At 60.7% G+C, this 137,253-nt stretch overlaps 3 protein-coding genes and 1 pseudogene across 8 annotated transcripts; 1 reads left to right on the top strand and 3 right to left on the bottom strand.

Moving 5' to 3' along the window:
• Nucleotides 1-407: 407 nt before the first annotated feature.
• Nucleotides 408-33,542, bottom strand: KDM6B (lysine demethylase 6B). 6 transcript variants are annotated; one of them, XM_067555228.1, is made up of 24 exons: nucleotides 33,389-33,528; nucleotides 31,107-31,341; nucleotides 28,225-28,309; nucleotides 22,065-22,166; nucleotides 13,647-13,773; nucleotides 13,309-13,407; nucleotides 12,723-12,942; nucleotides 12,352-12,444; nucleotides 12,022-12,189; nucleotides 11,632-11,778; nucleotides 11,273-11,539; nucleotides 9,353-11,073; nucleotides 8,725-8,851; nucleotides 8,478-8,583; nucleotides 8,017-8,222; nucleotides 7,573-7,637; nucleotides 7,059-7,130; nucleotides 6,758-6,906; nucleotides 6,511-6,625; nucleotides 5,952-6,139; nucleotides 5,688-5,829; nucleotides 5,221-5,347; nucleotides 2,388-2,558; nucleotides 408-2,287 (listed from the first exon to the last, which is right to left on the bottom strand). In XM_067555228.1, the coding sequence occupies exons 4-24, from the start codon at nucleotides 22,096-22,098 to the stop codon at nucleotides 2,264-2,266; spliced, it is 4,368 nt and encodes a 1,455-aa protein (XP_067411329.1). In that variant the 5' UTR covers nucleotides 22,099-22,166; nucleotides 28,225-28,309; nucleotides 31,107-31,341; nucleotides 33,389-33,528; the 3' UTR covers nucleotides 408-2,263. The 6 variants fall into 6 exon arrangements, with proteins under 6 accessions (XP_067411329.1, XP_067411338.1, XP_067411317.1 ...); XM_067555237.1 differs by lacking the exon at nucleotides 31,107-31,341 and having other exon boundaries at nucleotides 7,059-7,127; nucleotides 33,389-33,541; XM_067555216.1 differs by lacking the exon at nucleotides 31,107-31,341 and having other exon boundaries at nucleotides 33,389-33,541.
• A 931-nt stretch (nucleotides 33,543-34,473) lies between these two features.
• On the bottom strand, nucleotides 34,474-112,248 carry DNAH2 (dynein axonemal heavy chain 2). The gene is made up of 87 exons (XM_067561716.1): nucleotides 112,128-112,248; nucleotides 104,779-104,870; nucleotides 102,579-102,749; nucleotides 101,805-102,033; nucleotides 101,033-101,143; nucleotides 95,157-95,395; nucleotides 94,335-94,526; nucleotides 93,836-93,993; nucleotides 91,776-91,863; nucleotides 89,958-90,163; nucleotides 89,239-89,368; nucleotides 88,650-88,832; nucleotides 86,453-86,667; nucleotides 86,187-86,333; nucleotides 83,488-83,644; nucleotides 82,610-82,849; nucleotides 81,582-81,770; nucleotides 80,358-80,505; nucleotides 79,123-79,315; nucleotides 75,592-75,792; nucleotides 74,467-74,623; nucleotides 73,430-73,604; nucleotides 72,514-72,677; nucleotides 72,149-72,310; nucleotides 71,675-71,778; nucleotides 69,884-70,040; nucleotides 69,282-69,364; nucleotides 66,136-66,316; nucleotides 65,606-65,744; nucleotides 64,883-65,100; nucleotides 64,167-64,265; nucleotides 63,530-63,655; nucleotides 62,761-62,871; nucleotides 62,215-62,403; nucleotides 61,464-61,567; nucleotides 60,970-61,159; nucleotides 60,429-60,609; nucleotides 60,184-60,311; nucleotides 59,761-59,913; nucleotides 59,261-59,386; nucleotides 58,590-58,808; nucleotides 58,125-58,242; nucleotides 56,926-57,062; nucleotides 56,688-56,825; nucleotides 56,231-56,389; nucleotides 55,631-55,783; nucleotides 55,343-55,434; nucleotides 55,003-55,201; nucleotides 54,172-54,396; nucleotides 53,041-53,145; nucleotides 52,373-52,561; nucleotides 52,013-52,098; nucleotides 51,453-51,583; nucleotides 51,075-51,224; nucleotides 50,375-50,542; nucleotides 50,126-50,286; nucleotides 49,692-49,831; nucleotides 49,430-49,562; nucleotides 48,985-49,124; nucleotides 48,270-48,480; nucleotides 47,898-48,014; nucleotides 47,312-47,453; nucleotides 46,858-47,027; nucleotides 46,447-46,563; nucleotides 45,982-46,146; nucleotides 45,588-45,713; nucleotides 45,158-45,306; nucleotides 44,681-44,747; nucleotides 44,164-44,314; nucleotides 43,764-43,912; nucleotides 43,469-43,602; nucleotides 42,848-42,992; nucleotides 42,512-42,711; nucleotides 41,885-42,011; nucleotides 41,408-41,594; nucleotides 40,931-41,079; nucleotides 40,341-40,524; nucleotides 39,661-39,851; nucleotides 39,216-39,407; nucleotides 38,540-38,724; nucleotides 37,470-37,698; nucleotides 37,032-37,183; nucleotides 36,647-36,761; nucleotides 35,928-36,104; nucleotides 35,419-35,493; nucleotides 34,883-35,033; nucleotides 34,474-34,652 (listed from the first exon to the last, which is right to left on the bottom strand). Exons 1-87 carry the CDS (start codon nucleotides 112,246-112,248, stop codon nucleotides 34,498-34,500), a joined length of 13,512 nt encoding a protein of 4,503 aa, XP_067417817.1. The 3' UTR covers nucleotides 34,474-34,497.
• Nucleotides 112,249-114,471: 2,223 nt separating this feature from the next.
• LOC137162174 (T-complex protein 1 subunit theta pseudogene) lies at nucleotides 114,472-116,245 on the top strand (annotated as a pseudogene).
• A 6,592-nt stretch (nucleotides 116,246-122,837) lies between these two features.
• EFNB3 (ephrin B3) lies at nucleotides 122,838-137,163 on the bottom strand. Its single transcript, XM_067553897.1, has 5 exons — nucleotides 137,045-137,163; nucleotides 131,479-131,771; nucleotides 126,517-126,609; nucleotides 125,615-125,719; nucleotides 122,838-124,614 (listed from the first exon to the last, which is right to left on the bottom strand). Exons 1-5 carry the CDS (start codon nucleotides 137,161-137,163, stop codon nucleotides 124,214-124,216), a joined length of 1,011 nt encoding a protein of 336 aa, XP_067409998.1. The 3' UTR covers nucleotides 122,838-124,213.
• Between the last annotated feature and the right edge of the window lie 90 nt (nucleotides 137,164-137,253).

Below are 137,253 nucleotides of genomic sequence, written 5' to 3' on the forward strand. Positions count from 1 at the left end.
ATCTAGGGGCCTGATTTCTTATACAAACGTGTCCGGCCTTTCTCCCACCCGGGATTTCCTCTCCGGGCACCTTCCACACGTACTCGCCTCCCCCTATGTCTCTCTCTGCAACTCCAGGGATGGATCATTTCTGGGACCTCTTTTTCCAACATCCACTTTAACCCATCGGGTGCCGGAGGCAGGGGCTGGCATCGCCCAGGCCACAGCCGGGGATAAAGCGAAGTCATAGATTCACTGGCCGACTTACAGGCCAGTCGCTAAATCTGACCCGGCTCCGCCCGCATCGAGCCCCACGATTTGGGTTTGCCTCTGTCTCCTCCAAGGCCCAGCTCGGCCAAGGGCAGCTGACAAAGAAACCCACCCTTCCCTTTCCGTCCCTTCGGAACAAAAAGCACCGAGGCTGAGTCTGTATCTCTGTGAGTTAATTTAATCTTTTTTACATTTACAAAATAAGATTTTTTTTTTCCTTTGTCGCCGTATGATCCAGGAGGACCCAGACTTCCGTTTGTTTCGTTCAGTGTGTTGGTGAATCGGAAAAAGTGCAGGTGAGACGCTGGGATTTGGGAGGGGGAGGGGGGATTTTCTACAAAGGAACAGGAGAGGATTCCTCAAAAGGAAATGCCCAGACGTCCCGATCGCACAGTGAGCCGTGGATTTCAGCACCATGAAAAGAGGCGAAAGACCGAACAAAAAAAAAACCCCAGCTCACCGTGCTGGGAACGGGCCGAGGCTTCCAAGAGAAAAAAATTTTTTTCCAGAGAGAAACAGACAAATACACATGATTTTTTTTTTAAAAAAAAAGACGACATTTTAAAAAACAACCCCTGACCCTAAAATAACCCCCCCGTAACGAGCAATAAATAGAGAAATCATTACAAAAAATGACGTATAAATTAAAAAAAAAAAAAACCCAAAAAACAGGAGACAATTTACAAATTGCAAAATTCTGAGGCATGGAGGTAAAAAAAACCCAACAACAACGAAAGAGACACCCGCCACGTTTCTGGTTCAAAACCCAGTGAGAAGTGGAGGGGCAAATCCTGGCAAGGGTAAGAGTTTTAAGGCTGACATCCTGCCTTCCTGGCTCAGTTTCTGTGGCTGACCTGAGAGGAAGTAAAACACGGCCTTGATCGTGCGAAACGCTTAACCCAGGGGAAGGCAGCTCCCGGCGGCAGGGTTCCCGCAAAGCCATGCGCCTGGGGCTGGAATCTTGGCATGATTCCTCGCTCCCCCTTCGCACCATCGTCCGCACCATCGGAGGCACAAGCGGGTGGGGATTGGCTCGTTCGGATGAGTCAAGAATAAAAATGAGCCAGGAATAGAGAAAAGAAAAAGCCCCCCCCCACAAAACCAAACCAACCAGGATTTAAGAAAGCAAAGAGCGGTAGTAACAAAACCACGCACGCACACGCAAACCGCCCGCCCCGCCCCGCCGCTATACATATATAAACCAATGTACAATCTCCCCCCCGCCACAAATGCACAAAGGGAAATTCCTGCGCAAGAAACCCGTATTTTCTGTGGATGGTTGCTTTTTTTGTTTTTGTGTAATTTGCTGACGAGAAAAATGGAAAAAGACGACAAAAAATAATACCCCCCCGCTGTTTTCAGCCCCCTGCCCGCCCGCCCGCCAAAAAAAGAGTTAATGCTCCGTCGAAGAAGAGAGATGGTGGCTGTTGAGTCTGCGCCCCAGAGTCCATGTTCTCCGGCGTGCGTCCGATCTCCTGTGCCCGGCCACAGGCTGGCTGTGGCGTCTGTGCCGGGAGGGAGCCGTGGGCCGCCCAGGGACGCCGTTTTGCCTTTTCCCGTCTCAGGGGGTTGGTGTTTTTCTGTTTCTTGGGGAGGTTTTTTGTGAGTTTTTTTTTTTTTTTTTTTTTTTTTTATTATTTAAAAAAAAAAATAGTTCTTTTAAAAAATTCCTGGACCCCCCCGGGTGTCATTTTCACAAATAAATTAAAAAGTGTTCATTTCTTTGAGCCCTCTGTAGTCACAGGCTGCTGGCGGATCGGCTCCTCAGATGGCGCAGACGATTGGCTGCTTCCAGAGCTCCACCCCCTCCCTCGTTTCAACAGCAAAGCTGATTGGGCCGGAGCAGTTCCGGTGTAAACAAGAGCTTGTCTGCGATTGGCCACGGGGGGGGGACAGGCAGCATGGGGAGGCCCCCTTCTTCCCCCAGCGGGACTGCAGGGGGGCGAGGGGTGTCCTCAGGGGAAGGGTGCGCTGATTCCATCTCTGCCCAGGAGGTCCCTGGGCCAGGCATGGCTCATCTGGAGCTGGGCGATCCAGCCTGCAATGCAAGAAAGGGTTAATGGAACCCAGGAGTCCTGCTGCCTGGGGGGGTGGGGAGAGCAGCCCCTGCTAAGCCCCTGCCCCTGCCCCGCCCTCACCAGGGTGAAGCTGTCGTAGATCTGCGCCAGCTCCTCGGTCTTGTACTGCTCCAGCACCACCACGCCGTGCAGGGCCGCACTGCGCTGGCGGGCGCAGTCCTCGCAGTGCACCAGGTACGTGTTCTTGCTGCCGTTCTCGCTGGTCACGAAGAGGATGTTGAACACCTCCACCTGCAGGGGCGGGACACATGGTGAGCTCCTGCCGGCTGCACCGGGCCCGGGCCCGGGTGTGTGGAGAGCAAGAAATGGGACCCAGGAGTCCTGGCTCCCTGCTCTAGCCAACAGCCTCCACTCCCCGTCCAAGAGCCAGGGAGAGAACCCAGGAGTCCTGGCTCCCAGCTCCCCCTGCTCTAACCACTAGCCACCACTCCCCTCACAGAGCCGGGGAGAGAACCCAGGAGTCCTGGCTCCCAGCCCCGCAACATCCTTTGCCAGGCAAATGATTGTGCTAGAGCCAGTCCACAAACCCTGCTTCCCCCCGTGTGCAGCCCCCCACCTCCATGACCCCACTAGAAGCCCCAGATCACGAGCGGCGATTGAGACTGTGACCAGACAAGCAGCGCACGCAGGGTCTGGGGAGACAGCTTTATTCAGTTTATTTGCAAAGGCGCGTTCGCAGCCACCGCGGTTACAGACACGCACCTGGACCCCCCACCGCCCTCGAGCCAGGAGGGGAACCCAGGAGTCCTGGCCCCTTCCCACTGTATCCTGCCAGACCCCACTCCCCTCCCAGAGCCGGGGAGAGAACCCAGGAGTGCTGGCTTCCAGCCACGCTGACGGTTCCCGTGGTCTCCTGTCTCCAGACGCGTTGCACGCTAGTCCATCATCTGCCAAAGTCAGGTTGCCGGAGCCAAGGCCTCTCCCCCAGAGCCGAGCTGTGGCTCGGGCCAGGGGAGGGCTGCTCCGTGGGTGTGGGAAGGTGGGGTCCCACTGGGACCCCAGGCAGGACCATCCTCATCACCTCTGCGATGACCAGGGTGTCCCGACTGCTGTCCGACCAGGCAACCCATGGACCCCAACATCTCTGCGGCGTGGCTCATCTCGCAGCCTGCTCCAGCCAGCGGTGCTTGTTAGGTTGCCCTGGCCCTGCTCGCCGACCGCCTGATCCGCTCTGGGACTCCGGCTTTCCTCTCTGGTCACACCGCGCCCCCGGTCCTCCTCCGACTCTCTTGGTTAACGCCCCTTCGGCAGCCGCCAATTCACCTGCAACACATTTAGCCAAGCCGCTAATCCAGCGTCTCCTCTGGGCAGCCTGGTGGCGAATCCTTTTCCGCCGAGTGGAGCCAAACCGTTTGCCCGACCGACGCAGTGTTTTGCCAAGCAGTTCACCCGCGCCTGCCGCAGGTAGCAGGGTCGCTAATCCGTCCGGGCCCCGTTTGGCCGAGTCAATAATCCACAGATGCCACACGGAACCGATCTGCCTCTCCGTCTGTGCCACCGAGCGCCGCTGCTTCGCTCAGCCATGCACGTTCCATGTAGCCAAACTGCGGATCTGTTTTGGCACCGTTTAGCTGAGCTGCTAATCCAACGTCCAGTTTAACCAAATCGCTAATCCGACCATGTCCTGGCTAGTCCAGTCGCGAAGCCATTTACGCCACGTTTCAGCTAGTCGCTAATCCGACCATGTCCTGGCTAGTCCAGTCGCGAAGCCATTTACGCCACGTTTCAGCTAGTCGCTAATCCAGCCATGTCCTGGCTAGTCCAGGCGCTAATTCATCTGTGCCTCCTTTAGCTGAATTGTTAATGGGTTGATGCTACGTTTTCTCCAAATCGCTAATCTGTCCGTGCCATTTGGCTGAGCCGTTCATCCCTTGGCTCCATATTTCACGCACTTGCTCATTCTTTGACGCTGCAGCTAGGCAAAATATCTAAGCCATTTTCTCCCTTTAGCCGAGCGACTAACCCGTTTGCATGGAGTCAAATCTCCAATCCACGTTCTTCCCCGTAAAACGGGTCGCTAATCCATCTGCTCCCCATCTGTCTTCTTCCCAATTTCGCCGAGTTGCTATCTCGCTTTCATCCCATTTGCCTGAGTCCCTCCCGTCAGGTCTGTCTGAAGCCTCCATGTTTTGCGGAGCCCTTTGTTCATCTGCGCCAGTTTTCATTGTTGCTTCATTTTCTCCCGTCCAGCTGAGCTGGGTCTCCGTTTTCTCCCGTGATTATCATCCGTCTCTTCCTTTTCAAAGGCAGCAAGTTTCCGGCCATTTTCCCAGTATCCAAAATAGGGGGCTACCTTTTCTCTCTCTCTCTCTCTTAAACAAACCGCGTTTCATACTCACTGTTTCTGGCTTTTAGCCTGTTACGGACCCATCTCTTAGTGCGGCCCAGGGTGACGTCACAACGAACCCCCAAACTGGATGTGGGACAGGAGCATTTTAAAGAGTAAAGCAAATCTCATGCACACTGTTCAAACAGTGCCCTGCTGCCCGAAACGCGTCCTTCCTTAACCACGCTTTGGTTTTTTGGTTTTTTTTTGTTTTTAATATAAACCCTGTCAAACCGGAATCCGAGCTGGGAAAGCAAAGAAGGGCGGGTCGGTTGGATCTCAGTTGCTGCCACCTCTGGGGTGAGGCGCAGCCAGACAACAACACTGCGCAACCATTCGGGGATGGAGAATTCCATCTCCGACTGAAGCGGCAGGTTGAGGTTTTGGAAGCAGACTGGAAAACCCTCAGGGGTGGGCCTGGCCCGGTCTCCGGCTCATGAGATGGGCGGACCGGCCCTGGGGGTCACTGTCTCATTCCCCCTCTGGGGCGTCGGGGCTGGCACCCCCACTGAGCCCCCTGCACCACGCCCTGCTGCGGGGATTCCCGCCCCGAGCCCCGGCACTCACATCACACTCGTTGCAGTAGTAAGCCGGCTCGTCCTTCACCCGGCCCTGGTAAGCGATTTTCTTCCCAGCGCGCACCAGGCTTTCCCGCAGGACCTGGCAGTGCTTGATGGACTGCATGAGGCAGTACCTGGCGGGGAGACGGGAGAGCGTCTCAATGGGGTGTTAACTCCCAGGCCCGGAGTGAGGGGGACCCTCCCACCCCCGCCCCCGCCGGCGTGTGTAGCTGGAATGTGGGGGGGTGCAGCTGGCTGGCCAGAGGCATCTGGATTGGGCAGGTCGGTGCCGTGCCAGGAGGACGGCGGTCCCATGGGGAAAGAGCGAATGAGACGCAGAGGGAGACGGGCGAGCGTCTCAATGGGGTGTTAACTCCCAGGCCCTTTGCTAGGGGGACCCTCCCCCTGGCGTGAGTGCGTGGCTGGAGGGGGGGGTGTAGCTGGCCGGGGGGGGAAGGAGTCCTGGGCGCTCACTTGATCATCTTGTAGAGGTCGGGGTCGCTGATCTTGACCGTCCGGGCGACGTTCCAGGAGACGTGGATCATGGGCACGATGGACTTGACGTTCTTCACCTCGTTCCACTCGTAGCGCTCCAGGGCCAGCTGGTACTGGTAGGCTGCGGGAGGGGAGAGGGTGAGGCAGTGGCCGGCCCAGCCCCACCGCAGACCCAGAGGAGAGAGAGCCCTGAGTTCACCGGTGCCCTCCCCACCCCCGCCAAAGGCCCCCATCGCCCCACACCTGTGAGGGGCCCCACGTTCCAGGCGATGTTGTTGCACCAGCCCGTGGCCTGCACCCAGTGCACGGTGCCCGCATTGATCCACACCAGGTCTCCGGGGCGCTGGATGAACCGGTACACGGGGATGTTCGACTTATATAGATCGTCCAGGATGGGCCACCAGGAGCCGGTCAGGTAGTCCACACCATGCCTGCCATGGGGGGAGGGGGAGAAATCGGGGGTGGGGAAGGGCAGGAGTGAGACACACAGGGCGGGGCCACCAGGACAGCCCCATGGCCCCGCCCCCACGGCCCAGCCACACAACTACCGCCCCGCCCCCCCTACAGCCCCGCCCCCGCCGCCCCGCCCCCACAACTACAGCCCCGCCCCCGCCGCCCCGCTCCCACAACTACAGCCCCACCCCCGCCGCCCCGCTCCCACAACTACAGCCCCACCCCCACCGCCCCCCTCCACCCTCCCTAGTCGCAGAGGGTGCTGATGGTCTCCCAATAGTGCCCCGCCCCCACCCCCAGGGCCCCGCCCCCCACATCTACAGCCCTGCCCCCGCAGCCCCGCCCTCACCGGTCGCAGAAGGCGCTGATGGTCTCCCAGTAATGCTCGTGGACGGCGAACCACTCGCAGTCGCCCGGCCCGATGTTGATGTTGACGGAGCAGAAGTTGTTGTTCTCCTGGTGGCCTGCAGCCGGGGAAGGAGGGAGGCGAGAAACTCGTCAAAGGGGCGAGAGTGACAAATCCCACCCCCCCCCGTGCCAGGGCCAGCCCCTCCCCCGCACCCTGCCAGACACCCCGACGCCCCCCCCGCGCTCACCCGGCGTGCGGCTGCCCGGCACCTTCATGTAGAGCTGCACCGTGTTCATGCCCAGGATCGTGTGCCCTACGTGGCTCAGCATGTTCCCCGTCGACGTGACCCGCATGAAAGCCGGGAGCTTCAGCAGCTCCTGCAGCTGCGGTTTCCACCTGTGTGGGGGGGGGGGCACGGAGAAGTGAGGGGTTCAGGCGGGGAAACGGCCTCGCTCCTCACCTGGCCGGGCTCCCTGCGCCCCATGGAGGGGAGGGCAGGGCAGGGCAGGGCAGGGCAGGGCAGAGGTGGGGCCCCCCCCCACACTCACCGCTTGGCGTCGGACAGGTCGATGTTGGTCCCGAATTTGATGATCTGGGGGGATTTCTGCTCCGCCGTGCTGCTGGGGGGAGAGTTATGGGTCAGGAGAGGCGGGCAGGGGTCACCCAGCTGCCCCAGCTCTCCCCTCCATCCCCAGCTCCAGGATCACAGCCACCCCCTCCACGCCACGGTTTCCAGACAACAGGCCACGTGTCCCCCCCCCACTGCCCCGGAGCGCCCCAAAACGGGGGGGAGGGCCAGGCCCCCACGTCCCCCTCAAGCACCTGGCTAACGCTGGGGGGAGTCACGTCTCCCCCACAGCCTGCCCCGAGCGTAGGACCACAGCCACTCCCTTCGGTATTGGGGTCACGTCCCCCCAACCCCTGACAATATTGCAGCCGCCACCCTCCCCATATTGGGGTCCCCCCGCACTGCTCTGCCTCCTGCCCAGAGGAGAAAGGAACCGTCGAGGAAAGGGGTGCGGGGAGGACACCCCAATTCCTCCCCCCACGCTGCCCTCTTACCTGGGGGGCGTCTCTGTGGTGCTGTCCGGCTCCTCAACCTCCTCGTCCTCGCTTTCTTTCTCCTCCTGCCCCAGAGATGGCGGGTCACATTGGGGCCCCCCAGATGCCCCTCAGTAGGGCCCTACTCTGGCAGCACAAACCAGGGCCCCCCCGTGGAGATGGGGTGTCCCAGAGCCGTTCAGCACCCCCAGAGGGTTATGGGCCTCCCCCACACGTGCCGGGCCCCCCCAAAGGTGCACAGCCCCCCCCAGATGCATCCAGTGCCCCCAGAGGGATATGGGCCTCCCAGATGAGCTGAATGTCCCCCAGGTGTGCCAGGCACCCCCAAGGGGTATGGCTCCCCCCCAGACCTGTCCAGTGCCCTCCGAAGGGTACCGGGCCCCCCCAGATGTGTTGAGTCCCCCCAGAGGGATCTGGCCCCCCCCACCCCTCCGTCCTGCTGACCTGCAGCGACTCCTGGAAGGAGGAGGCCTGGTACTGGGCATACTTGGCGATGGTGGTGTGCGAGCGGCTGCTCTCACACGGCCACACCTGGCGTGTGCCCGACAGGTCCCAGTTCTCATCCGACGGCTGCTGCACCTGGGTGCGAACCTCCACGGCGTGCTCCCCGCTCGCCTCCACCAGCGTCTTCGTGCTGAACAGCCCCAGGTCTGGGGGGTGGGGGAGAGAGGCGGCCGTGGGTGGGGGGACCTGGGCCCACCCCATGGCTGTGGGTGGGGGGACTTGGGCCCATCCCCCTGGCTGTCCCACTTTCCCCCTGCACCCACCCCAGCTGAGAGAGAGAGACAGGCTGGATTCCCACCCCCCACAAAGAGCCGTGAGACACGGCACCCACCATCCCACGGCCACCCACCGCACGGCTCCCCGCCATCCGGCGACGCCCCCCACCCCCCGCGGTGACTCACTGAGGCGCAGGGAGCCCGCCAGCCCCCGGATGACCGTGATGGGGTTCTTGGGGTCGGTGCAGAACTGCAGCAGGACGGGCGAGAAGGCGTCGCGCTTGCTCTCCAGCTGCGGGGGGGAGGGAGAGAGTGAGAACAGCTGCCCGGGATCCCCCCCCCGGCCCTCCCCCTCCTCCAGGATCCCCGTTTGACCCCCTTGCTTCCTCCAGGGCTCCCCGCACACAAAATCCCACCCCCTCCCCCAACTCACGTAGATGCTGGGCGTGGGGGGTCTGAGCTTGTCGCGCGGCAGCGCCTCCCCGGCTTCGATGTGGGGCTTGACGGACTGGCTGCCTGACAGGTAGGACTCCTTGAACTTCCCTTTCATCTTGGCGTGCCTGGGGTGGGAGAACATGCAGCTCTTGGGGGGGGACGTCCAGGGACTGGGAATCCCCACGCCTGAGTCTCGGGGGGGGCGCGGAGTGTTGGAGGGGGCCTGTCCTGGTCTGGGAGTGGTCAGACACGGCCCCCCCACACCTGTGAGATCCCCCGTTAGCCCGGCCAGGCACAGAGCTGGCACCAGGGGGCGCTGGAGGTGGCAATGGGGAGGTGTCGGGTCTATGGGGCACCGGGGCGGGGGGGGGACCCAGTGTCCTTGCCGGGACCTCTTGGGGGAGATCTGGGGGTGCCAACAGGGAGATCTGGGGATGCCAACAGGGGGAACCTGGAGGCCCTGGTGGGAGTTTTCAGGGGAGATCTGAGGGTGCTGGTGGGGGGCACTGGGTCGCTGGGGGAAATAAGGGGGTGCCAGGGGCGGAATATGGGGTTGCCGGGGGGGATGCGGGGGATCTGGAGGGAATCGGGGGGCTCAGGGGAGGTTTTGGGGGGGGGACACTCACTTGCTGGACCGCAGCACCTCGGCGGCGCTGTGGCCAATGGTGAGGGCGGCCAGCGGCAGGCGCGGCTCGTCCCGCTCGGCGGCGACGAAGGCCTCCCTCTCGCCGCTCTCCACCTTGACCAGCCGGATCTTCAGCTCCTTGGGGGGCCCCTCGCCCAGGGCCCGCAGCTTGAGCAGGTCGGCCGAGCAGACCCCGGGGGGGCCGGCGCCCCCCGCCCCCTCCTCCTTGCGGGCGGGGGGCCGGCGCTCGGGCGGAGGACCGGCCCGGCCCGCCTGGCCCTCGGCCCCGTTTTCCCGCGCCTGCAGGTCGGTGCACTGCGGGTCCAGGTTGCCCAGCACCTGCCGGTCGCTGGCCTTGGGCTCGCGACGTCTGCGCCCGTCCTTGCCCGCCCGCGGGTGCCGCCGGCGCTGTTTGTCCCGCCGGCGGGCGGGGGGCGGGGTGGCCGGCGGCGGGGGGGCGGGCGGCGGGGAGCTGGGGGGCGGCGGGCTGGGGGGCCGCCCCACCCGCTCGACCAGCGTCTCGCAGGCCCGGCTGATCTCCTCCAGCGCCTCCGACTCCGTCTTGGGGGCCCGGGGCTCCGGCGGCGGAGGGGGTGTGGGGGGCTTCCTGGCGGCCGGGGGGGGCCGGGGGCGGGCGGCGTGTTTCTGCCCCTCCAGCACGCTGGCCAGGGAGCGCAGGAGGCTGGCAGTGGCCCGGGCCGGCAGCTCGCCTGCCTCGCCCCGCTTGCCGAAGGGGTAGAGCCGGGGCGGCACCGGCTTAGCCTTGGGATACTCCAGGGGGACGGCCGGCGGCTTTGGTCTGGCCAGAGGCGGGGGGCCGGGCAGGAGGGGGGCGGGCGGGAAGCCGGGGTCGCCCCCCCCGCCGGCTGCCTCCTCCTCCCCCCGCCGGATGGACTCGTCCAGCATCTTCATGATGTTGGCCAGCCCGTCGGGCAGGATCTTGGCGAACTCGGGGGGCTCCTCGAACTGGTCCTCCAGGGGGGGAGCTGGGAAGTCGAAGAGGCGCCGGGCAGCCCCGGGGGGGGTAGGCTCCGGTGGGGGGGCTCCCGGCGCCGGCTCCGGGGGTGGCGTCTTTGGGCGGGAGGCCAGGGGGGGTGGCGGTGGCGGGGGGCTGGCTGGAGGCTGGAAGCTTCCTGAGGTATCCGGGGGGGCCCCCTGCCCGCCCTCTGGCGCCCGGGGCTCGCGGGGGGGCGTCTCCAGCCAGAAGTCAGGGGGGGCGGGCAGCTCCGGCTCGGCAAAGGCGCAGCGGTAGGCGGCGGGGGGCGGCGGGGAGGGGGCGGGGGGTGGCGGGGGGGGGCTGGGTCGGCCCTCACCCCGGGCTACCCCGTACCCCAATCCCGCCCGGCTGCTGGTGCTGGAATCCGGGAAGCCCCCCAGGGGCCCGGCCGAGTCGCAGGGACCCCGCCGGGCCCCCCCCCCGCAGCCGAAGAAGATCTCGTCCAGGGGGTCCCCCCTGGCCTCGCCCGCCCCCTTCTCCCGGATGCCGGGGGCTGTCAGCCAGGGCAGTGGGGGCGGGGCAGGGCAGGGGGGGCCGTCCGGCTCAGGGGCCCCCCCGTTGGCAGCGGAGGAGGAGGGAGGGGGTGGGGGAGGGCAGGGCCGGCCGGAGGGGGGCCGGGAGTCCGGGGCGGAGGGCGGACGGGCCGCCGGGGGGGTCTGGCGGGCCGCGCTCTCGGGGGCCGGGCTGGACGGTGCTGGCACCGGCGTTTGGTACCGGTCCGGACCCTGCGGGGGGAGCAGACAGCACTGGTCAGGTGGAGAATCACCCCCCACCCAGCCCAGTGCCACCCCACCGCTCGACCAGCCCCCCCATTCTCCCTCCCCGCCCCCTGTAAGACCAGCCCCCCATTCTCCCTCGCCGCCAGACCAACCCCCCTAGCCTGGTCTACCTGCCCCCCCGGGCTCCCCTGCACCCCCCACTCACCACGCTGGGGCCCGGCTCGCCCCGGGGGTCCTTGCTGGTGGGGGGGGGCCCGGCGGGGGGCGGGCGGGGGGCGTAAGGCACGCAGGCGAAGCTGGCTGGTGAAGGGCTAGAGTCCGGGCGCCCCCGGGGGACCCTGCTGGCTCTAAGGTCACTTCCGGGGGGGCGGGTCTGGCCCCCATGGCTGTCGGCGGGGGGGCGGGGCGGTGGGCGCGAGCCGTAGGCGGGCGGCGGGTACGGGAATGGGTGGGCGACCGAATTCCTCGGCTCCTGTGGGGGGGAGAGAGAGAGTTAGGGGGGGGCCCCAGGGCAGGGGGGACTGGATGGGGGGGCACTGAGCGCCCCCGGGAGAGGGGGGTTACCTGTCTCTCTGGGGCCGCCACGCTCTTGCGTTCGGGCCCCCACGTCTCACTGTGGACGGGGCTCCACAGCCCGGGCCGAGGCAGCTGGTAGTGGGGGGTCCAGGGGGCACCGGGCCCGGGGGGGGGCTGTCCGGCCCCCGTGCCGCTCTGCGGGGGGGGAGAGGGGGTGAGAGGGGATGGGCCCTGGGGTGCTCTGGGCAGATCGCCCCCATCTCGGGGATCCCCCTTTCCCACCCCCCACCGCCCCTGTCCCGGGGTCCTCCTCCTCCTCCCGCCCCTCCCCTGACACCTGCCCCAGAGATCCCCCTTTCCCTCCCCCCCACCGCCCCTGTCCCGGGGTCCCCCTCCCCCTCCCCCCAAAGATCCCACCCCTCTCCCCGCCCCACACACCTGTTCGGGGCTGGCGCTCCGCCGCCGCTTCCCGGGGCTGGGCAGCTGCTCCCCGTGGCGGGGGTGGGGCGGGGGCTGGGCGGGGGGCACAGGCTGCACCACGGGGGGCTCCAGGGGGGGTGCCGGCCGCTTCAGCTGGGGGCTGCGCTTGGCTGAAAAATTCCGCTTCTGTGGGGGGGGAACAGATGGGGGGGGTGAGAGAGACGCCGCCAGCCCCCCCGCCCTAGGATCCCCTCCCCCACATCCACCCTGGGCCCCTCCCCTGCCCTGGGATCCCCTCCCCCCACATCCTTGGCTCCCCCCCGGCCCGGGCCCCCCCCAGCCGCTCACCTCGAGGTGCAGGAGATTCCAGACCTGCTGCAGGGGGGGCAGGGCCTTGCCCCGGGGGTGGGGCGCCCCCGCGTGGAAGTGCCAGAGCTGGGCCTGGGGGGAGATGGGGATCAGGCAGGGTTGGCCCCCCGTCCCCCCCAGCCCCCCCGCACCTCCCCCATGCAACCCATCACCCCCATCCACCCCACGGGCCCGTCCCCCCAGATCAGCCCCATGCAGCCCATCCCCCGCCATCCACCCCATGGGCCCCAATCCGCTCCACGGGCCCATCCCCCCCGATCAGCCCCACGCAGCCCATCCCCCATCCGCTCCACGTGCCCATGCCCCCCCCCCGATCAACGCCCCAGGCCCCGATCCGCGCCCGGCCGCACCTGCTGCAGGCGGCCGATGCGGGCGCTGAGCTCGCCGTGCTCCCGCAGGTAGCGCGCCGCGTGCCGGTAGCAGCGCACGGCCTCCTCGCAGTCCTGCTCCGCCTCGTAGATCCGGCCCAGCTGCTCCCACAGCTGCGGCTGCCCCGGGTCCCGCAGCAGGGCCTGCACGTAGCCGTGCACCGCCTCCAGCGCCCCGGGCGGGGGCCGCGGGGCCGCACCCCTGGGGAGACGCCGCGTCAGCCCGCACGCCTGGCTCCTCCCCGCCGGGGGGGCCAGGGGCCAGGACGCCTGGGTTCTCTCCCCAGCTCAGAGGGGCCAGAGCGGGGCCAGGGGCCAGGACTCCTGGGTTCCCTCCCCGGCTGTGGGAGGGCAGTGGGGGCTAGTGGTTAGAGCAGGGGGCCAGGGCCCAGGACGCCTGGGTTCTCTCCCCGGCTCCAGAAAGGGCATTGGGGCCTAGTGGTTAGAGCTGGAATAGCCAGGATGCCTGGGTTCCTCCCCACTTGGGGGGGCCCAGAGTGGGGGGCCGGGGACCAGGATGCCTGGGTTCCCCCCTCCCCCTGCGCGGCTGGGCCCCGCACTCACTTACCCCGAGGGGAAATAGGCTTTGCCAGGGTGGCCGATGCTGGAGCCATGGGGTGACGGGGGGTGCGGGGGCAGCTGGGCCTGTCCGACGCTGGCAGAGCACCTGGGGGCAGGCGGGAGAACAGTTACACAGAGGTGTGGGGGGGCGGGTCCCCCTGGGGGGGTGCCGGCCCCGATCCGGCCCCAGGGTGGGGCACGGGCTGGCTCAGGGGGGCAGGACCCGTCCCCCCAGGAGGTGCCGATGGGCAAGACCCCTTCCCATCACCCCCCCCCAGGAGTTTGCTGGGTCTCGGTGCTCCCCCACCCCCCGGGGCACAGACGAAAGGGGGGACTCAGGCTCACCTGTTCCCCGGGAGCCAGGGGCGGGAGTGACAGGACGTCCAGGCCCCGCCGCATCCCAGGCCGCTGAGAGCGAAGGGGTCACGCCCGGCCCGGCCCCCCAGCTGCTCCACCGCGCGATGCATCCAGCCTGGGGGTCACAGAGGGTGAGACTGAGCCGCTGCCCCCCCAGCCTCAGCTGCCCCCTCCCCCAGCCTGCTCCGCCCCCACTGCCTGCCCCCAGCCCGCCCTGCTCCCACCCCGCTGGTCCAAGGGGGGGAGGGGTCCAGGCCGGGGTGGGGGAGGGGAGCAGGTCCTAGACGGGGTGGGGGGGAGGGTAAGAGGTCCAGGATGGGGGAGGGGTCCTGGACCGGGTGGGGGAGGGGTCCCAGATCGGGGAGGTGGGGGAGAAGGTTAGGGCAGCCCAACCTGTCCCACCCCGTGTCTCGGGGGGAGGGGCAGTTTTGCTCCTAGCCCCCCCCCCCCCGACCCGGGTTTACCCCCATCTGTCCCTGCCCCACCCACGCCTGGGCCCCACCTAGGGCACGACTCTCCGAGATCCCAGCCAATCAGGTGGCACTGCTTGCCTGGCGGCCAATCATCCGCCCCAGCCCCGACTAGCCCCGCCTGGGGGGACCAATGGGACGCCGGACGGTCACAGCGGGGCGAGAAGCGCAAGAGCCAATGAGAACTGGGGAGCTGGGGGGAGCTGTGGGTCAGGAGCGAGGGGCCACGGGGAGCTGTGGGGGGGGCCCAGGGGGCAGATGACTCCCCCCGGCTCCATGACTCACAGCAGGCGGATGTGGCTCAGACGACCCCCCCCCCGCCCCCGTCTGGCTCCTGGCGGGGGAGGGGGCCTGAGCAGGCCACAGATGCTGAGCCCCCTCCCCCGGGGCCGTGGGGTGCGTGGGCGGGGGCTGCCCCCGCTCCGGGACCGAGAGGGCCCCACGGCCCGGAGGTGACGCACAGGGTGGGGGGGGGCCGGGAGGGGGCGGAGCGTGAACGCTGAATGTGGCTGTGGCGAGGGTGGGGGCTGGCCAGCCCCACAGGAAGCGGGAGGGGCAGACACGGGGACTCCTGCCCCGGTGCCCCCCCGGGAGATGTCGGCGGGACACACGCCGGGGACACAGACGGCACACGGACATGCCACACAGACACACTTCACACACACCAGCGACACGCGTGTCAGGGCTGCGCCGTGGGCTCCGGGCACCCACGTTGTGCTCGTGCTGACACACACACGTACGCGTGCGAGGGGCCCGTGCGCAGTAGCACACTTGTGCTCTGCATGTTTACACATGTGACCCCTGCAGGCGCCGCCATGCACACGCATCCCCCTTCCCCTCCGTCATGGCCGGGAGATTTGGGGCTGCCCATGACGCGTGTCCCGGCTGACAGGAAGACGTGGGGGCCGCCCCCCCGTGTCAGACGTTCTCACCCCGCCCCCAGAGTCAGACGCTGCCCCCCATCAGACACTCTCACACCCCCCCCACGGCGGTTTGTTTCCAGCCCGTCTCGGCCAGGCTGCGGGGGTGGTCGGGGAGGAACTCTTCCTGCACAAAGAGCTGAGACCCCCCCCCCCAGGTCAGCGCAACTCACACAAACACACCCAGACACACACACCAGCCAGGGGCAGTGCTGTACACACACACACACACCCCAGCAGGGGGCAGCACCATGTACACACAAGCACACACAAAGATAAACACACAGCCCAGCAGGGGGCAGCAATGTGTACACACACACACACACACACACAAAGATACACACACACGCCAGCAGGGGTCAGCGCCGTGTACACACAAACCCACCCACACACACGCCCCAGGACTTGCCAGCTGGCCCCCCCAGCCCCTATCGCCCGGCTGCGTGCCCTGCCTCGGGCACGTCACCCGCCCCTCCCCGCGTTGCCCATAGTGGGTGGGGGAAGCCCCTGGCCCCCCCCCCGCCACAGGGAATCCCCGCCCCGCCCCCGCCAGCCGGGAAGATGTGTGGTGCCTGGCCCCAGCTGCCGGGAAGGGCACATGGGGCCCAGAGAGGAAGACACCCCCCCGTTTCCCCATAGCCCTCCCCCCCGCCCTGGGCCGGACCAGTGCCCCCTAGCGGCATGGTGGCGGTGCCCGCAGACGGGAGCTGAGAGACGGCCTCTTCCTTCCCCCTGCGGCCCCTTCTCCGGAGGGGCCCGGATCCACTCTGGGCTCAGCCTGTGCTAAAGAAAAGGGAAACGACAACCCTGACTCACACAGGGCGGGCGCGGGTGGGGGTGCAACACGAGGGTGCGAGTGCGTGCACCAGGGCATGTGAAAGAGCAGAGGCCCGTGGGAGGCAGCGTGCGCTTCAGCGACCGTGCGGACGGGCCCTGGGGGGGGCTGAGAGCGTGGGCACGGGTGAGCCAAGCTGAGTGTGTGCGTACGCACGCCTGTGGAAGTGGCACTGCCAGCGAATGAGTGTGCTGCAGGGGAGGGGCATGTAAGGACGCAGGTGTGCTGAAGGGACCGTGCCTGTGAGGACGTCTGCACAGGTAAGTGCATACGTAACCATGCATGTGCAAACAAGTGTGCAAAAGTGAATGTGCACATGGGGAAAAGAGGTGCACAAGTGTAGCTGAAAGCACAGCTCTTTAAATGAGTCTGCACGACTGACTCTCCGTGCAAGTGAGCATGACCAAGCGTGCAAGTCCAGGCGACAGTGGACATGCAGGCACGTGTGCGCAGAGGTCTGTGTTGGTGTCTGCACGTGCAAATATGAACACGTGCGACAATGCAGATGTCTGGGAGCGTGTTCACACACGTGCCCGTGAGGGGCACTGGTGGGCGTGAGTGACCGAGCCCCGCGCGCGATCAGAGCACGGGGAAGCCGATGTACAGGGGTGTGAGCCGCAATGTGCACAAGCAAGTGAACGGAGCCGGGTGCAGCGCGGCGCACGGACACGCGCGCTTGGCCTTGCACGCCGCAGCGAGAGCGTGCACAGACGAGTGGGAGTGAACGTGGGCACAGGCTTGTGCACGCGCGTGTGTAACCGCAGCACGTGTGCATGCGTGTGTGTTGGCAGCTGGGCTCTGACGGCACTAGGGGGTGGGGCCTGGATTGGCTCCGCCTCCTTTCACGGAGGTGGGGGGGTGCTGGGTGCAGAATGGGGTGTCAGTGGATTGGGGGAGGTCCCTCCACGGCACCAGCCCCCTGGCACGTTCGCCCCACACCAGGGGGGGCAGAGCTTTGCACAAGGAGACCGGCACACGTGGGCACACGCCTGGAGAGGGACACGCCCATGTGAGCACGGCCCCCCCGCTCTGCCCCCCTGCATGCCAGGATCCCCCCCCCCCCCGGCTACGTGGCACACATGGGGCGGGGGGGGAGAGATTCACACCCAGCCCACGGGAAACCCCCGCCCCTGCCCAGGGGTCAGAGTCACCTCAGCCTGAGGTCAGCACCAAACCCACGTGTGCACCGAGACTCACCACCACCCCCTCCCCCACACCAACGCGCGCGCGCGCACACACACAGCCGGTGTCGCACACCCAGTGTGTCCCGTCCCCCACAGATCCACAACCACAGCTGCACCGCAATCGAGTGACACACACAGCGTCACCCACTGAGCAAGAGACACCCCCATGCCTTGCACGGCAACACATGGGGTGTCGCACACACGTCACTTCCCCCGGGGAGCAAGAGACACACAACCTGACGTGGGAGCAGACACCCGGTGTCACACACACATGCAGCATCACACCGTGACCAAGAGCGAGAGACAGCAGCATACATGGCGTCACACAGTAACACACACACAGCATCACACACACAGACCCAACATCACACATGGACACAGCACCACACAGTGACTGAGACACACACACGCGCGTGCGGGATCACACAGCAACAGACAGGCAGCATCCCGTGCACAGCGTGACATGGTAACAGGCGGTGTGAGACAGTGACAGAGAGACACACAATATCACATGGTGTCACACAAGCTACATCACACTGTGACGGAGACACACACGTGGCATCACACAGTGACACACGGCATCACAGGGTGACCTGGCAACACACAGGGTCACACGGACACCCCCTCACCCCAAACATGGACTGACCCCCACACAGAACCACACATACACAGTGTCTCACACACACACACACACACACACACACACACACACAGAGGCATTGTCACACATGCACACTGACCCACACACGCAGACCCCTCCACAGTGATAGACACACAGAGACGCCCACACAGGCAGACACCCCCCCCCACACACAGTGACACACACACACACAATCACTGTCACACACACATGGGGTAGACCCACACGCACAGTGACACACACATGGGCCCACACACAGAGTGACACAAACGCACAATGGCCCGCACACGGGCAGACTCACATGCACACTGACACACACACAGGCAGCGACACACACCCGGGGGCCGGGCCAGCACCTGCGAGTCCCCGGAGTCTCAGGGGTTAACTGGGGCCGGGATTCCCTGATGTGGGGGGTACAATTGCCCTGTCATGGCCACCCACAACAACACAGAACACAACAACACACAACACCCCTCCCCACCCCCTCACGGGGGGCTCTGAGACCTCTGCCCAGCAGGGTAACACACACGCTGGGTAGACACACAAGGACCCAGCAGAGAGAGGCACACACACTTGGGATGCACAGCCACACACACTGGAAAGAGAAAGTTACACACACATATGCCCAACCACACACACACACACTGGGTCCCTGTGCTAAAGATAGACACTGTCTTTCAGTACACAAAAATTACACACTAGAGACAGGCAAAGTCACAACACACAGTCACACACAAGTCAAAGAGACACACAATTTAGGAGCATTTAGGAGACACACAATCACACACAACACACTGAGGAGAGAGACAAAATCACAACCCGGCAGGCAGAGCCCCCCCGCACCATACACACATGAACACACCTCTCTGCCCCAAACACCAAAGACACTTCTGAGACTCACAAACACACACACTCCACACACACACACAATCACACTGTCCTGTGAGACACACACACACTCACTCACACCCGGCAAAATCTCAGGCCCCGGCTGGAGGGTCCCACGCCCGCACACACACACGCGGGGGGGGGGTCCCAGGCCCGGCTTTACCTGCTGGCCCCACGGGGGGAGGGGGGACCCACGGGGTGCGTGTCCCGGACGGGAGGACAGACGGGTGAGCGGCTGGCGGCTCCGTGGGGCAGGACTGGCTCCGGTGCTGTCCCGACTCCGCCCCCCGCCCGCCTTGGGTCCCCCCCACCCCCCTTCGCCGCGCGTGGGGGGGAGCCCGGCCCTGGGTTCCGGACACCGTGACTCAGCCGCCCGCCCTGGGCCGGTTAAAGGGCCGCTGACGTCACACCCCCCCCCCCCCCCCGCTGCCGCCTGCCCCACACGGCTCCCGCCCCCCCCCAGCCTGTCCTGCCCCACACAGCTCCCGTCCCCCGCCTGCCCTGCCCCACAAGGCTCTGATCAACCCTCTACCACCCTCCCGCGGTTTGCCCCCCTCCCAGCTCCCGCCTCCCCCCCCTCCGCCCCACAGGCCCCGCCCCTGGCCTGCCCCACATGACTCCCACCCAATCCAGCCCTCATGAAAACCCCGGGCAGCCCCCAGACAGCCCCCTCCTCGCCCTAGAGAAACAGACGCACAAATGCCGGGGAGACCCATACACACTGAGACACAACCACACACACAACATCACAGACACACACACACACACCAGGGAGACCCTCACACACACACTGACACACAACCACACACACTACATCACAGACACACACACACCGGGGAGACCCTCACACACACACTGACACACAACCACACACCACACGCAGGATCACTGACACACACGTCGGGGAGACACTCCCCCACATACAGAGTCACACTCTGAGACAACCACACACACAACATCAGAGACACACACCCATACACTGGGGAGACACACGTACAGAGTCACACACACACACACAAAACCATACATATACACATCTCACACACACACACACCCCAGGGAGACACTCCCCTGCACACAGAGCCACACAGACTCACAACCACACACACAACATCACACATACACACGCTGGTGAGACACTCTCCCTGCACACATTGAAACACAACCACACAACATCACAGACACACACATCAGGGAGACCCACACACATAGAGCCACAAAGACCCACAACCACACACACAACATCTCACACACACCAGAGACACTCCCCCTGCACACACAGAGCCACACACTGACACACAACCACACACACAATATCAGACACACATACACATGCCGGCAAGACACTATCCTTCTCACATAGACACACACAGGAGACACAATCACACACACACAGAGCCATTCCCCAGAGAAATAACCACATACACAATATCACTTTCACACACACACACACACACACACACACACACACACACACAAGCGACAAAACCCGCCTCCCATGATTCACAACCGCCCATACAACCACACACGCTATGCAAACACACAGTCACACACACACTACAAAATCACTCCCCCCGGACAACACAACCCCCCCAGTCACACCCCCCCAGCGTGGTCCAGCTCTGAGTCTGGGTCTCCCCCGAGACACCCTCTGCACATCACCGCGGCATCTGAGCACCCTCCACACCCAATCAAGAGCGATCGGGACATCGGGGGGGGCCCCGCCCCCCCGCCCCCCCAGATTCTGGCAGGGATGCTTCTGGGGAAACTGAGGTCGGGGGCGGCACCAGGAACAGAACCAGGCCTCCCAAATGCCGGCCCATGCGCCGCCTCTGGGGTGGAGCGTGGCAGCTCATGGATGCACAACAACGCGGGGGGGGGAGGTGTCCCTGCCAGCAAATAATGGGTTAATGTGGCTCAACTGGGGGGGGGCTGAGGGTCGGGATTGAGGGGCGCCGGCTGAGCTGGGGGCGGGGTTAACTCCAGAGCGGAGCCATTTAAGGTCATGGTGGGGGGGCAGATCCGAGGTATTGAGGGGGGCGGGGACACAGGGGAGGGGGTGGGGACACAGGGGAGGGGGTGGGGGAGGGGGCGGGGAGCGTGATTCATTTGTTCTCCTGATGATGACGCAGAGGAACAACCCCCCCCCCGCCTGCCCCCCTTTCCCCGCTGCCAGGCCCCGCCCCAGCCGGGGGAGGGGGCGATTCACGGAGGGGGGGGAGGATCCAGTGAGTGAGCCTGGACTGCGTTGTGCGACAGCATGAGAGAGGTGTGTGTGTGTGAGTGCGTGTGTGCACGTGTGTGTGTGTGTGAGTGCGTGTGTGCATGTATGTGCATATATGCGAGTGTGTATGTGTATGTGTGTGCGTGCGTGTGTGTGTATTTGCGAGTGTGCATGTGTATGTATGTGCGTACGTGTGTATATGTGAGTATGAATGTGTATGTGCGCACGTGTATGTGTGCGCGTGTGTGCGTGTGCACGTGTGTGCATGTGCGTGCATGCACACGTGTGTGCGCAAGTGAGTGTATGTGCATGTGCGCGTGTATGCGGGTGCAAAGAGGAGTCACTAGAGTCCCCTGAGCTGTGCTGAGGGGAGAGCGCGCGTGTGCGAGGGAAGACAGGTGCTGTGGGTGGGAGTGAGCAGTGTGCGACTGTGGGGGAATGCCTTTCTGCCTGGGTGTGAGCACACGAGCGTGTGCGTCTGTCCCTGTGCACGGGGCTGTGTTGGGCATTTGTAAACATGTGTCTCCAGCAGCGACTGTGCAAGGGTGTCAGTGTGTCTGTGCGAGCGCACACATCAGCACGTGCACAAACGTGTCCGTCAGTCCCTGCGTGTGTGTTAGTTGCAAGCATCTGTGGGCACGCTTCAGCATGTGTGAGTGTGTCGGTGTGCACGAGCGTGTGCACATGAGTGTGAGCGTGTATGCATGGCTGGGTGCTGTCCATGCACCGTGGACATCTCAGTGTCAGCACGAGTGTGTCCCTGCAAGTGTCTTTCAGCGTGTGCAAAACCACGTGCAGGTCAGCGTGCCTTTGCAACGTGGTATGTCAGCACACGCGTGTGTCTGGGCTGGGTGTGCGCAGCGGTGTGTGGACCGGTGTGCGGGCGGGTGGTGCTGTGCCGGGTGTGTCCACCCAGCATCAAGATACAGCCACCTCTGGGAGGGGGAGCGGGTTATCTGGGGACCCCCTGCCTGGCGCTGAGATGCAGCCAGCTCTGGGGCAGGGCGTGGGGGGCTGTTAACAGCCGCAGCGTCCCAGTCGGGGGACCGGGGCACCCCTACTCCTATGTCTGCACCTTCTGCCCCCTGGGGGGGACGAGCTGGTGACAAGGAGGTTTGGGGCGACATCCCTCCCCTTCTCATCCCTTGGCTGCACCCGGGGGTGGCCCAAGGCAGGACGGGGTGATGCAAAGAGCAGGGGAGGCCCCCCCAGCCCCGCGACACCCCCCAGACATCAATCACTCACCGCAGTAGGTGGAGCCTGGTCCCTGCTCTCTCATTGGCTGGGCTCAGACCAGTAGTTGGGGCTGGGGGGGCCTATGCTCCAGCCATGCTGGGGGGACCGATCCTGCGGAAGGGAGGCAGAGGGTTAGTGAGGGGACCTGGGCAAGGGTCAGGCCGTGAACCCAGGCATCCGGGATGAGCCCCGCTGCAGAGACGGGATCCCCCCACCCCTGCCTGGCCAAGGGCCACCGGGTGCTGTGCCAGGGACCCCGGGACACAGGCACCCCTCCGCCCCAGAGCTGGCCGCATCTCAGTGCAGGGCGAGGGGTCCCTGTGTAACTGGCCGCCCCACCCCAGAGCTGGCTGCATCTGAGCACTGACCCAGCAGGGGTGTGGGGTGGGGGGGGAGGGCCGACAGCAACACGCCGGTGCCCCTCACTCCCCACCCGCAGCCCCAGCAGGACCCCCCCCCCCCCCCCCCACGCACGAATGCCACCAACGTCCCCAGCCCCGCTCTGGGGGGGGGAAGCGTCCCGGTGGCCATGCAAAGCTGCCGGACAGAGCCAGCTCTGTGTGTCGCCGGGTGCGGGTAAGGAGCCGTGTGTGCAGACAATGGGGGGTGGGGGGCGCCCGCCCTCCCCGGCCACGAGAAGGGGCCTGTCAGAACCAAGGGTGGGGGCTGCTGGCTCTAAGGAGGGGGCAGGGGCCAGCTGTGACCCCCCCATCACCATGTGCCCCCCCCAGGCCCGTTCTGGCCCTCGGCCACCCCAAGAGGGCTCTGGGGGGGCTCCGACCACTAGCCCCCCCCCGGCCCCGCCAGCTCGACACCGTCTGATGATGCAAGACCCGGCAACCGGGGCGAGCGATGATGTAAAAACTCCTTCGGGGCCCGGGGGAGGGCTGGGGGGAGTCAGGGGGGCCCCGGGTCCCTGCCCTGAGCTGGCCTCCAAGCCACCCCCGAGCCCAGGGCCTGATGAGGGGGCTGTGGGTCAGGAGTGAGGGGCACCAGCAGGGCGGGGGGGGCAATGGGGTGAGGGCAGGTAAAGGGACGACAGCTGGGCCTGGACAGAGTCCAAGCACGGTGGGGGGAGGTTCCCTGCCTCTCCCCACCACCAGAACCTGGGTGGATCCCCCCCCCCACTAGTCCCCGCCAGCCCCACCCCCCACACCTGCTGGGCCAGCCCCACCCCCCAGGTGGGGGTGCAAAGGTGGCAGGGGAGGGGCAGCCACCCGCCCTTTGCCCGGTGGGGCGGGGCGGGGCGGGAGCTGGAGATACAGGCTGGGCCGAGCCCACAGCTGGGGCAGGCGGGGGCTGGGCCGGGAGCCGGCCTCAGCTGTGAGATGAGAGCGTCTGGCCTCAGCCCGGCTCCCAGCTAGCCAGGCCCTGCCCCCCCAGCTCTGCCGGTGCCCCTCACTCCAGACCCGCAGCCCCCTGCTACCCTAGCCATGGCACACAGCTGCGCCCCGGGAGGGGGGACAGACGGACAGACAGACATGGTCTCTCACAGGCTTCTGGGCAGGGTCTGGCCGGCTTCTATTTCTGGAGGGTGGAGCGAGGACACACCTGATTGGTCAGCACCGCCCCCCACCCCTCAGCTCTCTGTGGGGCAGGAAGGAAGTCAGCTGGTGTGGAAGCAGCTCCCTGGCCCCCTGTGGCTGGGTGTGTGGGGCTGACAGCGGGCCAGGCCTTGCCCTCCCGCCCAGCCCCACCCTCTGCCCCCAGCCCCACCTTCTCCAACCCACACGCATCCGCCCTGGGCAGGCATCAGGAAAGAAAGACTTCACACCTGGGGCCATCTGCTGGGTCACACTGGGGGGGGGCAGGGCCAGGCTGGCAGGGGCTGCAGGCCGGGAGTGAGGGGCACTGGCACAGCTGGGGGGCTCCAATCCCAGCCATCCCCACTCCCATGGGGCAGGGTGAGGGGCTGTCCCTGGCCCAGCAGCTTTGGCAGTGACTCCCCCCCACAGGGTGAATGGGGGGACTGGGCCCAGTTGCCTCCATTCCTCACCCCCCTCCCAGAGCAGGGGAGAGAACCCAGGTGTCCTGGCTCCCAGCCCCCCCCCCCCGCTCTAACCACTAGCCCCCACTGCCCCGGCCGGGGGTAGCACGGAGGCGGGGGCAGGGCGCACAGTTGTGGTCTGTATCCCCACATGACCCCATAACTGAGCTCCCAACCTCCCCTCCTGGCAGTTTTCGGGGGGATCAAGGGGACACCCCAGGAACAGAAGGGCCCCGGACCCCATTCCCTGCCCCTCTGAGCCATCCAGTGCCTCGCCGTGAGGCTAGGTGTGAGCTGCTGCCCCCCACTCTCTCCGGAAGGGACAGGCCCCACACGGCCAGTCCAAGCTGAGCCGGGCAGAGCCCCACATCCTGGGCTGGAGGGGGGGGGGTCAGGCATGACTCCCCATATATGCCCTCCCACGCCATTATTTCCCCCTCCCCGGGGGACCGAGAACCGCAGAACCCAGACAGCGCCCGCCCGCCCCGTCTCGGCACCGCAACACACCTGAGCTCTTAAAGGGCCAGGCCGGGCCTGTTCCCACCCCTCCCCCATCAGCCCTGACGCTGTCTGGGGGTGTCTCAGGGCTCCCCAGTTCTCGGGCCCCCCCATTTAAAGCAGAACTTCTCCATCCAACAATCCCCCCTCTGTATGCAGGGGTCTCAGTGGGGCAGGGAGGAGAACCCCCCATCTGAGGTGCTATGGGGGTCCCCTTCCTGCCCCCCAACTCCTAGGCAGCTGCTGCCCCCCCACTCGCAGGGGAGCTCATGTCACCCCCAGAGGAACTTCTGCCCCCCACTGCCCCGAGCCCCCCGCGCCCAGCCCAGCCCCCCAACTGAGGGGTCACAGAGACCAGCACCCCCAGATTCAGAGCTGGCCCCGCCTGCGGTCCCCCACAGCGACCCCCCCGGAAAAAAACAATTTGCCGTGTGTAAACCGCCATCTGGGGGCCGGATTCAGATCCCAGCGTGATCGGGGGATCCCCGGAGCGGGTTACTCCAGGTCTACAACCGCAGCAGCAGAGTGACTCCGGATTGACACCAGGAGACTCGGCCCGGTGACTCCAGGGGAGTGACTCCGGATTTACACCGGGGAGGGCGGAGGGAAATGGGGGAGAGAAAAAGATCGGCCCGGCGGGAGTGACTCCGGATTGACACTGGAGGGGGGGAAGGGGTTCGGCCCGGTGGCTCCAGCAGCGGAGTGACTCCGGATTGACACCCGGGGGGGGGAGGGGACTCGGCCCGGCGGCTCCACCAGCGGAGTGACTCCGGATTGACTCCGGGAGCGGAGCGGTGTGGAGGGAGGGCCCGGTCACTCCTGGTCCTCCCGGCGATCGCGCCCCGGATCCGGCCCCGCCGCCCGGTGTGTGTGGGGGGGTCGCGTCAGTCCCTTTAAATATCCCGGGCCGAACCGAACCGAACCGAGCCGGGCCGGGCGGCCCCGACAAAGCCCCGGCCCCGATCCCCGGACAAAGGCCCTACCTGCGGCGGGGGGGGCCCGGCCCCGGCTGCCGGCTGCCGGCGGGGGGGGCTCGGTCGGTGCCGGCGGGGGGGATCGGCCCGGCCCGGGCCCGGCTCCCGGGCAGCAGCTCGGCGGCGGCTCCGTTTTTTCCCCCACCAGCCTCCACTCAAACAAAGAGCCGAGGGTTGTGTTGGGAGCCCAGCCCCCACCCCCGGCCGAGACAGCCCTCCCCCTCCCCCTCCCTCTCCCCTCCCCCCGCCTCCCCGCCCCCCCCTTTCCGGCCCAGCCTGCCTCACTTCCAGCTTCCCGGCCGCCTCCCCTCCCCCCCGCATCCCGGGCCCCGGCCGGGAGACACCGGCGTGGTGGGGGGGACCGGGACCGCGGCGGGGGGGGGGTGTAGGGCGGAGAGAGGAGGGACGGGCGACGGGCGGGGGGATGAAGGGGCGGGCAGGTGGGTAGAGGCAGGTGGGGGGATGGGGGGCAGGGGTGGAGGGACGGGACGGGCCGTGGGGCGTGGTGGGGTGTGGTGGGAGGGGCGGGTGTGAGGGTGGGGGGCAGGCAGGTGGAGGGGCGGGCAGGTGGATGGGGGGTGGGAGACCGTGGGCGGGGGTTAGCTGCTATGGGGGGTAGGGAGGGGGGCAGGTGGGGTCACTGCCTGTGGGGGCTGCCCCTAGGGCCCTGCTGGGAGTCGCCGTGGGGCCGGGAGCAGGGCGGCAGGGGTGTCCTGTGATGCGAGCTTGTGGGGCCAGCGGTGAAGGTGTGCTGTTGTGTGTGCCTCTCTGCAGGGTGTGTGTGCAAGGGTTGTGTAGCGAGGCGAGTGTGCTCCAAGCAGTGTATGCGGTGTGTGTGCATGTGGGGGGGAGTTGTGACGGTGTGTGGTGAGTTGTGTCTCCAGTTGTGTGTGGATCTGCTTGGTGTCGGGGTGTGCGGAAGCTAACACGTGTGTATTTGACAAAGGTGCTGGCTCAGGGAGCTGTAGTCTGTGTGTGTGTGTCTCTGTGTGTGTGTGTGTGAAGCTGGTGTAGTGCGGTGTGTGTCTAGGTGTTTCCATTTGTGGACACAGATCGCACAGGTTGCATGTGTGCTCGGGAAGGAGTGTGTGTGTGTGAGGGTGTTGTGTGTAGGGGGGATGTATCCTACACAGTTGTGTACGCACAACGGAGCCTGCTCCGTGTGTAGCTGTGTGTGTGTGGGTCTGAAGCAGGGTGTGTGGGTGTTTGGGGTGAGTGGAGCGGGAGGGATACACCGCAGTGTTGTGTGTTCTGTGCACGCCCCTGGGCAGCGGGAGTCGTGCGTGTCTGGGTTTGAAGAAGGGTGTGAGGGTGTGAAGGGGTCTTGGACAGCAGGGTGTGCGCGTGCTCCAGGTGTGTGCCCAGAGGCAGGTGTGCATGTTCTCTGGGTGTGTGCCTGGTGGGTGTCTCCTCCGGGTGTGCGCCCAGCAGCAAGGGGTGTATGTGTGTGTGTTCTCCGGCTGTGCATCAGGTGGCAGGGTGTTAGTTATTCTGGCTGTGTATAAACAGCAGGGTGTGTCTGTGTGTGTGTATCTGTGTGCGTGTGTGTGATGACAACTTCCTTTCCCCCCCTCACACACCCCAGCCTGGCCTCAGGCCCACGGAGGGGGCAGGGAAGGGGGGGCCAGTGGTTGGGGGGGGACTGGGAGCCAGGACTGCAGGACAGTGCAAAGCTGGGGGGGGCACTCAGCAGATTCTCCGGTGACCTTTAACCCCTAACTCTGACCCCCCCAGCCAGGGGAAGGGCAATGGGGGGGAAGCAAATATTAGGGGATCATGGGAAGAAACACAGCCTCCCCCTCGGGCACCCCCAGCACCGAGAGACGGCTCAGTCCCTGTTCCACCCCCCGAACATCTCGCCCCACCCCAGAGGTGGCTGCATTTCATCCCCTGCCTGCTCCCAGACTCTAGGGATTGGGAAATGACCCCCCACCCCGCTGGGGCAGGTCAGTGTTGGGGAGGGGGGTTCCCTGGGTGACAGAGGGGAGACCCCCCCATTTGCCAGTATTGCCCCCCCCCCCCCAAGTTGGCAGAGGGGTGAATCCAGGACATGCAGCAGCTCCAGGGATCAGTGGGGGGGGAGGGTCCATCCCCCCCCCATCTGTGTGCACAGAACTCCTGGGGGGCAGCTGGGAGCCCGGACGCCTGGGTTCTCTCCCCGGCGCGGGGAGGGGAGGGGAGGGGGGGCTAGTGGGTAGAGCAGGGGGCTGGGGGCCAGGATGCCTGGGTTCTCCCCCCCCCAGCTCTGAGAGGGGAGTGGGGGCTAGTGAGTAGAGTGGGGGGGGCTGGCAGCCCGGACTCCTGGGTTCTATTAACCCTTCCCTGTATGTGTGTGTGTGTGGATGGGGGGGGGGCTTCCAACCCCATCAGCCCCCTGTCTCCAAGCACGTCCGCAATGGCTGATCCCCCCACCCCACTCCGCTGCCAGCCAATGGCAGCGCGCACAGCCCCAGCCAGCCAATGAGGGAGCAGCACTAACAGCAGCTGGGGTGGGAGGGTGCCAGGCCTGCCTCAAAGACCCCCCCAGCCATGGCAGCACGTGCTGAGGCAGGCCCAAGTGACAGCAGTGGGGAGAGCTCAGCCCCCCCCGTGTCCCAGTCCCCCCCCCCGCTCTAACCACTAGCCCCCACTCCCCTTCCCCACACCCCGAGCAGGATTTGGGGTCTGTGTGTCAATGGGGGGGGGTCTCTGGGGGCAGAACTGGACTCACCAAGCGCCGGGGGGGGGGCGTCACGTCCTCCCTGGTCCAGGCGAGTCTGGGGGGGCCGGAGGGGGGGAGCCCCTGGGCAGCCGGCCTGAGAATGAGACGGAGGGACGGTCACAGCTCCGCCGGTGCCCCTCACTCCCGACCCCCAGCCCCCAGAGGCAGGTTCAGTTACTGGGACCCATCTGTTCCCTGGGTCGCTGCCTGCCCCGGCCCTCCCCCCGTGTGGGCTTTGTGTCACCTGGGGACCCCCCCAACCGTCCCTCCCCCCGGCCACAGGCTGCCACCTGCACCCACCACAACTGGGATGGGAGGGGCTCGTTACCCCTGATTGGGGGAGGAGTGCGGCCCCCCTAGCGGGGGGGGGCAACTGATTGGAGGCCAAGGGGCTCGTGGAACAGGGGGCGCCTGATGGTGACGCACCCCATCAAATAACAGCCCCCCGCGCACTCCTGCCCCACCCCAGAGCTGGCTGCATCTCAAGGCTGCGCCCTCCCCTCCCCCGCTCTGGGCCCGGGTCTCTGCTCTGTGGGGGGGCGGGGTGGGGGGCACAGGATGCAGATGTAACCGGCTCAACGGCTGGGCCTGGCAGGTGCCAGAGTCATTGGAGGGGGGAGGCGGTCTTGGTCCTGTACAGACCCCGGGGGACTGCCTGTGGGGGGGAGCAGCGCACCCCCTGCAGGGGAACCCAGGCCCCGTTCCCCCCACCCCCTCCTGGAGCCAGCCGGGCCTCACGCCCAGTCTAGGCCGTAGGGGGAGGCGGGGGTGCTGGGGGGGAGGGGCTGGCGGCTCCTGTTCTTGGCGGGGTGCCCAGCACGGGCGGCTATTTATAGCCTGTCCCCGGGTGCCCCTGCACTGGCAGCCGGGGAGGGGGGTGGGGAGTGTGTGGTGCTCACGGGCGGGGGGGCTGGGCAGGCGTTGCACACACGTGTGCAAAGGTGGCCTGGGGCAGATGCATACGCATGTGCCGGCCCATCCAGTGCGTCAGGCCCCGTGCCCCACGCCTGGCAGAGGGGGCGCAGACATGCTAAGCACCGCCCCCCCGCGGGGCGACGGCATGAAGGTGGCAAGGCGTGTTGAGGCGTGTGCTGGCGCCATTGGGTGTTTTGTTGCGTTGGGGGCCGGGCACACGTGCTGCGCCTGTGTCCGAGGGGCTGCCTGGGTCGCTGCATCCCCCGTGTGAACTGGCGTGGCTCGGCATAGCTGGGAACGCAAGAATCACATGCAGCATGGCGGCGCGTGTGTTAGTGTGTGCAGGTGTGTCCCAGCGTGTCTGCAGCCGCAGCGCAGCCCCAGCACGTCGCTGGCTGTGCGTGTGTTCGCGTGTCCAATCTGTGCTGCGTCCGACGCGTGCCTGACCCGGGACAGGCATGTCCAGGCGTGTTGCTGTACATGTAATTAGCGTGCTTGGTGCATGCGCTGGCGTGTCTGAGGCGTGTCCAGGCGTGTTGCCGTATGTGTTGTGTTAGCGTGTTTGGTGCATGCACTGCTGTGTCTGAGGCATGTTTGGGGCGTGTCCAGGTGTGTTGCTGCATGTGCCGTGTGTCCCCCCATCTCGACCCCCCCTCCTTTGCGTCTCCCAGCAGCTGGTTCCCAGCTCCCCGCCCATCGCCAGGCAGCGAGGCCGAGCCAGGCCCCCATTGGCCAATGGGGCGATGACATCACAACCCGGGCAACATCAATAGGTTGGCGTGGGAACCAGGTGAACATTCCTGCCTGTTACCATAGCGACAGGGAAAGCCCCATCCTTGCCCAGAGTTGCCTCCCCTGCCCCCCCAGCCACATGAACCCCCCAGCCACAGCCCCCCCCCACGCATGTCACGACTGGCAGCCTTCGCGGGAGAGACCAACAGGGCCCAGGAGCCTGAACTGAGCCGCGCAGGCAGAGGGAGGCGATTGGGGAGGGATCCTGGAAGCAGAGTTGGGCAGGGGGCTGCGGGTCGGGGGTAAGGGGCACCCCCAAAGCTGGGGGGGCCCAGGGCCAGGCTAGCAGGGGCTGTGGGTCTGGAGTGAGGGCTGGCTCCTGTCTGTCTCTCTGCGGGGGAGGGGTGCTGGGGGGGGGCAGAGGTCAGCAGATCACAGACTCCAGGAGGGAGCAAAGGTACCACCTGGCTAATGAATAACTTGGTCCTGCTCTGGGCTCACGGGAGCTGCCGGGACAAGAAGGGGGCCTGTGACCAACCCTACAATAACAACCCTCCTCCAGCCACCCCATCAATGCCTCAAACTTTCTCCCTCATCAGCATCCTTCCTGCCATGGAACAGAAAAGGGAAACTGAGGCACAGAGAGGCAGACTAGAATCCAGCCACCTTTCCTCCTCTCCCCCCACCCCATAACCACTAGGCATCACCCCCTCACTCCCGACCCGCAGCTCCTGCTAGCCCGGCCCTGGGATCCAACCCCAATGTGCCAGAATCTGGAGCCGCTCCCTCTGGCAGGGCCATGGCCGTGACCATGGGGGCAGCTGGAGGACGAGAAGGGGAACTGCCCCAAGAGGCCCCAACATCTGTGGCACGGGCCAGGAATGGCCCTGATCCAAGGGCACAGAGAAAGCAAAAGGGGAGTGGGAGCTAGTGATTAGAGCAGAGGGGCAGGGAGCCAGGACGCCTGGGTTCTCTCCCTGGCTCTGCAAGGGGAGTGGGGACTAGTGGTTAGAGCAGAGGGGGCTGGGAGCCAGGACGCCTGGGTTCTCTCCCCAGCTTGGAGAGGGGGGCACAGCGGGGGCCCTGTTCTTGGCTGCGGGGCGTCCTGGTGAATAACCCAGCTTCCCTCCCCCTTGCCTGCATCCCCCCATCTCAGCTCGTTCTGCTGCCTCCTGCTACCTGTCACCTGACCACAACCAACCCTGACCCACAGCTCCAGAGCCCCCCACCCCCGATCAGGTTACCCGGCCTAGCTCCAGCATCCTCCCCTCCAGCTGGGCCGCACCTGCCCCGCCTGCCCCCCAGCAGATGGCCCCTCCCTAGAGGGGATCTGGTTCCAGCTCCACGGGGGCGGGGGCTGCCTCCAGCGTCAGGGCTCCAATGGCTGGTGGGGTAACGGCTCCCCAGGGCCCAGGCACGCAGGGGCCAAAGGATACAGAGACAGCAGCGGGAGCCAGGACGCCTGGGTTCTATCCTCAGCTAGGAGAGGGGAGGGGAGGGGGTTAGAGGAGTAGAGCAGGGGCTGGCAGCCAGGACACCTGGGTTCTCTCTCCAGCTCTGCCACCGACCTTGAACGAGTCCGTTCCTCTCTCTGTGCCTCAGTTTCCCCACCCAACCTTTGTTTATACAGATTTCAAGCTCCCTGGCGAAAGGACTGTCTCTGAGCGCAGCAGGGCCCCAATCTGGGGCAGGGGGGTCTGGGCAGGGCCCGGCACGACGGGGCCCCGATCTCAGGCTGGGCAGGGCCCGGTGCAACGAGGCGCCGGTCTTGGTGCTGGTGCAGAACCAATTGTCAATAGCAGAGCAGATCTGAGCCGGCAGGGAGCAGGCCGCATCACGCAGCCAGAGCCGAGCGTCGATGCCGGAAGTCGCTCAGAGGCCTGGCCCGTGTCCGTGGGCACCGGGGGGGCCTCAGCAACGGCTGCCTGGCAAACCAGCTAGACTGCGGGAAGGCCAAGCTGGGAAATCATCTCCAGCCCCAGGGTAATGCCCTGGGACCCCCGCCAGCCTGGCTCTAGGGGGACGCAGAAAGGCCGCGGCCTCCGGCAGAGACACCACTGAATGAAGCCAAGGCTTGACTGGGGCAAATGCCCAGTGGCTAGGGTCAGCCGGCGCCCAAGCAGGCAGGTGTCCTGGAGAAGAGGGAGAGGGGACAGGGTCCGGAAGGACCTGCCTGGGGAGGAGATGCCAGATCCCACGGGGCTGTAGAAAAGCAGTGCCCGACCCGCGGTGGGACACGGATGCCGGACACCGTTTGCACGGGAAATCCAGCCCCGGGGAGAGCGGGAAGCGTTGCTGGAACTGCCCGGGGCAGCAGGGGCCGGTCGGAGCCGGGGCTTCGGATCGAGACTGGTGGGAAAACGCGTTCGCCAAAGTCAAGTTACTGTCCTCAGTCTGGTGGGGGGGGGCAGGTGAGATTCTCTGGCCCAGGTGAGCCAGGAGCTGATGATGGATGGGCCTGACCCATCTTTAACAGTATATCCTGGCACCAAGCCCCCTGCTTGAATCACCAGCCCCCACTTCCCTCCCAGAGCTGGGGAGAGAACCCAGGCGTCCTGGTTCCCATCTCCCCCTGCTCTACCCACCAGCCCACACTTCCCTCCCAGAGCTGGGGAGAGAACCCGTGAGTCCGGATTCCCAGCCCCCTGCTCTAACCACTAGCCTCCACTCCCCCCCCCCCGAGCTGGGGAGAGAACCCCGGCGTCCTGGCTTTCAGCCCCCCCCCCCCCCTGCTCTAACCACTAGCCCCCACTCCCCTCCCACGACCCCAAATCTCCCACGCTCTGTCCCACATCACCCCAGCAGGGGGCATCCTCTCCCTGCTGGATTCCTCCCCCGGTGTGGAAAAGGGAACAGAACCCAGGCGTCCAGGCTCCCAGCCGTCCCTGCTCTACCCACTAGACATGTCGTAGAAGTAAATGAAAGGCAGCAAAGCAAACACTGTGGAAGTGGCCTGGGGAACTCCCCACCACTGGATCTCAGGGGGATGCAGGCTCAGGCTCGGGGGCAGAGCCAGTCACCCACTGTGACCGGAAGGGGGCTCAGCCCCCCCAGCTTGGGGCCTGCACTGACAGGGTCAGGGAGGGACGTGCCCAGCAGCGGTGCACAGCGCTGCCCATGTAATCGCCCTTTCGTGGGCAAACATTGGAACAGCTCCCATCGCTCCCCAGCTGTGGGGGGCCAGGGGCCTCGCCCCTCTAGGGGGCGCCGGTTTCCATCCGGCCCCACGGCGGGGACCGGCTGTGAGGGGCAGGGGCCCTAGAGGTGACGTCTGCACAGCCCATCCCCCCCACCCCCGCCGGCCCAGCTCCATTTGTAACCGGTGGCGGTGAAGCTCCCTGCCGGGGGGTGGAATGAATCGGGCCCGGGGGGTCCAGAGGAGGATGGGCCGGACCCGAGAAGGGGCGGTTGTGTGGGGGGGATATTTAACCCTCGGGGTGCCGGATCGCGCCCACCGTGTCCCGCCGGGCCGGGCTCAGAGATGCCCCCGAACACGCCCCCTCCCGCGCCCCGGCCCGGCCCGTACCTGGGGGCGGCCCCGTCTCCCTCCGGCCCGTAAGCGGCAGCCGGGCGGCCCCATCGCGCCGGGCCGGGCCGTGGCGCAGCTCGCTCGGGCCGCGGCTCCGGGCTTCGCCTGGCGGCTCGGGCTGGTTCTTTCCCGGAGCCAGCCGCGGCCCCGCCCCCCCGGGTGTGTGTGTGTGTGTAGGGGGGGGTCACAGCCATTCTCCCCCCCAGGCTGTGTGTGTGTAGGGGGGGGTCACAGCCACTCTTGCTGGGGAGACTCAGTGCAGCCCCCCCCTCAAGCGTAATGGGCTCGGATCGACCCCCCCAGTGCAATGTGAGCGTGCGAGTGTGTACACGCACGTGCAGGCCACACACCCCGTGGTGGGGCAGTGGCAGTGCCAGGACCTGCCCCCCCGCTGTGTGAAGAGGGTCGGGCGGGGAGGGGGAGGTTGCGACCCCTGGTTACCCCCCAGGCAGTGGTGCCCAGCTCCGGCAGGCTGGGGGGGGGGGGGTCGCGGGACTGCTCTGTGCCTCAGTCTCCCCACGTGATGCTCAGCCTTTCCTCGGGCCGCCAGCCGGGCACAGCTGGGGCACAGCTGGCAGCAGCCACACAGCACTGAGCGGGGGAAGTGGAGGCAGCAGGGATCCCAACCCCCTGGGCCTGGGCCTGTGCCCCCCCCCCCCCCAGCCAGGATCCCTCCCTGCCCCCCTAGGCCTGTCATCCCCCTCCCCCCACGCTCTGGCTCACGCTGACACCTCAGCTGAGCTATTTACCTGCTGTTCAGGCCCCCCCACCCCACCCCACCCCACCCAAGTGGGAGCAGCCTTGGGCCAGGGGCCACCCTGGTGCTGTGGGGCCCAGGCATGACTGGGGGGGGGGCGATCCCAACCCCACTGCCCTGGGCTCAGCCCCCAGGTGATGTTTGCCCCCAGGCAAGCCAGAGCCCTACGCCGCAGGTCGCCCCCGCACTCCGACACAGAGGAAACTGAGGCAGAAGGCAGGGCAGGGCAGAAACTGAACATGTGCAGGGTCAGACCCAGGGGCCCGCCCGGCCCAGCGCCCCCCGGCGGGGGTAACAGAGTGGGGCTGGGGCGATGGGAGGGTCACGGGAGTTTTTATTACGGGGGGGCTCAGCTATCCAGGCTCATGAGCAGGGCGGTGCCGCGCTTGACCCAGTGCTCGGGGCTGGCGGCGCCGGCCTTCAGGTCCACAGCGATGACGAAGGAGGGGCGCCCGGCCGCGCCCGCCCGGTTGGGGTAGTAATAGCAGGGGCAGGCGTAGGTCCCTGGGGAGAGAGAGGGGTCAGCCCCCTGCCTGGGGCCCCCGGAGAGGATCCGAGAGCCCCCAGCCTCTTTGCTGCCCCCTATAGCCCCCCGCCTGGCCCCAGCCCGGTTGCTGCCCCCGCCCTGCCTGGGGCCCCCAGAGAGGAGCCGAGATGCCCCGGCCTCTCCCGGCCCCTTTGCTGCCCCCTGACCCCCCACCTGGCCCCCCGGCCCCTTTGCAGCCCCCCGGTACCTTTGCTGCCCTTCTTCTTGCTCTCGCTGGGGCGGAAGTGCACCGTGGGCAGGGGGCAAAGCAGCTGCATCGGCTCCGCCTCCGTCAGACACGAGTTCTTCTTGTCCCAGCCCGCGCCCTGCAGGTACAGCCCCCGCACCCACACGCCATCCTGGGGGGCAGGCAGGCAGGCAGGCAGGGTGAGCCCCCCTGCAGGTACAGCCCCCGCACCCACACGCCGTCCTGGGGGGCAGGCAGGGTGAGCCCCCCTATGGGTACAGCTCCCACACCCACACGCCGTCCTGGGGGGCAGGCAGGGTGAGCTCCCCCTACGGGTACAGCTCCCGCACCCACACGCCGTCCTGGGGGGCAGGCAGGGTGAGCTCCCCCTACGGGTACAGCTCCCGCACCTACATGCCATCCTGGGGGGCAGGCAGGGTGAGCCCCCCTGCAGGTACAGCCCCCCACACCATCCTGGGGGCAGGCAGGGTGAGCCCAGGGACAGTGCCCCCCCGTGGCTGTGACCCCAGGGTGGGGGGCCGGCCCCTGACCCCTACCTTGGGCGGATACACCAGATTGTTGTCATCCACGGTGGAGACAATGAACTCCCACGACAGGCTGTCCACGGAGACCTGCAAGGGGGGGGCAGTGAGGGGGTGGGGAAACCCGACCCCCCAACCTGACTGTCCCCCGCATGCCCTACTGGCACAGGAGAGGCTCCGGGGCCTTTTCACCTCTCAGCCAGTTAGTGCCCCAGGAAGGGAAGTCAGATACCCAGCCCGCCACCCCCCCCCCCCAACAACTAGCCCCCACTCTCCTCCCCGAGCCGGGAAGAGGACCCGGGTGTCCTGGCTCCCAACCCCCCTGCTCTAACCACTAGCCCCCCACTGCCTTCCCAGAGCCGGGGAGAAGACACAGGAGTCCTGGCTCCCAGCCTCCCCCCCCCCTGCTCTAACCACTAGACACCCCCTCCCAAAGCCAGGGAAGAACCCAGGAGTCCTGGCTCCCAGCCCCCCGCTGCTGCAACCACTAGCCCCCCGGAGCCAGGGAGAGGACCCCGGAGCACCTTGTTGTGGCGGGCGGCGGCCTGCAGCACAGCGGTGAGGAAGCCGGTGGGGAAGGTGAAGGCCGAGAGCCAGAAGAGGACGGGCGGATGGGCTGTCTCGGCCCAGCGGGCAAACTGCTCCACCCGCTGGGCCAGGTCCCGGGTCCAGGCGGCCAGCGGCTTCAGCGAGGGGTAGGCCTGGGGGGGGCAGAGCACAGGGGCTGGGGCAGGTGCACAGCCCTGTCTCCTGCCCCTTCACCCCTGGGACATGCACGAACAGGGAAACTGAGGCACACGCTAGCTCGGCTCCCTGCCCTACAACGGGGCTTGGACTGGGGGGGGGGAAGGAGGCGGTGCTCTTCCAAGCCCCGCCCAAGCAAGTGCTGCTCCTCATCTGTGGTTGGAGGTTTCAGCAGGGGACCCACCCCTCTCCAATCGACCCCCTCCCTCCTGCCCCAAAGCCAGACCCACCGGACCTTCCCACTCACTGGGGAAAGGAAACCCACCATTGGGGCAGGGAACTGACCAGCAGGTTCACGCGGCCCCGGCCCCCCTCCCGCCCCAGCCTGCGGTGCTGAGATCTGGTCCCCAGCGTGGAAACTGCAGCTGAGATCGGCCCTCAGGTGGGCTCCCACGGGGCCACAAACGGGCCCCCAACTCCGGCTCCCCCGCAGCAGCCGGGGTAGGGGCCCCTTCCCCTCTCCCATCCGGGGGGCAGCGGGCGTAGGGGGCACCCTTACTCTCTCCCACATGGGGGGCACACGGGCGTCGAAGATGCAGTTGAAGATCTCCTCCAAGGATGTGGACATGACCACCAGCCCCTGGATGCCCTTCTCCAGCTCCAGCAGCGATGATCTAGGGGAGAGCACCCGTGAGCCAGGGGCGCCCCTCAGCCGGCTCCACACCTACCCCCAAAGCTCCCCCAGGGCCCAGAGTTGGGGCAGCACTGGCTGGGGGTGACCCATGTCCAGGAGCAGGGAGGAGTCTCGCTCCCTGCTGGGATCTCCCACTTGGCTCAAGGCCCCTTATTCCCAGCAGCCCAGCCCAGCCCAGCCCCACGGAGAGGCAGTCCCTGCTCCCACAGCTGGGTTGGGCCTCACGCTGTGGGGCGGTCGTGGGGCTGACCTGATGACCTGCAGCAGGGAGTTGTAGCGCTGGATCTCCTGCAAGAGCACCACGTTGAGGGGCGAAGGGTCATCCGCCAGCACCTTCTGGGTGCCTTTGTAGTCCAGCTCCTGCGGGATCCGGCTCAGCACGTCGGCCGACAGCTCCAGGACCTGCGGGGCGAGGGTTGTATGGGCCGCGTGGGGACAGGGCCCTGGGTGGCTCCCCACGGACTGGAGTCTCGTGACCCGACACATGGGCCGGGCCTGCAGGGGCAGCTGCCTGAGTGTGGACAGCCTGAAGGGTCGATGGTGATGTGCTCAGCCCACACCCAGGTGTGGCTGCCCCGGTGCCCCTCCCACGGAGCAGAGCCACAGCTGGGAGCCCCAATGTCCCTCCCATGGGGCCGAGCTGGTTGCCCCAGATCTAGGGATCAGAGCCCCAGGCCCACGTGGGTACCTTGTCCTCACGGCTCTGCCCAGCGACTCCGCTGGGCGTGAGCTGGGGCTGCAGGGACAGCAGGGTCTCAAAGAGGGTCCTGGCCTCAGTGATCTGGGAGGCCACGTCGGCGTTGGGATGCTGGCCGAAGGCCTCAGGCAAGTCGGTGGGGGGCAGCATGCCGATGTAGTCACGGTAGGAGGCCAGGTTCCCGTCCTTCGGGACGTAGTAGGTGTCCAGTGTTGACAGCCTGGGGGTGCCAGGGGTCTCAGGGATTGGTACTGTCTGGCCCCCCCGGCATCACCTCCCCTTTCCCCCCCAGCTGTGCCCATTCACCCCGCCCTTGCCCTTCAGCAGCCCCCAGCGTGTGGAAGGGGGCAGCAGCACAGTCGTAGAAGGGGGGCCGGGCTCCACTGGCACAGGCAGAGGTTACTCATCTTGGGTGCTACCCTCCCTGGCACCGCCCCCTGCACCCTCAAGCGCAGATTGTTGGGGGGTGCCCATTCCGCCCTCTCAGACCCTCCACTGAGGGCCACACTCCAGGGCCAGCACCAGGGCCGTTCTCAGCGCCACAGGGCAGCCTGCAAGCCCCAGTGCGTGGAGCTGGGCTCCCGGCCCCTCCAGTGCTCAGAGGCCGGCGTCCGGGGGGCATCTGGGGCTCGGGGCCAAAGTGGGCAGACATGATCTCCCTGCCTTGACGAGGGTGGGGCCAGCAGGAACGCCCCACTCACCGCAGCCTCCCGGCCAGAAGGAGGTTCAAAGCCTGGCAAAGCCCAGATACAGAGCGACCCCTGCAGCTGGGATCGATCGAAGCCTGGGGAGAACCAAAGCGGCCCCGCCAGCTGGGATCGATCAAAGCCCGGGAAGAACTGGCCATGACCCCAGTCCAGTGAAGACACCCCAGCCTGGGGCCCATGGGCGGGACGGAAGCGAAGGTGGATCGCCGTCGGCGCAGCCTGGGCTTGGTGTACGGGGGGGCACGGAATGGGCAACGGCACCAGAAATCTCCGCTCAGGGGTGCATGGCCCCCGGGAGGTGAGGTCGGTGCTGAGGAGGCCCCGCCCCCCAGGGCTGAGGCCCCACCCCCGTACTTGTAGAAGGGGGCGGCCAGGCAGGGCTCGCAGAAGTAGTCATTGATGTAGGTGCTGAGCAGGCGCCGGTCCCAGCTGTCCGTCACGTGACCCCCGTAGTTGACGCCTGCGATCAGGTACTTGAGGGCGTCCCAGGGCGTCTCTTCGTACTCGTCCAGATACAGGCTCAGCAGGTTCTCCGACACCTGGGGGCACAGCCGGCACCGCAGCCATGGCACACGCACCCAGGGCATGAGACGGCTCCTCGCGTTGGGCTCCCAGGGTCCGTCATGGCAGGGTCTCATGGGACGGCGAGGGTTGTTATTGTAGGGTCTCATGGGGACGGCGGGGGCTGTTATTGTAGGGTCTCATGGGGGAACACCAAGGGGAGTTGTTCTTGCAGGGTTGCTGTTATGGTAGGGTGTGTCAGGGGGACAGCCAGGAGTCTGTTATGGTAGGGTGTAAGAGGGCCCGGGGCCTGTCGTGGCAGGGTCTGAGGGGGCCCCGGGATCAGTTGCGGCAGGGTCTGAGGAGGGCGCAGGGTCAGTTGCAGTAGGGTGTGGTGCCCCGGGGTCAGTCATGGCAGGGTGTGGGAGCCCGGGGCCTGTCGTGGCAGGGTCTGAGGGGACCCCGGGGTCAGTCGCGGCAGGGCGTGGGCGGACAGGGGGGCGCAGCGCGGGGCCAGCCGGGCACCCACCTCGAAGTCGGAGTCGTTGAAGCCGTAGACGACGTTCCACCCGAGCTGCTGGAACTTCTTGCGCTCCAGCAGGATGCTGTGGAAGAAGCAGAGGGCGAAGAGCAGCTTCTTGTACTTGGCCGGCTTGGTGCAGCGTCCGAACTGCGGCTCCGTCACCAGCTGGTACAGGCGCTGCATGTTGGCCTTGAGACCCTGTGGGGAGAAGGTGCAGGGGTCAGTGTGGGCCGGGCCTCACACCGGGCCCTCCCGCAACACCCCGTCCCCCCACATGCTGCCAGGGATCAGCGCAGGCCCCCCGGGCCGCCCCACACCCAGCCCCTCCCATGCCCTGCCGGGGCTCACACGGGCACATTGGGCCCCCCCCGCACTGGGACCCCCCCATGCCCTGCCGGGGCTGGACGTGGGACCAGCTGGCAGAGGGTGGGGGGGCAGGGTGCCTTCTCACCGTGGGGGGCTCAGTGGTCATCTTGATGCTGGCCTGCAGGATGGCGATGGGGAAGTCGGGGTGTGGGCTGGAGCTGAGCCAGAGCCGGAAGGCCGGGTGCGGCTCCTCCACCTGCAGCTGCTCCACCAGCTTGTCCAGCTGCGGCATCCAGGACAGCGACAGGTGGCAGTTGGCCAGGAAGACCCAGTGCCCTGGCGATAGACACGGGGAGAACAGTGCAGCTCCCGGACGCCAGGGTCCCAGCCCCCAGGTCTCCTGGATGGGCCCCGACCTTCCCTGGGGTTTCCTGACCAGCCACCGCCCCAGGTTTCCTGCCGGGCTGAGACCCTCCCCAGGTCCCCCAACCTATCGGCCGAGCCCAGACCTCCCCAGGATCTCCAGACCAGTCAGACCCAGACCTTCCCTGTTGTGCTACTCCCCAGGTCCTGGTGTGTGGGTCCAGCCAGTCCACCGGACTCACCCCCTGGCTCCCTCCCTCCTGTCTGCGCGGACTCCATGCGCCCCCACCCCGGAGGTCTGGGGCTGTAGATGGCAGTAAAGGCTCTGGGGTCATTCCCAGGCTCAGGGGGCCCCGGCCTCCAGTTCCCATGGGGCGGAAGTGCCTGGGGGCGTGCTGAGCCAGGCGGGAGCGAGGAGGCTCCCCTGTGCTGCCAGCAGTAGAGGCGCTATGACACACGCACCGTCCCTGACGCCCTCCTGGATCATGCGGGTGGCGATGGGCGCCTGGCCCTGCCCCAGCGACAGGGCGTGGAAGCGCTGGGCAATGGCCGACCGCTCAGCCAGCTGCAGCAGCATGGAGGTGGGGTCCACGCCAGGTGACAGCACGAAGATCAGGGGGGTCCTGGGTGTGGAGTCGTCCAGCACCTGCAGGGGCAATGGAAGCGGGTGGGGCAAAGGGGCAGGGGGCTGGTGCCCTGAGGGCCGGGGCAGGGTGGGGGGCCGGCGTTGGGGGGACCTGGGAGGTTGGACGGGGGCAGCGGCTGGGACTTAGCTGGCCAAAAGCAAATGTAAACGTGCCATGTGCTGACCTGCATCGGATCCATGGTGCATCGAGCTGGCCCCCCACCTCGGGGTCAGATCCACAGGCCCCATCCTACCTTGGCCCCGCCTCAGGGTCAGACCCATGGGCCCATCAACCTGGCCTCCCGCCCCCAGGTCAGACCTCCGAGCCCGTCTCCCTGGGCTGGGCGGGGCGGGGCGGGACCTCGCGTCCTGCTCTCCCGGTGGCAGTGCCTGTCGGCAGGATGCGGCGCTCGCGGCCCCCACTCACCGACTTCATGTTGAGCACGGGCGGCTCGACGAAGGCGGAGCCCAGGTTGGAGACTATGAACGCGCTGACGCAGAAGGCCACGCGGTCCGGCCGCAGCGAGCGCACCAGCAGCATGCGCTGCAGCTGGTTGCAGGAGTTCTCCCACTCGCCTGCAGGGGGTGACGCAGGGCAGGGGGCTGACGCGGGGCACAGGGGGGCTGCCCTGCATGGGCCACCGTGCTGCCTTGGGGGCCCCGCGGAGCCCGAGGCAGCCAGGAGGTGGTGGGGAGAGCCATGGCCCCCTGTGGGCAGCTGCCAGGGATCCTCTGCCCCACAGCCCTGTGTCAGTGACTTACCCTGCCACAGTCCGGGAGAGAACCCAGGAGTCCTGTTCCTTGCCCCACCACCCCCCCGCTCTAACCACTAGCCCCCACCCCCTCCCAGAGCCGGGGAGAGAATGCAGGAGTCCTGTCCCGCCCCCAGGAGTGGGGGGCTCACCTGGCAGCATGGCCTTCTCAGGCTTGGCGCTGGTGTACCAGAGGTGCCAGTCGCGCGGGTACTGCTCAAAGGAGTTCATGATGCCGTGGAAGTTGGTCAATTTGTCCAGCTCGGTGATGTTGTCCCAGTAGGTGTCGGCGAGCCAGGACCCACAGGGGTTGTCCATCTGCCCTTCCCGGTCCAGCACCTGGGGGCGCCAGGGTGAGCCAGGCATGCCGTGGGCATCACACCCCCCCGCGACTCCCCCAACTGGGACCGGGGCCCACCCGGGGGCATCAGGGGAGTGGGCCTCACAGGTCACACCCGGCACCTGGGGGGGCTGGCAGGGCAGGGCGGGAGGGTCCCCAGCTGGGCTCCTCGCAGCCCAGCGCCACCCTGGGGCAGTCGTGCTGTGGGGCGGTCTCACAGCTGCCCTCCCCACCCCAGAAGCAGCCGCATTTCAGTGACTCCGCACGGAGGGCAGCCCCGGGCTCTCACCACACCCCCACGCAGGAAGAAGTTGTACTCGTCCATCTTCAGGCTGCCCGAGGTCTCCAGGATCTTGGCGCACATCTGGAAGCTGAAGAGCAGCTTGTGGCGCTCAAAGAGGCCCCGGCAGGTGTATCTGCGGAGGAAGGGGGGGCGCTAGCCACGGGCGGGCACCGGGCTGCCTGGGCACCCCTCGGGCACGTGTGGCCGGACCCACACAGATGGCGCAGCTGCCGTCTGCTCTCCACGCCCCAGCACCCCGCGGGGGCACACCCTGGTGCACTGCTGGGGGCGTGGGGATGGGATCCCCATCACTGTGCGCCCCCGAGAGCCGCACATGGTGTAGACAAGACCCGGCACCCCGTACCGGTAGACGGTGTAGGAGGGATATCCGTGTGAAGGGGGGACCCAGCCCCCCGTACCAGCACACAGCACCGGGGGGATCCCTGTGTGAAAGGGGGGCCTGGCACACTGTACCGGCACACAGCAGAGGGTGATCCCCGTGCAAGGGGGGGCCTGGCACCCTGTACTGGTACACGGCACAGGGGGGATCCCTGTGCAAAGGGGGAACCCGGCACCCTGTACCAGCACATGGCAGAGGGGGATCCCCATGCGAGGCGGCCCGGCGCCCCGTACCGGTAGACGGCGTAGGTGTGGTACTCATTGAGGTAGCGGATGCGCTCGTCCAGCTTGGCACTGCGGTGGCTCTTGTGGATGCTGAGGTTGAAGAGCTCGACGTAGGCGTCCAGGGAGAACTGGTACATGGGGTCGATGCGGCCCATGTCGTTGAGGACGAAGAAGAGGATGGAGGCTCTCTGCGCGCAGGGCCTGTAGGCCTGGGGGAGGAGCACAGCTGTCAGCCCGGCCGGGGGGCGCCCAGGGGCTGCTTCGGGCTGGCACTCGGCCCCCAGAGCGTCTCCAGCGCAGTCCAACCCCCCCCCCCCCCCCGGCTGTGCCGGGCCCCGCCCTCACCTCGCGGGCCATGTCGATCTTGGTCTCCGTGCTCTCGCTGCTCTCCAGCTGCTCCGTCACCTCGCGGGCCGTCACCTTGGAGCTCTGCAGGGTGTTCACCAGCTGCACGTCGTCCAGCAGTGAGCCGGTGGCTTCGTTCAGCAGCCTGCGGGCACCAGCAACAACCCGGCCCGTGAGTGGGCACCACGGCCGAGGGGGGCCCCCGCAGGATAGACCCTCCTTTGGCTCCCCAGGCAACGGCACCCGGGGCCCATCCCCTTCCGCCTGGGCCGGGGGGCTGCACAGACTGGAAGTGGTTCCTGCCAGCTTTCCCATAGCTCAGGAATCAGTGCACGAATCCCCCGGGCCTGGTCAAATCCCCGCTGGGGATTCCTGCTCAGTTGCCCCCACCCACGCGCTGCTCCTCCCCTTCCACGGCTGGGTACCTGGCAAACAGCCCCGTGTCCCGCCCCAGACGTGGCCGCATCTCAGCGCTGGCCGAGGGGTCCCCGTGTAACCAATAACCAGCCGCCTCACCCCAGAGGTGGCCACACCTTGGCGCCGGCACAGGGTCGCTGTGGGTGCAGGCAGGTGTCTCCGTCACCCCCCCACCCCCGCCCGGCGTCCCCGCCTCACCCCCACCTCAGAATCTCGTCCTCCAGCTCCTTGAGCCTGCTCTTGCTGGCAGCAATGTTGAGGACGAGCGAGTCCTTCTGCTCCTCCAGCTCGGGGCGCTCCTTCCGCACCACCGTGCCCAGCAGCTGGGCCTCCAGGCCCTGCCGGACAGAGGGGTCAACCCAGCCCCCCACAGCCCCCTTCACTCCCCCAGGCCCGGCTCCCCCACCTCCCCAGCCTCCCTGGGGGAACCCGGCCACGTGTGCTCCCCCCGACTCTGTTCTCCCATCGGTCCCCGGCCCAGATCTCGGCCCCCACCCACCTGCTCCTTGACGGCGAAGTTGACAATGGTGGTCTGCGAGGACGTCTCGGGTGTGTAGTGGGGGTTCGACAGCTTGGTGGTGAGGTAGAAGCGGAAGTCGGGGCTGTACTCCACCTCCTTGTCCGCCAGCCGCAGCAGCAGGCGCCCACCTGGCACGCAGGCAGTCAGTGCCCAGCTGGCCCCCTGCCGCGCTGGGGTGAGCAGGGAGCCCCCGACAGCCAGCCCCTCCTCCCCTCGCAGAGCCAGGCAGAGAACCGAGGCATCCTGGCTCCCAGCCCCCTGCTCTACCCACTAGCCCCCACTCCCCTCGCAGAGCCGGGGAGAGAACCCAGGCGTCTTGGCTCCCAGCCCCCCCTCCCAGCGCCAGGGCTGGAACCCGAGTCCTGGGGCCCGGCCTCACCCACTCTGGTGACAGACTTGTTGAGGATGGGGCCGAGCGAGGGGTCCAGCTGCTCCCGCACGTTCTGCAGCAGCACGGGCACCCCATGCTGCACGGCCTGCTCCAGCACCCGCAGGTAGTCACTCATCTGCAGGTCGATGATCTTCAGGCCCTGCCGGGGTGCCAGAGCCGGGGTGAGCCACCGGCGCCGTGCTGGGACCCCCCTGACCCGCAAGCCCCAGGGCGGATGGATGGATAGAAGGGCCGGGAAGGTGGCGAGATGCCCAGGTTGGGAAAACGTGAGGACTCGAGGCAGGGGCACCAGGCAGCATGGCCAGCTGAGAAGGGGCAGGGCCTAGTGAGGGGCGGGCTCCGAGCAACTGTGAAAGGGCGGGGCCTAGCAGGGGCGGAGCTCAGATCAGCTGTGAAGGGGTGGGGCTCCAATTGGCCAGGGTGCCTGGCAGTTGCGAATGGCCGGAGAGAGGGACCCAAGGGGGGGGTCCCAGCCTTGCCCCCGGCGCCCCCCGGAGCTGCTCACCTGGGCAGCCTCCATGTTCTTGATCCACTTGGAGGCCTGGCACTGTGGGTCGATCATCAGCGGCCACCTGGCGAGCAGGGCAGGGGAGGGTCAATGGGACTTGGTGCTGCCCCACCTCCTGCCGGGCTCCCTACAGTGCCCACGCCAGCCTCGGCCTCCCTTCCCGGCCTCAACAGCTGCTGTGCCCCACCCAGGGGTGAGGGGACCCTGATGTGACCAGCTGCCCCACCCCAGAGGTGGCTGCATCTCAGCGCTGGGTGAGGGATCCCTGTATAACCAGTTGCCCCGCCCCAGAGGTGGCTGCATCTCAGGGCGAGGGATTCCTGTGTGAGCTGTGGGTGCAGCGACTGTTACCCGTTGCCCGTGAAGCGTGGCGGGGCAGGCCGGGCGAGCAGCCGGGCAGGGGGCACGTAGGAAAGCCAGGCTTTAGGAGATGCAGGACCGGCCGAGCTGATTTCCTGGGGCCGCGGGTCTCACCGGTTACCGCGGGTGACGATGAGCCCGTTCTCAGTGGAGAAGGCGTCGGAGGGCAGCCCCTGCAAGTTCCAGGTGCGGACGACGGTCGGGTTGCAGAGGAAGCTGTCCAAGGTAAACCTGGGCGAGCAGGGCACCTGCAGCTCCCGAATCTGTGGGCGCAGGGCGCAGGGTCACCAGGGTGCCCGCCGAGTCGCTGGCGCTGCCTCACAAGGTCACCGGAGCCGGCGCCTGAGGGGGGATCAAAGCCGGCACCCCCTCCTGGCTGCTGGAGCCTGGCCAGCCTTGCCCCCGGGGGTGAGGGGGGCCATGTGGGGCGGAGGTGGGGGGGAGGGGGCGGCAGGCCCAGTGGGCCTGGCATGCCGCTGTCATGGGGGCTGGGGCCGGCTGTGCCCGCTGGCGCCCCCCACCCCTCCTGGTGGTGGCCACGCACCTGTTTCATCCAGATGTGGGAGACGATCTCGTCACGGTAGCCGGACAGGAAGGGCCCCATGTAGGACAGGAAGGCAGCAGCCAGCAGGGTGTCGCCCACCACGTAGCCCAGATCCTCCTCCAGCCCCTGGGGGCAGAGCCGCAGCTAAGTCCCCCAGGTGCCCTCACCTGGCTGTGCCTGCCCCCTGGCCCAACCCCCCCAGATCCTCCCCGCTGGGATCCCTGCCCCTCCAGATGCTCCCTGCCCCCTGGCCTGGCTAGGGCAGCACCCATCCTGAGTCACCATCCCCCCTGCACTGAGATCCCTGCCCCCCTCAACCTGGCTGTGCCTGCCCCTTCCGCCAGCCCCCTAGAATCCCCCCACCCGAGCCCCCGGCTGCCCCCCGCTTGCCCACCTGCACCGTCTCCTCCCAGCGTGCCTTCTCCCCAGCCAGCCCCGACACCAGCTTGTCGGCCCGGTCCAGCTTGATCTCCATCTCCTCCGAGCGCCGGCGCAGCTCCTCCTTCTGCGCCAGCTTCTCCTCGTACGCCTGCTTCAGCTGCTCCAGCTTCTCTGCCACCTGCGCCGCAGGGTGGGGCATGAGCCTGGCACCCCGCGCTCAGCCCGGCCTCTCCCTCCCCAACTGGCCATGAGCCTGGCACCCCCCGCCCGGCTCGGCCGTGAGCCCGGGGAGCCACCCACCCCCCACCTGGCCTGGGCTCCCCCATGGGTGAAGCGGGCTCCGGTGGGGCAGGCCCAGGCCAAGAGACTCCCAACGCGACGGGCAGAATCAGTGAGCGGCCGCAGCCATGGCACCGGCAGGCAGTCTGCCCCTGCCAGCTGCGTACTCCCTCCCCCAGCCGCCCTCAAGCACACGGACCTCACGCAACTTCTCCTGGGCCTCCGCCTGGGACGCCTGCTTCTCCGTCAGCTGGGCCATGGCCGCGTTCATGCGGGCGCGCTTGGGCTCCACCACCCGGTAAATCCGGCCGTACATCTGGGGAGGGGACGGATGGACGGTGAGCACCAAGAGCCCCCCCGGATGCAGCCTCTGCCCCAGGAGTCCTGGAGCCTGGCTTCCCCCACACCTTGCTCTAACCACTAGACATCGCTGCGCTCCCCGAGCTGTGGAGAGAACCCAGGAGTCCTGGCCCCCGAACTCGCACTGGGCTGGCATTTGCTTCTCGTTCTCCTCCTCCCCAGAGTTTTCACTGATGTCTGCTTTCCTGACCCCCCTTGCCAGCCTAGCACACCCCTCCATGGCTCCCCCCGCCCGGGACCAGCCCCTCACCTCCATGGCGCGCACCCACATGCAGAGGGACTTGGCGGCCAGCGAGACGCGCCCGATGATGTCGGGCTGGAAGTCGGGCTGGGAGCAGTAGCCGCTGATCTTCTTCAGCACCTTGTCCGAGATGTTGTCCTTGTCGAAGTTGATCAGCTGCTTGATGAAGGTGGCCTCGCCTGGGGGGGCAGGGCAGGCACTGGCTCACGCTGGGCCTGTCCTGCCCCACGGGGCCAGCCCGGCGAGGGCACAGCACCCCTCTTGCTGTGGGGGAGCGGGGCAGGGCCCTGCCAGCTCCTGGGACCCCCTCACAGATGCAGAAACAGGAGAGGCTGCCTGCCTCTGCCGCCCACACCAGCCTCCTCCCGCCAGCCAGCACCTGGCCGGCAGCTCCCCTGCTCCACCCCACCCACTGCCCGCCGGCACCACCCCCAATCCCAGCAGGCAGCCCCTGCCCCCTCACCCAGCTGCCTCTTGGCTTCAGCCCAGGTGGGCTCGTTGCCGCGCAGGATCATGACGGCCTGCATCACCGTCTCCACCAGCGTGGGCGGGCGCCCGTACGACTTGATCTCCGTCATGTCCTTCTTGTTCAGCGACTCCAGCGCCTGCGAAGAGGGAGGCAGCCGGGACAGTCAGGGGGCGAGGCTGCTTCCAGCGCGGCCCCACAGCCGGCCCCATCTCCTGCACCCCAGCCGCTGCGCCCCAGGCCTATGGTCCCACCTAGCCTCGTGGTGACGGCGGGTGCAGACGGGCAGCAGGCGCCCACGGGGGGTGGCGTGTAACTGCTGGCACGAAGCTGCTCGGGATGTTTGTCGAGAGCAAAGGCTGGGCGGTGCCTGCAGGCGTGCTGGGGTCCCCCAGCTAGGGCAGGGGCCTGCAGCGTAGCCCACCAGGCGCAAAGGGGGCACCGGGCCCTGCCCAGAGCTGGGGGACGGTTGGACAGGGGCAGTGGCGCAGAAGCTGGCACAAGTGCTCAACCCAAGCGGCTCTCTGCAAAACCCCACCCTGCTCCCCTGAACCCGTCCAGGGCACTGGACCCGCCCCATTACCTTCATGGCCTCCTCCAGGGCCGGCAGCGCCTCCTCCAGGTCCTTCTGGGCGTTGTCAGCCAGTGCCTTGCACTTGATCTCCTCGGCCGCGATCTTCTCGCTGTTGGCGCCCACTGTCTGCGGGAAGGGGCGGCCGGCCCTGTCAGCCTGTGCCCTGCTCCGGGCCCCGCCCCAGCACCTGGCTCCAGGCCCTGCCCCAAGCCCCCTGTGTCTGGCTCCGAGCCCCGCCCCAGACCCAGACCCAGGCCCAGGCCCCGCACGCTCTGCTCCAGGCCCCACCCCAGCTCCCTGCGCCCATCAGCCTGCGCCCAGCCCCGGGCCCTGCCCCAGCCCCCATGCTCGGCTCCAGGTCCCGGCTCCCAGCCCCGGCACCTTCTGCTGCTCGTCAGCCTCTCTCTTCTGCTGCACGATGATGACCAGGTACTCCTCGCACTGCTTCTGGAACTCTGCCACCTTCTTCTTGGCGTCCTCCAGCTCCCCCGACATCACCTCCACCTTGCTGCGCGTCTCGTCGATTTTGAAGAGCCCATTGCGCAGCTTGTTGGCTTGGCCTGACAGCTCCGAGCGCTTCTCCGCCAGGAGCCTGGGGGGAGACGCTTGCTGGGCCGCCAGGAGCCAGCCCGACACCCTCGCCCCAGAGGGGCACGGCCTTCACCGGCCGGGCTCTCAGCCTACAACCCCCATGATGCACCAGGGGCCCCTGTCCTGCGTCCCCTCCTTTCAGCAAGAGGGGCCAGAGTGATGCCTCATGGGAAATGTAGTCTGGCCAGGGAAAGCAGGATGGGCACATGAGGCTCCTGAACTACAACTCCCATGAGGCAGTGCGGTGCCGCTGGCACTGAAATCCTGGGATCTGGGGCTGAGATGTCACCCTCTCCCAGAGGAAAGGCCCCGATTCCTGCTCCTCAGCCCAACGTGGCCGTCGGGGCTACCCGCACTGACCAGCCTCCCCTCTCCCATCGGGGCCAGATCATCCCGTCGCGCTGTCCCAGCCCCTCCCGCTGGGAAACCCGCCCTTCCATCTCCGCCCTGCGTGGAGCCCACGCGCCCCCAGCTGGGCTGGGGCCAGCGCTCGCGGGGGCCTCACTTCTTGTAGCCGGAGACCAGCTCCAGGTAGTTGGTGGGGGTGACGTAGTTATGGCGCCGCAGCTCCAGCAGCATTTTCTGCGAGTATGAGGCCACGGACCAGTGCATGGTCATGAAGATCTTGGCCACTTTCTTGTGGATCTGGGGGCAGAAAGGCTGGGTCAGGCCGAGGGGACACCAGCACCGTTCCGGAGATGCCCGCAGGCGCCTGGGGAGGGCACAACAGCCAGCACACCGAGGAATCCGCAGCCGGTTCCCAGCACCGGGGAGATTGGAGGCAGAACAGAAACGCCCCCCCCCCCCCCGCCCTGGTGGGATGGGGCCAGGCCCGGGGGTTAGCACCGACTCCATACCCCAGCCGTCCCTCGCCCATCTCCCCCCCCGGCCTGATGCTGGCACACCTGAGTGGGTCCCAGGTCAGAGAGGGGCTGGGCCGTGGCTCTCACCTCTGGCAGGTCCCCAAGGTCCACGCCCTCCAGGTACTTCTCCGCCACCTCCAGCAGCGCCTGGCGCGGCCACTCCGAGAACCAGTCTATGGTGGTGCAGCTCACCAGCGCTGGGTACTGGCGGATCCAGTTCCTGACGGGACGGAGGCGGCTGAGTGAGCGCGTCTCTTTGCCGCCCCACCCCCACCTCTGCCCCCACCCAGCCCCGCCTCGCCCTGCTCTCCTTCTCTCCCCCACCCCCGCGGCCGCTGCCCGGCCTCACCGGAAGGGGTCGCCGACGGGGCTGAGGCAGAGCACCACGTGCAGGTTGTCCCGCACCCTCTCGATGAGGTACCCGAAGAGGCTGTCGGGCGTCTCGGGGACGCCGTCGGCTCGGGCCGCGTCCACGATCAGGGACTGGATCTGCGGGACACGAGCAAAACGCCTCGAGCTGGGCACCAAGCCGCCGCGAGTGGCACCACAGCCCCCGGCCACACGGCTCCACGCCAGCGAGGAAGGTGGATTGGGATCGTTCCTCCGGGGATGGAGAAAAACTGCACGGCCGGCTGGGCTGGGCTAACAGGGGCTGCAGGTCGGGAGCGAGGGGCACCAGCGGGGGGCAGGGCAGGGTTAGCAGGGGCTGCGGTCAGGAGTGAGGGGCACCGGCAGAGCTGCGGGGGGAAGCAGGGCTATGGCAGGGGTGGGGGGCGGGCGCACCTCCTCGAACTCATCAGCCTTGTAGAGGTTGGGCACCTCGCCGGAGCTGAGCACGTTGTTGACGTCCTCCAGGAAGGACTCGTCCATGATCTGCGTGTCGACGAAGAGGAAGCTGGTGGGCCGGAGCTCCACGCCTGCCTGGCGGTACAGCTTCTTGATGTCTGGGGGCAGAGGCGGGAGTGAGCGGGGCAGAGCCGGGGGGGTGGGGGTGAGTGGGACATCCCCGGGGGGGCGGGAGGGGGCACTCACCGTCCCGGAACTCCTGCTTGCGGTAGACCTTGGTCACCTCGATCTGGAAGGTCTGGTACTCGCAGATGGCGGAGGCCAGGCGGGCCAGGCTCTGGCGCCCGCTGCCCCCAATGCCCACCAGCAGCATGTTCCCGCGAGGCTGGCCGATCACCCGCACGATCCGGATAACTGTGGGGGGTGTCAGAGGGGCCGGGGCTCATTCCCCACCCCATGTGGAGGTTGTGCTCTGCCCCTTTCACGGCACCCGTGGGTGCCCGCAGCCTTTCCCTGGCAGGAGATTTAACCCCGAGGGATTGCAATGATTAGGGCCAGCGATCCTGGGCCCATCCCCTGTTCCATCACTGCCCCGCGCTGTGACCTGAGCCGCGTGCCTCGGTTTCCCCAGTCTGGTGCTGCTCCCGCAGGGAGGGGGGCCATGGACAGGTGTCTTGGTCACGCCAGGCTGTGTCGATTCCCTTGGGCCGGGCAGGGAAACGCCCCCAGCTCCCCCACCCCCCGGCATCTCGCAGGCGACCAAGAGCCTCCCCTGCCTGCGCCCAGGGCAGCGCCCCTCCGACCCCCCAGCCTGGTCCACATCCAGGGGCCCCTCCCCCCCGGGCGTGGCTCCAAGCCTGGCACCAGGTCAACAGTACCCCTGGCTTGGGGCCTGGCCCGGCCTCCCCGGAGACCTAGAGCCGGGCGCAGCACCCGCCTCACTCACTGTGCTCGATGGCGTCTCTGAACAGCACCAGCCGCATGGGCACCGCGCCGGGCGTGTGGTTGTACTCGCCCAGCACCCGCTCCACCTCCTGCTTCAGTGCCGCCATGTCCGCCAGCTCCTCGTACACCCGCGGCTCCCGCATGAAGTCACCTGGCGAGTGCCAAGCGCCTTAGTGCTCTCGGCTCAGGAACCCAGGCGTCCTGCCCCAGGCCTTGCTCCCGCTCTAACCACTAGCCCCCACTCCCCTGCCTGAGCCGGGCAGAGAACCCAGGCATCCTGGCCCCCAGCCCCCCTGCTCTAACCACGAGTCCCCAGTCCCCTCCCCGAGCTGGGAGAGAACCCAGGCGTCCGGGCCCCCCGGTCCAGCGCGGTGCGCACCAAAGAGGGGTGGGCGCTTGCCAGGACACAGGCTGTGGAAGGTCAGGTCGAAGAAGGTGCCCAGCTTCTCACTCAGGATGCCCACGAAGGCGTCGGCGTCGGCCGCGTCCACCAGGCGATCGGAGAAGACCCTGCGAGAGGGACGGGACTCGCAAGCCAGGCACCCTGCCTGGGGCAGGGAGGGGATGGGCTGCACGTGGGGTGGGGGCCCGGTGTCTCATGGGGGGGCGCAGGTTACCCTGATGCCACAGGGAGGCTGGCACTGTGGGTCCATGGGATGGGCGGGGATGACACACATCCCCCTTCACCCAGGATGCCTTGGAGAGGGGCTGGACGGGGGCACATGCAGCCGGCCGGGGGGGGACCCAGTGCCCGAGGGGCCGAGGGGGCACACATAGCCGGCGGTGGGGGGAACCCAGTGCCCAGGGGGGCACACACAGCTGGCTGGGGGCGGGACCCAGTGCCCGGGAGGGAGGGGGCACACATAGCTGGCGGCTGCCCGGGGGGGGCACACACACATCCCGTGCCAAAGGGGGGCATCGCACGCGTCCGGGTCGTACCTGAAGCACTCGTGGACCCACAGCCGGGTGAGGCTGGCCTTGGTGTCGTGGAAGTCCTTGTGTGCCCGCAGCATGCCCTGGAACACCTGCGGGGGGGGCAGCACCTGAGCCAGTCACCCTGGGACCCCCCCCCGCTGCCACCTCTGAGCAGGGTCTGGCACACTAGCCCTTCCCCCGACAGTTCCCACCCCCGAGCCAGCCGGCCCCCCGAGCTCCGTGACCGACGGCTGTGTGTGCGGAGCCGAGCGGGTGGCATGGGCCCCGCCGACGTGCTGCGGGGCTGGGAGTGGGCGCCGCAGGCTGGCGCTGGGGCCCACGGGCCGTGCTGAGGGCCCCCCTGTGTCCGGCGCGCGGGGGCACCTTGGAGATGTCGCGCAGGTTGAAGAGGTAGTGGATCTTGGCTGGCGTGGGCAGGAAGCGGCGTGCCACGCTGTGGTACAGTTCCACGCTGGCCTCTGTCGCCACCGTGCCCAGCGGCTTCACCGCCTCCTCGAAGTTCTGCAGCTTCTGGTTGAGCATGGTGCCGAAGATGCGGCGGATCTGCGGCTCCTGCGGGCAAGCAGACGGGCAGCTAGCAGGGCCGGCAGGTGGAGCGGTGACTCGGGCGTGGTGCCCGCAGGCTGGGCGGGGGGTGAATGGCGCGTGCCGCGCTGGCAGGCGCCAGGCAGAGGGTGATTGGCCTGCGGGCGGCTTGGATCCCAGGTGGCCGGGTGGGTGACCCACTCCTGACCCACAGTTACTGCGGCTCTCGGCATGCCCCTGCCAGCTCCGCGGCTGCCCCTCACTCCTGACCGGCAGCCCTGCTCTGTTCTGGCCGGGGTTCTCCCGAAGAGCTCTCTGCAGGCGCATTTACCTGCCCAGCCTGCGGCAAGGGGTCACGGTGCCCGTCCGGGCCGCAGCTCTCCAGGGCCGGCAGCTCAGCTCCCGCATTAAATCCCAGCATGAACCGGAGCTTGTGACGGCCCTGGAGGCAGCACCCAGGATGGCCCCGGCCTGACCCAGGACAGGGCCGGCCCAGCCGCTCTCACCGTGGGGAAGGTCATGTTGATGAGGTTGAATCTGCTCTGCAGGCGGCCGGAGATCACGGTTCTGCCTCCTCCCGGGGGGCCCATGGCTGCCATCAGGAACATATCCTGGGGGGGGAACAGTTGCCGATCAAACCACCTGCCCCCCCCAGCCACAGCCGCCCCTTGGATGGGAACAGATCTGCCAGGCATGTGCACCTGCTCCTGCCTCAGCCAGGTGGGGACCCAACGAGACGCCTGCCCATGCCCAAGGGCTCCTTTTCCACAGCTGGCATCGTTACCCATCCAGCCACACCCCACGGCACGGTGAGTCGCCAGCACTTTTCCAGCCGGGGGGGGCCGTGTCTCAAACAGCTGCGCCAGGAATGCTGGGGGATCCTCGGGCCTGTGCCGGGCGGGGGCAGATGGGATGGTCAGCGCCCCCTGCTGGCCTTGGCAGCCATCCACCTTTGAGTGAACGGGAGAGCAAAGTGCTGCCCTGTGCCCCAGCGACCCCGGCTCCGCCGGTGCGCCCCATCCGACCCACAGGAACCCCGGCTCCGCCACGTGTCTCCAGGAATAACTCGGGTGTCAGAGACACTTGCTGGGGGAGGGAATATCTTTACTTGGACCCATTTCTGTGGGCGAGACCAACCAGCTGCGCAGCTCACTGGGTTCGGCTGCAGGGGGGAAGGTGCAGACGCTTGTGGAGAAGTGGCCAAGTGGGGGGCGCGGCTGGGACCGCTGGTGGGGCAGCCGTCTCCATGGCTGAATACCCGGCAAATGAGATCCCTGGTCAAACAAGAGCCCCTGCCCACGCTGGGAGCCGTGGCACCGCGGGTTGGTACAGCCTCTCACACAGACCCTGCCCAGCTGCCGGCAGAGGGGCACCACGGCAGCTGGGCTTGGCACTGCTCAACAGAAGGCCCATGGGCTGCTCCCCCCCCGTGCCAGGGTGGCAGCGGTGCCCCCCAAGTGAGGCTGCAGAGACCCCTCGTCTCCGTGGCTGAGCCAGCCCCAGCTCTAGGAGCTGGGCCGCACCCGGTGCCTCTTGGTTGCAGCTGGACACCCCTCCCAGCTGAGCTGCCGAGAGCAGCCCCAGAGTGGGGCAAGCCATGGGGCTCTGAGCCCCCAGGGCGGCGCCGGGCTCCTCACCTTGATGTACTTGATGCTTTGCTTGCCACGGTCGTACCAGAAGCCGTAGTCGATCCAGAGGCGCAGCAGCTCCAGCGGCGGCTGGGAGCCGAACTCGTCCTTGGCCGGCATGTTCAGGTCATCCATGAAGGTGATGAGGCTTTTGCCGCCCACGGGCACGTAGACGCCCTTGGTCCTCTTCTCCACGCGGCTCTCCACGATGTTCTGCACGTTGTTTGACGTGGTCTGCGGGAGGGGGGGTGGCTGAGGCAGCGGGGCCTCGCGGCTCCTCGTGGTGGGCCCTTCGCTGCCGGCCAACTGGGCAGTGCACCGGACTAGGAACTGGGACGTGCCCGCCAGCCAGCCACTTCCTGGCACCCCCCACCCTCCCCCTGCCAGCCACTGCCTGGCACCCACCCGCCAGTAACAGACTGGCACCCGGCCACCCTCCCTCTGCCAGTGCTGCCTGGCACCCACCAACCCACTCCCTGCTAGACAGCAACTGCTTGGCACCCCCCGGCTCTGGGAGGGGAGTGGGGGCTAGTTGCTTAGAGCAGGGGGGGGCTGAGATCCAGGATGCCTGGGTTCTCTCTGACCTGAGCCAAGTTCCTTCCTCCCCAGCTTTGCCTCTGTTTCCCCTGCATATAAAGGGCTGAAGATATGCCACTGAGAAGGCCGTGCCACTACATGGCACCATCGGCTGCATGCTCTGCTTCCCTGGCCTGGGGGCCGGGGGGCTGTCCGGGGCACCGGGAAAGGCGGGGAGCTGTCTGGGGCGGCGGGGGGCTCTCCTGGATGCCAGGGAAGGTGGGGGGCCGTCCAGGGCAGCGGGAGGCCATCCGGCACCGTTACCTGCGCAGACATGTTGACGGTCAGCACGGCCCACTTGGCGCTGTCCAGGGACTGCAGCACGCTCTGGGCGATGGAGGTCTTCCCGGTACCGACTGGGCCCACGAGCAGCACCGGGTTCTGGCTGGACACCAGGGCGCTCACCAGGTAGTTGTAGCGCACTGTGTCCACCGTGGGGACGATGATCTTATAGAAGGGGGTGCTGGGGACAGAGGGACAGATGGGGGTCGGCCTGAGGGATCAGAGCCACGGGCCCATCCAGCCCCAGATCCCGCCCCGCCCCAGGCCCTGCCACAGGTGCCTCCATCCTGCCCCACTGGCTCCAGGCCCCGGCATGACTCACTTGGCTGGATAGCGCCACAGCTTGGGCAGCTTGTCCTCGAACGAGGCCCAGTTCTTCCTCTTGGGGTCCACAAAGTACTCATAGACGGTGTCCTACAAGGGGGCAGAACCAGCCGTGAGCCGGGCCCCCAGAGGATCAGGCCCCGGGCCTGGCAGCCCCTTGAATCTAGGGCCGGTGGAGGAGACAGCCTGGGAGGGAATCGCCCCCCATCCCTTCCCCCCGCGGCCATGCCCCCTCCCGCCCGGCCCTGGGGTACATCCGCTCTCTGGGCCCCCAGGCGCCAGGGACCTTGTTGGGGAAGGAGCCTTCCATCTCCCGCAGGCAGCTGTCGATCCTCTTGCGCCCCTCCTCGTCCACCGCCGCGCACACCGACCAGATCATGCTGAAGATGAAGAACATTTCCAGCACCGTGGCGTAGCTCTCGCCGTCCGCTGGGTTCACCTGGGCAGCGGGAGAGCAGAGCCCAGCGCTGAGCAGCCTCCGGCGCCTGCCACGGGCACCGGAGCACGCCCGGGCCACGGGCCACGTCCCCGGGACAGGCAGCCCCGCAGGAAGAGGGGGAGGCTGAGAAATAACAGGGGGGGGAAGACGACCAACTGCCTACTAGGGACGATTCTAACCCCAACGGCAGCAGAGCCCGGCTGTGCATTCAGAAGGGCCGTCTTCTCCGTCCCCCCGCAGGTACCTGCCGGCTCAAGTGGAATCACTCCCGGTTTACACGGGTGCGTGGCAGGTCAAAAAGAGTCAGGCTCAGTTTCCTGGCCAGACACACGTGGCGCAGATGCAAATGGGGCGATGCGGGTGCAAAGGAGTCTAACCAGCGGCACATGCCATGCCTTTCCCTGGCGCCTCGGCCTGGCTGGCCCCGGCGTCCGGGCCACCACCTACCCCGTTCTCCGGCGTGGCCAGAGCAGAGAAGATCTTGCAGAGCGCCACGACCCCGCTGTACTCGGGCACTGGCACCAGCTCCTGGCAGTTTTCCTTCTTGAAGCTCAGCATCTTGTCGATGAACTTGTCAAACATCCGCTGCAGCGTCTCCGCCTCGGCCTGAGGGGCCCAGAGCAAAGTCCCTCGTGCGCCCACCACGGACAGCCCCGCCTTCCCCACCACAGCTGTGCTGAGCTGCCTTGGTTCTCAGCCGCGAGCCTGCACCTGGCTGCTCCTGTCCCACCGCCCTGCCAGTGCCCCTCACTCCTGACCCGCAGCTCCTGCTAGCCCAGCCCTGGCTCCCCCCTCAAGCTCTGCCAGCGCCCCTCACTCCTGACCCACAAGCCCTCCTCCCATCCTGCTGCCCCCCCAGTGCCCCCTGCTGACCCCCGCCCCGCTCCTCCCCGCACTCGAGCACCTTGGGGCGCTTCTCAATCCAGGAGTGGACATAGGGTTTCCAGCCCAGGTCGCCGTAGTCCGTGTAAACCATACCGCAGCGGGAGACGGTGGCCGGCGAGGCCACAGCGAGGTTCTCTACCTCAAAGAGCAGCGAGACCTGCGGACAGGATGGCTCCGGTCAGGGCCAGGCGGTGCAGCGCGTCTGGGGAGGGGTGGCCCCAGCCCAGCCCCGGCTCCAGAGTCGCTGCGGGACGTGCCTGGTCGGGCATGGAGATCCGCTCGCCGTTGATCAGGGTCAGGACCTTGTTGTCATCCATGACGGAGTTCATGCTCTCGATCCACAGCGTGTCCACCGGCCCGTCGAACACGATCCACTTCTCATCCAGCTTCTCGTCTGTGGGCCGCGCGCGGAAGGGAGCCCCTGAGCACGCCAGACGGAGCAGGGGCAGCTCCCCACCCCTGCCCTATACTGCTGCCCCTCGCCCACCTGCTCCCACAGCAGCGCCGCTGAAAGACCCTGGGGTCTGAGCGGAGCTGCTGGTTCTGGGACAAGAGATGAGATGGAGCCATGGATGTGCCACTCAGGGAGGGAACAGGGGGCCGCGGGTTGGGAGTGAGGGGTGCCAGCGGAGCTGGGGGGGGCTGCGGGTCGCACGTGAGGGGTGCCGGCACAGCTGGGGGGAAGGGGCTGCAGGGCGGGAGTGAGGGGCGCCGGCACAGCTGGCACATGAGGGAGGGCGACAACCCCCGCGCTCGGGACTTGGGGGCAGGCCAGGAAGGGCCGTGGGCAGAAACCAGCTCAGCTGCCCCAGGAGACTGAACTGCCTCCTTTAGCCCCCGGGCGGGCACCAGCCAGGCCCAGAAGGGCAAGCTCAGGCTCACGCGCTAACACCCCTGCACACGTACTCTGGCACACGCACACACACACACGCGCACACACTCTGGCAGTGGCTAGCAAGCTGGGATCCATCCCCCAACGGCGCCTCTTTCAGGGCAGCGCTGGGAACCACGCGGGAATCGATCCCAAAGCCCTGGAGGGCACCGGCCTGCCCCGTCCCCTCCCTCTGGCATGCCAACCACATGCCACCACCCCTCCCTCTGGCGTGGCGAAGCTGGGCCCTGGGGCAGCCGCGCAGGGCAGGACAGGGGTGGGGTGGGGTCGGCACTGCGCCGGAGGGCACGGCCTGGCATCTAGTGCCCATGCGATGCGGCGCAGGTCACCCTCCGCCCCTCTTGAAACACAGGTGCCAACTGGCTGCACCTCCGGGGGCCCCCTGCACCTCGCTCCGGCACAAACCGGTCACCCATGGAGGATCACGCCCGCGGGAGGGATGGGCACAGATAAGCCGGAGTGCAGAACGGAATGCAGTGAACACGGGTCACCCCTTTCTGCACCCCCCCCGGCTTGGCCCAGCTGCCAGCTCGGCCCCTGCCCCCCCAGCCGCGGGGCCGGTACCTGCACAGGCGGTGCGCATGAGGCTGGACAGAATGCCGTCCGTCCACTCGTTGGTGCTCAGGTCGTATTCTCCGTACAGCTCGCCCAGGGACACGGCCTTGGGGTTCAGGGGGAATTCCTGCCGTGCCAGGTGCCCGCAGGAACCGCCCGGAGCCGCGCAGGACACCGCAGGGGCAGAGAAAACAGGGCAGGGCACAGTCAGACCGGGCAGGAGCTGGGGACCCCCTGCCAGTGCCAGCCCAGCCAGCATCCCTATGGGGAGACCGGAAAATCCCCCCGAGCTCCCACCCCAGCTACCCCGCGCCAGGGTAGAACGGCCCCAAGTTTGTGCCCGGCTCAGCCCCCATGTGGATGGTGACAACCCTGAGGTCTCATCCCCCGCCACCGATGGATGGGGCAGCCAAAGGGTTAGACCTGGGGGGCAGGCACGGTACGTAACCGGGTGCCCGGGCCGCGCCCACTGACCCGGACGAGGTTGTAGGCGGCATCCCCGCCGCGGCACAGGCTGGACACGGTGGCCTGCAGGGTGCGCCAGGTGACTGTCTTGCCACTGCCCGTGTTGCCCACGATCATGGTGGAGTGGCGGGAGTTCTTGGTCTCGAAGAGCTGGATCACCTTGGTGATGGTGAAGGGTGTCACCTGCAGCCCCGCGCCCCTCAGCTCCTGCTCGATCGCTTCCTTCAGCTGCAGAGACAGGCCTGTCCTGGGTGCCGGCCCCCCAGGGCTCCGGTGGCACCCGCAAGCTGGGCTGCTCGCACTGGCAGCACCCTAGGGGGCATGCTATGAAGAACGGCCCCCACCACCCTCCCACTGCCCTCAGAGTGTAACTTCCCCACCCCACAGGTGGGAGAAACTGAGGCACAGAGAGGGGGCTCACCTTGCCCCTAAGGTCAGATAGCAAGTGACAGAGAGAGAACACAACCCCTAGACCCCCCCTCCCAGAGCCGGGATAGAACCCAGGAGTCCTGATTCCCAGCTCCCCCCACTGTGACCACTAGACCCCACTGCCCTCCCCGAGCAGGGAACAAAAGCAATGCATCCTGGCATCACATCCCCTGCTCTCGAGAAGGGAATTTCCCTAGCGGCGCAGCCTCTCCGCACTAGGCAGCGCTGCCCCCGCCAGCCGGCTAGCACACCTTTCCGTAGTCAATGACGGGCGACTCGATGCCCGGGAAGAGATCCTGGACGATGCCGTTAAAGAGGGGCACGTCGACAGAGGCCAGCTTGGCGATGTTCATGTCCTTCATGGCCATGAGGAGGATCTGAGAGGCACCGGGATAGCCGGATGAGCCAGGCACTCTTGGGTGCCGGGCAGAACCTGCGCACCCCTCAGCCAGCAGCACAGCTGGGACCTGACCGCATCACGCTGCACTGCCAGCCGCAGCCACTCAGCTCCCTGGCAGCGCGGCGTGTGCCGGCGCCTCCCCACACACCGAGGGGCTGGAGCTGAGCGCAGGCGCACAGGTCCCCGAGGGCTGGCTCCGGTGTTGCTGTCTCTTCCACCGGCCCAGCCACGCCTGCTTTCCCTGGGAACGGCTCTCCCACGCCCTCTCCTTCCGGCCACCACTGTGCCGTGAGCGATTCCCAGAGCCCTCCTCCCACAGTCCTGCCGGTTCCCAAACGTGGAACACCTCACCTCTTCATCGGTGATGTCGGGGTGCACCCGGCGCTTCTTCCCGGCGTAGCGCAGCAGTGACGTCAGCGCCCGGAGGCCGAAGTCATAGTGATCCTGCTTGGACAGCTGCTGCACTGCCAGTGAATACAGGGTGTAGACCTTCCGCGCCAGGAGCTGGGACCAGAATGGAGCCAGTCAGCGGGACAGGGCCAGCCGCGGGGGCACCAGCGTCATCACAGGGGGAAGGGAACCAGGCTTGTCGCCAGGGTCCCAGTGAATCCCAGAGTGTCAGGCTCAGCACAGTGACTGGAGCCCGCGTGCCATTCCCTGACCCCCATCAACCCACCACTGAGCCAGCCTGGGGACCCCCACCTGCCTTGGGGCCAGACTAGAGCCCGCGCCATCTGTGTCCCCGGCAGGACATGAGCGCAGGCCAGCGAGTACCTTACAGTTGCTGAAGCCCTCCCCGAAGAGGATGATCTCGGCGATGAGCGTGGAGTCGGGCACCACCATGGAGATGGGGCGGAACATGGACTTGAGGTTGTCGGGCAGCTCCGTCCGGCCAGCGTAACCTGCCACATGGCACCGGCAGGTCAGCGCTGGCCACTCCCCTCCCTGCCCCCCCCTTCCCCGGCGCCAGGCCAGGACGCTCAGGGGTGGGCTGTGGTTTTCGCGTGGCGAGCTCTCACCGGGATTCATGGTGATGAAGATGCCGCAGGACCACACCAGTTTGATCCTGTGGCCCTCGAAGGTGAAGGTGCTCATGTTGGCGGCCAAGGCCGAGAGGATGGACAGGATCTGCTGGGCCACCACCGACAGCACCTCGATGTTGATGCGATTGAACTCATCAAAGCAGCCCCAGGCTCCTGTCTGTGGACCAAGAGCAGGAAGGTGGGAGGGCTGCGCTGGGCGGGCCGCCCACACCTCGCTCTGCTCTGCAGAGACCCCGGGGGGAGGGCTCCCAGGGGCCACTCGCAGGCCCTGCAGCCAGGGCCACCCCATTCTCTGCACCTGTCTGTTTGTCTCGCTTTTGGCTGGGTTCAAATTACCTGCACCGCGAAGAAAGCTGGCTTCCTGGGGTCTGTCCCCAGCTCGGAGGGGAGCAGGGGCTAGTGGTTAGAACCTGGGCACCAGGACTCCTGGGGTCTCTCCCCAGCTCCGGGAGGGGCGTGGGATCTAGCACAGGTGCCGGCTCTGCAGTGAGCCTGTCCTGCGTCTCTGCCCCCTCACCTGCGCCAGGCCCGAGTACATGCGTCCCATGGATTTATAGTCCAGGCCTTCGGAGCAGTTCACTACGATGACGTACATGCCCAGGGCCTTGCCCAGGTCTTTCACAGTCTCCGTTTTCCCTGTGCCAGCTGGGCCCTTGGGAGACCCTCCCCGGTGCAGATGCAGGGCGGTGGTCAGAGTGATGTAGCACCTGGGGAGAGAGGAGAGACCACGCCTCAGTCTCCCGTCCCACCCTGCAGGCTCAGCGTTGCCTCCTTCCAACGCCCACTCTGCCCGTCTCACCCCCTGCTCTGCCCAGCCCGCCCGCTCCCTCTGGAAGCCAGAGGCATAACCGCACTGCCAGGAGCTCAGCCGTCGGCCTCTGGCTCGTCTGTAGCGTGGCCACCAGGAGATCTCCAGGCTCTTGACACGGACAGGTTCATTGTCAGGGACCATGGGAGTGCCGCAGCCTAGCCGACGCCAGCGGTTGGAGGCCAGGCACACCACGGCTGTACCTGTCGGTGAGCGGCGTGATGACCAAGCGTCCGGAATTCCCCAGGTACTCATAGCCGTAGGGGAACTGGGTGTTGGTTTGCCTGATGACGCAGTCGTCCAGGTCCTGCCAAGGCAGAGGGGGGAAATGGAGGCAGGACCTTTGCACCCACCGATCTACCCCTGGGGCTCCAGTGACACACGCGCTGCAGGGGCTGGCGCAGCTCACAGAAGGTGAGCGGGCGCTGCTCTGCCTCAGGCCCCAGGGGACAGACTCGACAGCCGAGCCTGGCCTCTGAGGACGGCTTTGCAGGCCCAGAGAGGCTGGGGGGATCCAGCCGGCAGCCCAGGCGGCCAGGTTCTGACGTTTCCCAAGCACTGTCCGCAATAGCCGGGCACGCTGCAGGCCTGAACCGTTTGCCCTCTGACTAGAGCTGGGGGAAAAGGAGGCAGATGACGCCCAGGGGCAGGGCTGGGGGAGCACAGGACCTGGCGTAGAGCTGTGCAGAGCCCTCCACATTCAGCCACGGAGCAGGCCTCGCTCATCCAGCCTCCCGGGGGCTCCCTACTGGACAACGGACGCTGAGGGCAGCCCAGAGGGGAGAGGGGGCTGAGCCAGCTGGCCCTGGCAGGACAAAGCCGCAGGGGCTGGCTGGGCAGCTGGGGGCAACGTGCAGCTGCCCAAGCTGAACAGCAGGGGGCAGCAGAAATGCCACGCAGATGCAGGCTCCCGCCAGCGGGGGGCAGCGTGGGCCTCACTCAGGGTGGCCTCACCTTGTCCCAGTAGAGGCGGAGCTGGCTCAGCCACTCGAAGGAGGAGGCGTCCATCAAGTTGCTTTTGTAGAGCTTCTCTATGACGTCCCGTGCGTGGATTTCCACAGTCACCAGCGCAACGATCTTCAGGCGCATGATCTTGGTCAGGCTGCCCCGGATGGCTTCCGAGTATTTATTTAGCAGAGACACCTAGCGAGGAAACCACCCGCGGTCAGGGAAGAGAACAGACGCCAGGGCTCGGAGGGGGGAGGTGACCAGAGAGGATTTGGGGTACCTAGACAGCAGCTGCCAGCAGAGGGCGACTCCCAGCGGAGAGAGAGCGAGGGTGTGAGTGACTGTAGAAAATGGGCGAGTGTGAACAGGCGTGCGCAGGAGGCCAGGCGACTGTAACTAGATACAGCGTGACATGGTCCCCTGCAAGCGTGAGCGCATGTACGCGAGGCGTGTAATAGTGAGCAGCATGCGCGAGCATGCATCTACGCGTGCGATCACATGAGCAGGCCCAGCACGAATGCGTGCACGGCCCTGCTCCACCCTCCCCTTCACCTGCTTCTTCTTCATGACCTTGAGGAATTTCTTGTCCCCTCGCTCTTTGCAGTTGGCCAGGCTCTTGGTGACGTCCGCCGTCCACTGGATCTGGCTGGCTGTGATCACCAGCTGCAAGAGACAAGAGGTGAGGAGTGGGGCGAGGGAGGGGCACTGGCAAAGCCCTCGCCTCCTGCCCCCAAACACCCCCATCCTATGAATGACCATTCATGCTGGGCCCCACATCCTTCCTCCTCCCCCCACCGCGGTCACTTGGCACTCAGGAGCGCCTTGCCCCCAGCCCAGGGGCTCGAAGCACTTTCCCAAGGGGGGGTCCATGCCGCTGGATCCCTTTTACAAAGGGGAACAGTGAGGCCGACGGGGGAAAGCAACCCACCCTGCATTTCATTCTGCCAGAGCTGGGGAGGGAGCCCCTGAGTCCCTAGCTCCTGCTCTAACAACTAGGACCTGCTCCCCAGAACCGGGAAGAGAACCCAGGAGTCCTGACCTGCTCTAACCACTAGCCCCCACTCCCCTCCCAGAGCCAGGATGAGAACCCAGGCATCCTGACTCTCCACTGCTCTAATGCTCTAACTAAATTCTGAACCCTCCTCTCTGTGTTCAACTGAGCGGCTGGGCTAAGGCTCCCCAAACTCATTGCACGTCTGACTGGAGCCTGTGCAGGGCACTGATCCAACGCACACCTATAGAGACTTGCCAGTGACTGCAGTGGGGCTAGGTCACCATCCCGAGCCGCTGGCTGATGTGCGGCCTGGGGTGCGCCCGTTACCTGTCCGGCCCACTCCTTCACCCACTTGTCCCTTTTGGTCAGCATCTTCTTCAGGGCGAGGCGGCAGTTTCTCAGTAGCTCCTTCAGGGTCCAGCGCATGGCCCGCTCCACGTCACACAGCCACTCCTGCGGGGCGGGGCGGGGCAGACACGCAGTTCAGGCTGTGTCTATGCTGCAGGCATGGCATGGGGCTGTGCGGCACGGCAGGGCAGGGCAGGGCAGGACAGGGCAGATCAGAGCTGGCTTCGGGAAGCCGCAGCAGCCGGGCAGCCCCGGCACTCGAGCGAGCTAGCGCGGGCCCGTCTGGAGGTGCTGCAATTCTGAGGCACGCGCCAGCGTCTGGGACGGGGCTGTGAGTTAACGTAAGCTCTGGGGCCTGCAGCCATCAGGGAACGAGGTGAGTGACGGAGCTGGAAGGGGACTGGGGGTTTCCCAGCAGCACCCCTGCAACGTGATTCATGCCCTTCTCCTCCCTCCCCGCGGGACCTGGGGAGACTCCAACAGCAGGGAGCAGAGGGGTTCCCAGTGGAGGTGAAACAGCAGCGCCCCACTGCTGTGGCACGGACAGCCCCTGCCGCTCAGGCCGAGGATGGGCTGACCGACCCCAGCTCCCACCAGCGGCCCCAAGAGCCCTCACCTCCACGGGCCCTTCCAGCAGCACCGAGTGGGCGAACTCCACGTACTCCCCGTCCAGGGAGAACATGCCCGCGGCTTCAGACTTGTTGCCCATTCCCACCTGAGAAACAGAGAAACTGACCCTCTGCCCTGCCCAGATGACCTGCCAGGGCCTTCCGGATGCTTCCCGCCTCTGGGTGAGGTGGGCGTGAAGATCAGAGTGCGGGCCAGGGTTTGGGCTCTCACACTCAGAGGGGCTGGCAGCTTGCCGTGCGACGGCACACCACCACACTCCTCACCCACAATCCCCAGTGTTGACAGCCTAGTTATACAGGGTCCCTCATCCAGCTGTTTACACAGGAGCCTTCACCCATCACTGATATGCAGCCACCTCTGGGACCAGGCACGGCAGCTGTTTACACAAGTGATCTCTCACTCCGAGGTGCTCAGATGGGAGCTGGGGCTCATTGAAATGCAGCTCCCTCTGGGTGGAGTGGGGGTAGCTGTTTCTCCAGGGATCCCTCACTCAGTGTTGAGGTGCAGCCACCTCTGTGGAGGCGCGTGGCAGCTGCTTAACAGCTTCAGTGCATTGTTAAGCACGAGTTTAAGCCAGAAAGTGAAGGAGAATCTCGGGGGGCCCTAGGGCAGCCGATGGCACCACCCACCCTGGGATTAGCCAAGACCCCAGGGCTGACGGGAGAAGACCAGGGGCTCTGGAGGCTGGGGCTGGCTCCGCACCTTCTGGATTTTGAGGGACTTGATGTTGTCAAAGCACTTCTTGAGGTGGGGCTGGACGGCCTCGGGGTTGCGCGACTGGCCCAAGATCTCCAGCAGGTCGTCGTTGGACAGGAAGTAGAAGCGGGGGAAGATGTGGCGCTTGGTCTCCAGGTACATGTCCAGCGATTTCTGGATCTCCTCCAGGGCGCCGTTCATCTCCACTAGCTTGTCCAGGAGGCCTGGGGGGAAAGTGCCCCACAAAGCTCCCAGCACATCAGCTGGCCCTTCCTCTCAGAGCCTGCCCTGGTTTGCTCTCCTCCCACACTCAGCCCATTTGTGCTGCCCCATGCGTGGGACAGCCTCCCGCCCGCACTGCGGCTCGCAGTCACCCTGGCAGATCTTCAGCGTGGGAGCCCCGCTGTCTCCCATCACGTGCCCTGGGTGCAGCGAGTTTGATCAGCCTCAGCCCCAGATCCCAACATGCGGCAATCATGAATCACGCAAACAACGGCCTCTTTTCATCTTAACGCACAAGATCACCAGGGTGCCGCTTCCTCCAAGCGCTCTTCTGTTTAACAGGCGATGCCCCTCTTGCGCCCTGCACCCTGCAGCATGCCCCACAAGCACCAAGCTAGGGAGCTGGGGTCAGCACCAACTCAGAGGCCCCAGAGTGTGGGGTGGGGAGAGCCAGCTTGGTCCCTTCCCCCAGCAGGCTGCGGGTAGCTCGCCTGGGGCAGCAGTTACCTGGATAATGCGTCCCGCGCAGCGCGTTGTTATCCTTGCTCAGCCTGTCCATGATCGCCTTCCAGCTGGCGTTGATCTGATCGAAGGAGGCCGACTCCTGGGGCAGCTGCTTGCGGATATCTTCTCCCAGGAAAATGTTCTGCCAGGGAATTGACACCGAAGAGGGAGAGAAGGGATGGGACAGACTGCTCCCCAGCCCAGAGACAATCACGGGCCAGGTCTGACTCCAGCCCTGGATCACAGCATCAGCAGAGCCTGGTCTGAGGCGGAGATCTCCCCAATGCCACGGGCCAGCATGCGGCTCCGGGAGGTGAGGAGCCTGGGCATGGGACTCTCCCGTGAACGCTCTGTGGGAAGGGCTGGGTCTCCCCAACCTGCTCTTGGCCAGGAGGGGAAAGGAGGGTGGGTGCAGAATGGATGTGGGGGAGCCTGGCCCTGCCAGGCCCTCGACCCCGAGGCAGAGCTGGCAGGGAAGCCTGGTGTCTGTGGGCCCTCAGTGAAGTGCAGAGCCGCCAAGCCGGCCTCCTCACCTCCAGGTACATCCACTGCCTCTGCACAGTCAGCACCATCTCGATCACCTCCAGGATGAGCGAGAGGCAGCGCTCCCAACGATCCACCTCCTTCTCAAAGGGTTTGACGAAGTGCGAGGCCTTCATGGTGGAGAGGCAGACCTGGTTGTCCTCCAGCGCCTGGAACACCTCGTCCGTCCCCCTGCAGGAGCAACAAGCGAGAGGTCAGCGGGAGGCCCAAAGGCCTGGACACCCACTGAGCAGCATGGCTATGGAGCCCTGGGGCACGCTGTCCAGGCCCACGCAGCCCAGCACCCGTCTGCAAAGGCTGCCACAAGGGGGCCCGTTAGGAGGCCAGGTCTGTGCTATGGGCACCTGCCGGGCTAGTGCCTCAAAGGAGGCCCCAAACTCATCTCATGTCAGGGCCACACAAGAGGCACCAGGTAGGAACAACTGTCACTCACTAGTGAGCTGGGGCTGGATTGGAACTCGCTGTCCCGTTCCCCTCTCCTGACCCAGCCAGTGCCCCTCCAGGAGAAAGGGCGTGCACTTCATTTCCTGACCCTCGCACCCCACTCTGGGGCTGGTCAGAGCTGGCACCCCCTAGACAGGAAAGCCCCGTATCCCCTTCCTTTAGCCAGCCAGTCCCCCCAGCCTAGATCTGGATTCGAACCAGTGCTTTAGCTGGGAAAGTTCCCGTATCCTATTCCCAGAGCCAGCCAGTCCCCTGAGCCTGGGCTGGAATGGAATCAGTGCCCCATTGATGTGAAAGGCCCCACATCTCATTCCCCGACCTCCCAACCACCTCCTGCCCCACATCACTGGCTGGTGACCCTTGGGGAGGTAGCAGGTAGGTTCCCCCGCCACCCGCCAAGAAGCCTTCTCAAGACATGTCTGGAAAAGCCAAACCCATTTGGGTTCCACTGCGTGTTAATGCCAAGGGAGGGGCAGGAGGCCCGTCCCCATGCACAGAACAAAGCTCTGGGTCTGTATTGCTGGGCAGGGGAGACCCAGAGGGCATGTGCAGGTCACCTCTAACCACGCTGCTTAGCTGGTAATAAGACAGGATCAGCATGTCCTGGAGCCAGGACAGCCGCAAGGGTTCATAGATTCCTAGGCCAAGAGTCTGCCCTCCTGTATCGCCCCGGCCAGGACCTCCCTGAAACAAATCCTGTGTGAAGCAGAGCTGATCTACTGAAAAACTGCCAGGCCCTGGAGAGTCCCCCACAACCCTTGGCAAGTCATTCCAACAGTTCGCTCCCCTCGCTGTTCAAACGTGCACCTCCATTCCAGTCCCAGTTTGTCTAGCCCCTGGATCGAGTTTGACCTTTGCCTGCCGGACTGCAGAGCCCTCTGCTAAGTATTTTTTCCCCATGTAATTATTGATAGCCGGGGATCAAGTCACCCCTTAACCTTCTCTTTGTGAAGCCAAACTCCTGGGGCCTCTCACTCTGAAGGCAGGTTCTCCTACCCTTTAATCAGTCTCAGGACTCTTCTCTGAGCCTTCCCTAAGGCCTTGGCTACACTGGCACTTATGCTGGCTAAACTTTTGTCACCCAGGGGTATAAACCCCCCCCCGAGTGACGTAAGTTTTGCCGGCATAAGTGCTGGTGTGGACAGCGCCACGTTGGCGCTGACATCGCTACCACGGCTCATGTAAGTGGTTTTATGAGGTCGGTGGGAGAGCTCTCTCCTGCCGACAGAATGGCCACACAAGCGCTCTTGCGGGGCGCAGCTGTGCCAATCCAGCTGTGCCACTGTACGTTTTAAGTGTCGACTAGCTCCAACTTATCAACATCCTTCTGAATTGTGGCGGCCACCGGAACTGGAGGACACAGTATTCCCGCAGCGGTCGCACCCGGGTCACATCCAGAGGGACCAGAACCTCCCTACACATCCAAGGATCACACGGGCTCTTTTGGCCCCCCGAGTCACAGTGGAAGCTCATGTACTGCTGATTATCTGCCATGACCGCCACCTCTTTTACAGAGCCCCTGCTTCCCAGGACAGAGCCCCTGCCTGCAAGTCTGCCCTGCGGTCCTTCGTCCTAGATGTATAGCTTCACATTTGGCCAAGCGATCCACTCTGTACCCTCAATTCAGTTCCTTCCCGGCTGTCCCTTCTTCCTAGTCCCCTTGGACTAACACCAGTTTCTCTCTCTCTCCCTTCAGGCATAAACAGATTTTCATCACAGAGCTGAGCAAGCTCTTTGCTTCTGCGCTACAGCCAGCCGCACACTAGCCCCGCAGCTCCATGGTATTAGCTCAAGCACTGAGGGACGTCCCTGCTGCTGCCAGCAACTTCAGAGGTCAGGATGTCCTCAGCCACTCTCTCCCTGCTAATAAAAGCGGGTTTGTGAGACAGGCGGACGGGAAATGTAAAGGGCACAGCCTGCCCGGCTGCTCGGTTCTCTTGGAATTCAAGAAAGCCAGGCGTAGGGAGGGAAGCCGGGGGCTGGGACTCAGCACTGCTGGGTTCTACCCCTGCCTGTGGAAGGGGAGTGACGTCTAGTAGTCAGAGCAAGCACGCTGGGGGTATGTCCCCACTACAGAGACTATACTGGCATAGCTCTGCTGATGTCTGGAGTAGTGAAGACGCAGTCTGAACTGATGGAAGGGGTTTCTTTGTCAATGTAAGAACACAACCTCCCTGAACGAGGGTAGCTACCCCAATGGAAGCAGCTGCGTCAATGCTGGGGGCAGGTCAGCATAGCTCTAGTGGCCAGGGTTGTATTTTTCACACCCCTGACCAACAGAACTATGTTGACCTAACATTTAAGTGTAGACCAGGCCTGCAAGCGAGGACTCCTGAGTTCTCTTCCTGGCTGTGGAAGGGGAGCGGAGCCTAGCAGTTAGAGCAAGAGGCCTGGGTGTAGGACACTTGGGCTCTAGCAGGGGAGTCTGGTCCAGCGGTTAGAGCTGGGGGCTGGCAGTCAGGACGCTGGGTGCTAGTCTCAGCTCTGGGAAGGAGTAGTTCAAGTGAGGCTCTGTCTGTACCCAAGCAGAAAGAGAGACGATGATGATGATTAGATAAGCCAGCTTTGCCCCTGCTCTCCAGGGTGCCCTGTTCCACTCTGCAAGAGACACCCTCGGCTGCCTCTGTGCAGGAACCCTGCACCCCGAGTCTCTCCGAGTCAGTGCTGCAAGGCACAGCTTTGGAGGTCCTACCTGAGTCGGTGGTGCCCCTTGTCCTTGTATGGCACAATATCCAGCAGCGTGACATCCCAGGTCTTGGCGATGGCTTGCAGGGCCTGGGAGAAAGACAGCAATGGGCAGCATGAAATACACAGGGAAATCTTCTGAACTCATGGACTGGGACTCAGGTCAGAAAGGAGAGGCAGCGTGTCTAATGTCAGAACTGAGCCTGGGTTCTACTCTTGGTTCCAGGAGGGGCGGGGAGGTAGCGGGTTAGAGCAAGGGTGGCTGGGAGTCAGGATTCCCGGCTTCCATTCCCAGATCTGAGATGGAGGGTGGATTAGTGGTCAGAGAGGAAGAGCGGGAGCTGGGACTCCAGGGTTTCTCCAAGCTCTGAGCAGGAATGTATCTAATCGTTAAAGCAGAGTGACTGCGTGTCAGGACTCCAGGCTGTGCTCCTGGCTCTAGATGATATCTGGCAATCAATGCCAGATACGAAGTGAGATGTGGACTCATGTCCTGCTAAGATCTGGGCAAAGACATTCAACGTCTGCTTAAAAAGAGCATGTGAAATGAACTAGAAAAGACCTTTAGGAAAGAGGGACAGACAGTCAGACAGAGGTGACAGACGCTACCAGCTCTATAGACAGCTCCTTGGTGGCCGACGCAGAGATCTCACTGATTTTCTCCACATGCTGATCCAGGCCAAGCTCCACAATATTCTCCAGCCTGAAATCTTCAGCATCCTGGTCAAACATCCTGAGGACCAAGTCCTTCACCTGATCCCAATGTCTGCAGGGAAGTCATTGACAGCATTAAACCAGGGAACAGATAGGACCATGATCAGTTCTGTCCCCTTCCATGCAGAGACTTAGCCAGCCACAAGGAAGGAAAATCGGCATGCTCTCCACATGGGAAAGTGATAGGAGACGAAACGAGGCTGTATGGGGCCTAATGTGGGTCGCTCCACCTGAAGACAAGCTGAGAGAGTTGGGCATATTCAGTGGACACTGGGGAGTTAGAGCAGTAGGACGGCTCTGCCAACGATTGTAGATGGAAGAACACCAAGGGGGAGCTCAAAGCCTCGGCACACGGACCGGATAGCCACAGACCTCAGAAGTCTGCACGGCAGCCTGGTGGATGATCATGAATTTTGGAAGGCTATAAATGTTGCCAACCCTGAACAGGGAAGTGGGGCAAGAAAGGAGAAGAGGTCTCTGTTCCCAGAGCATGCCCCGGTACCCAGCACTCAGCTCCGGCCCATGCAATCCCACAAGCAAAGTAAGGGGATAGATGCTCACTAAGCAGATCTAGGGAGGCTGCATTCATTTCCAGCTACTTCAGCAGCCCAAAGATCAAGACAATTCAAGGAAATTCAAAGCAGAGCAACAGAACCGGTCCCAGGGAGGGCCGGGACTGTCAGAGCGCAGAGAGGTGGGATGCAGGGATACTCCCAGCTGGGCTGGGCTCAGTGACCAAGGGGTTATTAACCCACGCTCATGTGTAGGCTTGTTTGAAGGGTGCCGCACAGAAGGCCACTGGAAAAATAAGCTCTTCCTCCTCCTCCCCCAATTGAGGCCTTTCCCACTGGCCCACATCCCACCTCCCACTAGGTGCAGTGAATCACCGGCGTTAGGTAGGAGAGAAGTTCTCTCTCTCTTTCCGGCTCGCTAATGAGCGTATGTTCGTGTGGGGCTGACGAATGAGGTCAGGTAGTCGAGCCTCTTTGCTTTTAACTCCCCAAAGAGGTGCAATAATCACACGGTAACAAACCAGCTGGCTGAGTCCTCCAAGGAAACAGGCTTCATGTCTGAGCAGCACACCACGCCGAGCCAGGCGCAACCGGGCATTAGACACAGGAGGATGAAACCATGAACAGCCAATCGCAATCTAGCAGCTGAGCACAAGGGGCTGGGAGCCAGGCCTCCTGGGTTCTAATCCCGCTCTGAGAAGGGACTGGGATCTAGTGGTTGGAGCGGGGGGTTGGGAGTCAGGACGCTGGGGTGCTATTCCCCAGCTGTGGGAAAGCGTGGGGTCTGGTGCTTAAAGCAGGAGGATGTAGCCTGGGAGTTCCGACTCCTGGGTTCTCTGGCCTGTTGGGAGGGTGGGGGGAAGCTGGCTGTCAGGACTCCGGGCTTCAATTCCCAACTCTTACCACTCAATCTCTGTGCCTCCCGGGAATGATGAATTTACCCCTGGTACTGGAAGTGGGGAAACGCGTGCTAAGGTGTGCTCAGGTGTGTCAGAGGAAAGGCGGCGGATTATCCATTCCCCCAGTGGGATCCTGTGGTCTCACACAAGATCCCTTATGTTACTAGAGGGCCCAGATCCCTGGAGGAGGAGCTTTCAGCGACTCTCCGATGCCCCAGAAGTTTGGGCCAGCAAAGCGCTAACCTGTGTCATGCCCTGGGAGGAGCCATACCTACCTCTCCCGCAAGGCGGGGTTCCTGAGGTCTGAGATCAGAGGCATCGTCCTCTTAAACTGCTCAACCTTCACCTTGGACGTCTCGATAATTTCCCAGTTCCGGTCCTAGGACATAGTGCAAGGTTTGGGGGGAATAGCAGGGACAGGGCAATAGTTGCTCAGGTGACCCCCGGCAGGACGTTAACATGCATCACGCACACCCAGAATTTTCCTGCAGTGCGCTCGCCCTGGGTGCGCCTCTGCACAGGGAACAGCGAGGGCCCTGCAGCTGCACCCGCCTGGTTGGTCCTCCCTGCACAATCCCACAATGCCCCTCCCAATGAGCTCCTGCTCAGGCCTGCAGGAGCAGAGTCCATTCCAGGGCACCAGGAAAGGCTCCTTCTCTGCTTTCCCCAACGCGCCCCCTGGCTTCCCAGCCGTCGCCTCCCGGCAGACCTCCAGAGAGCCCACAACAGGAGCAGCCGGCAGCTCATACCTTGAGTTCCCGGCTCAGCTTGTTGAGTTTTCGGAAGAGCCCATAAGCCGTGGTCTCCATCACCTCCGTCTGCAGGGTCTTGAAGCTTCCCATCTTCCACTCGCCCCAGTGGTCTTCCCACTCTTTGGCGATCTCCCACACCTGCTGCAGGTAGTCCAGCTCCTGCAGGGCACAGCAGGAAGAGCTGAGCCGCAGCTCCAGGCAGATGCCCGTGCCCACTTCCCTGCCAGTCCAGCCGGGGCCCCCGTCGCCTTGCTGCTTCTCAAGCCAGGGGGAGAGGGCAAGAATGATGCCCACCGTCCCCCACCCTGCCCTCCAAGGAGCTCAGTCCTCGGAGGCTAGCCATGCCCTGGGGCGGCTCCCACCTTCTCGAGCTTCTGCAGGTCTTTGGAAGCGGGCTGCTCAATTTTGAAGATGCCCAGGTTGGAGCGCAGGGTGCTCTCCTCGTCCTTCATGGTGGCCAGCAGCTGCCGCATTGCCACAATCTGCTCCAGGGCTGTCTCGCAGCTCACAGCACTGGTGAATGGACCTACGCAACAAAGAGCTCCGTGACTTCGGCCCAGGCTGCTCCACATCAGCCACGGACCTTTTCCTGCACTTGGGAGAGGTCAGGGGAGACTGAAGAAAGAAGTGATTAGAGCACGGACGGCTGGGTTCTCATCCCAGCTCTAGGGACAGGAGTGAGTGGGGTCTAGTGGATTAGAGCAGATGGAGCTGGAAGGCAGGACACCTGGGTTTTATTCCCTGCTCTGGGAAGCTAGTAGGGTCTAGTGGGTTTGAGCAATGGGGTGGGGGTCAAAAGTCCTGGATTCTATCCCCATCTGGGGGAGGGGAGGGCAGTGTGGTGGGTTAGAACAGATAGGGCTAGGAGGCAGGACTCCTGGGTTCTATTTCCTGCTCTGGAACAAAAGTGGGGTCTAGAGGTTTGAGCAGATGGGGCTGGGTGTCAGGATTGCTGGATTCTGTTCCCAACCTTGCAGAGTACGGTGAAAGTTCAGCAGTGCTCAGTTTCCTGAAGGATTGCTCAGTGAGGGAGGGTGAGGCGGTACGGTACAGTGATTTACAAGAAGACTAGAAAGATTAAAGAACTTACTAGTAGGGAGGGACCCTAGATTCAAAATCACTAACTCTAAATATCTCTGACTACTGAACCAGTTTCTTCAAACTCGGCTTGTTTAGGCCTCACTGAGATCTAGAAAACAAGCCAAAACTGGTGTTTCTAGCATGAGCCATCTTTGAGTTCCTGGAGACCTCTATTCCGTGCGTGGCACTGCCACTCACCTTTGGTGCCAAAATCCTGCAGAAGGACCTGGGCCTTTTTCTTGAAGTCATCCGCAGAATGGATCAGGCCCGTCTTGAATTTCTCCTTGTGTTTCTTTAGCATGACATCGCTCTCCAGGATGCACTGCTGGAAGGACAGCCACTCAGAGTTGAGAGCTGCCAGTGTCTGCAGCACCTGGGACACAGAGAGCAGGGAGAGGGAAGAGGATGATAGAGGTTATTCCTCCAAGATTACCACTGCTTCAAGGAGGAGGTCGGGCACGGTGGGCTCCAGCAATCTCGCTTGGATAAAGAAACACAATTAATGGAAAGCTAAGGGTGGAGGGGACCTCCAAAAAGGCACCTCCTGCCCCAAGGCACAGAGATAAGAGCTGTAGTGGGGCATCTCATCCATTTCCCTGGAGCTGGGCAGGACCAAGTTCATTTCTACAATATAAGTCTCTGCCTGCACAGAGCAGCTACACTGATAGTTGCTGTTCCCATGCCAAGAGAACGGGGCTGAGGGCATAGGGGAAGGGGACAAGGAACGGATTAAAAGTTATTACCCCCCAGAGCCAGTGCAGCATAGGGGGCAAACCAGCCAAGAACTCACTGGCGATCGGCAGCACAGAAGGGGGTGGCTGGAGCTGCCTTTGGAGAAGGGGTGAGGAAGCACGGAGGTGGGGGTGGACGGTGGGCAGTTCTGAAGAGCTGAGGCACAGGATGGGCAGAGAAAAGGCAGGGGAGGGCAAATGGGGCAGCAGGGAGGTATAGGAGGCAGGGAGGGAGATCTCTGGGGCAGATGGGCCCCAGAGGCTGAGCACAGGAAGGGAACAAGGATGCGACTCCAGAGGGAGCAGGTGGGAGGTGATGGGGGAGAGGAGAAGCCAAGAGAAGTTTGTAGGGACAGGGGTTACCCCTGTGCCTGGATGGAGAGAAAGACCCAGATCCTCAAAGGGATTGAGGCTCCTAATTCCCATGGAAGTTAGGCACCTAAATCCCTTTGAGAATCTGGTCCAGCGTGTCAGGGGCCACTCAGGATCGCTCTCCATACTTACGCCCTCATCCACGGCCACTTCGTATTTCTCCAGGATGGCAAATTGCTCATGGATGGGCGGGATCTGCCCCTCTAGCTTTGGCAGCTCATGCTGCAGGGTGTCCAGGAGCTGCAGGCTTTTGCCCAGTTCCTCCAGCGTCTGCGGAGGCCGGCTGACACTGTGGGTCAGAAGGGGGGTGTGACCCAGCGAGACAGGACTGGATCAAATTACGAAGGCTCTCTTGTGCCCGCGCTGGAAGACTGGCACCGGGGTGGTATTCATTCGGAATTGCCCTGGGGCAGCCTGTTATGCTGTGTTCCCAACAGGTGCCATGCTCAGGGAAAGGCGGTTGACGCCCCCGGAAGAACCAATTCTATGAGCCACCAAGGCCATAACCTGGGACTATCAGCTTTGATTACTCAACTACTGGTCCTTCTACATGGGGCCAGCAAGGGGTGGCAAGCCTGTGCCCATGGGTCTGAGCCAAGTCCCAGTGAGGGCCCTATTTAATAGCAACGTTCTGCTCTGTGCGGGGGCCAGTGGACAGTGTCACACGTAAGCTGATGAACCTTGGAAGCACAGAAGGGGGGAGATCACAAGGAGGAGGCATCTCTGCTCTTTCGCTGGGTTACCAGCTCTGTTACACTCAAGTGCTTTAAGAGTAAAATCACTGCAGCTAAGAAATTCCTCTGCTGAGCCCATGCTCCATACTCTCCTGCCATCTTTGTATCTGAAGGGGCTAATCTAGAAGGCTCCCCCCCCCAGTATAGATGGGGCTGTGCAGGACTGGGGGGCTTGGGAGGTCTTGGCTGAACAGCGGCATCCCATGTCCCCAGGAAGAGTACGACAACGGGTCTGAGCCTGGGAGTGTGCCCCAGAGTCACAGAGCTAAACCGTGACTAGACTCTACCCAGACCCCGCTGGAATGGGGCATGTGGGACCCAGAGATGGTGACTATACAGTGGGCAACCAGGCCAGTTTGTAACAGGAGAACTCCCATTCGTGGGGAGAAGGGAAGGCCAGAGAGGAACCTGGCCAGGGAGAAAGGCATGGGCAGCGCAGACACTGCATGGGAATGCGGGGCAGGGGACAGAGGCTGAGGAAGAAAGGGAAGCACAGCCCTCGCCTGCCGTGAGGGGCACTCACTTGGTGGCGTTCTCCTGCAGGTAGGTGTACAGCTCCTGCAGCCGAGTGCTGGCCATCTCGTTCAGCAGGTCGGTGAGCTTGTTCTGCCACTCATTGCAGTGCTGGACCACGGAGAACTTGAGGTGAGAGCAGTCGAGCAACACAAACTGGATGTTCAGCACCGTCTCCTCCTTCTGCACGTTGTTGGCCACCTCCATGTACCTGCAAGGCACATACACAAATCACCCCTTCAGCTGGCTTCTCAGCGCAGAGCGCGAGGGCTGAGCTCCCAGTGGCAATGGAGGGGAACCCCAGGGGACTCTCTTGCCACCAATGTGGGCATGGAGGTGACTGGTTGGGATTAGCTCCTTCACAGCAGACACTTGAATTCTCACAGAATGGATCAGAGAAGGAGAATTGGGGAGCGTTCTCACCTGAGCTCTGGGTGCCTTGTTGAAAACCAGCCCGGCACCAGGGGGCGCTGTGCTGCCGGGAGCAGGTTGAGCGGGGTCAGGGCAGGCTGTCCCTGAGTCCGAGCTGAGGCCAGTGCCCCAGCCCGGCACTAGGCGGCGCTGTGCGGCCGGGAGCAGTCTAGTTAACACAATAGCGATGGTCTCCTTCTCAGTCAGTGACCCCCCTCCCCCCCACTCTTCCTACGCGCTGGAGATGCCCTTTGTTGCAGGAGCCATGACACAGAGGCCAGGCGCCCTCATGCTCATTAAAGTCCACCTGGTGTATTGGAAAGTCAATAGCATTTGTAGCTTCTAAACCAGCAGGGTGGGGGCCCAAAGTGGGAGAAAAAGCACTGGTTTGGGGGGGCACCCCAGTGATGTTCAAGCCTGCCTTGGCGGTTCCTCCCGCACAGCTGCGTGCTGTCCAAATCTGCTGATATGGCAGGGGGCCTCCTCTTTACAACCAAAAGCCTCCTGGCTCCTGCGGAATAACGTTAACTCCCGCCTGAAGGAAACCAGCAGCATCCATTTATGCCAAATTCAGAAAGCCAGTGACATCACCCAGCCACACATGCGCATCAGCACAGGCCACGGAGCTGGGAGGCCTGAACCCTTCTTGGCCAGGACAAACCTGCGTGGCCAGGTCACAACACCACTCACCCAAATCTGGCGTGGCCACCACCATAAATCGCCTTGAAATTATTTTGAAAATGTTGGTGAACATGCTTAGAGGGCAGCACTCACCGCTTCCCTCCCATCCCTAGCCCTTAGCTTTCACCCTCATGCCAGTCTGTGTCCTAGCAACCAATACCTGATGATTCCTAGGAAGGTGACGACCCATAATGCCTCTGACCAATTGTGCAATGCTGTCCCAACCCTGCCTGAACCCTGCAGTGATCAGCTGATGCCCCGAGAAGAGTTGATCACACACGTGTGGTTCCTCATTCCTGCTACTGGAGTTACCCTGCCTACCTGGTGACCAGGTGCCATAGTGTAATCTGCTAGAGATTGGTGGATTCTAATCTCAGCAAGCATCCAGATTAGATTCAGTGTGGCAGAAAGAACATTTGGATGAAGAAGGCCTGAATGAAAGAGCTGCCGCCTGGGATTCAGAATGGGATTCAGAAGTTGCCTCAGGCAAAAAGAGCATTTAAGAAAGGAGCAGGGAATGTTTTATGGCGATGCAACGGGAACAGCCACTATTAGGAAGGAGAAATTCGTTCCCTCCAAATGATCTGTTAATTGAAACATTTTTTTATTTCTTTGCTCCTGACTCATCCAAGCAAGGCCAGCAGGTGGAGGACAGTTCCGGCCCCCAGGGATCTTATTAAATCTTCCTGCCTGTTCCATTAATTAATTCCCTGTCTATGGGTCACTGGAAACACGAGGCCAAACTTTATTAAACAAGGAAATCAAAACCGGCACCAGAAGAGACAGACGAGGGGCGCACAGCTGCTGGAGAACAGGCAGAGATGGATGGGAGGCAGTGTCCCTCCCACCCATCTCCAGTTACAGACCCAAATTTACCTCCGTCCTGCACTGAGCCTGTAAATTCTGTACGCCAAACACTGAGTCAGCACAGCACACGGGGTGGGAAAACGCTGCTTGTGCTAAAGAAATGAATCCTGCATCTCCCCTTTTAGCGGCTGGTTTTCAAGTGTGCCTCATTCTGGGTCTTTGTTCCACCTTCTGGCTCACAACTGGGCCATGCCAACGTGGGAGGCCCAGCTCACGCTGTGGAATGTCTCTTCCTGGTGCTGCTATAAACGGCCCTCGAGCGTCTTTCGGGACTTTAATGGTGAATTTTTCTCCGCACTGTTGAAGCGTGTTTGAGGAAATGGGGAGTAGAAAGCCCGTAAGATGTGTTGTAAACTAAAGCACTCCAAAGGCAAAATGGAATTGGTTTGGGGAGTGGATACTGACTCCAGGGCCCTGCGCACAGCACGGCTCTCTCCTGACCTGCTTACAACACAGTTCCTTTGCTAGTCATCTGTTCTCTTCCTTCGGAGACTGAGGAAAGAAACCCAGAACTGCCAAGACACCTACAGGCCTTAATTAAGTAAGCGCCTGATCTAACTGCAGGAACCGCTATCCACCCTTACGCCTTTAGTGCTTTTCACCAAGAGATTTCAAAGCGCTTTCCAAAGGAGGGGCAGTATCATTATCCCCATTTTACAGATGGGGAAACTGAGGCCGAGAAGTGACATGACTTGCCCAAAGGCACCCAGCAGGCTAGTAAAAGAGCCCAGGGCTTGAGTGTCCCAATCTGGTGCTGTGTCCACTAGAGAGCAAAGGCTTCCTAGCCCATTTACCAAGCCCCTAAGCCAGCCACTTGCAGCTTACAGAGCCCTCAACATGATGCCTGCGGGGAAGCTACAAAAACATCCTTCTGATTGGCTGCATTTCTCTCACTCTTCAAAAAAAATAAAACTGCTGGTGACATTCGGATGTAGACACAATTTCTGTTCCTTAAGAATTCAGCTGTTCCTGCTGCTTCCTCTTCCAACTCCATCAATCACACAGCGCTGAAAGCTAGCCACCTCCTGGGAGGGGCACAGCACCGGCTTAACGGCGCACAGCCCTGTGCCGCAACACTTTCCAATGGGAAGTCAGGGCACACCTTCGGTACTGAAGCAGCAGGGGGCGATTCAGAGAGGCAGAATGGAATCGCGCCAGTCAGCACACTGAGGTCAGCTCTTGGGAAAGGTACCAGGAAATCTTTAATGACCACAGGCCATCCGAGCTTTAGCTTGGCATCTCAGATGAAAACTGTCCCCTCCAGCAGCACGTTTCCTTAGCGCTGTGCCAGGTATTATGGTCAGTGCTGATTCACAGGGGAAAGTGCAACACACAGCGCCTCCTAGCGCCTCACTGGGACCAGTACTGGCTATGGGGAGAGCGCCCCCTACTGACAGCAGGACTGGGATCTCACATTGAATATGAACAAGCCCAGCCCTGCTTAGCTTGTAAGCTCTGTCCATTTCCAAAGGGTAGGATGGTGGGAAAGGTCTTGGCACTCATCATTACTGGAACAGGAGAGCAGTCAGGTCAATGAGGGGCATTGGGGTTTGAGCATTCCTGGACACAGGGACTCCCTTACCGAGCAGTGTCAGCGTCAAAGGAAGACACGAGCGGGTTGAGATGCCGGTAGCGGTTAATGAAGGAGTCCTTGTTGACCTCCCAGATCTCACGGTACACATCCCAAGTCTTCAGGTAGGCCTGGAGGTGCGTGGCGTTGGCTTGCATGCCACCACTGATCAGTGCCTGGATTTTCTTGATATCCTCATCACGCTCTGAGTGCAGAGGGAGGACAAACAGAACAAAGTGACCAGCTGTTTCGATGCCCAAAGAGCCTGTCTAGTAAATCAGAACCCCTTGCTTCTCTTTCATGCAAGAACTTGGTTTTGCAAAGCCTCACCTGCCCCCTGGGAAATATTATCCCTAGGTTAAAAGGGGAGGAAACTGAGGCACAGAGAGGGGAAATGACTTCTAGGGGGCTGGGTGTGCACAAGCAGGAACTCCTTCCAAGACCGATGTAGGCTGTATTCAGGCAATGTCTGTCTAGACTTAACATGTGACTCGCAGAAGCTGCTAAGCAAGCTACCACGTGCCACAGAGTGAAATAAATAAAAAGGAAGTGTTAGTGGCAATGAAACTGAGCTAAGGGAAATTACAGCTGAATACCATGCTGGGGAATCGTCTCCTCCAGGGATAGGGTGGGAGAAAGGACCCAGCCAAGTTCTCTCAGCAGGTTTGCTGTGTTCTGAACACAGAGGGTACATCTACACCGGGTTTAAGTGTAAATCTACAAACTCAGGCTCATGCTGTGGTGCTAAAAACAGCAGTGTAGATGTGGGTCAGGCTGAAACCCAGGCTCTGAAATTCACCTCCTCATTGGGCTTCAGACTCAAACGTCGACACAGCTGGTTTTAGCACAAGAGAACGAGTCCAAGTCTGTAGACCCAGGCTCTGAGATTCGCTGCTGCAGGTTTTAAACTGCAGCATCGACATCCCCAGAGAGACCCTGGGTAGCATGACACATTGCCCTGAAAAGCCCGGGGAGACGCTGTGCAGGTCCTAACATGGACAGGAAAGGTTTCCCCAGTCACCAGGCAGGATTTTCCCTTTGCTCAATCTTATTCGCACCCTCTGTAACAGAGAGGAGTGCCGGCTGCTGTGGGATGAAGTTCAAGTCAATGCAGGGGAAGCGCATGAACAGGGAACACAGGAGCTGCAGGGAACAAGACACTCCAGTGTGGATGCACAAGTTGGCGATGCAGCTGCAGCCTCCTTCAAACTGAGCTGCAGTTCCCCCAAACACACACAAGGTCTTACCCAGGAGGACCGAGATGGGATCGCGGAGGAATTTGCGTTTGGTCAGGATCTCCGGCAAGTGGCGGAAGACAGAGATGCTGGTGATGAGGTGGCTGCTGATGTCATTGACCATATTCGCGAGCTGGGCCAGCGTGGGGGAAAACTCCACCTGGAAATACCAAAGGGCAGGTCCAGCAGAGAGAGGAACCCAACACAAGAAGGGAGGCTACAAATGCTCAGCGAACCCAAAGCAATCCAGTGGGCAAGCACCAGAAAATCAATTCCATTCGCACGTCTGCAAAAGCCCTGACAGTGGCAGGTTACAAGACACTGGAGCTGAAAATCCCATCATGCTGATTTCCACCTTGCTACCCCCTTGCTCACCCTGCTCCCACTCACAGCAGCTCCCCGCTTGAGGAGTGCCAGAGATTACAGGCCCAGTCCCCCAGTCCAACAGCTTTGCTTGGGGAAAGACCTGGAGTACGAGGCAAAGGTGGTTTAAAGCCCTCTGGATGGGTCCCTCGGTCCTAGGGCTGATCTGCACTGGTTTGTGCCTCCAACCCATGGCTGAACAAACCTGCAGTAGTGCTCAAAGACCCCAACGGCCCATACTACCAGCCAGGAACCGCTAGCACATGCCACAGGGATGATCTGGCCACACTCTCAACTCCTGGCTACACCCCCTGCCCCAGGAGCAGAGATGAAATCTTGGAGGGGATGACTGCAGCACGTGTAGACAGACCTGAGCTAGCTATGATAATTCTAGACAAACCCTGAGAGGCGAGTTAAGCTGCCATTAAGGCCAACGCAGTGTAAAGGAGCTGCAGAAGGGCTGAGGAGCTGGCCCTGGGGATTTCAGCCATTTGAAAGCTGAGGCCCCAGGCTTTCGAGGAGCACGCAGCATGCGTTTCTAACCCAGGCACCAGGTGCTGCAGTCATGTCAGAGTTGAGGCAGAAGGAAAAGCAAGAAGGTAATCACACAGCCAGGATTTGAAGGTCAAATACCTTGTGGCTGGACGAGGCTCAAAGTGACTGCATTGCTCTGGCACTGCTGAGCGGCTGGGACCCTGACCCTGATGGCATGTGTAATATTGGGTCTTAAATCTCTCACCAGCCCTTGGTACAGCTGTGCTTTGGGGGGGCACTAATTCAGGACTGGACACAGTAAGTCCCAGCTGCACCAGTGACCGGCAGGGCCCTGGGTGTCACACACAGCCACTGTGCAGCACTGATGGAAGGGCTCACCTGTGCAGATGGGGCTGGGTAGTTGTCCTGCAGGATCACCTTGACCCGGAACAGGGGGTTAGGACTGGTCTTGCCATCTCCGTTGATGGCCTTAGAAAGCTCCAGCAGGGACCATTTGACATTGAGCCTGAAGGCCTCTTCCAGCATTCTGTTCATCTTGACGGTGTAGGCCATCCAGTACTGCTGCACCTGCGGCAGCGGGAGAAACAAGGCAGCATAGACAAGAAGCCACCGCCAGTGCTGCAGAACTGTGCACCTGACTCTGCTCACTGGCTGCAAAGGCGACCTTCAAAACATGAGCCAGCCCCTGTAACCACGGCGGCTCGGAGAGGTGTGAACTGCTCCGATCCCTCTCAGGGGGAAGTGGCACCAAAGGCTAAGGCTAAATTAGCTTAAATAAACGCTAAATCGAGTTAACTATTTCCCAGCCACTCATTCGGGTAGAACATCCTGCTCTGTTGTTGCTGGAACTGGCGCCAGATACTGGGGCAGGGTAAACGGAGCAGTCAGATGTCAAGATTTCCTGGGGGCAAACTCAACATCCTCCTCCCTAATCTAATGTCATCTCATGCCATGCCCAGAACTTGCTGCAGAAATAACATGAGGCAGTTATGGCTGCTCTACACTTCGATAGAGCGTCACAGAATTTAAGGCCATAAGGGCCTTCTGTCTACCCCATGGGACCTCCTGCATAGCAGGGACATTACATTTCACCCTGACCCTGCTTTGGACTAAGCAGCTCAATCGTCACAAGACAAAACTGTAGTGTCCTACAGGGAGAAAACAGGCAAGACAAACGAGCCAGCCATGTCCAAAGCCCCTGCAGTGACAGGGAACTGACTAGATGAGACATGCCCAGATGACCTCAGCAGGGGATCCGTGCCCCAAAAACCCCAAGTCCTTGCCAATCTGACCTGGGGGGGAAATTCCTTCTGCCCCCAAATAGGGTGATTGGCTGGGCACTGAGCATGTGACACCCACCAGCCAGGCAGCTGGAGAGAAGACGCACTGGCCACACCTGTCCTTACCTCGGCGCTGTCATGTTTGAAGACTTCATAGGTTTGCCGCATGATATTGGTGACCTCCTCATGGATACCCATCAGCTTCCGCTGCACCCAGGCCCGGTGCTCCTTCTGGTCCTCTTCAAACTCCAAGTCATTGTAGACCCGCTTGCCGGTGATCCGCACCAACAGCGCCTCGCTGATCTGCTGGGCACTGCGCGCGATGATCAAGGTGGCGGCCTTGTATTCGTTCACAATCGTCTGCACCTGAGGCCAGGGCAAGGCAGGCTCAGGGCAGCAACGCTCGGATCAGGCACTGATGACACCTGCACCGGGCGCACAGGGCAATGCCCCTTGTTCTCTGGCCTGGGCCACAGCCCCAAAACGCCTCTTAGGAAGCCACCGGCGGGAGACCCCACTGCCCTGTTTCTTTCTGTTTCATCTACTCTCCTGGGCCTAGTGTATGTGGGGGCAGGCAACAGGGAGGCTGCACACATGCCAGGAATGGATTAGGGCCCCAGCCCCCGAGGCTTGACAGGGGAAACTGACTAGCTGGGCGAGGTTGGCATAAGGCTGAGGGATGGGAGGCCTTCCCTTTGCTCCCCACCTAGATCCTGGGGGCAGAGAGGGCTCCATGTCTCTGTTCGTCCTCACTCCCTAACCAGGGGGTGCTGACTGCTTTGGTGCATCTGCCGTGCTGGGCTCCTTGCTTCCTACCTCAATTATGTGTATTAAGCGAGCACACCTGTGTTCTGAGTTTCTCCACTGCACCCAGGCTAGGTAGAGTGAGCAGAACACAGAGCACCAGCAGCTGGAGACCTCTTCAGTATCTGCTAATTGAGATCTCTGTGGAGGAAGGACGGCGCTTTGGGGGCAGCGAGAAGGTGCGGGGCAGGCAAGCTCACCTTGCTGGCGTGCAGTCGGCACTCACTGATGAAGGCAGTGCTGGCTCCTTTCAGCGACCAGTGCAGCTTCTTCAGACCGGGCTGAATCTTCTTGTCCAGGTATCGGATCCGCTCCTTGAACAAGGCTCTCTCCTCTGGGGATAGCATAGCTATGATCCTAAAGGGGCACGGAGGGTGAGTCAATTCAGATCGTGCCAGACCCCCTCCTGTGTAGAGCATTCCTCCCACCAACCCACAGAATGGGACTGTTCCCAGAGAGGTCAACGGTGAGGTGCAAAGGGGAGAGGAGGATGGGAAAAGCAGGTCGACAAGGCAAGGTGCAGAGAATTGGCCATGCTCAGTCTGCAGGAGACAATTGGGGCACATGCTGGTGTGATCACTCTGGGTCCATGGAGCTCGCCCTTGATAGGTACGTGCAGCAGCATGTCCTCACTGGACTTGGATTCAGGAGATATGGCTTATATTTCCGGCTGGCCTGCTAGATGACTTTGGGCAAGTTACTGCCCCACCCTGTGCCTCAGTTTCCCCACCTGTCAAAAGGGAATGTTGATACTGACCTCCTTTATAAAGCACTTGGAGATGCACTGATGGAGAGTGCTAGATACGAGCTAGGGATTAATATTATTACAGATCTGCTGAAAGGATGTTCCAAAGGGGGCCGTTACTCTCACCGGTCGCTGGAGCCAGGACAAGAAGTTAAGAGGCTCAAAGATGCAGCTGGCACCATCTGCACAACTCTGACTGGCCAGATTGGGGGAAGGCTGAGACCAGAGGCCAGTCTGACCAGCATGGTTTGGGGAGGCTGGAACTTCAACCCTGTCCCAGCACGGGAGGGTGGGGTCAGCCAGTTACATCTGTTCCAAGCCAGCTGAGGGGAAACGAGCCAGCAGGAACCAAACACTCCCTCTTTGGGCATGTTAAAAATACACTTGCCAAAACGAATCCGTTTCGAGCAACACTTTCCCTGCATAAAAACGCCCCCATGTCACACTTGTAAAATACTGGAGCAAAGCAAAGAGACGAAAGTTTAGTCATGAGACAGCTCACTCATTCCCTAGCATTTCTTAAACTGACAGCAGAACCAGACCAGTAGAGGTGAAGACTGACTCATTGTGCGTCCCCCAGGCAAGCTTCCCCAAATAGACACTCCCCCAACCCAGGGGCCTCAGCTCTTCCCCGGAGGGGCCCGCTCTAGCAAGGAGAGGGGAGTTCCAGCTGCCAACACCAGGGCCAATCAGCATCAAACATCCTGGTCAGTTTTGTGATAGGGACATCTGTTCTGCTAAGAACTGGATTCACATCCCAAGCCCCTACAATTCATTTCACACAGGGGCCACCAAATGGGTATCAGTTGGAAACGACTTTCAGTCACTATCAACTTGTGGCCAGACTGGAACCAAGATCTTAGAGGTGAAAGAGCTTCATATCCCGCTCCTCCATCCCAGAGCCAGCCAGTCCCCTCAACCTAAGCTAAGTGAAATGTGAAAAGCTCGAGTTTTGACTCTTTAAACACAGCTCTCATTTGGAAATGAGATTTGAACCTCTGGAACCAGGCCTTTCAGAAAACAGGCAATTATGGAGAGCTGGGGGAGCCGACGGAGGCTAAAAATGGCATCTGTATACAAATTGCGTATCACGGACCAGATCCCTCGCCCTCGCTACGCATGGCACTTGTCTTCTCGGACTCAGAGGAGGGGCTGTGTTTTTCTGGGTGTTTGTCCAGCACCTGGCATAACTGGACCCTGATCGTGATGCCAGCCTCTAGGCACTGCTAAAATATAGAGACTAGAGCAGTGTTTCTCAATTGGTGTTACGCGGAACCCCAGGGTTCCGCGGGAACACTGTTAAGGTTCCGCGAGCAGCTGCTTTCCGCGCCGCCGAAAAAGGGAAGATGTCCTGGATTTTCCAGCAGAGGGTATCCAGTGTAAGTGTAATTTAAATGTAATTGAATTGAGAAATGCTGACCTTTGCTTATTTCAACATTTGAAGACTGTTAAGAGTTTGGGGGGTTCCGCAATTATTTATGGAGTTCAAAAGGGTTCCGTGGCCAAATTTAATTGAGAAACACTGGACTAGAGGGCCATGCGCTTGGCTGCTGAAGTAGGCCAAGTTCCTTTCACTGCAGCAGGGCCCTTTGCCCAGATATTAGAGGAAATCAGGCTTCTCTGGTTTCCCACTTTTCACCAAAACCAGTACAGTTCTGACCGGAGTGGGGAGCTGCTGGAGCTGTGGGGTGAGGCCTGGTAGAGGTAGGGTTGGTGGCACAGAGGGGGCGAGGAAGGGCTGGACAGACTGGGATGAAGAGTCCACTAACCCTCACCCTGAGGTCACCGCCTCACTCTTGTATCCCAAGTGACCAAAGGGGGATTTGAGTGAAATTAGGCTTTTCTGATTTTCACCAGAACAAGAGGGTCCTGCCTGCTGCTGTCTAGACCAGTCCCTGCACATTGGGAATTGACGGGACGTGGGTTTCACAAGTTACCAGGTGATGTACAGAGAAATGTCATCAAGTTGAGTGTAGGACCTGGCTTCGCTCAGCCAATCAGAACAGCGAGGGGACAGGCTCCTTTCCCACTCCCAGTCTTCTGCTGAGCAGCACGGCCCCTGTCCTACAGAGCATAGGCCCTTCCTAGGAAAGTTGGGAGGGATCCGACTGGGGGCTGCTGAGAGGCAGCAGTGGAAGGGCAGGGATGGCAAACCTGTTATAATCCCGGGCAACCAGGAGCAGATTCTCCCGGAGGTTTCGCAGATCCTCCCTCCTGTCGTAAACTTCCACCACGTAGTGTGGGATCTCAAAGAGCAGCCTCTCCCAGTAATGGATTTCCACAAATAATTTCAGCAAGTCCCTGCAAAAGGAAGCACAGGAAAGACAACTCTTGTGAAAGGCGCGTCTCAGCCAGCGCCAGCTGCTACTGCTGCTGCAGGGGCCCTGCCCAGAAGAGAGCAGCAGGCCGTGCCCGCTTACTTGTCAAAATTAATGTCCAACATGCCACTCTTCTCGGCGCTGAGGATGAGGAGGGGAGTGTCCAAGCGTTTCAAGCTATCTTTGTCCAGGGTCTGCGTCCATTCCTGGAAGGTCTTCCTCTCAATCTCGTCCATGGCCTGGATAAGCAGCTGGTAGGCCTGAAAGCTCTCCTCCCCGGTCCCAATGTGGGGCATAAAGTGAGCATTGGAAAGACACTGCAAGGCAGACGGAGAACTCCAGCCAGTGCTTTTACTTCCACTGGGGAGAAGATGGGGGGAGCAGATATTTGCACAGGAGGGACAGATGACATTAGCTAGAAAGAGAGTTAGTGGGGACAGGCATTGCACCTCAATCATTGAACACCCCCGCACACACACACACACACACAGCTCTGCTGATGCCCCTCAGTCCCAGCTCACAGCCCCCTGCTGTCCCAGCCCCAAACTCCCTGCACTGCTAGGCCATTAGCTGACTGCTTGATCAACGAGGGAAATGTGAAGATAAAATTCGCACAGGACATTCAGCTCTTTCAGACCAGCGCGATAAAGAAACCAACATGCACCCCAATGGAGCCGATCATTCATGTAATAACACAAACAGTGTTGGGGCAACCAAAATCAACTGAAGAGTGAGCGGCAAAGCTGAGCAAGAGGTGCCTTGAACCTCCCAGCGTGGGGCTCAGGAGCAGTGCCCTCTGTCAAAGGAGAAAGCTGTGTGACCCCTTATTATTAAAGGTCCCATGGCACCATGCCAAAAAAAAAAGAGGTTCCTTACCAGTAACTGCAGTTCTCCCTATTCCTGCTTCCCACCCACCCCCACTTGCCCTGGTTCTTCCCCTTCACATCACTGGATCCTCAAGGTGGGGACTGCGTGACCCCTATAACTATGGCCCCAAAGATGATGCCACAATAGAGTGTTCTTGAGGCCCCAACCGGTGCTCCTCGCAGGCAGAGCCCAGCACATAAGTGGGAATATGCAGAGGGCACTATGTAGAAAAGTGATGTCCTGGCCAAATGCCAACTTGGGTGACTCCTCCTGTAATTTCAACCAGCAACAGGCTTCTCCTTTGCGTCCTGTTTTAAACTGCTAAGCAGCAATACAGTGTCCCACACCAGAGGCAGCCGCATTTCAGTGCTGGGTTAGGTACCCCTGCACAGCCCTGGTGTATGGCTGGCAAACTCCTGCAATGCTCCAGCTGCATTTCTCTGACATGCTTAGTGATCACTGCAAGTCTATAGTTTGTGAGGTGCTTTGAGATCCTTCAAGATGAGAAATCCTAGCGGGAAGTATTTTTACAGTCAGTCCCTATGTACCTGAGAAGACCCACATTCAGGGGCTGAGGCAGCCCATGATTATATGGCTAACATCTAAAGTGGGCACAGAGACACGAGCCTTTTGGTGCTTGCCACATCCCAGCAGCAGCCAGAGACTGATTCTGGGAGCCCTAGAATGCCGAGGCCTGGGCAGGGTAAGAAAGGCAGAGGTGATTTTCAGACATTCTGCTTTAAATTGTAACCTAGATTTGCTACTTTCAAGCTGCACATGCTGGAGGTTTTGTGATTGATGCTGGAAACGCTGTTTTGTTTTTACACAATGTATAATTAAACCTGTCAAAGGAACTCACTGACGGAGAATGTTATGGAGGCAAATAGTCAAAACCAGATGAGGTAGTTAGATGAATAAAAACAACATCTGCCATGACAATTGCTTGGGCTGAAATTCCAAGGGCCGTTAGTCCTCAAGATACAGGGAGTACAGTGACCCCCAACTAGGCATCAGGATAGCCCTAAACACACATGCCCGCACACACACCCCAGTAACACAGGATAGCGCTGGCTTGCCACACCTGGTCACTAGCAGAGGCAGGGATATCAGACTAGATGAACCATTCTTCTGAGCCAGTGTTATGTGAAGGCAGCGATACCGAGTGATCTGATCCACTGCATCAGGAAGGCAGGGATACTGGGTTAGATGGGCATGATGTAACTGGTGCCCAGTAGCTGGCTGGGTTTTCAGTCCTGCCATCTCACTCAGACGGGCACTTCCTCAGGTCTCTCCAAGAGCCACCTCTGCAGCTGATCTGGGGCAGTGCTACCAGGTCCCCAGGAGAGCTCTGCCCCATTCCTGACATGGGGCCATGAGACAGAGAGCTGGGAGGCTGGAACAGACAGTGGGGTGCCCAAAGTGCGCTGCTCACCTTTAGGGGTCTGTCGATGCGTCGGCGCAATGTCCGCAGCCAGTGCGCCAGGCCCGAGTAATGGCACATGTGTGGGGGCAGGAACGGCACCTTCTTGCTCAGCTCTTTGTTGACAAGGGAGAGCTCTCGGTTGAAGAGCATGTAGACGTCCACAGCTTTCTTGTCAAAGGTGCGCTTGATGGCCTAGGGGCGGGAAGACGCCTGCTGAGCCCAGAGACACTAGCCCAGCTCCCCATCCAGGGGCTGGTTCCCCCAATTCATCTGCAAGACGCACTCACTGACGTAACCTGGGGGCGGTCACTCCCAGTTAACCAGGTCAGGAGCAGCCCTCCCACCACTCACTACACCCCAGTCTAGCAGCGTGTACCCCCGACCGCCTTGTCTGAGAACTGCGCCCCACTCAGAACCATCTAGTCCAGAAGCTGTCCCCCACTGACACCCCAATCTTGGAACTACCCCCCATTATCCCTTTCCAGGAACTTCCAAACTTCTCGGCTATCCAGTCAACAGCTGGCTGGAAGTTTGGATCTGTGTTTGGAAAGGTTACCCGTCTTCTGGACACAGTGCTGTGCCCCACTAGGCCCCATACCTCCCGTGAGGACAGGTGATGGAAGATGTCCTGGATCTCCACGCCATGCTCCACATCCCTCACCGTCTCGAAGGCCGAGGTGATCAGGTTTTGGGTCATCACCTCCAGGTCTTTGACACCAGAGCGGAACCTAGTGTCACGGGGCATGGCGACTCACAGTGAGGAGGGAAAAGGCGCTGTAGGACAGTAGGCAGAGGCGCAAACTCCCCACCCCCCTTTGCTGGGACAACACTGATGGCAGGAAGCCCCGACTGGCAAAGACATAGTGATAGCTCTGGTGTCCCCACCCACCCACCTCAACAGGCCACCTCCCCACTCTTCCAAGCCTCCCTCCCACTCAGTCTCCCCTCTTCCTGGAAGCTGGCAGTTGGAAACGAGGGACAGTCGCCCCCTGCAACATACTGACCCACCCAGCAGTTGACTTCCTCTCCACTATCATTCACCATCCGTGGCTCTGTGACAGCGGATCCGGGATTGCACAGCCCATTTCCTCAGAGCGGAGGAGCAATGTTCCCCCACTGCTGGCCACTGGGGGTGGGAAATGGTACCGATCCATCACTACAGCTCAGGTCCCTGGTCACTGGTGCCTGCCCAGGCCTGACCCTCTCTGCTGAGACTGCTAACGATGGTGCCAACTGCATGGATGGGCCCACACTGTGCAAACTGTCAGAGGGGAAAGACCCTTCCGTCTTGCCCTGGGAGTCGAGGGCACCTCTCACCGGTTAAAATCCTCATGCCAGAATGTGTTCTTCACATCCAGGATCCCGCCCTTCATGTTCCGGAGGATGTGCAGGTGCTTCTGGAAAGTCTCCTCTATCTCCAGCAGATTCCGGGTCATCTGAGGACCCCGGTGCCCAAAGAAACAGGGCAGTGGGGTCTGCGTCCCATCCTCCCAGCGGGCAAAGTGCTGCTGGCAGTCGCAAACCTATTGGCAAATGCAGCAGAGCATTACCGGCTTTGCCTTCCCATTGCCTGGAATGAATCTCACCCTCACACCCCCGCCCCGGACCTGCTGCCTCAGTGGACTCATTTTGAGGCTGCAGAGAGCACCTAGAGGCTGCTGGAAGATGTAGTTCAACCTCTCCCCATCTGGCAGGGCAGCCACCCGTCCTGAGGTTATTATTGTTATCTAGATAACAAGACCCCAGGACTGTCACCTGTCCGTGTGTCATTCTGAAGCCCTGAATGACTGTTGAGTCAGGAAGAAGGGATGGAAACAGCTACAAGCATGATTGGGAGCGCCTTCTGTTCAGAATATCGCTAGGTGCAATCATCACTGGCTTTCACCGTCTGTTACCATCTAATTTTTAAGGTCCCAGCTATTTCAATTTTACAAATTACACCCGTGCAAAGCAAATTTCTATGCCATACCAGAGTCCTAGACCACTGTGGTATCAGAGGTAACTCAACCAATCACCACCCTTACTTTACAGCTAATTTGCAAGCAACAATTTAATTGGTTGGGTGGGACACATAGTGGATTACTTGGCCCAGCTGGCACACCCATGTGACAGCGCAGGCTCGGTTATTTGTCTTAGAAGAGCACCCAGGTGCCCTGCTCATGTACTAGGACTCCATCGGGCTCTACAACCACAGAACAAAAAGCCAGCCCCGGCTCCAAAGATCTTACAACGTAAATATTCCTCCGAGAGTCACAGGCCTGGTCTACACTAGGAAATTAGGTCGGTATAACTATGATGCCCAGGTGTGTGAAAAAGCCACACCTCTGAGTGACAGTTAAACCAACTAAGCCCTGGCGTAGACAGCGCTTGGTCAATAGGAAAATTCTCCCGTCGACCTAGCTACCATCGATCGGTGAGGTGGATGGAGTGCCTACGCCTGACTGGAGAACCCCTCCTGGTAGCATCTTCACTGAAGCGATGCAGCTGCGCCACTGCAGTTTTAAGTGTAGACAAGCCCACAGTTTACATGGATCTGCCTGCACCCTGGGGGCAGGGGCCCTGACTACATGCAGGGCAGCATGACATGATGCGATGACGTTGCCATAGGCTCCACACACCACCACCAGGATGGGTCACTATAATGAAATCTACCTGGCATGTCAGAGGAGATCAAACACTCTGAAAACAACATCTGATGCATAAGGCTTCATTCCCACTGGCACTGAGGGCCAGATACCTCCTTGGTGGGGATCCCCGCTGTCACATGGGGCTGTGTACTGCCAGTGCAGCTCCCCACATCACATTGCAGAAAGCTTTGAGCTCAACACTACCAGGCTTTCAGTTTGAGGATGGTTTGATGCCAGGAACTGAGCTGTTAATGATCACTGCACAGCACCTGCTACTTGTCTCAGGCACTGTACTGCTCTGTCATGGAAACAGATGGATTTGTCCTGGTGCACCTGAGAGCAGCCATTAGCTTGAAGTAAATGAACACCAGGAAAGAACAGGCTAAGATGCAGCCTCCTCTCACAACAATGCCAGGGTGCAAGCGAGGTGATCAACTTCCAGGGCAATGCTAGGACATGTCCCCAGAGCTGTCACTGCAAGGGGGGATCACACCCCACTCCCACATACCTCCAGGAGGTCTTTGCAGCGCTGAACAAAGGCATCCACTTGGGCAAAAATACTAGTCTGGTCCAAGACCCAGCCTTTCCCGGAAAGCCTGTTAGAAGTGTGGAGGGAAAAAATGTTTGTCACACGCAACAGGCACCTCAAAGGCAGGCAACGTAGATTCTCCGAGGTGGGATCTGTTAGCTCCGCTGCTTCTCAGAGTCAGCAGTGTGTTTATCGTCCAGGGCCTTGCTGAAAAGGCAGAGCAGCACCCTGGAGACAGAAGGCAGTGCCCTGCCTGGCACAGGTGATAGGAATGTCACCCAAAAGTTTCCTAGCTCACAGACCTTAGACTCTTCCAGCCTGGGCTCTCAGACATGAAGCCCAGGGCAGGATTTCCCATGTTTATCCTAGGAGATGCATGCTATTTAAATGGAAATTCAGGCCCCAAAGGACACATCAGGCCTGCAGACCCTGTCCCAAGAGAGGGCCAGTGCAGCCGCAGGGAAGAATGGAAGAGCTCTCAGTGTAGCCCATAGGGTTAGCATGCCTTTATTATATTCACTGCTTTCCATTCTATGCAGCAGCAATGCAAGGAACCTACAGGCCTGCGTTCTGTAAGATATTAGCTTCAGCAAGTTAGCCTAAGGCTTGAGGCCTATGAACTTGGAACAGATAAATGGCCCAATGGAAAACCCCCAAGTATCAGGAAGCTGCAAATAGTGTTTCAGAAGGAATTTCTAACCATAGGTCCAATCACAAAGGGGTCATGATAACGAATTGCTGTCTATGATAATAAGTTGAGCTCATTGATATACTACCTACAGGGGAAGGACACTCCAACATTAGTAAGGTGAAGAAATACAAATAAGGAAAAGGGGGAAATCCCCTACTGAATATGCATCAGACATAGTGGCGTCAGCATCTCCACATTATAAAAGTTACATCCCGGCAGAGGGGCAGGAGATGTAGCCCTGGGGAGGAGCCAGAAAGATGGCCACTGGCAATGGGGGGAAAGTGATGAGGAAGATGATGGCGAACATTTCAGGCTGTTCTACAAGGGATGGTGTGAGCACATTGCGTAGTCTACCTACCTCACAGGGTTAGGGGGCTTGTGACTCATGCTAAATGTATTAATAAACTATTTGTAATTATCATTATCATTGTAATTGCACTCCTACGGTGCGAGTGTTGTAACTGTGCACATGGGGTTCCCAACTATATAATACGGGGCCTGATCTTGGGACAAGACTCTGTCAACCCTCAAAGTGATAACTGGGGATTCTTAATAATCAAAATCAACTATAGATCAGGCTACAACAGCCTTTGAGATTTCCCAGTCTCTTCTCACTGACAGGCCTGTAGGAGGACACAGGGGCGTTATCCTACCCAGGAGCTTTGGGGAGATGACAGACCCTGAAAGCAGAACTCAGCTGCATTTTCCTTGCTTCAGTTCTGCTTGTGTGTTAATGTCTTTGTCTTATCAAATATTGATCCAACTCTACAAAGCTGAATCTGACACAGACAAGTAACACTTAGACTTAATTGTCAAGGACCAGGCACCCACTTAAACCTGACATCCCTAATCATAATGATAGATTATGGTTTTTTCTTCTAACACACCACTCAGGCGACTCAGAGTAGGGAAGATGGAGCCAGGCAGAAAAGACAGGCTGGTTTAGTGGCCTGGGGAATGGGAGACAGGGTCCCTCATAACTGGCTCACTGTTCCACTCATTCCCGTCTCACAGCCACCGAGTGAAACACGTTGGTGGGCGTCAGCTGGTCCCTAGCGGGATGTATGTCTCTGGCCCACCTTTTGGCAAAAGTACCAAGAACTTAACATGCCACCCAGACAGAACTCCTTCCTCCTCCCCCAGGGGCTCTGACGGGACAGGGCTGAAGCACATCGGTGGAGGGGGCAGATCATCCTGCCAATACCCAGGTCACCCCCATTCTGGGGATATACAGAGGAGTCTGCCACCAGGAGTAGCTAATAGGGGATCTTTCATCAGCCACTAAATCCTCTTTTCATCCTCCCACAGACTGTGTAGGGCACAGATGTTGAGCTGTCCCACTGCCCACCTGTTGTGCATCTGAGCTGCATACAGGTAGCAATCCTTCCAGGCATTCACACAGGAGATACAGTCGTGGAGAGACTGTCTGCTGGATACCACATAACCCTCAAAAATCCGGTCCACAGAAATGTCTTGGCAGCACATCTTGATAATTTTATTGCTCATCTAAGGAGAAATGATTCAAAGGTTGGTACAACTCTGCCTTGGCTACTTAGAGCAGCCAAAGACTATTCCTGGGCAAAGACTCTTCGCAATAAAGAGTCTAGCTCTCCATGAAGTTCAAGGGCAACCCACGTAAGAGTGATAGAAAGAAATGATTTCAGGCAGAGCATAATTACCTGAGGAACTCACTGCCACCAGATATAACTGAGGCAGAGAGCTTAGTAAAGTTCAAAGACAGATGAGATTCAGAATAGTCACTAGCTGGGTTATCTCACATCTCCCATCCCACAGCCAGAGATAGAGCCCAGAAGTCCTGACTCCCAGCTACTCTTGCTCTAACTCACCTTTCGGAAGAGGGCTGTGATTCTCTCTCTGGTATTGTAGTATGGGGAGTTGACCCATATGATGCGGACGAGGCTGATGAGGTGGGGAAGCTTGTCGGGGATGTCTTTGGGCCGCAGTGTGGCCAGCTCCTGGAACGGCTCTTTCAGGATGGAAAGGAATCGGAGGTTTGACTGCGCTTGCTCTGACCCGTCCTGCGGTGCAGACACAAAGGGGGACAGGAAAAACTCAGGCCCCAAAGTGAAAATCACCAGGGTTGTTCTCCCGGGGATCATCTCCTCTGGGTTTATCGCAGGCAGTCCAGCCCGGAGGAACAAGGTGACTCTGCATCTATTAGGCTCAGAGTGAAAGCGAGAGACTCCGCCTGCACGGCTCCAAGGCTCAAGTTAGACTCTCAAGGCCTTTTCGATTCCTGCACCAGCAACCACCCAAAGCCAAATTGCAGCCCCTCACCTCCATCTTTAATGTGTTAGAGTTGCTCAGCTAGCAGGGGCAGTGGGTTGGGACGGACGAGTCCTGGTAGAGTGTGTGTTTGAGTGTGGGAGCCCATGGCTGGAACAGTACAGCGTGTTGCAGGTTGGGCCTGTAAGACGCCAGGGCTGGAATCACAGGGGGCACCGCAGGTGGGGACTGAGGCACATCAGCAGAGCTGTGAGGTGGGGAAAAGCCAGGACTGGACTCATAGCCGTGCGTGTACAGCTCGGGGTTGCAGAGCATTGGCAGAACTGTACAGATCCCCTCTCTTTCATGAAGCCAGCATTCAGCACAGCTCTGGTCCACTCCTTCCAGCTTCACTCAGTCTTGCTCCCTGCCCCCGCACCTACCTGTATCTGTCTGGCAAGCCTCTGGAATGGTGCCACATAGGAGGATTTGGAAAGCATCAGGATGGACTCGATGTGCTTCACTCCCTGCCTGCAGAGCTGTTTGCTGATCTCCGACAGGTCAGTGCAGCGGTTCCTCCAGAACTCAATCTCCTCCAGCGGCCCCGTACTTTCCCGGCTCTCCACTGCCTCCTGCGCTCTCAGTACCTCCTTGATCTGGCGAGTCCAGTGGATCATGGAAGCTGGAACAAAGTCAGGCAAGCCCAAAGGAATTAGACCCAGATCCTGAAAGGTATTTCGACATCACTGATTTTAACGGGAATGAGGCACATAAATCCCTTTCAAGCTCTGGGCTTTAGTGTTGTCTTGTCTGACAGTGTGAGAAGCAATCAGGGTTGCTGGCTAAAGTTTTTCCTTCCTCAGTTTCTCCTCCCCTGTCCTGATAGGTACATTCCATTGGAGAGCTGAAGAGTGGATCCCAGTGGAATGTGTTAGAGCAAAGGAACAGGGAGTCTGGACTTGTGGTTCTGTTTGCAGCTCTGGGAGGGGAACATGGCCTGGTGATTAGAAACAGGGACTAAAATTCAGGACTCCTGCATTCTCATCCATGTGACCCTGATCAAGACACTTTAGCTCTCTGTCCTCCTGTTTCCCTCTCCATGAATTGCAGGCAATGATATTTCCCTACTTCAGAAGGGGGGTTGAGGGGGTGAAGCTAAATTCATTAGTGTCAAGAATTTGGGTCAGATGTGATTCATAAATGACCAAGAAGCAGAGCTGGGGAGGGGGGTGATACCTAGTGTCACTGTCGTGATAAAAAATACACTGTAAAATAGATAGAAATTGCTTTAAAAATCTGACACCAACATCCTCTTCACCCCAGGTGCAGCTTGAGAAAGCTGAGCAGAATAGTATGGACTCCTATGGCCCATGTTGGTCCCAAAGCTCCCATGGGTAAGGGGCTGTACTGTTAGCTTCCTGAATGCTTTGCCATCCCTGCTCTTTAATAGGAGACTTTAGTTGCTGTTTCTAGCCTTTTTTTTTTAAATCACCTTTTATTCTACGCTCCTTACATTTTATTTTGTTACCCGGGTCTGCTAGTTCCAGAGTACAACCCATCAAAGCCTGTTCTGGGATATTGCAAAGATGAGGAGACCCACCTGGGTGAGCTCTGGAGGAGATTCTCTGCACCAAAGGTAGAGATCCGAAAGTTGCTGGATAAATTAATGCACTGAACTAGGAAACAACCCAAGTAATTGACCAGATGGCACCAGAAGAAAAAAGTTTATTTTAAATTAAATTAACTAAGTTTTGGCTCCCCCCACACTCCTCAAAATGGAAGATGCTAATAGTCATGGTGCAACAATCTAAGGAGTTAGTAGCTTGGCATGAGAGCAGCAGTCTCTGCACCAAATTATAGGGGTGAGATGATCCTGCAGCCCAGCAATTAGAATAGCCAAGCGTCTCTAAGTGCTTGAGAAAAGCTGAGATGCAGTTAGACTGGAGACTACCCCAAGGTGGCCAATTGGATGTTTCACCCAGACACACACTGCCATGCATAAAATCTGGTCCTGCAAGGATTTGAGTGGGGCAATGCAAGGCAGGCTGTGTTTTGTTGAACGACATTCATGTCGGTTTCATATCCTCTGCCTCTCTCTTGCAGTGGGAGTTTGTTTATGGTTTATGTCAGTGCTTAAAAAGAAATATGGGAAGGTGACATTTTTAAGGGACATATTTAACTTTTGTAAAAGAAAAAAAGTTCTATAAAATCTAGGATTAAATGTTTTCTTGATTTTTTTTTTTAAAGTCAACAAAAACAGTTTGGGGCTTGGGTTTAAATATTCCCCTGATGTGTGGTGACTCAGACAAACTCCTGCCATTTAAGCCAAAGGAGAATTTCCCCTAACTGTTGAAAGTATGGGGGCTATCATTTACAGAAAAATTCAGTCCAGTAGAGTGCAGTAGCACACACGCAACGCACACATGCACACACCAACCAGACAGTGTCCCTTTATGTTGGCTGAATTTCAGAAGTAAGAGCTACCCTTGGGCACTTACCTTATCTCTGTCCCCTTTAGAGCGAAACTGTACCTTGGGTGATGAAGAAGAGGTGTTTGATTTGTTATGGGGCAGGTTCAATTGTTAATAAGTAGCCCTCACTTCATCTCACTATAAAAACTAACATTAAGGGTCATTTTTATATTATTATTATTGAGACGGAACAAATGAGAAATTAGCTTCCTCTCTCTAACTCAATTCTTTTTATTAGAAAAGACACAAGAGCGGAGCAAGGCACAACTCTCATGCAGCGGGGGTATCTCAGGCTGTACATACAAGGCAGGCAAAGGAGGTCCACCTTGTCCAGACAAGAAGTCCTGTTCACTTCACTGGCACCAATTACATTAGGAAAAACAGCCCAGTTTAGCCACTGACGAGACAAGTCCTAGCACAGTTTTTGCTTCATTACTTATAATCAAGAAATATTGCGTAAATAATTCAATATACAGCGTTCTACTTGTCCTTAGCGATAAATAAAATTGAATTTGTGTATACAGTAACAGAAGAATCAAACCAAGTCCCTCTAGTCCAGTATCCTGTCTCTGACAGTGGCCAATGCCAGATGCTACAGAGGGAGGTGCAAAAATCCCTCTAAATGGACAATTATGGAATAATTTCCCCATAGAGGAAGTTTGTGTGTCCTGAAGCATGAGATTGTCTAGCTCTTACAAAATTTGTATGCTATTTAATGTAACTGTAGAGGTTCTCATTAGCCATAATCAGCAAAACTGAATAGACCGAATAATATCCTATGGCAGCAAGTTCCGCTGTTGAACTACACGTGGTGTACAGACTGCCCAATAGGTTACTGTTCAATTTCACTGGATGTCTCCTCCATCAGCGCAGGAAGTACACTGTTGCTGCGCCACTGTAGATATGCCTTAATGCACAGCCAGGTACAGAGCGACATAGAATGTGCTTGAGGAAAGCCACCCCCACCCTGGATTTATCCTCAAACACACGTACGCATTTAACAAGTGAGCCTGCCTAGCATTAGGGCTGCGTGCTGGTTGCTCGGGATAAGGGGGAGGTACATGGGCTGTAGAAGGGAGGTAACTGAGGGCAAGGGGGGCTGATGAAAGGTACGCAACCAGGGTGCTGAGTCACTTTACTGCTTTTTATGGGTTGCATTGCTGGGATATGCAGCCTAGCAGCCACTGAGGAAAGTTAGCGGCTGGGTGGGATACAGGGTGTGCGTGCTCTCTTTATATAGCAGCTGCACCATTATAATTAACTTGAAGCTATTTATTATTAATTATTTAGATTATGGTAGTGCCTACAGGCCCCCATCAGGGATCAGGGTTCCACTGTTCTAGCTGCTGTTCTTTTCTTTCTGTGTCGAGCATAGGACTTGAGCCTGCAAATATTCACACGTGCTAAATATCCTAGCCAGGTAAATAGACTACTCGTGTAAGTGAAGTTATTTGTGTAAAACTAAACACACATGGATTAGGGGCTCAGACTGCCATTTCCTGGCTTTTCTCTAGGGGCCTGAGCCAGTCATCCGACCCTCTGTGCTTGGGTGGAACCCCATTGGTTTTAGTGGTACTCCACATGGACATAATGATTAGCTAATCCAACTGCAGGATTGCAAACGCATCACTGGTGCTTAATAAATAAGTATTGTGACTCTTGATGCCAACTGGCAGAGGAGTGCATAGCGGTACAGGAAGCCACTGGCTTCACCAAATAATGTCATGTAAGATCTCTAGTGAAAGTCTGAGTCGCATTGGTTATCACAATCATTGAGAGACATATGCATGGAAAATACGTGAGAAGTTATATATATATATGCTGAAAATTATGTTCTCTAGGCAGGGCATGTGAGTTAAAGGCAGGTCACCCAAAGGTAACGTGCCTTGGGACAAACTCTTCCAGCCAGCAGGTGGGAGACACATCTCCTATGGGGTGGGAAGGCATGGTGCATTGTATATCATACAATAGAGTCTATTAGCACAGTGGTTCCTCAACCTTTCCAAACTACTGTACCTCTTTCAGGAGTCTGATTTGTCTTGCATACCCCAAGTTTCACCTCATTTAAAAATGACTTGTTTACAAAATCAGACATAAAAATACAAAAGTGTCACAGCACACTATTGCTGAGAAATTGCTGACTTTCTCATTTTTACCATACACAATTATAAAATAAATTGATTGGAATATAAATATTGTACTTACATTTCAGTGTGATACTTAAGCCTGATTTTTACTTGTGAACTGTATCTGAAGCCTGAGCCCCCGGCAGCAGGGCTGAAGCATGTGACTTAGCTTTGTGGGGGCCCCCTGTGGCAGGGGGCCCCAGGCAGTTGTCCTGCCTGCCATCCCCTAATGCTGGCTCTGCACTTGCAACCCCCCTAAATCCATCCTGTGACCCCACTAGGGGCTGCAAACCCCAGGTTGAGAAACACTGATCTAGATGAGTTGATGTACCCCCTGAAAGACCTCGGAGTACCCCCAGGGGTACATGTACCCCTGGTTGAGAACCACTGTATTAGCATACTGGGTCAAATGCTAATGAAGAGATAGTGCAGACTTGAGAAGGAAAAATCAGACAGATGTAAACCGTGGTGGTGCAGAGAGGGTTGGGGGGGACACGACACACTCCGTTCTTCAGGTGAAGATCAAAAGGTCTGGTCTAGTAGGAAAGGGGTGCAGATAAACCCCCAGTGACCCTTCACTAAGGAAGTAACCTAACAGTGGGTTTCCTTCGCAAGAAAGTGATCTCAACCAGACTTGGCTGAAAATGCTGGGAGGAGGGCTTGGGGTAGCTACTCAGCAGGAAACAGGGGAATGTCTTGGGAGCTAAGTTGCATGCACTAAAAAACTGTGTTATGACACATAACCATGTGTTTGATATGTAACCATTTGTTTCCAGTAGCCTTATTTTCTCTCATTTGAATCTCTGTTCTTTGATCATAAACTCTTTCTTGCTTTTGCTATAAACATATCTAAGCGCTGTGTGGTAAGCAGATTGGGGAGCCTCCACTGAATCTAACAGACTGGTGTGAACAATTCCTTTGGGAGTAGCAAATCTGAGAGCCCTGTGGGCGTTCATTGGAACAGGTGCTGGGCACTCCAGAGAGACGGTTGGAGGACTCGGTGGTTGGCATGTGCTGACTGCTAACCTTTGAGGAAGTGGATCACCGCTGGAGATCAAAGGCATCCGATGGCCTGTCTCCTGCTCTGTTTGGGTGATCTCTGTCAAGTGCTCTGCCCGCACATTGTTCTGGCTGAGGACTAGTCAGGCATCCCTTTGCCACAAGTCAGTATCAGAAAAGTGATTTTAATCGCATAGTCACGAATAAACAGTGCACTTTCCCCCCCAGCCTGAACCTGTCTCTCCCATGTAGTAGTGCCTGGACTGACCATGATCCCCTGAGCACCCTCATCACATCCTCCAAGATCTTGAAATCAAGGCTCACTTATGCCCTGATTCCACTGAGAGGCACCCGAGGACAGTGCAGGGAGTGTGTCCCCTAGTGCCTAGGGCAGGTTCTGAGGAATGCAGAGTCCCGCCACTGAGCCACTCAGCTGGTCTCGCCTCTGCTTAAAGTTTTTACTGCCTAGTGGCTTTCAGCTTGTGGAAGAATATCTAAAGTGAAAGCAATAACCCTGCAAAAGGATCCTCTCGGTGACTGGGAATGATGGATGCAGCTCATATGCTGCTGGAGGTTAACTCACTTAAACTCAACAGAGAAGCTGGTGAGAATAGCAGTGCGCTGAGTCTATCCCCCCAACCAGCCCCTTTCCCATTACACTGATCCCCTCTCCCAGGCCATGCTGCACAGCAGTCCCCAGAGAGCTAGGCTGGGGATACTCACTTTCCAGTCTCTGAACCAGGGCTTTGTCCTTTGCTACCACTTCAGGCTTCATGGTCAGGGCTTCAATAGGGATGTAGAGAACCGTGCGGCCCTTCATTTTTGACCGTGTATCTGGAGAAAGGAGAGACAGATGGAGCTGCTGGTACACAATCAAATCCTCTCTCTGGGGCCTCTCGCCTGCACTGGACTTGGTGGAGGGAGGGAAGAGGCGTCTCTTTTCTCGGATTTTGTTTTCTCAGAGAAGTTGCAGACTGGTACATGGGGCCTTTCACATCTAGGACCCAGCTCCAAGCAGGGCCCTGCTCAGGGGATACTGGCTAGTTCAAAGAGGGTCAGTGAGTGGGATACAAAGCCTTTCACCACTAAGGACCAATTCCAATTTGGCTGTTCAGCAATGGTGACAAAGACAAGGTGGGTGAGGTTGTATCATCAGCTCTGTGGAGCTTAAAAGCTCCTCTCTTTCCCCAACAGAAGTTGGTCCAACAAAAGATATCACCTCACCAACCTAATCTCTCTTTGGGGCTGGGACCAACACAGCTACCTCAACACTGCAAACAGTGGTGACAAACTCCTTCTCATCCGAAGGCTGAAAACCATAAATAGTACTGTGTAAAATCCAACCGAGCACCTCATTCTGTCCTGGGAACTTCATCGAAGTCTCAGGAATAAGAGAGCACAAAGCAAGCCAACAACAGGTACCAACATCATGGTGGAGAGAAGCAGGGGAAGGCAACATTGCGAGGTGGTTCAGAGGGAGAGGGTGCCACTCTACCTGTGATAGAGGTCATGAAGTGGTATATTTCCGCGAAGAATTCATTCTTGATGCTCTCAGGCCAAGTGGTGTTGCGGAAGAGGCGGGGGAGGAAGACACTATTGAGAATTCGCATTAGGGAATCAATGTAGGGTCTCCGGACAGTGCCAAACTGCACCATCTTCTGGAAATTCTCTGCAGTGATCTCCACATTCTCATGGCGGATGAAGTAGGCGAGCTGTTTCTGCTCCTGCAAAGGGCAGCCACACAGGGTGAGGTGAATTAGCAGCGGACTTTGTCCCCTCACTGTATCTATGGGGAATGGGTCTTGAAACACAACCAGAGCAAGGAAATTACAGATATGAACATGATGTGAAAGGGACAGACTGGCATGGCGTCTGCAAAGGAAAAGTGCCCCTCTCTGATCTGTTAGAATTCCCTGAGCAACTCAGCCAAAGGGGGAATAAAGGAGAACTGGCTGACATCCTTTATTTAGCCTTTTAAGGAAACTAAGTCCCTATCCTGCAAACTCTTATGCGTGTGCTTAACTCTATGAATATGATGAGTCATCAGGACCCCTTCCCCCTCCACATCGCCTACAACACAGCACCCCCTAGCACTGTGCTGGGCCATTAGCATCAGCAACAATGTCCCGGGGAGAATGTCCCCAAGTGCCAGCTAGCACCAAACCTGGTCAGCTCACAAGAGCCAATAGGATCGCAGCACAAACGGGTATGGCTGCAGACCCTCCATGGGCACCCTTGTAGGATCAAGACAGCAGAGGTCCAGACAAACCTGATATGGCATGCTCTGCTCAACCTTCAGTCCGGCAAACTCATCTATGTAGACAACGAGCAACTGTTTGCTGACATCCTTCAGAAAGAGATCCAGGGTCGCAGCATGCTTGTCTGTCCACATGTCATCCCTCAGGCCACTCAGGACCACCCGGCTTTGGATCCAGGGTTTCTGGGGAAAGAAAATAGAGCAGCAACAGCCTTAGCAAAGCCAAGGAGAGATGCGGAATGAAGATGGGCAGGAGGGGATGTGAGGGAGTGAAGTGAAGCCTTTCATTGGTACAGCACTGGCAGCTCGAGAGAGTGCCGTGCTCTGGATGTGCACAGAACAGGGACAGCAGAAACTCCCTGCTGCCCACCCACCAATATACCACCACACCCCCTACCCTGGCCTAGAGACCTTGAGAGTGCTGGGAGAATTCAATCCCCAGGCAGATCCAGCCTCTGGTCTTTAGTGGGAAAGTGGTTTCTGTGATGTGGATGCCTGCTTTTCTAGGAACTGGACTGAAACATAGAAACACTGTCGCTGTCTCAACAACCCATCTTACATAGGGGCCTGGGAATGGCCATCAAATGGGAGTGGATTCTCCTCTCCACCCACCTGAACAGTGCCGGGGTTGGACCTGATCTCATTACAAGTTCTGTTATCCACTCACTGTCCCCTGAGGGCCCTCGGGAACCTATAGGAGAGGCTAATTTGTCAGTGTAGCTGAAAGACAATCAAAGCTTCCAGAGCTTTCTGGGCTAGGCTTTTAGGCAACCTGATCCATGCCAAGGAGAAGGGAAGAGACACTAAAGAGACAAAATGGCAATGAAATGAAAGAAGCAAATTCTGAGCTCGGTAGCAGCAGCTGATTGGGTTTGGAAGGATTTTTTTAAGAAAAAACTTTAAGCCTTTTCTTCATTTCTCATTCCCAGGAGTGTCTAAAGAAAACCTGGGAAATTAGGATCAAATTAAGGTAACATCTGGCATGAAAGTTTAGAGCCAGATGTTACCTACATTAATGTGACAAAACTATATTCCGTGGCATGCAGGCAACCTCCTTCTTTCTGTCCTTGCTGTTTGGAGTTGTGAGTAAGGAGCCATCAGGGCTCCGAGACGCCCGACGGCAGGTTAGAACTGGAGCACGGCTCAGAAAAAGCAGCTGATCCCCTCTGTGTGACTGATCGGAGAGGGGAGAATGGATTAATGCTCATTGCCAGTAATCATCATCAGAATCACTTACGATGCCATCGAATCTGTAAGAGCTTCGCAGTATGAAATGCAATACTGCACTCACGACTGAAAGTCAGCTGCCTCTGAAGGGGGACGCGGCAGCCATTTACCAGTTACACAGGGAGCTTAAGACAGAAAATGAAGGTGGATCCCACAGCCACCTGAAATGGCAGCAGGGAATTTAAGGAGGTAAAATGGGATCAGCTGAGCTGGAAGCTAGCCAGAACATCAAGATAGCATTAGAAGTTCCCTGTCTAGGAGCGGAGGGTCTTGTGGGAACAAGAAAGCATTGCCAATGGGAAAGGGTCTATGAGCGTAAGGAAATAGGGCATGGCTCTTGCATGTGGAGAGTCCCGCTCCACCCTGTCACTTGAAACCATGGGATTTTTAGTCTCCACGCCCCCAAAACCCACATCCATGCTGTCTAGCCCCAGGGATGGCAGATCAAGGAGAATCAGGTGCCGCAGCATACTGCCTTTTGTGCGTTTACGCATGTATGTACGGCTGTACCATGGCCTCTCAGTGACTATGCAAGACAAAAGCCCTACTGCCACTATGGTCAGATGATGAGGCTTCTCCTTTAGCCCATGTTTTGGGAATCCAAGGCCCTAGGTTGTATCTGCATCCATGAGCCTGTATGGACAGAGGCTTCTGGCTAATGGAACACCTGCAGCACTGTCCAATTCAGAGCCAAAGAACTGCAGTGACACCAACACCAAAAAGAGATGGCCACCAGGAAGTAAAATTCAGGCAAGCAGGAGCCTTTCCAACCATGCTGGCAGGGCCGGCTGTCAGAAAGCCATGCACTGGGAAGGGGTGTCCCAGAGAGATGGATCTAAGTGACCCACTGCTTTCTTTTCCCTGCACTGTCATGGAGGCTGCATCATCCTTTCATGATATTATGACTGTCAAACCCTCACAGCTATCCCAGCAATGCATGGGTGACACAATGGCCCATAAAGGACACTGGGGCCCTCCGACCTACCAGATCCACCTCTTTTTCCTCTAGGATGGTGACTGCACCTGTGTCTGCCTCACTTTCTCCTCTGCCATCAGAAGGTCCGAGAGCACTGGCTCCTTGGAGAAGACAAAACGCAAAGACACAAAAAATCAGGGGCTCTCCTCTGAACCTTAACACTTTTCTCCTCCTTCAGTGTCTAATGAGTTTCGCACTGGTGAAAGGTGCCAGCTCAGCAGCCCCTGCACAATGAATCACAGAAATGTAGGACTGGAAGAGACATCGATAGGTCACCTAAGTCCAGTCGCCTGCACTGAGGCAGGACTAAGTATTATCTAGACCATCCTGACAGGTGTTTGTCTAACCTGTTCTTAAAAACCTCCAGTGACAGAGAATCCACAACCTCCCTAGGTAATTTGTTCCAGTGCTTTACTATCCTGACAGTTAGGAAGTTTTTCCTAACGTCCAGCCAAAATCTCCCTTGCTGCAATTTAAGCCCATTACTTCTTGTCTGGTCCTCAGTGGATAAGGAGGACAATTTATCCCCCTCCTCTTTCTAACAACCATTGACGTATTGAAGACCGTTATCACGTCCCTCCCTTCAGTCTTCTCTTCTCCAGACTAAACAAACCCCATTTTTTCAATCTTCCCTCGTAGGTCATGTTTTCTAAACCTTTAATCATTGTTGTTGCTCTCCTCTCGTCCTCTCGACTTTCTCTCATTTGTCCGCATCCTTCCCGAAGTGCAGCACCCAGAACTGGACCCTGTACTACAGCTGAGGCCTTATCAGTGCTGATTCTAGAGAAGGAATTACTTCTTCATCTTGCTTACAATACTTCTGCTAATACATTCCAGAATGATGTTTGCTTTTTTTGCAACAGTATTACCTTGCTGACTCATATTTAGCTTGTGATCCTCTATAACCCCTAGATCCTTTTCCACATTACTCCTTCCTAGACAGTCATTTCCCATTTTGTATTTGTGCAGTTGATTATTCCTTCCTAAGACCGGTACCTTGGATTTGTCCTTATTGAATTTCATCTGATTTATTTCAGACCATTTCTCCAGTTTGTTAAAATTATTTTGAATTCTAATCCTGTCCTTCAAAGTGCCTGCAACCTCTCCCAGCTTGGTATCATCCACAAACCTTAAGTATACTCTCTGTGCCATTACCCAAATCATTTATAAAGATATTGAACAGAAGACCACGGACAGATCCGTGCAGGACCCCGCTTGATTTCTCCATCCAGCTTGACCAGCTTAACTCCTCTCTGGATACAGTTTTCCAATCAGTTGTGCACCTACCTTACCGTAGGTTTGTCTAGGGTCTAGGCTATATTTCCCTAATTTGCTTATGTGGAAGTCATGTGAGACAGCATCAAAAACTTTACTAAAGTCAAGATGTATCACATCTACTACTCCCCTCTCCCATCCACAAGAGTTTTTACCCTCTCCAAGAAGGATATTCTCTCGGTGTATCCCCAGAGATGGAGGCAAAGGGAATTTATGTCCCCTCTCCAAAGAGCTTCACCCTGCCCTCCCCATGAAGGTGCAATGAGGATGTCTGTTAGTGCTAGTTGTGACGAGGTTTTAACCATGTAGATGGCACTAGGAACTGGACTCAGACTCCTAAATAATTTCACACATGGGCTGCCAGATGGGAACTTTCAGTCACCACTGAGCCACATTGGAAATGGTGCCTTAGAACTGAAAGTCTCTGAAAGATCTTCCCCAATTTTGTGAAGCAGCTCATCCATCCTGACCTGAAGCCAAACTGGAACTGGTGCCCTAGATACGAACAGCCTGGTTAGCCCATTCCCCAAACCCTCCGGCTAACAGCAAACCCTGAGCACAACAAAACAGCTTCATTAGCACCAGACTATTCCATTGTCACTGCACATGGGAGGAGAGATGAGGCAAAGGAAAGACGGCTTCAGGAAGAGATGGAGCACTTTGTAACGAGGGTTCCTAAAGCACAGCGAGTCTCCCTCGATTAGAGTGACAAGGCCGCCTCAGAAGCCTTTCTAACACATCAGGCTACGGAAGCGTGACGTACAGCGAAATGTTTCTGTTCCTGAACGCTGGCACTACGGATGCGACACCCTGTAAATCCAGCAGAGAGGGACCTTGGGGACACTTACAATGTTGTCATGAAGCGTGACAAATTAACAGTCAAGCTGAAACAGAGACTCTCTAATATCAGCTCTTTAAATTAACTCCCCCCACCCTCTGCTCCTCAAATCAAACGCAGTGGGGCACTCCACTGCCTATAATGAGCCATCATTTGTGTTTCAATTATACCAGCATCCAGAGTGAGGCAGCCTCTGCTCAGAGCCAGGAAACGAAGAACAGCCACCCTCTGACTAGCTGGATCCGCCACGAACACTTTAACATGAAACTGTTGGCAAGTGAATTTAAGGGTTGGTGAAAGGTGCCAGCCTGGCATTCCCTGGACACGGGGTCCTTCATTTATCCCCAAGGCTGGTACAGCCAGGCAGCAGCAGAGCAACCACCCCACCCAGTTCATACACTGTCTGCATCAGTATGCCTCAATCAGGCAATCCCCTGGAGGGGAAGACAAAAGTTTAGTCTGCATGGGCCAGATTTTTAAAGGTATTTAGGTGCCTAACTCCCATTGACTTAAAATCTGTGCCTACAGCCATTTGGCCTTTGCATCTCCGCTGAGGACAGGAGCAGACCGTGGTGCTAATCGTAATGTGGAACTGGCCTGAATTCACCACCAGTGGGCAACCGAATGGCATCAGGTAGGTAGGAATTCATGCCACTATTGACCCTCGCCAGTTCTACACCAGTGACCCAGAGATGAAAGAGGCCAACCTCCATCCCACAACCCCCCTGAGCCAGCTGATCCCCACCCCTTAGCATTTTGCAATCATGTTTAAAAGTTGCTTTGGAATTTCTCTCCATTTGAATTCACAGCTAAAAAAACATCAGGCTTGAATCTCACAGAGCGATGCAGCAATCGGTTCACAGGGTACCCGCTAACTCAAACAGACCCACCTGAGGTTCGGCATTTCTGAGCATGTACCCTAGTCACACAATCAGGGGAGTGAGAGATGAAAAGCTCTGTTAGGCTAATGCTATCTTGCCCAGGTCCAGCATCCAGCACCCCAAAACAAGGCATTTAAGATCTCATCTAAGAGACCCCCACAAGGTGCTACAGGGAAGTATCTAAGTATCAGGTCTGAAATCTCTAGAGATTCAAATGCTACGAAAGTTTCCTGGATTTGAATTCTCCATCTTTCTGAGCCCATGCAAGGTTTTGTTTGCTTTGCATGATCCTGTGGGGTGCTTTTTATAAGAGGCAGGATTTGCTCTAGTGCCCTCAGCTAAAATTTCCTTTCCCCTACTCCTCTCTACTGTACTCTGCTTCAGAAGTAGCTGCATTTCACTGGAGCAAGAACCACACCTAGACCACATCACGCCCAATGCTAACCAATAACTTCCAATGGCATAACTACCCCACCCAGGGCAGAAAAAAGTCAAGACACTGGAGCAAAACTTAAACCACGACTGGAGAGAACAAAATCAACGAGTCAGGCTGCCACAGAGCCTTGTACAGGACTCTCACACTCACAGATACTTCACTCCAGTGAAATGTGCAAAGCTGAGGCTGCTTCTCAACAAATACTGAAGCAGTGAACATAAACTAGATGTGGAAACTGGGAGACATGGTTCCAAGCTAGAGAGAAGTGACAGTGCAGCCAGCCCAGAGACTGAGACAGAGACTTCCCACAGCAATGTCTGAAATAAGAGGAAAAAACCAGAGAAATTTCCTCAAACGACCAGGAATCACAAATCTTTTCCTCCCAAAGCCAGAGCAGCTTTCCACCAGCACAGGAACGAACTGCAATGGCAAACTGACATAGGATAGAAGCCCTAACCCAGTGTGACACCCCCTCCTGGGCAGATGGACTCTGCCTCGGAGACAGACTTGACAGCCAGTCCCTTTTACACATTGGCGATACTCAGAGCCTGTCATGCCAATAACATCCCACTGAATTGAAAGACAACATGGTAATCCTCCCTTCTGCCCAGCAGCTCTCCTCACCTCCCCTGCCTCCGCTGCCACCCAATGGCAGCTCACTGCTGAGCAGAGGTAGTGCCACATGACCAGCAGTTCCCCAGTTCTCTCCTGCTGCTGCTGCATTAGAAACAGCACAGCTTATTAGTGGCCAATGAAGGGGCTGAGCCAGCAGATGAAGTGGGGGTGGGTGGGTTGGAGGAGGACAGGTAGTCATGGATTCTATAATGAACTGCTGAGTGTACCACTGCTCCCGCTGGATGGACTCGAACTATTCAGCCATGCTTCCTAGCCTCTGCACTGCTAGGAGCTGAGGGAGATTCTCTTTTCACTCAAGTACTAGGGGCCTGAGCTTCTGGAGCAGGGGATGGCTACACGGCAATCAGCACAGCACCCCCAGGCATACCCTAGCTAGCTTGGATGGAGCTCGCTCACTACAAATAGTGATGTCGCTGCCACGGCATGGGCTAGCTGCCTGAGTACGTACCTAGGGGCTGGGGTGGGATCATCCTCGGGCAGCCAGTTCATGCTGCCACAGCTCCACAATTTGTAGCAACTGGCTATGCCAACACATGCTGCCATCACTCCTCCTGAATGCCATGCAGACAGACCCTGAGTTTTAGTCCCACTTCTGCTGTGCGGTTCTGAGCCACCACAGGCAGGACCTCATAGCTGTCACCTCACCGACCATCAAAGGTTTTAATTCAGGGGCCTCTAATACTCACTGCCCAATTGCAGAGATTCAAGACCTGACTTTCAGAGGCGCTGAACAACCCCGGCTGTGGGTGCTCCGCATCTCTGAAAACCAGGCCCAGGGTGTCCCAATATACGAACCCCAAAAACAGAGGCACCCAAAATGGGTGGTCACCTCTGCATGGGTTTGTTACTGTGAAGGGCTAGATAGACTAGGTGGGTGAGGCAATATCTTTTATTGGACCAACTTCTGCTAGTGAAAGCAACCTGGGCCAGACATGGCTACAACACCTCTGCAAGCAACAATGGACAGACAGACAGACAGGCCAGGGGAGACAGCTGCCAATAGATGAGGTCTACATCTGGTCCTGATGATTCAGGGCATGACCAGGGGGGCAGCAGGTGAGGCCATGCCCAGGTGCTGGTATTACAGACCGAATCTTTGCTCCCTTTCATCTTGTCTTCTGTTTCATGCTCCCTTCTCCCCAATTGAACCCTCTGCACTTGCTGAATAAAACCCTCCTGCAGCTTCATCTCCCCAGGAGCACGCTTGTGGATGTGCTTCCCAATTCAGCCAGCATTCAGCTGCCTGACAGGGGATGTCATTTCACTGACTGTCGCAGCAGATTGGATTGGAGCAGAAGCTCTGAGCGGAGCTGGCTCCGTGCACGTTACATTAGGCAGCGATGATCACTGGAACGTAAGAGCTAGCGTGAGCTCTGAAGAGCTACCGCTGGAAATCCGGATGGGTTACTGTGGTAACACACTAAAGGGAAACAATTTGGGGGGGGGCTCACAGACCTGGTTAAGATAAACATCTACAGCTAGGGGCTTTAAATGATAAGTCTGAAGAAAGGATTGACTGAAAAGACAGAATAGAGCGGGGGGTCCAACACTGAGAGACAGAGCTTTTCACCTCTAGAGCATCAGTAACAGTATGGCCCAACATGTGATGGACCAGCTGGCTCATGAGAAGGGAGGGAATGGGATACAGGGCCTGTCACCTCTAGGACACAGGTTCTGATCCAGCCCTGCATTGGGAGCCCTGGCTGGCTCAGGGGGCAGGGAATGGGATACAGGGCCTTTCACCTCTAGAGCAGTAGCTGCAATCTGGTACGATGTCAGAGATATTTGGTTAATTTAGGGAGCAGGATAAGGAGCCTTCCGCATCTACACCAGCAGTTCCAATCACAGGCAATGAATAGCTGTTGATAGTGGGGGGGGCATGTATTTTGAACCTTCTCCCCACAAAAAAAGAAATAAAAATATAAACCCTGGCAGAAATTTTGTGGGGCACGTGACCCCATCTTGCCCCCTGCTCTTCCCCCCCTCCCCACCCCACGTTGCCTCTGGTTCTAAGCAAGCCCCAGTTTGATGGCTTTTTAACCAAAAGACGTCCTATGCCGGGAGGCCATGAAGGTAACACTAGGTTTGATTTAACAAGGCGAGGCCCACACTGGACATGTTTCTGTCTAGTATCATTCCCCAAGCTCATAGTTCCAGCAGTGGGAAGCACGTATGTAGAAAGGACCCAGATCGCTGCCTGTGTTTTACCAGCAGCCCATGTGGCCCTGCAGTGACACCCCTATACTAGGACCCAAGAGACCTGGCTTCTATTCCGGGCTCTGCCAGAGATTTACTGTATGGCCTTGGGTGAGTTACTGTGCCTCTGTTTCATTCTCACCCGTTATCTGTCTAGATTGTTAGCTCTGCAATGGGGACTATCCCCCACTGTGTTTGTACAACATAGCACTGCGGGTGCTACTGGAATCACAACAACAGACTTGCTGTGAGCAGGTTAGACCAGTGGTTTTCAATCTTTTTTCATCTGCAGATCCCTACGCAATTTCAAATAGGGGTGCAGACCCCTTTGGAAATTATTAACATAGTCTGTGGACCGCCAAAGTCCATGGATTACAGGCTGAAAACCATCGGTCTGTGGTAACAACAACTTTTCTCAGGGTCCACGGACCACAGGCTGAAAACCACAGTTCTATAGTAACGACAACCTTTCGCAGACCCCTTAGACATAGTGGGCAGAGCCCGGGGTCCAGGGATCACAGCCTATAGCTCCTAGTGGTGTGTATGTTCTTGCTGCAATGCCTGGGCATAGCACAAACCAAGGCTCTTAGAGTGCCCGAGGGTTTATACAGAGGTTCAGGAACAGCCTCCCTATAGGAACAGTAGGGGGCAAACAACCAAATTAGTCTGAAGATGGAGCCTGATAAGGTTAAGCGGGATGATATGACAGGGTGACCTGGGCGAGCTAGCAGGCGACTGGACTCTATGACCCAGGAGGATCTTGTCAGTCCTATGTACACTAGCTCTCCCACTGGTGGAGCAGCAACACTCAAAACAAGGGTGGGGAGTTTTAAGGGCCTGCAGCTCTCACTGACAGCAGCTCAACACTTGAAACTCAGGCCCTAAGAGTCTAGTGTAGACCAAGGCCCAAGAGCCTGTGGCCTGGCCAAATATCTAGTTATTTGACATGACCTTTGGTACAAATTAAGACACATAGAGCTAGAGGCAGGATTTTCAGAGGTGCCAAGCACTGGGTCCCTGGAAATCCGTGGAGCTACAGGCACTCAGCGAGTTGGAGCATCTGCTCAGTAGGTTAGTAAAAGGTTTGGGGAAATACCAGTCTCCTCCGGGGCGGATGGCGGCAGGCCCAGTTCACTGTCCAATACCAAGGAGGATCTCTGCGCAGTGCTTTTGCGCTGCTTTTTGTCACCAGACGTGCCTCGGCGGCGAGCACTCATCATTCACCAAACCTGCATTTAGGAAAACAACAAACCTGCCTTTAGGAACCATCCTGCATAAATAAGAACGAGACAGAGAGTCACAGCCCCGGGTTCCAGCCCCAATTCTAGGAAGGGAATGGGGTCCAGTGGGCTAGAGCAGGAGACTGTGTCTTTATTCTGTTACCCTTCCCCTTGCATGCTCCAGTCCTTTCCTCCAGAGGAAAGTAGGTGTAAAGTGCTCCCATTCCCACATCCAGTTTGCTCCTGGGCCAATGACTGGCCCAGAGCAATGAGAATCTGGACTCTGAGTTCTGTTCCTGCCCCTGCCACTAGCCAGCTGTGCCTTCAGGCCAGTCTCTTCCTGCCTCCAGCTGATCCATCTGCAGCACCCTGCGCTGCTTCTCCCTGGATTCGGTCACTCTTCCTCCTCCAAGCCATTTGCCTCTTCCCAGGAAAATGCTCCCTCAACCACAGCCCCACACACCTGCCCCCTCCCTCACACCATCCCCATCTCACATTTGCCCCCTTCCTCCCCACCCCAGCCTCCAACCTCTCCCCTCCCCAACCACACAGCAGCGCCACACTCTTACTTGCCACCTAACTCCTGCCTCCCTCTCATTTGCCCTCCCCCCACCTCACGCTCTCTCCCACCCTCCTCCCCCATCTCATACCTGTCCCCCGTCCCCCCCTCACTTCACACTTGCCCCTGTCCTCTCACACCTGGCCCGTTCCATTGACCCTATCCATCTTACAACTGTCCCCTCCCCCACACACCCCACCACTTGCCCTCTCCCCCCACCCCACTGCTTCCTACCTCTCCTCACACCTGCTCCTCCACCATCTGCCATTCCTCCACCTGCCCCCCCACAACTACCCCTCTCCCAACTGCCCCCTCCCCCACAACTACCCCTTCACCTGCCCCTCCCTCACCTGCCCCCTCCCCCACAGCTACCCCTCTCCCACTGCCCCTCACCCACAGCTACCCCTCTCCCACTGCCCCTCACCTGCCCCTCCCCCACAGCTACCTCTTCCTCGCCCCTCTCTCCTACCCCACCTCACACCTGCTGCCCCACACTCTCCGCTCCAACCCTTCAACTCGCTCCTGGGACCCCGCCCCTCGGCCGCGTCTCCCCGGGCAACCAAGCAACGGACGCTCCTGGGAGGGAGCCGTTGGGGAAGGGGCAGGGAGGAAGAGCGCGCGCCGCTTGAGTGACGGTTGGTGCGAGGGGAGGGGACGGAGGAGGAGCGCGAGCCTGGGAGGGAGTCAATGAGGAAGAGGAGGCGGGAAGAGTATCGCCGCTTGAGTGACGGTTCTCGAGGAGAGTGGCAGGAGCAGAAGAGATGGGCGGGACTGGGAAAGCCTGTCAGTCTTGGCCAGAGAGGCGGCTGATTGGAGGGCTGGGGGGAACGGGGTGGGAAGAAGCAGAGGGTCTCCCACTGAAGGAGGGATTCCTTTTCCCCCCCCCAAGGCCTGGGTGACAGCTCCCATCATGCACCGGGAGGGGGCGCCTAGCAGAGCTTAGCATCAGTCCCAGAAGGTATTGCGTGACCCAATGTGAGCGGAGGTCCCAGAATGCATTGCTCCAGCACACACGAGCCAGGCCCGGAGCGGAGGTCCCAGAATGCACTGCTCCAGCACACACGAGCCAGCTCAGATCAGAGGTCCCAGAATGCATTGCTGTATCCCAATGTGAACAGAGGTCCCAGAATGCATTCCTCCAGCACACATGAGCCAGCCCAGATCAGAGGTCCCACAATGCACTGCTCTCTAACAACTGGCAGCCAGCCCCCCCACAGGCCGTGGAGTCTGGGGGTGTCGTGCACCGATGGACGGGCGAATCTCAGGTTGCTGGAGAAGGCAGCCCTAGGGGGCTACTGGAATGGTGGCATCCTGGACTCCCCCAGCCCTTCCCCCCTGCACCCCAAACCCAGCCGCCATGATTCTGCTCCCCCCTTGTGCCCCCCCGCCCATCCCGGGGCTGACCTCACCACCGTTCCAGCCAACGGGGCCACAGGACGGCTCCCGCGCGGAACAGTCCACTGTGACATCACCCGTTTACTTACGGTTTACAGCAGCCGGTGGCCGCCCGCCAGTGCCGGTGAGAGGACCCCAGAGTCCGAGCCCCTTCCTCCCACTCGCACGGTGAGCGCAGCCAGGCGGCGTGTGCGGGAAGGGGGGGCCCCATTGCCTGCCCCAGCCCCTCCCTTCGCTGCCATTTATTGTCTCTCTTGCCTTGGGCCATGGCTGCCCATGTGCCCCCGCCCCCTGGCCTGCCCCAGCTGCTGAAAGCAGGCACCAGGTACTTTTCCGGCCTGCAAGAGTCGCTGTTCAGCAACATCACGGCCTGCCGGGCCCTGGCCCGCTGCCTGCGCACCTCCTACGGGCCGCTGGGCCGCAGCAAGCTGGTGATTAACCACCTGGGCAAGGCCTTCTGCACTGCCCATGCCAGCACCATCCTGCGGGAGCTGGCACTGGAGAACCCGGTGGCACGGCTGCTGTGTGCCGCCAGCGAGGCCCAGGAAGTGGAAACGGGCGATGGCGCCAACGCCGTGGTGCTGCTGGCCGGGGCGCTGCTGGACAACGCGGAGAAGCTGCTGCGGGCCGGCCTGCCCGTGGCCGCCGTCCGGGATGGCTACGAAGCGGCCTGCAAAGAAGCCCTGCGGCTGCTGCCCAGCCTGACGTGCCACGTGCTGGCGGATCTCCGGGACGTGGAGGGGGTGGCGTGGGCCCTGCGTGCCGCCGTGGGCAGCAAGCTCGTCGGCTACCAGGATTTCCTCGCCACGCTGGTGGCCCAGTGCTGCGTGGCCGTGCTGAGCCCCGAGGGCACCTTCGACCCCGACAACGTGCGGCTCTGCAAGGTGCCCGGGGGTGGCGTTACTGACTCCTGCCTGCTGCAGGGCATGGTCTTCTGCACCGAAGCTGAGAGCCGGGTACACCAGGTGCAGGAGGCCCGGATCGCCGTCTACTGCTGCCCCTTTGGCCCGGCGAGCACTGAGGCCAAGAGCACGGTGCTGTTCCAGGGGGCGCAGGAGATGCGGGCATACCGCAGCGCTGAGGAGGAGCTGCTGGAGCAGTGTGTCCGGGCCATCGCCGGCCAGGGGGCCAGCGTGGTGGTGGTGGGCGGGCGGGTGGACCCGCTGGCTCTGCACTACGCCGATCAGCTGGGGCTGATGGTGCTGCGGCTCAGCTCCCGGCTGGAGTTGCAGCGGCTGTGCCGCGCTGTGGGCGCCGCCCCACTCGCCAGCCTGGGGCCCCCGCCGCCCGCCACGCTGGGGCGCTGCCGGCGCGTCTACCTGAGCGAGATCGGCAGCACGGCTGTGGTGGTGTTCCGCCAGGAGGGCACCGCCTGCCCCGTGGCCACCGTCGTGCTGCGCGGCCCAACCGAAGAGCTTCTCTGCAACCTGGAGGAGGCGGTGAAGGACGGCCTCAATGTCTACCAGGCACTGGGGAGCGACCGCCGGCTGCTGCCAGGGGCGGGGGCCGCCGAGATGGCCCTGGCCGTGCGGCTGGGGACGCTGGGGACCTACGCCCCCGGCCCAGAGCAATACGGGATCTTGGAGTTCGCCCAGGCTTTGAAGACCCTGCCGGCGGCACTGGCTGAGAACGCGGGGCTGCCGGTCAACGAGACCATGGCCGCCCTGGAGGTTCTCCACCAGCTGGGCACCCCCACCGCCGGCATCCGGCTGGGCCAGGAGGGGGACGAGACCATGGATGCAGCCCGGGACGGGGTGCTGGACGCCTTGCTGGTCAAGGAGAGGGTCATCCGCCTGGCCGCCCACACGGCCATCACCCTGCTGGGCGTCAGCCACATCCTGGTGGCCAAGAAAAGTGGAGGGCCCAAGGTCAGGGGGGAAAACCCCAACTGGGACCTGGAGCCCGACGCCCTCGAGTGAGGTCTTTGCCCCTCCCTGGAGAGCCCCCCTCAGCCGCGTCGGTCTGGGACGCCACCCTCCCTCCAGCCCCTGCCCGAGACCCCCCCTTTAGCACCCCAATAAACAGCTTATCGCCACGTTACATAGACTCTGCTGTCAGTCCATCCCCGAGGGACCCAGGGACCGGCACGGTTGGGGGTGTCTGGAGGGGGATGTGTACGGAGAGGCAAGGGGGTGCACATGGAGATTAGACAGACAGCCGGGGCTGGGTGAAGAGAGGTGGGGGATAGCTAGCTAGCGTGGTGCACCAAGAGAACAACTAAAAAGTGGGGTGTTCGGGGAGACGGACACCCCTCTGCACCCCGATATTACCATGATGGCTTAGGTGTGTTCTTATAGCACCCAGAGGCCTTAGCCACACTGCAGACGCCCCCGACCGAGATGGGACCTCCCCCATCGCGCCAGGCGCTTCGCAGACACAGAGATAGAGCAGGGTGGGGGATGGGCCTCGCCCCACGGGATTAGACGCCAGGTGTCCCGAGCCCCCACATTACTGGCTTGGGGTGGCGCTGTCTGTCCCCGGGGCCCATGTGCCCAAATTGCTCTCTGCTGTGCTCCGCACTGGCACAGCCGATCCGCCCCCCTGGCGAGATCCAAGCCCTCTCCCTCCGGCAGGTGGCACCCGCAGCCGGCAGGGGCCATTAGCCGATGGCCTGGGGCCACCCAGAGCCACCGCACCCTCTGCATTCGCCCGCCGCGGGGACTGGGGCAGCCACTGGGCTGAACTGCCAGGAGGGAGCGCCCCTGGCTGAGCCCTGCCCCACTCCCTCGTGCCTCACTGTCACCCAAATACGGGCACCTTGCTCCAACTCCAATTTACAGGCCCTGCCCCAACGCCTCTGCTCAGCCTCCCTGCAGTGGCTGGTCCTGCGCCTGGGGGGGCAGGGAGTGGGAGGGCTCAACGCCCGCGCTGATTGCCTGCAGGCAGCACTGGGAGCCAGCGATCCCAGCCCCCCCGCTAGGCCAGCCTTTCCACGTGGGTTGGCGGCCGTCACAGGCCCAGCAGCCTGGAGTCTGAGCATCTGCATCCAAAGAGGCGGCTGGGGGGCGGGGTGCTCCCCTCTAAGCTCTCGTCCCAGCCCCCCATCGCTTCAGGCAGTGCAGCTTGTCCACCCCGCCCCCGCACACAGGGCAAAATCAGCTCCATGTGAGAGATGGGGAAACAGAGGCACAGACAGGGCCAGGGATACAACTCAGGAGTCCTGGCTCCCAGATCCCCCCAACCTACTAGCCCCCACTGCCTTCCCAGAGCCAGGGAGAGAACCCAGGAGGTCTGGGTCCCAGCTTTAACCACTAGACCCCACTGCCCTCCCTGCACTGGGAGAGACCTAGCGGTCCTGGTTTCCGCTCCCAGGAAGAGCAAAATTACGGGTGGGGCTGGATCAGAGCCGGTGCCCCCCCATCCCACTGAGCCAGCCAGGCCCCCACCCTGAAAAGGTCTAGCCCCTCTGGCAGCCCCACCTTGCCCAACCCCCACCCCATTGTAGCGACTCTTAAACTCACCACATCTCCCAGTCAGGGCCACTGAGGCAGCCCAGCTGTGGAGGCCTGGGGGAAGGCGGGCTCCCCTCACCCCATGGCAGAGTCACCGCCAGATGGCACTGGAGCCCGGCCGCCTGGCACAAACCCAGCCCCATGGGAGAGCCAATATCGACTTCACTTAACGAATCTTCCCAGGCTGGGCTAGCAGGGGCTGCGGGTCGGGAGTGAGGGGCACCGGCAGAGCTGCGAGGGGCCCAGGGCTGGGCTAGCAGGGGCTGCAGATCCAGATGGGGGGGGCTCTTCCCCCCATGACCTGCATTAACCCCCAGGTGCTGATGGGGAGGGGTGGGGAAGGGGTGGAGAGGAATCTCAATTGGCGCTAATTAAGCCCTTGATTGCATTTCCATGGCAAGCGGTGCTAATGACATTTCCCTTGCAAGGCCCAGCCACCCACACGGAGTTGGCTGCACCTCAGTGAGGGGGCTAGGGAGGGCGCTCCGGGGAAGGTGTGGATGGGGTGAGGGGAACAGGGATCCAGATGGAGCCACCGGGCCCCCTCTCCCCAATTGCTCCTGTTCTGTGTTCTCAGAAGCAGGCCTGGAACTGGGAGGGCAGAAAAGGCAGGGTGGGGGCACCAGGGGACGCTGGGCTGCCCGGAGCGGGGTGGGGGGCAGCAGGAGGGCTCTCCCCCGGCAGGCCAGGCTGGCCCCATTGCCCCAGGGCAGCGCTAGGGGGTGCAGGGGACAGACTGGAACTGGGAACGGCCCCATGTCCTGTTCGCTGCCCCCCTGGACCAGCCCATCCCCCATCTGTCCTCATCCGCACCCATTTCCCCAGCCCCCAGCCCCTCCCTCTCTGCCCCCCAGCCCCAGCTCCTGCCCCATCCGATCCCTGGAGTGCCCCCGCCCTACATCTTGCTGCTCTGCACATTTGGAGGGAGGTCCCCTTCTGCCACCCCACCCCTGCTCCATCATCTCCTCCGGCGCCCACGGCAGAGGCCCAGATGGGTCCCCATAGCAACAGCTCTGCGGGGCCGGGGGGCAGCGGGGTGCTGTGGGGGGTGAGGATTTATCTCCTGAGGCGGCAGGGGGCTGGGAACAGCCCCATGCAGAAGTTCAATATTGACGGCTGGGAAAGGCCAGGCGGCGCCGGGCGCGGATCCCAAGGCCCCTGTGGGGCAGAGCTGGGGGGACCTGCTCGCAGCTGGGCATGGGGCCTCTGGGATCTGCGCCCGGCGCTGCCTGCTCTTTCCCAGCCCCCTACGGCCCCGGAGGCTGACGTGCCAGGCCAGAGGGGCGGGGGGCCTGGGGCAAAAACAGAAACCCCCCACCTCTTGGCTTAAACATAGGGTCACTGCCATGTCTGCCGGTGCCCCTCACTCCCGACCCGCAGCCCCTGTCAGCTCTTCCCTGGGCCCACCCAGCTCTGCCGGTGCCCCTCACTCCTGACCCACAGCCCCTGCCAGCCCGGCCCAGGGCTCTCCAAATGCCCCGAGTGGCTCAGTCCGTTCCCCAGAGATGAAATCAGGCTCAACCAGGACCTGGAGCAGGGACTTGGAGCCGTCGGGTCCTGGGAAGGGAACCTGGCTGCCGAGCTGTTTGGGAGCCGCGGCCCCAGTCCCTTCCCAAGCGGGGAGGGAACTCAGGAGTCCTGGCTCCCTGCGCAGGCCGGCCGGCGGCGGGGGCAGGATGGGTCATTCTCCACTTTCCATTTGATTCATCCCCATTTTAATGAAGCCGAATTCCAGCCCCACGGAGCTGTCGCCTGGGATCTCACTGTGATGGGGGGGGGCTGTCAAGGATAGACTCCCCATCCTCAGCAACCCCCGAACCTCCCCCTCCTCCACCAGCCTCCCACCCCTGTCCGGATCTGTCTTGTTCACACTCTCCTGGCTCTGCCTCACTTTCTGACATCTCTCCTGGCACCTTCAGCGACACCCCCCCCCCGCTTCCTCGCCCTCCCTCCGGCCTCCCTGACCCCCATGTCCTCATACACACACCCTGCCTGCGCCCCCCGCTTCTCCTCCACACCCCTCGCCGTCCTCCTCATCCCCAGCACCCTGTAGCCATGCCAGTGCCCCTCACTCCCAACCCGCAGCCCCTGCTACCCCAGCCCTGGGCTCCCCACACTCGGCCAGTGCCCCTCCCTCCCAACCCGCAGCCCCTCCAAGTCCGGCCCTGACCCCACCCCACCTCTGCCGGTGCCCCTCACTCCTGACCCGCAGCCCCCACAAGCCCAGCCCTGGGCTCTCCCCCCCCACAGCTCTGGGGGTGCTCCTCACTCCCGACCCGCAGCCCTCTCCTAGCCTAGCGCTGGGCTCCCCCCAGCTCCGTCTCTCCCCCCTGCCCCCCTTGTGCGGGGCTGGCCCAGGAGTGTGGGAAGCCGGGGACATTTGCAGACAGGCCCCCCCACCGCCCCCCCGGTGATTGATGGGATTTTAAATTAAAACACGATATTTTCTCTCCTCTATTAAAAGTCTGTTTCTAGGGACACCCCCCCCCCGCAGGGCCAGGCCTGGCCTCGCTCCCTGTTTGCTGACGGCACAGCTGGGCCAGCGACACCCCCGCCCCATCCGTCACGGGATCGGCTGCAGTCGGTACCTGACAGAGACCCCACGGGCCTGTCCTGGGGGGCTGGCTGGCTTGGGGGGCAGGGAATGGGACACGGGACCCTTCCCCTCTAGGGAGCTGCTGAGTAGGTCTGAGGGGTGCAGTGGGGAAGGGAGCAGGTTATGGGGGGCAGAGGGTTATGGGGAGCAGTGGGGGGCAGTAGGTTATGGGTGGCAGAGGGGTGGGGGGCAGTGGGCTATGGGGGCAGTGGGTTATGGGGGGCAGTGCAGAACTCACAGGAGGGTGGGGGAGGGGTTCAGGGCCAGCAGTTGAAGCTGGGGTACGATGGGGCACAGGGGGGCCCCCCGACTCCTGACCTTGGCCTGACAGGAATGGGGCAGGAACAAGAGCCACCGACTCCTGGAACTGGGAACGGCCCCCCCTGAACCCCTTAACCCTGTGACCCCCCCCAACCCTGCCCCCCAGCCCCATCCACAACCCCTGCCCCGCCCCAAACCCTGGCCCCAGTTCTGCCTGCACCCCCACACCTCCCTCCAGCCCCAGCCCACCCCTGGCCCCCTGAATTCAAGTTCCCCCCCCAGCGCCAGGGAGAGAACCCAGGAGTCCTGGATCCCAGCCCTTCCCCCCAGCTGGTGCGGGAGGCAGGGCCATGGAGAGATCGTGGGGGGGCGGGGGAAAAGTTGCTCCCCCCCAACCTGTGGGGCCCAGGCAGCTTCCCCAGCATTTTCGTGTGTTGCCCCTTGCCCGGTTGCCATGGTTACCGTTGCCAAGTCAGCCGGCCTGGTCACCAAGTGCCTCTGGGGCTGGGGGTCGGTGGCTGTGTTGGGGTCTGAAGCTCCTGGGCCCAGTCACTGCCCCCCTCCCCCGATCTGTCTGGCCTCTGCCTTCCCCCCAGACCTCCCACCTGCTGTGTGTGGGACCCAGGAGTCTGGGCTCCCAGTCCCCCCTGCTCCCTCCTTTGCGCTGGGGGCGATGGCCAGGAGGACGCCGGAGGTGTGTGAGGGGGGGCCGTGATTGATGGGGGTCTTTGAGCCCATCGGCCCCATAGCAGCTGCTGCCCGTCACAGCAAAGCGACCCTGTCACTCATTGGGCCCTGCCACGGGGGCGAGGAGGGTGTGTGGGGACGGAGAGCTGGACAGACAGACAGCGGGGGTGTCTGAGCGCTGGGGCGGGCCGGCTGCTCCCCGACTCCCGGGTTATTCTCCAGGGGCCTTCAGCCCCCTCCCCACCTCCCCCTCCATGAGCTCACAGCCAGGGCACTGCACAGTCCCCCCTTAGAGACAGTCCCTGCCCCCCACATGCCCAGCAGCCACTTAGACAAACAAACAGCTGGGAAACTGAGGCACAAAGAGACAGGACTTCGCCAAGGTCGCACAATGAGGCTGAGACAGAAGCAGCCCCTCCCCAGCCCCCCCCCCCCGCTCTACCCACTAGACCCCTCTCCCCTCCCAGAGCCAGGGACAGAACCCAAGAGTCCTGGCTCCCAGCCTCCCCTGCTCTAACCACTAGCCCCCACTGCCCTCCCAGAGCTGGGGAGAGAACCCAGGAGCCCGGGCTCCCAGGCGAGGGGTCAGGGGGCGGGGGGGTCTGAGCTTACAGGCTGCTTTCCACAGCAGGAGGAAAACGAGACCTTATTGAGATGTGACCCCAGGTGACCCCCGGCTGGCTGTGCAGATCTGGCAGCATTTCTCCCCCGCCCCACTGAGACATCGCTCCTGGGGGGGCAGAATGGGGGGGGCGGGAACTTGTGGTTTGGAACAGGGCGAGCAACGTGCCAGGACATCTGGGTTCTCGGGGAGGGGAGTGGGGGCTAGTGGGTTGAGCGGGGGGGGGGCTGGGAGCCAGGACGCCTGGGTTCTGTTCCAAGTTGCACACCTCCTCCCCCCCACCCCCTCGCTACAGCTTCTGCAGCTGTTTGCGCCTCCATCCCCGTCCTGTCGCGCATGGGGCCATTATGGGAACGGATCTGACAGCAGCCGGCGCAGCCCCCCCCAACCTTCCCCCGCCCCAGGGCCGTGTCTGTCCTGTGCACCACGGATCTAATGAGGATCCAGCGCCCCGTCCCTGCAGCCCCTGGGTGGGTGGGGAGCACGAAGGCCTGAATTTCCCAAGACCTAGATCCTGCTGCTGGTCAACATTGCTCAGCTCAGCTGAGAACAGCAAGGGCCCCCCCTCCAGCCCCCACATTGGGGTGAGGCCCCATGACAAGGGCTGGGGAGATTCTTTGGGGAAAAGGAAGAGAGAGAGGCCAGGCCAGGGGGTCGGGGAAGGGGCTCTCCCCTCGAGGGGGTGTACAGATAGACGGACAGACGGACAGTGGGGAGATTTGAACCCAAAGCCCCAAAGGAAGCAGAGACCCAGGCCAGGCGTGGTAACTTTTGGGCTCCAGGCTGAACTGCACCCGGCCCAGTTCCGTGGGTACCGTGAGCCAGGGGGGTGAGGGGAGTGACAGGGGGCCCAGAGGGAGCTCCGAGAACGTGGCGCTGGGGGCAGGCATCAGCCCAGAGCCCCCGGGGTGGCTACGGGAAAAGCTGGAGGCGGTCCGTAGGAGGGCCCACCCCCACCTCGGCGCCATCGGGTTGGACGGCCTGGCTAGCCCAGGCCTAGCCTCGCCCCAGCAAAGCAATATTTGCACCCCGGCTCGGCGCTGAGCAAGTCACCCCTTCCCCGCCTCTCTGAGACGCTGCCAAGCTCCAGCTCCTGGAGTCTCTTGCACCCAAGCCATGTAAATCGCTTCCGTGGCTCTTCCCTGGCCCCTCTCTGGCTCAGTGATGTTCTCCTCGCACGGTGGGCCCCAGAGCCGGTCCCGGCAGCTGTCCCGCCGTGCCTCCGCCACAGCTTTTTCAACATGCCTGGCCCGCAGAAGACAGGCCCCCTGCTGCTTGGACCCTAGATCAGGCCGTATTAAAACGCTTATTGCTTGCTTTGCACCCAGCCTCCCAGATGGCACCGTCCTCTTCATTATTAATGTTTCCCCCCAGCTCTGCAACTCAGATCCCGGCTGGGATTATGGTGTCTCAGCTCCCCGCGCCGGGCAGGTCACGATTCACAGGGACAATGGCTTAAACCCAATTAAAGGTGCGTTGACGCCTCTTCCTGGTGGAAAACACTTTCCCGTGAGACAAGGCCTGAGATGAAATTTCCCTTCCCTCTTTCTCACATGACTATCCAGAGTCATGACTACCCCGCCCTCCTCTGGGGGGCATGAAGATCCCCCCTTCGTGAAATCACGAGGAAAAGGGGGAGGGGGAAGAGACGGCACGAAATAATCAAAGGAATCTGCACGGATGCACAAGAACTTCTATAATGGACGTGATCGGACAGTAAATTCCACCAACAAAGCTAAGAAATTCTCAGGTAAAAAAAAAAACTTCAGTAAAGCCCACAAAGATCCTGTCCCGCCCACCCCCTCTCCTGCGCCTCAGAGCCATTTCTGTCCCGAAACAGGAAGTCCCACCCCCTCCGGAGTCTCTGCTCCTCGCCTCACTTCCTGTTGGGCGATACATCATTTCCTGTGGTGGAAAAGTTCGCTTCCAGCAGAAGGCGTGGTGTGTGCTTGAAAAGTGATGAGGCCCGTTGTCCCCCGTACCTCCATGGCGGGCCCCCCACCGGGCGAAAACATCTCTCTGATCTGGGGTGGGGAGCCGACAGCCATTTTGTTGAGTCACATTTTAAAACAGTTCAATAGAAAAAGGCCCCAGGCGGCTGAAATGGTTTCTCCCCCCCCCAATCCATGCGAACAGGGGTTAGGCAGGGGTGGGAGATTAAACCCCTCCCCCCGGGTCCTTAGGACTAAGGGGAATCTCCAGAAGAGGGCTGATCCCCCCCCACCATTCCACGACGTAACACAGTCACTCCTGGCCTGCTCCCCCCCCCAGACGTGTGGGGGCAGCCTCCATCAGCAGGGCAGGGGGCTCAGCCGTCACTCCGCCGAGAGCCCAGCGCCGGGAAGCGCGCGTCCATGGCTGGGGGGAGGGGAGGGGACCGGTCCCCCCCCTCATACTTTGTAGTAGATGTTGGCGGGGCTCTGGGGCGGCATCTCCTGGACGATGTAGACAGGGTGCCCATAGTCTCCGCTCACCTTCTCGTAGTGGGGGCAGAAGGCGCCGTCCGAAGTCCGGAGCGGGACGATAATGTCGCTGGGCTCTGACCCGTTGTTGTTCCCCCCCCCACCGACACCCCCCCGCTTGGGGCTGCCCAGGGCGCCCAGCGACAGGGGCGGGTGGCGGCTCTCGCTGTGTTTGGCCCGCCGCCGGCGCCAGCAGACAGCTCCCGTCACGCCAGCCGCCACCAGGGCCACCACGGCGGCCCCCCCCGCCGCCCCAGCCACCACTGGCACGTTGGACTGGGGCAGGGGCCCGTTCGCCCCCCCCGCCGGGCCTGTCGCGTTCCCAGTGCCTGTGGGGAAAGAGAAAGGGAGAGAACCCAGGCGTCCTGGCTCCCAGACCCCCCCCCCACTCTAACCACTAGCCCCCACCTCCCTCCCAGAGCCGGGGAGAGAACCCAGGAGCCCTGGCTTCCAGCCCCCCTGTTCTAACCACTAGGACCCACTGCCCTCCCCCTCCATATACATGCTGGCAGCTGCTGACTGGCTGAGTCCAGGGGGTTCTGAGCCCTGCGTGTCTGTCAAAGCCAGTTAACAAAGCTAATTGTCTGTTTGACCACTCTCCCTTCCGCCCCAGCCCAGGACACCTGGGTCCTTACGAGTCTTTACCACCATCAGCATCCATCAGACTCAACCCCAGCCGCCCTTTGGGGGGGGAACAAAGCCAAACGGCCATTAACACCTTCACAGCTGTGGGGGGCAGCCCTGTGCCCCATTCCCTGCCCCCCTGAGCCAGCCAGTGCCCCACCCTGGGGCCAGAGGGGAGCTGGCACCCCCCAGAGGGGAACATCCCTGTGTCGTGTCTCCCCCCCCGGCCTTGATTTGCAAATCTAGGCACCGACTGTTTCGGACTCAATTAAAGACCCAGCGGACTGGAGGCAGGAACGAGACGGGTCCCACCTGGGGCAGGCGGGGGGGGGGGTGTTAAATGGCACCAATCCTGCCTAGGGCAGGGGGGCTCCCCTTTTCCTCACCAGGATATCACCCCTCCATAGAAAATAACCCCCCATCTCTGCTGGTGCCCCTCACTCCTGACCCGCAGCCCCCACTAGCCTGGTCCTGCCCCCCCATCTCTGCCGGTGCCCCTCACTCCCGACCCGCAGCCCGGCCCTGGGCTGGGTCAAAGGGTTGGGGGGGAAGGAAGCCAGGACTCCTGGGTTCTAGTCCCAGGCACCTCTCCCATGGACGGTGACTTTGGCTGTCCTAGGGGCAGCGACAGAGCAGAGAGACGGACTCTGGGTGTGGGGCAGGGACCCCCAGTGCCGGGTGTGGGGCAGGGGGACAGCTCCCTACCTGCGCCGCTCTCCTGGCCGAGGTCCGTCCCGCCCAGCGTCCCACGGGCCTTCTCGGACGCCGTCTCCAGCCCCGATTTCTGGGACTTGGAGCCCGTGCTGGGATCTGGGGGGGCAGAGAGACACATGGCGGGTGACAGGTGCGCACAGAGGCTGCATTCACCAGTGCCGTCTAGGGGAGTCAGGATCCCGCAGATCCGCTGGTGCCCCTCACTCCCGACCCGTCCCCCCTGCTAGCCCGGCCCGGCCTGGGGGGGGGGTTGAGAAGGTTGAGCTTTGGGATTGCTCCTCCCCACCCGAGCACAGGCTGCCCCACAGGCTGGGGGTCGTTCACTCCACTTAGGAGCGGAGGGTAAAGGCGTCTAGGGGAGTCAGAGCCGGTTTTAGCAGCTGCCAATCACGTAGCCGGCTCCTCCCCTCCCCCACTCGCTATTTCCCCCCCCCCAAATCATGCGGCGCTAATTAGCTCTTTGGAGGGGCTCATCAGCAGCAGCAGGAATCGGCCAAATCAAGCCGGAGCCAGGAGAAAGCCAGGGAGGGACTCGCTCCCCAGCGCCGGGGAGAACCCAGGTGTCTGGGCTCCCAGCCCCGCCCCCTGCTCTAACCATTGGACCCCCCTCCCCTCCCAGAGCCAGGGAGAGAACCCAGGCATCCGGGCTCCCAGCCCCCCCCTGCTCTAACCATTGGACCCCTCTCCCCTCCCAGAGCCAGGGAGAGAACCCAGGCGTCCGGGCTCCCAGCCCCGCCCCCTGCTCTAACCATTGGACCCCTCTCCCCTCCCAGAGCCAGGGAGAGAACCCAGGCATCCGGGCTCCCAGACGTCCGATTCATGCTCCCTGCAGCCCAGCGCCCCACAGGGCTGCCCCCCGCCCGCCACTACCCTCCCCCCATTGTGTGACTTACGCTGTCCCACTTTCAGGGCGACTTTCATCCCCTTGGCCAGGCAGGCGCCGCCCTGGTGGTTCTCCAGCCCCTCCCTGGTGCCGTCCGACGTGGCTGCGGGGACAGAGAGGGGCTGTCAGTGCCGGGGGGGCCGAGGGGGGCCTTAGCACTGAGGCAGAGTTGGTGGGAGGGCAATGTGTGTGTGTGTGTTTGCACTGTGTTGTGTGTGTGTTGCACCGTGGGGTGTGAGCTGCTCTGTGTGTTGCACCGTGGGGTGTGACCTCTGTGTGTTTGCGCTGTGTTGTGTGTTGAACCGTGGGGTGTGACCTCTGTGTGTGTTTGCGCTGTTTTGTGTGTGTGTGTTGCACCATGGGGTGTGATCTATGTGTGTTGCACCGTGGGGTGCGAGCTGCTCTGTGTGTGTGTCAGCTCCCTGTCACATGGGCTGTGTGTGTTGGAGTCCAGGTTGTGCTCTGTGTGTGTGTCTCCATGCGGACTGTGTTTGGTCTCTGTGTGCTGCATGTGTGTGTTTGTAAACATGTGTGAGCCCTGAGTGTGAGCACCTTGTTGTCATCATGTAGAAGCTGCAATTAGATGCCGGCGCTTATGGCTTCAGGTCCCAGAGCAGTGATCACACACACACACACACACACACACAGATCACGCACCCCCAGATCACACACACACACACACAGATCACACACACACGCACACAGATTACACACACAGAGATCTCTCATACACACAGAGATCACACACACACCTCGATCTCTCTCTCTCTCTCACACACACACACAGACACAGATCACACGCACACACAGAGATCACACACATGCACACCTTAATCTCTCTCTCTCTCTCACACACACACACACACACACACACACACATAAGGTTTCTGGGCTGGGAGGTCACCATTATGCTGCTCTTAGCTAATCACAGCCTGGCCGGCGCTGACAGACAGACAGATGGACCCCGGACAGACCCGCCCACCCCCCAACAAGATCCTAACATGGTTCCAGTGCCAGGAGCCCCCCCTCCCTGCACAGGACCCAGGAGTCCTGGCACCCAGCCCCCCTTACCCCGCCCTGCTCTAACCCATCAGCCCCCCACCCCCCTGCCAGAGCCAGGGAGATATTTGGGATTAGAGCAGTGGGCGAGCTGGGAGCCAGGACTCCTGGGTTTTCTCCCAGGCTCTGGGAGAGGAGTGGGGGCTAGTGGTTAGAGCGGGGGGCGGGGGGCTGGGAGTCCATTAGGAGGTCAGTGCTGACGCGGATGGAGCAGTGGGGGTGGCCCGGACGCCAGGGTCCCCAGGGAGTGGGGGTGGGGCACGTGCATGGGGTGACGGGTGCCAGGGGGCGCTGCCAGGCCGTCACATCGGGTTAGCCATGCATGGCTGGGCCCTTTCATCGCCCGCACTGGGTGGGGGGCGGGGGCTCCAAGAGTACGGCAATCTGGGCCACCCCCCCAGACATCCCGCCCCACGGACACCCCCCAGAACCCTGCCCCCAGAGCCCCCCCCCGGCCCTCCAGATGTCCTGGACAGCCCCCCACGGTGCCCTGTCCCCCCAGAGACACCCACAGCCCCACTCAGGGCAGAGACAGCCCCCCCACCCTCTATATTCCCTCCTTGGCCTGCCCCACAGATACCCCACATGTATCTAACCCTGACAGGTCTAGCACTGAGCAGGCCAGATCCCGACCCCACCCCACACAGCTCTGCCCCCCCCATCACAACCACCGGCCCCATGGCCCACCCCCTTCCCCCACCACTAGGCCCTTCCCTCTCCAGCTCTAAGCAAACATCCCCCGCCCCCTCCCCAAATGGACCCAGGAGTCCTGGCAAAAGTTCTGTAATAAACTGGAGCAGGGTGGCTGGTTACACAGAGACCCCTTGCCCAGCACCAAGATGCAGCCACCTCTGGGGTGAGGCGGCTGGTTATTTAGGGGCCCCTTGCCCCACGCTGAGATGCGCCCAGCTCTGGGGCGAGGCAGCTGGTTACATGGGGACCCCTCACCCAGTGGTTTCCGGTTCTGTTCCTTCCTGTCCTATTTGGCTCTGGACCCCCCCCGTCCGCCCCTCCAAGTCCGTCGCTTGCGCCTGGCTGGGCAGAACAATCAACTGACAAGAATCTGGGTCAGCGGCGCCAGCTCCTCCCCCACCCACCGCTCCCCTCCCCCACCAGCCCTTCCCTTCCCCCCACTCACCTTCCGCCCCTGCCAATCCGCCCCCCCCCATCCTGCCATCTCCCCTCCCCCAGTTCCCTCGGCTTCTCTCTGCCCCTCCCCACAGTTATGCCCTGCTGGGATTTCCCCCAAACCCCTTCACTGATGAGGGAGGTGGAAAACCCTTCTCACAGGAGGTATCATCTCCTGACCCTCCCCCCCATAAACCCAACCCCCCCGTGCCAGCAACGGGGGGGGAATAGACAGAATGATGGGGGGCAGAGCTGGAGGGGTGGGGGAGGGGAGGGGTGCAAATGGGAGATGGGGAGGGGGCAGGCTGAGGACCTAAGCTCCCCTCCCCCCAGGTCACCCGCACCCCCAGCACTTCCTGGCCCACCCCTTCTCTGAGCCCCCCCCACAGAGCCCCCCTTCCCCGCGTGGGAGGGGGGGCCGCAGCCCCTCTGGGGTGGGGCTGGGGGGAGCTGGGGGGGCCAAGGTTGCCGAGGCACCGTTGCCAGGGTGCCAGGAAGTCACTGGTTTGTCGGGAGACAGTTGCCATAGCGATGGGGGACAGACCACCGGGGCCTGTGATGGGAAACTGGAGGGGGGGTTGGGGAGGGCTGCCTACCCCGCTAGTGAGGGGAGCCCCTGTGCAGATGGATTTCCTCCCCCATGGGGCCAGGATCTTCCCCCTCCGTGTCTCCCCTCCCCCCTGGCCCCCCCATGGGACCCCACTCATTCTAACTGGCCCCTCCCCCCACTCTCTTCCCCCTTTCCTGCTCCCCCCAGCTCCCCCTCCCCCCAGTGACCCAGGTGTGCACATGCTCATGCACACGCGCACACGTGCAGCAGCTGCCAGGACGAGCCCTTTCAGAGGCCTTGTGCCGTCCTTGCGGCTGGGGCTGAGTGTGCAAGGGAGGCAGTGTGCACAGGCGAGAGGGCGTGTGAGGGCCTGTGGGTGGCATAGGAGGCAGCAACTGGTTGTGTGAGTGTTTGTGAAAGGGATCAGGAGAGTGTGCAAGGAATTGAGTGTGCGATGGACCATGGGAGTGTGCAAGGGACCAAATGCTCACACCATCTTCGCACACAGGCCCAGTCAAGCATGCAAGAAACTGAACACGCATGTCGCATGTGTCTGCAGGAACTGAGTGAGTGCGAAGGTGCAAGTGAGCGATGGACCACGGGAGCGTGTGAGAGACTGAGAGTCCATACCGTTGTGTGAGCACCTTCCTGAGTGAGCGTGCAAGGATGTGCGTGCATGCAGTGAACTGAGGCATGTGTGTGCAAGAAGAAGTGGGTGTGCAAGTGGGATGTGCACAGGACCAAGTGGGCCAGGGCCCAAATGCGCTGACAATGAGTGTGCAACGGAGTGCGAGGCAAAAGGGTTGGTGTACAAAAGTGGGGGAAAGATATGTGCACGTGGGTGAGTGTGCAAGGCGGAGGTGTGCAAAGAATGGAGGGGCTGTGCAAAGGACAGTATGTGTGAACATGCACACAAAGGACTGAGTGGCCAACTGTGGGCGAGTGTTAGGGAGAAAGGATGGGACCATGCAAGTGTGCAAGCCAGGGGGCCAGAGTGCAAGGCACTCAGGATGAGCGAGGAGGTGAGTGTGCAAGGAGGTGAGCGTGCAGTGGAGGCAGGACACCGAATGAGGCTCCAATACTAGGGGTGGGTGTGCAACAGTGAGCAGAGAGATACATCCAGTCGTGTCTCTCTGCGCACGCTCCTCTCTCACATCATGCCCTTGCACATCCCGCATGCACTCACTCCCTTGCACACGCACTCCCAGTGCACACACATGCCCTCTCACATGTAGCGCATGTGCACCTTTGCACATGCTCCCGTGATTGCACTGGCTCATCTCCTTGCACGTTCCCTGGCTCGCATGCGTTCAGGCCTTTGCACGCTCAATTTGCACATCCATGCTCATGCATACGCACCCCCTGGACTGTGCACCCTCGTACATGGGCCTGTTCCTGCTTCACCCCATGCACTTGTACAACTAGTGCACACATGCTCAACCCCTCGCACACACCCACAGCTCTCTGCACACACCCATCCCTTGCACACATTTCCCCTGTGCATGGAGCCTCGCACACTCACCCCTCACATGCAAACACCCTATAAAGCCTCCTATTGAGAGGCTCTGTCCCAGGAAAACACCTGCCCACCCCCAGGGGACAACATCAGAGTTGAGGCGGGGGTCACCCCATGGCTCCAGCTCTGCCCCCCAACTCCTCCACACTCACCCCAGCCACGGCCTGTGGAGTTGGGAGGGGCCCAGGGCCAGGCTAGCAGGGGTTGCAGGTCGGGAGTGAGGGGCGCTGCCAGGGCTGGGGTTTGGGGCGCAGGAAAAGCCGACAGATGCCGCCGGCTCGTGGGAGGCGAGTGACTGACTCAGCGACAAACAGCGTGGGATGGCAGGAGACAGACAGACAGAGCAAGGGACAGATTGTGTTGGGGGTGGGGGGGTGTTGCTGGATTTCACAATGCAGAGAAGATACAGGAGCAGCCCCTCGAGATCCCAGCTGCCCGACTCCCTCTGGGGACAGGACGGGCCTGTCCCTGAGATCCCTCGCCTGGCGCTGAGGGGCGGTCACCTCTGGGGTGGGGCTGGCTGTTTCTACAGGGATCCCTTGCCTCTGCTGAGCCCCAACCGCCCCCCCAGAGCTGGGGAGAGAACCCAGGCATCCTGGCTCCCAGCCCCAACCACTAGCCCCAGCTCCCGTCCCAGAGCCAGGGAGAGAACCCAGGCGTCCTGGCTCCCAGCCCCCCGCCCCCAGCTGGTGAGAGGACCCAGGCGTCCGGGCACTCACTGATGATGTAGTAGTCCTGGTTGCTCTTGAACTCGTGGCCCCACAGGTTGGGGCTGTACTCCTGGAACTTGATGGTGAAGCGCAGCTCGCGCTCGGGCCGGTCACAGGTCAGCAGCAGGTTGGGGGCATGGAGGGTCTCGCAGGCCCGGGCCTGCTCCGGCGGCACCAGGTAGAGCTTGTAGAACTCGTACTCGTCCGTGGAGAAGGGGCCCGGCGGCCGGGAGCGTGGGCAGATCAGGTCCAGCCGGTCGCCGATCTGGGGGTACAGCACGTAGCCCCCCTCACCCTGGAACCTGCCGGAGACACAGCGTCAGAGAGGGAACCAGCCAATCAGTCAGCCCCCCAGCCAGCTCTGACACGGGCTCCGGGTCTGGGGTGATGGACGCTGAGACACGGGCCGCGCACCCACACCTCGGCTTCTCTGTCTACGGAGACGCAGCCCCCCCGGCCTGGTCCCCGTGGGTAACACATGGACCCTCGCCCCTTTGCTGAGGCCCCATCCCTGCCCCGGGGCAGTCACCCAGAACTCCCGCAGCACCCGGAGACGGGGACTGAGAAAGACCCCAATCAGCCACCTCTGGGGCGGGGCGGCTGGTTAGCCAGGGACCCCTCGCCCAGCGCTGGGATGTGGCCACCTCTGGGGTGGGGCAGCTTGTTATATGGGTCCCCTCACCTGGTGCCAAGATGCGCCCACCTCTGGGATGAGGGAGTTGTTTATACAGCCTCCCACCGCTCCCCCCGTGCTCTAACCACTACACTCTCTTTCCCCAGTGTGCAGTCCAGTCAGACTGAGATTTACATCCCACCTGGGGCTACAGGAAATTAACTCAGCTGCCCCCCTCTCTTCAGATAAAAATTCAAGAGACCCCAGTCATGCCCCCCGTCCCGGAGCAGGTTCTCATTAGCCTCTCTGAGAGCGACCCCCTGACTCAGTGCCTTCTAATCAAACCTCTAACACCTCTGAGCACTCACCTGGTGCTGAGATGCAGCCACTTCTGGGGTGGAGAGCAGCTGCTAGTCTAGGGGGCTAAAGGAGCAGGGCCTGGAAGCCAGGACACCGGGGTTCTCGGGGAGGGGAGAGGGGTCTAGTTAGAGCAGGCGGGGCTGGGAGCCAGGACTCCTGGGTTCTATTCCCTAGCTATGCCAGTGTCAGGGCTCGAATCCAGGAGTCCTGACAGCGCTAGCCTTCGCCCCAAGAGTTAATCTGCTGCATTTTTCCCTTGCTAGAACAGGATCCCCTGATCAATAATTGTTCTGTGGTTCTGGGGAATTAACCCGGCCTTTCCTCGGGCAGGCCAGCCTGGGATGACGCTGTCACGGCCCCGCAAAGCCGCACCGAGCCTTCACGCATCGACACCGGCCCGAGCCAAACAGCACGCCAACAGCTGCTCCCCATATCCAGCCCCCCATGCGCTTCCTCCCCAGAAAATATCCCGCCACGCCCCAGCTGGAGACCTCAGATCTCTCTGTCCCAGCGCCAGCTAGTGGGTAGCCCTCATAAGTTACCTGGGCACAGAGACCGCCAGCGATTCGAGGGGTAAAATCATTCACCAGCTGGCCTGGTGCAAAGACCTTTATTCGCGCGAGACACTGGCTTTTTAAGCACGAGGCCACGTTGATTGAACTGAGCTGGGCAATAAATTCTCTGTCCTTCCCACTGGCACAAATATATTCAGTAAAATCCACTGCTTCGAGCTCCGTTGGCACACAGATCTGTACTGATCTGAGGGGCAGCGTGTTTGCAACCTACCTCTTTCGTAAGAGGCCTCGATTTTCGGTACGCGGGCACACCACCGCAGATGTTTTGCCGTGCACAGCGGCTTTAAAAACGAGGCCTTCCGATGAAACAGAAGCGGAGGTAACTTCGAAAGTAACCAGCACACAGACCGGTCCGGCTCTAAAATCTGACCGGTGGACATCAAAACATCTGCCCTGTGTCATTTGTAATAAGGACAGACCCCCAAAAAGATTGGCCTATTAAACTCTGTGCTCGCTCTGTTTAATAAGAGACACTAATTTTCAGCATCCTGGCTCTTCGATCAATATTGACCCCTGGCATTATGTTTCCCTTCCTGACTTTAAGCAAGCTAGGATTCACGAGGAATAATGCCACGTGCTTTGGAGGAGGTGTTACAACCTCGGGGGCGTCAGAACTTTGTTATTAATTAGGAGGCCTTCGTTTAAAGGGACAGATCAGCAGATTTAATAGGATCTTTGGAGCGAGTGACACCTTTTTAAAAACCCCTCGTGATGACTGGGGAGAGCAACGAACGGCCCTTGCTTTCACGATGTCTTTTCCGGTCCTTCTGGCCTGGGTGCCTATACGTTATCTGAGCGTCTTCCAAACCAGGCTCGCGGCCCGGGGTCGGTGTAAACACGAGCTCGTTCTGCAAACGGGACACACCAGGGTTTTCACTGGGGGGAAAAAAACTGGCCCTTTTTCAGCTCATTCGAAATCGGCCGGTGGATTCTTCTGCCGGAAGGTGAAAATCTTCGCATCAACCCGCGCCCGAACTGGGAATATTTGAGGGTTACGCAAGAATGGCACAAGAAAACGTCCGCGGGCGGGGGAGGAAGTGTTGTTTTTCCGCTTGGTTTCCCAAGGCCCTGGGGAATTCTAACGGGAATGGGACGCAAAGGCAAGCCACAGGAGTCTGCTTAGAGAAAGCTCGCCCCCCCGTCCCTCCCTGAGCCCTCGAAAGGGACAGAGAATCAGTGCAGAGCTGGATGCAGACAGGGAGAAAACTGACGTCTAGCTGGACTTCGGGAACCTGAGCGCAACAGAGGAAGAAGGTGCAGTAAAGGTTGCAAACCCTGTCGGGCCAGTATTTGTCCCAACGACCAGATCTCCAGCCAGGGGCCGGGGGTGCCGCGCCGCAGCTCAGCAGCGGGTGGAAATGGGTGTCAGGCCGCTGACCATCTGGGAAGCGCGCGAGAGAAGCTGGTTTGCATGGAGTCCTTTCCCTCCTCTCCGGACTCATGGCCCGGGTCTCTAGGTTCCAGATCTGCCAACCCCCTACTGCACACACACACACAAACACACACGCATGTGGTCCTTGAACTCTGCCCTTTTGCAAAACGCTGAGAGAAGCCACGAGTTCCAAGCTCTGTCCACACTATGAACGGCCACATGAGAGGAGACTGGTGCGAGGCGAAGCAAAGAGCGCTTGGGGCCAAAATGTTCCAAGGGGCCTAAGAGGTTTAGACACCTTTCAGCGAGTCCCAGGCTGCAAGGGTCCAGCTCTCCGAAGGAGTTTAGGCACCTAACGCCCCTTGATTTAGCCTAATGGACCAAGTCACGTTTGAAAAACGGGACACAGCGTATGGGGCATTTTTTTTTTAAGCCTTTACAAATTTTCTAGCCCTAGCCCGGTCTGCGTTTTCAGGCATCTTAATACCTTTAACAATCGGTGTGCGTGTGTGTGTGTGTGTGAGAGATCTGAGTGCGTCCAGAATAAACTCCTCGGCAAGCCTGCTTTGCTTTTCTTTACAGGAAGAAGGTGGCTTAAAAAAATAATTTGCAACCTTTATTTCCCCCCCCCTCCCCCACCCACACACACACACACACACACACACACACAAACTCCCCAAGAGACAGCAAAATTGGTCCTCGCACGCCAAGTCAGCCGACAGCTAATCTGGTATTTTCATTTTTTGCCTGGCGTGAAATAAATAAATAAATGTTAAAAATAAAGCGTCCTCTTTCTTTTTTTTTTTTTTTTTTTTTTAAAGAAGGTGTTCCCGAGCATTTTAAGATACACACACACACACACACACACCCCTTTGGAGATGGGGGAATGAAAGAAAGGAATCAATCACACAGAAAGCGGAGAGCGCAGTCAGAAAAAATCCCTCTCCCTAGATCTTTAAGGCGGCTGGAAGACGCGCACCCCCTTTTCGGAGTGTGGGGGGGCGTGTGTGTGTGTGGAAATGATTTAGACAAATAGGTCCATTAGCTGGAATATGTATTTGTTGCTAGGAAGCGCTGACACATGCTGATGGAAGTAATTGTAGCATTTGTGAATCACAGTTATGCTCCATATTTCTGGCAAACAGCAGCGAACCAGACGCTCTGCCTCCACGCTTGCAAATACACTGAACCCCCTGCGCCCCCCCAAAAAACTTTGTCCTTTTCTCCATGTGGGAAGGGGATATTGATTTAGTCAGGGCTGCGTTTGCTGCAAGTGCCAGCAGATGCAATCGGCTCTTCTAGGTTGTGTTCTGTGGGTTAATACCTCCAGAAGGGAGGAAAATATATATTATAGATGTATAAATACCCCCCCTTCCCCCACAATTGTGGTTAGAGAGACATGCCTGCTTTGACCTACTAACGTTGTGGTCTGGAAACACTCTCTGTCTACAACAAGCTGAGTTCAGGTCCTGTCTGCCTGGGCTGTGATCGAAAATGAAAATGTATGTAGGCTATCCAGAGACACACAACACACAGAGCAAACACACACAACCCAAGACAACTTCAAGAAGCCGTCCATGTAGGTCTGGAGAAATCCATACATTCGACACACACCCCCACGGACTAATTTCAAGGGGATCTCAAACTCCGCACACACACACACACACACACAACTTTAAGAAGTCACCAGTATAAATCCAAATAAACACACACACATTAGCTACACACACAGAGAGCATAACTCATTTCTAGGCGATGGCACAGAGCCCGCACACACACAGATTACTAACTTTAAGAAGCCACCACTATAAATACACACTCACCATTAGATACACAGACACTTTATACACCCACACACATACACCACAACAACTGAAGGCACTAAAAACAACACACACCGCTAACTTTAAAGGCACACCTTTCTACACACCCAACACACCGAGAACAACTCATTAAAAAAAGCCAAATGCACACAAAACCCTAAGTTCAAGAGGCTATCAAAATTCACACATGCTCTTTCTTTCCTGCACAAACTTCCCTAAAACACCAGAATCTCTCTCTCTCTTTCTCTCTCACACACTCACACACTCTCCCTCGCCCTCTAACTTCAAAAGGCCACCAGATTTCTTGCCTTAAAAACCCACCACCTCCCCTTTAAAATAAAAACACAGATTTTTTCCTGAATTTTTAAAAAATAATAATAAAAAAGACAATGAAAACTACCCCCCGCCCTCAATTTTATAGTCTGATTTTAAATAAAACATTGTCCTAGATTGGAGGGGGTGAGGATACAAAGTCACACTTTCTGAGAATTCCCACACCTCCCAAAAGAGGTTGACTGAAGAGGGGTAAAGGGCCCGGAAAGTTTTAAGAGCGGGTTTAAATTTCAGCCTTCTGGGGTGAGACTGACACAGGCGTGTGGCCATCGATTACACCTGCAATTGACTGGATTAGAACAAAACAACTTGCAATTTCTTGTTCTCTTCACTCCTCCCCCCCACCCCCCACCTCTGAGATTTGCATCAGCAAAAAATAATCCCAACGAGCAAATTAAATCTTGGGGTTCCTTCCAGCCCCCCCTCCCCCCACATCCAGCCCCACTTTAGATCAGGAAAAGCAGCGAGCAAACTAGGCATTTCCCCCTCCCCTGCTTACTTCTTGTTTGATGTATTCCAGTAAATAGGCTCCAGACTAACAGCTGATATAATCCACCACTCCGGCAGGGAAAACAGTAGCCCCATATAGAATCCAAGCAAAGAAGTCCCCAGTGCCATGACTGCAAAGGAAAGGAAATTAAAAAAGGCTCCAATTTTTTACCCGTCTTCTCCTGGCTGGTTTCTTCTCCAGAATCACACACCCCCCGA

Source organism: Emydura macquarii, unplaced genomic scaffold (assembly GCF_026122565.2).
Source record: "Emydura macquarii macquarii isolate MOO-44397 ecotype Brisbane River unplaced genomic scaffold, CSIRO-AGI_Emac_v2 contig_306, whole genome shotgun sequence".
NCBI classification, from domain to species: Eukaryota; Metazoa; Chordata; order Testudines; family Chelidae; genus Emydura; species Emydura macquarii.

What these genes read in the sequence shown, in the direction of transcription:
- DNAH2 (XM_067561716.1), bottom strand. Translation starts at nt 112,248, where the DNA reads ATGAGTGCTCGCCGCCGAGGCACGTCTGGTGACAAAAAGCAGCGCAAA. An exon ending in CACACCTACGCCGTCTACCG is followed by an intron (nt 42,012 to 42,511) that starts GTACGGGGCGCC and finishes CTTCCTCCGCAG; the next exon opens with ATACACCTGCCGGGGCCTCT. An exon ending in TGCCCCCCATGTGGGAGAGA is followed by an intron (nt 36,105 to 36,646) that starts GTAAGGGTGCCC and finishes TGCCCCCCCCAG; the next exon opens with GCCTACCCCTCGCTGAAGCC.
- EFNB3 (XM_067553897.1), bottom strand. Translation starts at nt 137,163, where the DNA reads ATGGCACTGGGGACTTCTTTGCTTGGATTCTATATGGGGCTACTGTTT. An exon ending in CGCCCTGAAAGTGGGACAGC is followed by an intron (nt 125,720 to 126,516) that starts GTAAGTCACACA and finishes CTGCCCCCCCAG; the next exon opens with ATCCCAGCACGGGCTCCAAG. An exon ending in CGGCCAGGAGAGCGGCGCAG is followed by an intron (nt 124,615 to 125,614) that starts GTAGGGAGCTGT and finishes CTTTCCCCACAG; the next exon opens with GCACTGGGAACGCGACAGGC.
- KDM6B (XM_067555216.1), bottom strand. Translation starts at nt 22,098, where the DNA reads ATGAGAGAGCAGGGACCAGGCTCCACCTACTGCG. An exon ending in TGGCGGCCCCAGAGAGACAG is followed by an intron (nt 11,540 to 11,631) that starts GTAACCCCCCTC and finishes TCCCCCCCACAG; the next exon opens with GAGCCGAGGAATTCGGTCGC. An exon ending in GGCGGGCTCCCTGCGCCTCA is followed by an intron (nt 8,223 to 8,477) that starts GTGAGTCACCGC and finishes CCCACCCCCCAG; the next exon opens with ACCTGGGGCTGTTCAGCACG.